Source organism: Oncorhynchus nerka, linkage group LG15, assembly GCF_034236695.1.
Source record: "Oncorhynchus nerka isolate Pitt River linkage group LG15, Oner_Uvic_2.0, whole genome shotgun sequence".
NCBI classification, from domain to species: Eukaryota; Metazoa; Chordata; class Actinopteri; order Salmoniformes; family Salmonidae; genus Oncorhynchus; species Oncorhynchus nerka.
This window is the reverse complement of record NC_088410.1, coordinates 50418888-50540783: the sequence shown is the minus strand read 5'-3', so window position 1 is coordinate 50540783 and position 121896 is coordinate 50418888. Positions and strand designations below refer to the sequence as shown.

At 41.5% G+C, this 121896-nt stretch overlaps 2 protein-coding genes across 3 annotated transcripts; one reads left to right on the top strand and one right to left on the bottom strand.

The window, feature by feature from the left end:
• Window positions 1–293: 293 nt before the first annotated feature.
• LOC115142857 (vesicle-associated membrane protein-associated protein B/C-like) lies at window positions 294–39914 on the top strand. Of its 2 annotated transcripts, none has more exons than XM_029682660.2 (6): window positions 294–573; window positions 7322–7474; window positions 34022–34125; window positions 35101–35181; window positions 36022–36204; window positions 36746–39914. In XM_029682660.2, exons 1-6 carry the CDS (start codon window positions 516–518, stop codon window positions 36899–36901), a joined length of 735 nt encoding a protein of 244 aa, XP_029538520.1. In that variant the 5' UTR covers window positions 294–515; the 3' UTR covers window positions 36902–39914. The 2 variants fall into 2 exon arrangements, with proteins under 2 accessions (XP_029538520.1, XP_064857737.1); XM_065001665.1 differs by lacking the exon at window positions 294–573 and adding an exon at window positions 3644–3763.
• An 8241-nt stretch (window positions 39915–48155) lies between these two features.
• LOC115143637 (protein APCDD1-like) lies at window positions 48156–68600 on the bottom strand. Its single transcript, XM_029684121.2, has 4 exons — window positions 68220–68600; window positions 57235–57412; window positions 56409–56928; window positions 48156–56136 (listed from the first exon to the last, which is right to left on the bottom strand). Exons 1-4 carry the CDS (start codon window positions 68278–68280, stop codon window positions 55369–55371), a joined length of 1527 nt encoding a protein of 508 aa, XP_029539981.1. The 5' UTR covers window positions 68281–68600; the 3' UTR covers window positions 48156–55368.
• Between the last annotated feature and the right edge of the window lie 53296 nt (window positions 68601–121896).

Sequence of the window (121896 nt, the reverse complement as noted above, 5' to 3'; positions counted from 1 at the left end):
CGTTTTTAGGACTACAAGCTTGCGAGCTATATAGAATTTTGATTACACAAATGCTTCAAAATTCACAAAAAGTGACATTAGTTGATGAAGTTTATCTCATAGGACAAAACGTATTAGATCTCTTAAGCTTGTGTTTACCACAGACCATACTTTTTGGCGTTTATCCCAAAACCCCTCCAAATAACCCATTCATTTTCCCATAGGCTTTGACAAACGTACCATGAAGGAGTTAGTGCCTACAAAAAGACGCCATTACAATTGAGTGGCTATGCAGGGTCAGTGACGTCGCACGAAGCCTCTCTCACTCTCACTCCCTTCCTGCTGCATCATCATCATCATCATCATCACAACAGCCGCTAGTAGCACCCTGTCTAATTGCGGTGACCGGGGGACTGGATAGTCATAACTAATTAGCATAATACTAACTCTAAACATAAACACTAGTTAACATCACCATAACAGAGTAATCTACGGAAACCATTTACATTGAGCTACCCCCTTGGAACCGCTGGGACATGGCCAGGCAAGATCAGGTCCTGCTCTTGGAGCCACAGCACGAACTGAAATTCCGAGGTAAGAGACTGAGGGGAGGGCCCAACTCTGAAGGGAGGGGGGAGGTAGTAACAGGCCCAGCGTAATGACGGGGGGCACATCATTCCCTTCATTTGTAAAATCTTAATAGTGAATTAAGGAGGATAATCATTTCGAATTAACATTGACTTGCGTTCCCTAGCTAGCCAACGTTTTAGCCAGTTTACGTTACCTTGACCAGGCAGGCCTGCTGGAAAAAAAGCTAACTAACGTTCTAACTGCAGCGCCCTGACAGGTCTTTGGCGCTATTAATAATGTCTAGTTGACCTAGTATTTTAACTACTTAGCTAACGTTGGTACATTATGTTTCACGTGCATTGTGCAATAGCGTTCCAGTCGGCCAGTCAGTCGTTTTATTATCGTGCTTGACTGACAACATTATGTCAGTGTAGGTAGCCCTTTGAGCTAGCAAGCTAGCAATGAATGCCAGCTGACTGCCCCTACTTTCAAGCATAATGATAGCATGCTAACAGTAGTTTGTGTCCTAGCTAGCGAGTAGCTAACTTGTTAATTCGCTAGCTGTCATTCTAATGGCTTGCCAGCTTTCAGGTGGAACTAGGCATGAAATACCATTTATATCTGGAGGTTTTTCTCATCGGTGACCAGGTGTGGTAAGGAGCACAATATGGCTCAGGGTGCCATATGGACAGTTTGTACTGAGCATCCTAAGAATTACAATGTGTTCAGGTACATATGAATTTATTGACCCACTGAGTAAGAGCTTCTGTATGTTTCCTGAAGCATTATCACAAATTAATTTTAGGTCATTTTTGAGATCCAAAATAATAAATAGCCTTTCATCTGTACCTGTTGTATTAGTGTCTTTCTACAGACATTTTGAGATGCCCCACGGCCTTGGTAGACATGTCAAGCCAAAATAATCCATTGTTATAACTGCCCTGCTTGTTGTGAGGGTAGGCTCTTTATTTGTCTTGGCTCATTGCAAGCTGAGCCAACTAAGATAATTGCTAATGACAAGAAGTAGGCTGGCCTAACCTCAAGGAAATACAAAGCCACACAGGCCAGTTCAGGAGTATTCCAAACTTGGGTCCAGGTGCCCCTGGAGGTATGTAAGGGTGTTTCAGGGTCTTCGGCAAAGTGACAATTTTTGTTTTACTCATACCAGTATTTAATTCACAAGAAAGTCAAGACTTCTGTCAGGCAATTCACAATCATAGGCCTCTCCTATAAGCCTGATGTTCTTTTTGTTATTTATGGGTCCTCTACATGAAGATGTTTGGGAACCCAGGGCCTAAGAAATGATTTTCAATATATTTCCTTTAAATTATGGCCATATTTCGAGAACATTACAACACACCTGAACTAAGCTTTTCATTTATGCATTTTTGATTAGGCCTACTAGTAGTGATTTTCTATGTCTAGCCTAGTGGGGTGAGTAGTCTGAGATGGAGGTTGACATGGGAGTGAAAATCCATTCCCGTCTTGTCAAATTTTCCCGTATTATCCTGATCCCGCAACAGTTCTATAATCCAGGAACTTTCCTGTCCCATCCTGATAAAAATCACCCTTGCTCATTTTTACATGCAGAAATCAGAAATAACTTCCTCCATTAGCTGCTCGTCTGTCCCCTGCTCTGCATGTGAGTAATGTTACCCATAGAAACTGCTCTGTTTGGCTGCTGCTCAGCACTCACGAGACAGTTTCCTGCCCTGCACACCCAGCTGATAACAACCACATTACAAGATTTTGGCAGTGAAGGCAGCCGTTCTACTTACCCAGAGTCGGAGGAGCTCAATTCCAGTCTTGAAGACTTCATAATTCACTGACATACAGTACATTGCTAAAGTAGTGACAGCGCAGTGGCCATGGCTGTAACTGGAGCGGGACATTAGAGTGAGCAGATGGAAGGGGGGAATTTACAATATATTTGTGATAGATCTGTATTAAGGTAAACTATATTAGGCCTACACACAGTTTATTTTTATGAAATGCTCCACACATGGCATATTTATAAGCATGTCAGTTTCCATTGCGCTGTAACACTTAATTGATTGTGATTCATTAAAGTCTGACTGGACAGAGAATCAAATCACCTAGCATCTTAGGCTAAAATTGCCCATTGAAAGGTAGGCCTTTGGTGACAACAAATTCTGCTGTGGTCCTTTTGGGCTCAAGTGTTCACCAATGAGCTAGAGTATCTTTAAACACTACCGGTCAAAAGTTTTAGAACACCTACTCATTCAAGGGTTTTTCTTTATTTTTACTATTTTCTACATTGTAGAATAATAGTGAAGACATCAAAACTATGAAATAACACATATGGAATCATGTAGTAACCAAACAAGTGTTAAGCAATCAAAATATATTTTATATTTGAGATTCTTCAAATAGCCACTCTTTGCCTTGATGATAGCTTTGCACACTCTTGGCATTCTCTCAACCAGCTTCACGAGATAGTCACCTGGAATGCATTTCAATTAACAGGTGTGCCTTAAGTTTATTTGTGGAATTTCTTTCCTTCTTAATGTGTTTGAGCCAATCAGTTGTGTTGTGACAAGGTAGGAGTGGTATACAGACAATATCCCTGTTGGGTAAAATACCAAGTCCATATTATTTCAAGAACATCTCAAATAAGCAAAGATAAACAACAGTCCATCATTACTTTAAGACATGAAGGTCAGTCAATACGGAAAATGTCAAGAACTTTGAAAGTTTCTTCAAGTGCAGTCGCAAAAACCATGAAGCGCTATGATGAAACTGGCTCTCATGAGGACTGCCACAGGAATGGAAGACCCAGAGTTACCTCTGCTGCAGAGGGAGTTCATTAGAGTTACCAGCCTCAGAAATTGCAGCTCAAATTAATGCTCCACGAAGTTCAAGTTACAGACACATCTCAACATCAACTGTTCAGAGGAGACTGTGAATCAGGCTTTCATGGTCGAATTGCTGCAAAGAAACTACTAAAGGACACCAATAATAAGAAGAGACTTGCTTGGGCCAAGAATCACGAGCGATGGACATTAGACCAGTGGAAATGTGTCCTTTGGTCTGGAGTCCAAATTTGAGATTTTTGGTTCTGGCCAAAAATACCCAGACCTCAACCAAATTGAGATGGTTTGGGATGAGTCAGACCGCAGAGTGAAGGAAAAGCAGCCAACAAGTGCTCAGCATATGTGGGAACACCTTCAAGACTGTTGGAAAAGCATTCCAGGTGAAGTTGGTTGAGAGAATACCAAGAGTGTTGCAAAGCTGCCATCAACGCAAAGGGTGGCTATTTGAAAAATGTCAAATATAAAATATATTTTGATTTCACACTGTTTTGGTTACTACATGATTCCATATGTGTTATTTCATAGTTTTTATGTCTTCACTATTATTCTACAATGTAGAAAATAGTAAAAAAAATAAAGAAAAACCCTTGAATGAGTAGGTGTTCTAAATTATTTGCCCGGTAGTGTAAATCAACTTAATCTGTAAAAATGTAAATTTGGAACTGCACATTCAAGGTACCAAACAGTCTTGCTCTCCCTTAAAACACACCATTCAGACAACATAGCAGCATCAAATATATGTCCTTCAGAACTCTATTTTTGTCGCTGCCAGTTTTTTGCCAGTTGGAAAGTATCCCAAGGCACTTTCGGGAAGTTGTAGATCAACTACACAGGAGTTAGCTGAGTGAGTTGTTTAATTGAAACCAATGTTTCACCAATTGTGAGGTTCTGAATTTCACCTCTGTCTTGACTCGGTGTGCAAAGGGAAGTGTCAGTTGCTGTGGACATTTGTGGTGTGAAACTTTATCTAGAATCTTAGTGTATGTGCTAATTCTGACTGAGGCAGCTCACTTCCACATTTCCATGCACAATGCATCCATCTTTCCCTCAAATGCAAGGTCTTCCTCCTCTATACCAGCTAGAAGGCAGGTGTGTTTTATTTTGGTAGCCTGAAATGGAGTCTTTCAGACTCAGATAATTTATCATTCCTCAAATCTTTCATGTTCTTCCTTTTAGTGCAAAGTGTACTCCGAGGTCCTGTGGAATGTTTTAAGGCTAGTTTGTAAATCCAGTTGAGGAGTTAAATCCTGTACAGCTGTATGTTGCTCAATGTCATATGGCCAAGTGCTTTCCGAAGGCTTTTGCTTCCTATCAAACTGGTTTCACAGAAACAAAAGTGTAGCTGACCTGAGTCATTCTGTTGAGGATATCATTTTGTGGTCTGGCTTGTGAGTTCACCCACTTAATGCAACCATCATGATTCAGAGTTGTAAAACAAAAGTGGTTTGATATTGAACAATTCCACAACAGGCACGTGGAATTACAATGGAAGGTCACTCTTCAGTGAAACAACTCGTGTGGTGCAATATCATTTTGAAATCAGATTTGACTTAGTGTTGGCATTCCTGTAGGCTAGCGTTCTCTGTGAGGTACTTGATCAAGCTGGGTGTGAACTTGAAGTCTGTCTGTGCAGAGGGATTTGACAGAGATGGCTAAGTAAAGAAAGGATCTGTTTGGATGTAGTGGCTTGAGGCTAGTAGTGTTCCTTCCTACGCCCCTGGTGCCTCAACTATCCTCTTGTTCTTCAAGGACAGCCATTAGCCTACCTTGTCCAGGCTATTTGTAGACTATTAGAGATTATTAGAAACAAATTGAAGGTAGTTGGATTCCTCAGCGACTCAAAGTATTCCACATAGTTTTGACCAAATGAAATAAAGCTGTTACAATATACCAAATTAATTTGATCTATTTTCACTGCATCCGGTTGGGTTACCGTTACAACCAGCTACGTCCTTCCTAATTCTCCTCCGTAGCTGACTTTTCTTAAAATAGGGGCCCAGGCTACATGTTTTAGACTATACGGTTTAAGCAACTTTTATTTTTGATGGGCCTAATAAATTAAAACGGCCACATTTCTGTCGCCTTGGCACCAGTGCCTTCTTTCAAGATGCCACTGATGTTATTTCTCTACAAGATCCTAGGCATTCTCTTAGATGCCACTGTTTTTGTGAGGTGAACCTAGTATGCCTAGGTCCATGTTTTATTGTTCTGTAGCACGAGAGCTATTAGTCATGATACCACTGATAGCTAATCCTTTCTTGAAGTTAAAAAGCTGCTCTTGTATTACTCTTGTTGATTTTTTTTAAGAGGACTTGGATATTGATTGTTCATTGTTCGCTACCGCCGAGGAATTAATGGAACTCTAGACGAAGGACCCAAGGATGTGGTTGGCATGAAAACTGCTTTCTAATTAGGCTAGTCATGGCCTTAATAGCATCAGCTGCTCTACTTATTAAAATTGAGGGGAGATGTCTTTGACGTGACACAGTCTGTGCTTTCTCTTTGAACGTTTTTGACAGTAGCAAGAATGGTTGTTATTGACTGATATTAGTGAGGTTAGTAGAGTGAGGTTACTGTATTATTATTCAGGCAATGACAAAAGGCTGGGGTTGCAATTTGGTGTGCGCTTCTGGCCTAATGTGTCAAGATCCATACACCTCAAACGTGTGAATCAATCAAATCTATTTATAAAGCCCTTACATCAGCTGATGTCACAAATTGCTGTACAGAAACCCAGCCTAAACCCCCAAACAGCAAGCAATGCAGGTGTCGAAGCACGGTGGCTAGGAAAACCCACCTAGAAAGGCCAGACCTTAGGAAGAAACCTAGAGAAGAACCAGGCTATGAGGGGTGGCCAGTCCTCTTCTGGCTGTGCCGGGTGGAGATTATAACAGAACATGGCCAAGATGTCCAAATGTTCATAAATGACGAGCATTGTCAAATAATAATAATCACAGTGGTTGTCAAGGGTGCAACAGGCCAGCACCTCAGGAGAAAATGTCAGTTGGCTTTTCATAGCCGATCATTCAGAGTATCTCTACCGCTCCTACTGTCTCTAGAGAGTTGAAAACAGCAGGTCTGGGACAGGTAACATGTCTGGTGAACAGGTCAGGGTTCCATAGCCGCAGGCAGAACAGTTGAAACTGGAGTAGCAGCACGGCCAGGTAGTCCTGAGGCATGGTCCTAGGGCTCAGGTCCTCCAAGAGAGTGATAATTAGAAGAAGCCTAGCCCCAGATAATAATTTGATGATGATTAGGACTACTGCCATTTCAGTGAAGCCGTCATTGTCGGGATGTGGGTCATTAACACAGTTCATTGATGTCCCCAGTGAAAAGCATAGGCCATTATAGCTCAAAAGTAGGCCTGATATTCTTTTGTTTTGAAAGACTAGTATTCAGACTTGTTGTCCTTAAGATGTGTTCCTCTACCATTGCGTAATGTGAATCGCTTTAATCATGATTTTTGTATTGTTACTTCCCTTTCTCTCTTCAAACTCCCCCCTTCCTCAATGGCGATCCAGCACATTTTTATGCCTTTGATGTGCTGATTCAGTAACCCTATTAATTTCATTAGCCCATCATGTATTCTCTACAGTTTGCATCTTTCACATGCAGTAGTCTGTCTGCTTGTGGCAATTTTATACTCTTCTTTTTCTGTCATCGTTACCACCCATGAATCCAGATGTTATAGAATGCGATAGCCTTGTGCCCTCATTGCCCCTCAGTGTCTCAAAGCAAAGAATTGAGGCATGCCCATATTGGTAAAATCCGCTAGTGGCAGTCTTGTCAGATTTCTATTGTGTTGTTTTAAAATGGTAAAATACTATTACTGAATCTACCTTTTAAGATAGTCTCCAATATTTTCTCTGTCAGTGTATAAGCCTACCTCTGTAAAGTTTTTATTTATATTTTGATAAAACCTTCTTCTCCCACCACAGGTCCCTTCTCGGATGTGGTCAACACAACCTTAAAGCTCTCCAACCCCACAGACAGGAATGTGTGCTTCAAAGTCAAGACGACAGCCCCGCGCCGGTACTGCGTCCGGCCAAATAGCGGTGTCATCGACGCCGGCACCTCAATCAACGTCTCAGGTACGCAAAATTACGTACCCTTAACCAAAGTTCTCAGGTTTTTCATAAATCCTGGTTGAAGGAATTGTGCAACCCTACCAAGCCAGGGAGTTTGTAGGCCTGAATGAGTGCTATGGTTTACAACCATTGTCCATGTATTCCCTATTTAGATGTTACTAGCAGGTACTGTATGTCAGGTCCTTCCTAACCTACCTTGTGTTTGTTTGAGTGAGGCGTCTAACACTAGAATTACTTTTTTTAATTACTCTGCCATTTTTAAAGTCATGTCCCCCCTGTCCTTGACTTATCCTAAATAAGTCTATACAACACACTATCGTTGTTAGAATCTTTTAGGAGGACATTACATTTTTTTTCTCCCTGCCCTCCTTTCACCCGACAGTTGGCTGCCATCTGACAATGGCCCATTAAAACTACACCTAAACGATATAAAAAATAATTTCACACATAGGCCTATAATAAAAGATGAAGGCTGAAGAGAAGATTAAATTGACAGTAGTGTGTGTGACAATATTATCAATTGTCTTGTGAATGAAGAGACAGTGCAGGGTGTGTATTTGACAAAGAAGGGAACAGCGCTTACCAAAACTTTTTCAAATCATCCTACAGAGGTTCATGCAGATCGAACGTTTTGATTTAGGAAAGAGCAGATTCTAATGTTTCTAAAACACCTACATTTGCCAAACAACTCTCAAAATTGAGCGGATTAATTCTATTTAAAAAATAAATAAGTTGTAGAATGACGCAATTCCACACGTGAGCACACACGGCAGCATATAACCTAGGCTACTATGCACAGACTAGTAACCAGTGATTGGAGTAAGGGGTTACAAAGAAACGTGTTAGAGTACTCAGTTAATTGTGTGTTAACGAGTAATTTAACGCTTTAGTTTTCAGGGAAACTAGTAATCTTTCTTTTAATCCAAAATAGGTGACCTACATGATTTGTGTAGACCCGATGAGAAGGTTTTTTTTGTGGGGGGGATTTGGATCACTAATGGCTGTATCCAAGGCTCAGCCAATTGTTTACATAACAGAATGCAGCACGGACTGAAGAGCGAACCAATTTTCTAGTTAGAGTATCAGTGTGTGCTCTGGAAAGACCGCAGAGAGTGGAAAGGCAGTTTCCAAGTTGCAGCAGCGCGTCCCCTGAACGATAATGAAGAGGTAGGTGAGAAGCCTGACCACGGAGACGGGGGTGAGAAGGTGATGAAGCGTACTTCATGAGCTGTAACCGAAAAACAACTGGCATTTGGAAAGTTTGATGTGAGGGAGAAAGTGTGGTGGAACAAGTATTGTTAGCATTAAGTATCTTGCGAGCTGGATCGAATTCTCCATTAGCTAGCCAGAGAAATGTTGAGCAATATTAGCCAACTTAACTGATAAAATTATTGAGTTTATGGTGTAAGCTGGCTAATAAAGGCAGACAGCTAACTTTAGCTACATACAACATCAATGAGTTAACGTTAGTAACTTTACCAATTCGCTATAGTATTAATTGGTATACGACTCCTTGCCGTTCCTCAAATTATAATGAATTAGTTGCTTACTGGACCCTGGCAATCTGAAATGTTAATTAGCTAACGAACTAACTACTATCTGTGAACTTATGGTTTCCCTCTACGGTATGTGGTTCATTTTCAGAATGAGAGAATTAGGGGAAAATTAGGTGTTGCTTATTAAACAAGTGGATTCAGGGATCAAGTGTAGCTGGAGCCGGGCCTGGCTTAAGCTGGATGCCACTATTGAGGTGAAAGGAACACCACCACTTTCCATCATTCTCACTTTTCAAAACAGTGGATAAAAAGGGGTATGCCAGGTGTACTCTCTGCCTGAAAGAGATCAATGCCAACAAAGGGTATCTGGCTCTGCTGGCACATTGTAGAACAGATGTCCACAGGCAGAAAGTGTTCAATGTAATAATGTGCAGTGTAGCCCAAAGATATTGCTTTTGTTGTGTTGAACTTGACAGTAACGTGTGTGTGAGAGAGTGAGGGGGGAATGTACTATTTTTTTACTCGGTGAACGTTATTTTCGCACACAGGTAGCCTTGTGCACTTGATCGACATTCTACTTTAATTAAGACAGCCTTTTATAATAGAACAAGTGTTCTATTATAAAGGCTGTCATGGCTAACTGCAATATGAGTGTATTGTTTTTTTCTCAATACTTACATTTTTAGTTAGGTTCACAGTAACCACTTTTTATTTTACACACAGACTGATCATGTAGATCATATTCTTTGTTGTTTAATTAGTTAACCTGCATTTCCCCCTAATAGGGATGTTTTTGCCTGTTTCAGTGCAAAAATAAAAGTGTCACCTTTTTGGGCCCTCACCAGTTTGCATCCCTGAGTTTTTCAATTTAAGTAATCCATTACTTTGACAATATTATTTCCCTTTTTCTTTGTTGGCACAAATAAAAATCTCCTTATGTTCGCTGCGGTTCTCAGTTATCTATCAGTCTTCTGCTGTTGATAAAAACAGTGCAATTTTTTTTGAGGAATTACTGAATTACAGTGGGGCAAAAAAGTATTTAGTCAGCCACCAATTGTGCAAGTTCTCCCACTTAAAAAGATGAGAGAGGCCTGTAATTGTCATCATAGGTACACTTCAACTATGACAGACAAAATTAGAAAAATGAATTTATTTGCAAATTATGGTGGAAAATAAGTATTTGGTCAATAACAAAAGTTTATCTCAATACTTTGTTATATACCCTTTGTTGGCAATGACAGAGGTCAAACGTTTTCTGTAAGTCTTCACAAGGTTTTCACACACTGTTGCTGGTATTTTGGCCCATTCCTCCATGCAGATCTCCTCTAGAGCAGTGATATAGTTTTGGGGCTATATTATTTATATATATATATATTAGTTTTCACTTAGCTAGCGAATGCAGCTAACTAGTTTAGCCTACTCAAACACCTGGCTCAAACGGAGAGTGATGCTATGTTGGCTATGGCTATCCAACACTGGAACTCTTCCAAGTCAATGTAAGCTTTTGGTAACTGCTAAACTTCTTCTTGCTAATTGTACACCTGTACTCCATGATTGTAGTGTGTTTACTAATGCGTTAGTTCTAGTAGCTATGTTGACTATGACGTTAGCCTACATTGTCATCACCATATTAGCTGTGTGTAGCGGTTATGATATGGTGTGGCTTGAAAAGGTTTTATCTCCCGGTCACAGACAGCGGATGTGTTGTGCACTGAAGTCCACAAGCGAAGGGAAAGGTGAGGGAGAGGAGGAGAGTGCATGGATGCGAGTTGGAATTATACAACGAACAAAAATTATCATGCTGTTTGTATGTGGCTGCTATGAAAGTGAACTGCATTTGCATGTGATCAGGGGTGTATTCATTCCACGGATTCTGTTAAATCGTTTCTTAAACGGAAGAAAACTGAACAAAATGGGGATAAACATACCTGAATTTGTCCAATAGAAACTCTCATTTGCAACTGTTGGACTAATTATTACACCCTAGATCAGCTAGATGCAGGCAAGAGTGCAAGGCGGTATTGGATGTGTCAATTGTTACCTTGATTTCTACATTTTCTCTCGACCTGTGCACCTACGTTGTAAATTTTCATTCATAAGCTAGGTTGTACCAACCTCATGATGAGTATAGGGACAATTAGAGTATCATGTAGTCGTAATCCGGAGCCTAAACTACGGTATAATGGTATTTTTATGTTTTTGAATAATAAAAGTTCTAAATGCTCTTTTATGAGTAGTGCGTGACCCTGGGGTGGCAACACATACATTCTAAGTGATATCAATGGTTCGTTCTCCATTCGGATTGTTTTATACTGTACAATTCAATTTAAAACTAAAATAAGCAAGTAAAAAGTTTTTTTAAAGTTTTTTTTTTTACATCCATCCAAAAATCTTTACAGCTCTTTTTTAGATAACCATTCAGTGTGAAAGGGGAAAAATGTCATGCTTTGATCTGGTGGAAACATTATAAAATGGGCCTATCCCTTGCGCAAATATCCTACAGCTTTGTCTGTCTGGAGCTCACTGGGGCGAGAATATTTTTGCATAATTGGCAATGTCAATAGAAGTTACTTTTAGAATTTTGATTAACCACATTTATTTTGAGATACGAATACTTTATTTTAAACTAGATGAAACTGTTCCACAAAAAGTTATGACAATCACAACTGGCACGCAGATCGGTAGATATGGTAAGATAAATTGACTCTCCAAATGGAAAAGGTTGCCGACCCCTGGTGTAGCCTATTATCGGCAACTTCAGGAGCTTAACGGCAGAATATTTGGAGCAACAGGTTTTTACCTTCTGGTTAGGCTATCTTGATCTCTGGCTCCCTCTTGAGTCATGTTTAATTATTTAATCACAGTGTGCTTAAAGCATCAGACAAGCTCATTAGCCTACATATGTCTATATAGGGAAAAATACATATTTAACATATGACTCTCGGTCTACAATGTTTTATTTATTTTTTCGGGGACAGCCCTAGTGGGTATGCTGACCATTGCCACTGTGGCCCCTCATGATGTGTTCAGATTTCTTGTGGCCCCCACCATCATAATTGCCCATCCCTCACCTAGGTGAAGACTGATTGTGGCCCCCACGGCTAAATTAGTTTGACATCCCTGCACTACTTGGAATCAAGATTTATTCAAATTTTAATACAAGTGATTCTCAGTAAAAAATAATAATATTGAAATCAGTTGAGAATCCAGGCAGTTCTGCAGAACATTTATGCAGACAGAACATCTCATTGCAGTGCTTTCTGTTGGCTAGCGGTATGGCCGTCTCTATTTCTCCCTGGGCCAACAGCTGTGTTCTCACCCCGGTGCCGTTCTTTGAGGGAGACAACTCTACCCAGAGCCTTCCTGGCTTCATTAACACGGCTATTTGCTGCCACAACATATTTTTTACCAGTCGGACTGCAAGTCAGCAAGGGGATCAGTAGTGGGCGACAAACAACCCCCGTTCAGTCACAGTACCCTGACAGAGGCTTTTCCCTATAATTGTAAACAGCGCAGCACAAAAGGCAATGTGGAAATCCACTTTGGCTAGACTGAAAGGAAACACTTTGCCACAGGATACCTAAAATCCCTAAAGTGTCATTTACAAGCTTAGTTGGTGATCCACATGGAGCTTTTGAAGTGTGACCCCCGCAAAACGTTTGTTAAAACGCACACCACAGAAGTGCTCAACTTGATTTGTATTGTGCTGCGTTGGATGGGAAACTATGTAGCATGGATGTCTCAATCAGAGAAAGGGGCCCTTGTGTCAACAAATGTATCTACTGTGTGTCAAAACCATAGGTCTTAATTGTCTCAAAGGCCTTTTAAACCCAGCATTCTACAGTAAGCTTACTTAAACATTCTTATATTGCAATTCCTGTCATTATGGCTGGCCATAAACAACTTTTTCCTTCATGTTATTGTTCCATATTATTGTTGTGTGATCCAATAATGACAGCAGGCTCTAAATAGTCTCCTCATCAAGGTGTATATCCGTATCAAGGGTGATAAAAGTTGCTTAATGAATCATCTTACTCCATTTGTATGATATTTCTTCTTTCAAGTCACAACTGATGTATCCACAACTCCCGAGCGTTTTTTTGAGATGCACAGTTTATTGAGACGCGTGTCTCAATAAACCTCTGGGAAGCATTAAAGAGTTGCTCATATTACTTATTTTTGTATTCGGGGCTCCAGACTGCGACCATTTAGTCACATTTTGCGACTCTCTAAAAACGTCCTTTTTTTTTAGGAGGCTAAAACCATGATTTGGGAAAGGGGGTTTACCTAGTCAGTTGTACAACTGAATGCATTTAACCCCTCTGAATCAGAGGTGCAGGGGGCTGCCATAATCGACATCCACGTCTTCGGCGCCCAGGGAACAGTGGGTTTAACTGCCTTGCTCAGGGGCAGAATGACAGATTTTTACCTTGTCAGCTCAGGGATTCGATCCAGCAACCTTTCGGTTACTGGCCCAACGCTCTAACCACTAGGATACCTGCCGATTTGGTCAAACAGTAAAGTACATTATCCTCATGATTCCTGTAATGAAAGTGTCTGCTAGCCCCAAAGTTCAGTAAAGTATACGTTGCCTGGTCTTTGGTCATCTGGTCCCAAAGCAAATAGCATAGCTAGCAATACACTCCTAAACCCCCGCAACCACCGACTACATAAAACATAATCCATTCAGGCTGCAAAGGCATCGGTTTCCTCCTAGCTTTAATGGCTTTCCTTAATAAAACACCATTTCCACCACCATGCCAGGGTGGCTACTGTGTTATGTACAGTGTTCAACCAATCACTTTCCACCAGTCTGTTTACCCCTGCTGTACACAACGTCCAGAAGTAGCTAACCCCATATCATGGTGGTGGAACATTGTTTTATTAAGAAGGTATGCATTTTTGTATTTTTTTTGTGGCCCTTCTTTAAATCTACTTGAGGAATACTTTGCAGCCTGATAGGATGTTTTGTGTACAATCCGGTCCCCAGGGGACACGAGTGTATTAACGGCTGGGCTGATTCCATTGATACCTAGAGGAAATACACAATGTCAAGAAGAACTACGCCCTCTAGAGGTCTCAGTTCTAAGTGTCTGCTTACCTGACACTGTACCCGTTTCACTGGGGCCTGCTACTTTGTCAAGCGAACCACTCTCTCTTCTTTACACCCCAAAAAAGTGCCTGGGTAGAAAAAAGTGTCCTGAGTTGTATAACATTTTTTAAATCCAGTTGGATAGAGGATTTTCTCAGCTTGTTGTAGGTGTACTTTAGTGATGGGGGATCAATAGTTACATATATGTGACCGACCGGCTCAAATCGGTGTTATTAAGCAAAAATTGCTACAATTTATTTTTTATTTTTTACATTGGATAAAAGTAGAGACTCGGAGCTGCAAAATGGTATAATCATACATTTTTGGGGAAGTCATTTTGCTTTGGAAGTTGAAAAACATGGCCTTTGAATGTTTTGGTACTACTACTGGAGAGCCCTTTGTCTACAACCATTCAGCATCGATCCCACCCTCTTAAGCTTCAGCCCCACCCATCTCTTTAAGCGTTGATCCGAGCATTCTGTACTAACAACACCAGTCAAGCACCCAACATATGCCTAGTTTACTGAAAAGGGTCACATATCAACATTATTTTTTTTCTAGGCAGCATTAGCTAGCTGTACCTGCGCTAAAACAATGGCATTTTTCATGCTATAGCATGTTCTGCATCTTTTTTTAAAATGGTGAGCCAACATGTTTTCCACACTCATGCGTGCATACATTTGATGTTTTGCGCCTCGCATACATTTTGTGCCACACATACATTTTGCGGCATGCATACATTTTACGCATGTTATTTGCATGACTGATCATGCGCTCTCTTGTCCTTCTGCAGCAGACAGTGAGCAATATGTTTGGAACATCAAATCGCAATACAAATAGAATCGTGAGAATCGCAATACATTGTATTGGCGGCTAAGTATCGTGACAATATCATGAAGTCCCTAGCAATTTCCAGCCCTTGTATACTTTTTCATTCTCAACTTGCCATTTTTTAGCTCAACAGCAACTATTTTACAAACAATTTATTTGATATGGTTTTGAGATACTGAGCCTGTGAAATGTGCATTGGCCATTGCCTCATTGGACGGTAGGTTACAACTGCTAAGTTTTTTTGGGACATTACATTTGCTGTTAGTGGTCTCGTCACAGCCCTGTATTAATCTCAATATTTATTCCATGGCGAAAATGAAAACAAAGCACACAAATATTGTCTGCTATAGCTATGAAAATAAATAAATGTGACTGAGCGTTCGTGACTAAGTAATTTTTTTCATCATTGTACGATGCAAGGAACCACTTTACAAAATATAGTGGTATTTTACCATAGAGAATACGACACAAATGTAGTCTACACCAAGCCTTCAATTGTGTGGCCGTAATGCCCCCTCCCCTCAAAAAATCCATACCTTGCGGCCAAAGTGACCATCGTGCCCTGCCCTTGGGTTGAATTTAATTATTATAATTCCCAGCTGCCAGTCGCCTTGCTCCGAATCACTTTTCACTCGCATGGCTCTCTCAGATATCTCAATTCTTATTAGCCAATACCAGTCACGTAATCAGGTCCTTATCACAGCGCCGAAGTACATATCGGGGATGCACCGGTGCGTATTCTTATCGAATTACAAGGCACACGTTGAAGATGTTAGAACAGGTACTTTTCCAAAATCTACTATCCCCCATAGTAAAAAAAGTTTACCATTCTGTGCAAGAAATACATATGCCAAACAACTGTGGATGTGGAACTGGAGACGAGTGGGAGTGGAGTTGCCGGGTGGGGGATAGAATGCCAGTCAAAGATAAAATACAAAGTCAATATACCCCCCCACCAATTATTATTTTAAATGAACATGTTTTGAATGACACTGATGGGAAACGCTGTTATATCCAATGCCTGTTAGCCTGAGGCTGATGCTGTGCAAGTGCTTGTATGTGCATACACACACTCGCTCTGAATGGGAGTGTCTGCTAAATGACTCAATGTAATGTAAATGTTGAGCGGCTTCACTGCAGGTAGATTGTACGTTTTAATATTCAATAAAACAAATATAATAATAAAATAAATCCAAAACAGAGTTTGGGACAGTTGTGGGACAATAGATCCCAAATTCATATAACCATTGTACATCAAAAAAAGTTTCAAAGCAATGAGGCTGATGCAACAGATCAGAACGTTTAGCTTAAAATGTTGATAAACTATTTCTTCATATTAAAAGTGCAGCAATGTGCACACGGCAGTAAGCTATACGTATGAGTATTCTAAAATGCAATTAGCGGGAAAACACCGTTCTCAAAAGCGCACCGCAAATGCAAGTGGTATCATATGACAGATGAAAATATCCTTTTGAAATTTTTAACGAGGGATGATGTAAAGATTCAAAAATTAGCATTAGTTGCTAATGTGTGACCCACCACGTGGATTCAGTCCTATGTAAAAAAAAATATAGAAAATTATTTTATATATAAAAATATATATATATAATTCACTTTAGATAAAAGTAGTCTCTAGAAAATTGTTTATCATGCACTGCATTTGAGGAACAATGGGAAAGTAATTCTGCTTTCAAAGTTGTTTAACTTGTAACTAGAGGTCAACCGATGATGATTTTTCAATGCTGATACCGATTTATTGGCGGACCAAAAATGCTGATACCAATATATATATATATTTGTAATAATGACAATTACAACAAAACTGAATGAGCACTTTTATTTTAACTTTAATATAATACATAAATAAAATTCAATTTAGTCTCAAATAATGAAACATGTTCAATTTGGTTTAAATAATGCAGAAACACAGTGTTGGAAGTAAAGGTACAATATGTGCCATGTAAAACAGCTAATGTTTAAGTTTCTTGGTCAGAACATGAGAACATATGAAAGCTGGTGGTTCCTTTTAACATGAGTCTTCAATATTCCCAGTTAAGAAGTTTTAGGTTGTAGTTATTATAGGACTATTTCTCTCTATACCATTTGTATTTCATATTCCTTTGACTATTGGATGTTCCTATAGGCACTATAGGCTGGCAATACTAATCTTGGGAGTTGATAGGCTTGAAGTCATAAACAGAGCTGTGCTTCAAGCATTGCGAAGAGCTGCTGGCAAACGCAGGAAAGTGCGGTTTGAATGAATGCTTACGAGCCTGCTGCTGCCTACCACCGCTGTCAGACTGCTATATCAAATCATAGACTTAATTATATATATTAAACACAGAAATATGAGCCTTAGTTTCTGGATTTGACCATATTAATGACCTATCATTTCGAAAACAAAACGTTTATTCTTTCAGTGAAATACGGAACCGTTCCATATTTTATTGAACGGGTGGCATCCATAAATCTAAATATTGCTGTTACATTGCACAACCTTCAATGTTATGTCATAATTATGTAAAATTCTGGCAAATTAATTACGGTCTTTGTTAGGAAGAAATGGTCTTCACACAGTTCGCAATGAGCCAGGCGGCCCAAACTGCTGCATATACCCTGACTCTACTTGCACAGAAAGCAAGAGAAGTGACACAATTTCCCTAGTTAATATTACCTGCTAACATGAATTTCTGTTAACTAAATATGCAGGTTTAAAAAAAATACACTTGTCTATTGATTTTAAGAAAGGCATTGATGTTTATGGTTAGGTACATTGGTGCAACGACAGTGCTTTTTTCTCGAATGTGCTTGTTAAATCATCACCTGTTTGGCGAAGAAGGCTGTGATTCGATGATAAATTAACAGGCACCGCATTGATTATTTGCAATTCAGGACAAGCTAGTTAAACTAGTAATATCCTCAACCATATGTCGTTAACTAGTGATTGTGTTAAGATTGATTGTTTTTATAAGATAAGTTTAATGCTAGCTAGCAACTTACCTTGGCTCCTTGCTGCGCTCGCATAACAGGTGGTTAGCCTGCCACGCAGTCTCCTCGTGGAGTGCAATGTAATTGGTCATAATCGGCATCCAAAAATGCCGATTTAATCGGTCAACCTCTACTTGTAACCTCACTTTGAGGAAATGGCCCTTGAATGTTTTGATACACCTACTGGAGAACTCTTCTTTGTCTACACCCATTCAGCATCATTCACACTCTTTTAAGCCTTAGCCCAACCCATCTCTTTAGCTAAAGCTAACCAACTAGGTTCAATGTTAGCTAGCTAATACTAGGCTATAACTAGCAAGGCAAATGTTTTTTGATTCTGATAATATTTCTACACAGATCATACACAACCATACAATCATACACAAGCGAGCAATCAACCTAACGTTCTTTAGCTAGCGAACAGTACTTGTAATTAAAATGACATTTTGACTAAATTAGAAACTTATATCTAAAAATGTACTTAGACTCTTACCCGTATATATGGATGAATGCTTCACGGCAGACTAGAAACATTTAGCTCCGTTTTGTTTGTAGCTACATCTTGTTCAACGAGCGTTGTGTCAAGTCACTCCGGTTCACACTGACCATGGTGTGTGCAGAAAGTAGCCCATCACAACTTTTTCCAACTGATCTGTCAATTGCGCCTGCTAAATTCAGGGCATCAATGTTGTTGAGAAAAATAGCAAAACATTTGAATTAATTAACTATTGATGAACTCACAAGTAATTCATTTCTTGATAAATAAATTCCGTTAAATATAAGAGTTACACAACGTATCAAACTTTTCAGAGGGGATGGATGTGATTATGTTCAAAGAGAGAGATGAAGGAATATAATTACTTTATATAATGTTAGTGAACAAAGCATGAGAATGATTAGGGTTAATTTATTGTGCTTCCAATAGCACAATAAATTATTTTATAAACTACTTAACATTAGTAAATTACTGTGTATAAAGCAACATATTAATATAAAAAAGAAATATAACAACTAACAGTAACTCCAACTCACCTCTGTCCTCTCACTCCATCATATACACTGAATGTACATGAACACACGTTATGTTGGATTACATGGAAAGTATATCCACATTTGTGATTTCCCTGGCACTATCGTAATAAATGATTTGCATGAACACCTGTGCACAATCAAGAGCAAAAATAGAGGCAGGAATGTCGCGTCTCAATTTGGGTTAGAGCATGTAATTTGCGAATTAGTTTTAATAGTTAACACACGTGAGAATTTAGGACATGTGTTATTGCACACATGAGATTTCACAATTATTGAACACACCGCTCTTGTGCATAGGTTGGCAAATGTATTTCAAAACATTAACACGGCAAATGTGAGAGCAAAAAAACGAAAGCGCTTTGTCAGCAGGTGATTGGTTTGCTTGTATAAATGCATATCAGAGGTTGGCGTAGTGGTATTCTTTTTAAGGTTCTGCACATCAGTCTTACGCAATTCATCATTGATTGATTCAGTGTTTGTGTTATTGATAACCACATTGCTATGAGCAACCTACTCATGAAAAATGTGTTGAATATTAGCCATAATAATATTAATGCTAATGCTCATTTAAACGAAAATCATGAATAATGAAGGTTTCTTACAAGTGTATATGGTTAAGCATGTTTTTAATCATAGTTGAAGTGTACCCATGGTGAAAATTACAGGCCTCATCTTTTTAAGTGGGAGAACTTGCACAATTGGTGGCTGACTAAATACATTTTTTTGCCCCACTAGCACAGGATTAAAAGGAGCTCTGTCAGGACCAGTTTAATTCTGTAGTTCAAAGAGTGAGTTTTTAAAATCTTATTTGACAGTTGGGACTTATTTTAGGTTATTCAATGCACCTCAAAGAATTTGCACGCTTTCTTTCCCTCCGTTCTCGAATATTGTCCCTTTGAACCCAAGTTGGATGGCGGCGCAAATTGGGGCTGACAGCAACAGGACGCTCTGTCTGTTTCTGGTTTGCGATATTGAACTCGCTTGAGGTTTTTCATACTTCGGGAAGAATTGCATGTGCCATATATATATCAGACCCGTCCTAATAGCCACATCTGAGAGCGCGAGCACTGACTTTGTAATTAAGAGGTAACTTGTTATTAATGAAAGTTATCCCCCCGAAATCACCAATATGTAACGTTACAAAGAAAAACAACTAAGCTGTTAGAAATATTGCTCCCAGGGGTGTGTTTGTAATTTTTATCATAGGTACACTTCAACTGTGAGAGATGGAATCTAAAACAAAAATCCAGAAAATCACATTGTATGATTTTAAAGTAATTAATTTGCTCTACATAATTTGTAAGTAGGAAAATCGGCAGTGTATCAAATACACTGCTCAAAAAAATAAAGGGAACACTAAAATAACACATCCTAGATCTGAATGAATGAAATATTTTTATTAAATACTTTTTTCTTTACATAGTTGAATGTGCTGACAACAAAATCACAAAAAAATTATCAATGGAAATCAAATGTATCAACCCATGGAGGTCTGTATTTGGAGTCACACTCAAAATTAAAGTGGAAAACCACACTACAGGCTGATCCAACTTTGATGTAATGTCCTTAAAACAAGTCAAAATGAGGCTCAGTAGTGTGTGTGGCCTCCACGTGCCTGTATGACCTCCCTACAACGCCTGGGCATGCTCCTGATGAGGTGGCGGATGGTCTCCTGAGGGATCTCCTCCCAGACCTGGACTAAAGCATCCGCCAAGTCCTGGACAGTCTGTGGTGCAACGTGGTGTTGGTGGATGGAGCGAGACATGATGTTCCAGATGTGCTCAATTTGATTCGGGTCGGGGGAAGGGTGGGCCAGTCCATAGCATCAATGCCTTCCTCTTGCAGGAACTGCTGACACACTCCAGCCACATGAGGTCTAGCATTGTCTTGCATTAGGAGGAACCCAGGGCCAACCGCACCAGCATATGGTCTCACAAGGGGTCTGAGGATCTCATCTCGGTACCTAATGGCAGTCAGGCTACCACATGGAGGGCTGTGCGCCCCCAAAGAAATGCCACCCCACACCATGACTGACCCACCACCAAACCGGTCATGCTGGAGGATGTTGCAGGCAGCAGAACGTTCTCCACGGCGTCTCCAGACTTTCACGTCTGTCACATGTGCTCAGTGTGAACCTGCTTTCATCTTTGAAGAGTACAGGGCGCCAGTGGCGAATTTGCCAATCTTGGTGTACTCTGGCAAATGCCAAACATCCTGCACGGTGTTGGGCTGTAAGCACAACCCCCACCTGTGGACGTTGGGCCCTCATACCACCCTCATGGAGTCTGTTTCTGACCGTTTGAGCAGACACATGCACATTTGTGGCCTGCTGGAGGTCATTTTTGCAGGGCTCTGGCAGTGCTCCTCCTGCTCTTCCTTGCACAAAGGCGGAGGTAGCGGTCCTGCTGCTGGGTTGTTGCCCTCCTACGGCCTCCTCCACGTCTCCTGATGTACTGGCCTGTCTCCTGGTAGCGCCTCCATGCTCTGGACACTACGCTGACAGACACAGCAAACCTTCTTGCCACAGCTCGCATTGATGTACCATCCTGGATGAGCTGCACTACCTGAGCCACTTGTGTGGGTTGTAGACTCCGTCTCATGCTACCACTAGAGTGAAAGCACCGCCATCATTCAAAAGTGACCAAAACATCAGCCAGGAAGCATAGGAACTGAGAAGTGGTCTGTGGTCACCACCTGCAGAACCACTCCTTTATTGGGGGTGTCTTGCTAATTGCCTATAATTTCCACCTGTTGTCTATTCCATTTGCACAACAGCATGTGAAATGTATTGTCAATCAGTGTTGCTTCCTAAGTGGACAGTTTGATTTCACAGAAGTGTGATTGACTTGGAGTTACATTGTGTTGTTTAAGTGTTCCCTTTATTTTTTTTGAGCAGTGTACTTGTTCTTCCCACTGTACATTGACTTTGAACATGCACATTTTGAATGGTATTTGTTTTATTTTCCCCCACCAATCAAGTTGTGTACAGGCCTGCCCTGATTCAGAAAAATAATTTATTCACGAGTCAACAAAAAGTCAACCTGTTATCTTACAGGTTAACTACAGGTTAATGAAAGCCAGAGACAACAACGTTATAGACAACCTTGCTGTGGTCTGGAAAGGGATAAAGTAATATATTAATAATAATATGAAGTCCTACATGCATATTTCCGTGCCAACAGCATTTTTTTTAAATTCCATAATTTAGAATTTGTATTAGGGTATTGAATTTAAAAGCATTTCGCAACACTCGCATCTGCTAATCATGTGTATGTGACCAATAATTTTGATTTAAATTTGAATGTAATATTTTTGAATATGTAATGCACAAATTGAATCATTGAATAAAACATTTAACTTGTATTTCATGATTTGAAACTGAATTGAATGAATATTACATTTCAGTTTTAAAATTCAAATTCATTGATATATTCTGTTTCAACATTACATTTACATTTTACATTTAAGTCATTTAGCAGACGCTCTTATCCAGAGTGACTTACAAATTGGTGCATTCACCTTATGACATCCAGTGGAACAGCCACTTTACAATTGTGCATCTAAATCTTTTAAGGGGGGGGGAGAGAAGGATTACTTTATCCTATCCTAGGTATTCCTTAAAGAGGTGGGGTTTCAGGTGTCTCCGGAAGGTGGTGATTGACTCCGCTGTCCTGGCGTTGTGAGGGAGTTTGTTCCACCATTGGGGGGCCAGAGCAGCGAACAGTTTTGACTGGGCTGAGCGGGAACTGTACTTCCTCAGTGGTAGGGAGGCGAGCAGGCCAGAGGTGGATGAACGCAGTGCCCTTGTTTGGGTGTAGGGCCTGATCAGAGCCTGGAGGTACTGAGGTGCCGTTCCCCTCACAGCTCCGTAGGCAAGCACCATGGTCTTGTAGCGGATGCGAGCTTCAACTGGAAGCCAGTGGAGAGAGCGGAGAAGCGGGGTGACGTGAGAGAACTTGGGAAGGTTGAACACCAGACGGGCTGCGGCGTTCTGGATGAGTTGTAGGGGTTTAATGGCACAGGCAGGGAGCCCAGCCAACAGCGAGTTGCAGTAATCCAGACGGGAGATGACAAGTGCCTGGATTAGGACCTGCGCCGCTTCCTGTGTGAGGCAGGGTCGTACTCTGCGGATGTTGTAGAGCATGAACCTACAGGAACGGGCCACCGCCTTGATGTTATTTGAGAACGACAGGGTGTTGTCCAGGATCACGCCAAGGTTCTTAGCGCTCTGGGAGGAGGACACAATGGAGTTGTCAACCGTGATGGCGAGATCATGGAACGGGCAGTCCTTCCCGGGAGGAAGAGCAGCTCCGTCTTGCCGAGGTTCAGCTTGAGGTGGTGATCCGTCATCCACACTGATATGTCTGCCAGACATGCAGAGATGCGATTCGCCACCTGGTCATCAGAAGGGGGAAAGGAGAAGATTAATTGTGTGTCGTCTGCATAGCAATGATAGGAGAGACCATGTGAGGTTATGACAGAGCCAAGTGACTTGGTGTATAGCGAGAATAGGAGAGGGCCTAGAACAGAGCCCTGGGGGACACCAGTGGTGAGAGCACGTGGTGAGGAGACAGATTCTCGCCACGCCACCTGGTAGGAGCGACCTGTCAGGTAGGACGCAATCCAAGCGTGGGCCGCGCCGGAGATGCCCAACTCGGAGAGGGTGGAGAGGAGGATCTGATGGTTCACAGTATCGAAGGCAGCCGATAGGTCTAGAAGGATGAGAGCAGAGGAGAGAGAGTTAGCTTTAGCAGTGCGGAGCGCCTCCGTGATACAGAGAAGAGCAGTCTCAGTTGAATGACTAGTCTTGAAACCTGACTGATTTGGATCAAGAAGGTCATTCTGAGAGAGATAGCGGGAGAGCTGGCCAAGGACGGCACGTTCAAGAGTTTTGGAGAGAAAAGAAAGAAGGGATACTGGTCTGTAGTTGTTGACATCGGAGGGATCGAGTGTAGGTTTTTTCAGAAGGGGTGCAACTCTCGCTCTCTTGAAGACGGGAGGGACGTAGCCAGCGGTCAGGGATGAGTTGATGAGCGAGGTGAGGTAAGGGAGAAGGTCTCCGGAAATGGTCTGGAGAAGAGAGGAGGGGATAGGGTCAAGCGGGCAGGTTGTTGGGCGGCCGGCCGTCACAAGACGCGAGATTTCATCTGGAGAGAGAGGGGAGAAAGAGGTCAGAGCACAGGGTAGGGCAGTGTGAGCAGAACCAGCGGTGTCGTTTGACTTAGCAAACGAGGATCGGATGTCGTCGACCTTCTTTTCAAAATGGTTGACGAAGTCATCTGCAGAGAGGGAGGAGGGGGGAGGAGGATTCAGGAGGGAGGAGAAGGTGGCAAAGAGCTTCCTAGGGTTAGAGGCAGATGCTTGGAATTTAGAGTGGTAGAAAGTGGCTTTAGCAGCAGAGACAGAAGAGGAAAATGTAGAGAGGAGGGAGTGAAAGGATGCCAGGTCCGCAGGGAGGCGAGTTTTCCTCCATTTCCGCTCGGCTGCCCGGAGCCCTGTTCTGTGAGCTCGCAATGAGTCGTCGAGCCACGGAGCGGGAGGGAAGGACCGAGCCGGCCTGGAGGATAGGGGACATAGAGAGTCAAAGGATGCAGAAAGGGAGGAGAGGAGGGTTGAGGAGGCAGAATCAGGAGATAGGTTGGAGAAGGTTTGAGCAGAGGGAAGAGATGATAGGATGGAAGAGGAGAGAGTAGCGGGGGAGAGAGAGCGAAGGTTGGGACGGCGCGATACCATCCGAGTAGGGGCAGTGTGGGAAGTGTTGGATGAGAGCGAGAGGGAAAAGGATACAAGGTAGTGGTCGGAGACTTGGAGGGAGTTGCAATGAGGTTAGTGGAAGAACAGCATCTAGTAAAGATGAGGTCGAGCGTATTGCCTGCCTTGTGAGTAGGGGGAAGGTGAGAGGGTGAGGTCAAAAGAGGAGAGGAGTGGAAAGAAGGAGGCAGAGAGGAATGAGTCAAAGGTAGACGTGGGGAGGTTAAAGTCGCCCAGAACTGTGAGAGGTGAGCCATCCTCAGGAAAGGAGCTTATCAAGGCATCAAGCTCATTGATGAACTCTCCGAGGGAACCTGGAGGGCGATAAATGATAAGGATGTTAAGCTTGAAAGGGCTGGTAACTGTGACAGCATGGAATTCAAAGGAGGCGATAGACAGATGGGTAAGGGGAGAAAGAGAGAATGACCACTTGGGAGAGATGAGGATCCCGGTGCCACCACCCCCCGCTGACCAGAAGCTCTCGGGGTGTGCGAGAACACGTGGGCGGACGAAGAGAGAGCAGTAGGAGTAGCAGTGTTATCTGTGGTGATCCATGTTTCCGTCAGTGCCAAGAAGTCGAGGGACTGGAGGGAGGCATAGGCTGAGATGAACTCTGCCTTGTTGGCCGCAGATCGGCAGTTCCAGAGGCTACCGGAGACCTGGAACTCCACGTGGGTCGTGCGCGCTGGGACCACCAGATTAGGGTGGCCGCGGCCACGCGGTGTGGAGCGTTTGTATGGTCTGTGCAGAGAGGAGAGAACAGGGATAGACAGACACATAGTTGACAGGCTACAGAAGAGGCTACGCTAATGCAAAGGAGATTGGAATGACAAATGGACTACACGTCTCGAATGTTCAGAAAGTTAAGCTTACGTAGCAAGAATCTTATTGACTAAAATGATTAAAATGATACAGTACTGCTGAAGTAGGCTAGCTGGCAGTGGCTGCGTTGTTGACTTTGTAGGCTAGCTGGCAGTGGCTGCGTTGTTGACACTACACTAATCAAGTCGTTCCGTTGAGTGTAATAGTTTCTACAGTGCTGCTATTCGGGGGCTAGCTGGCTAGCTAGCAGTGTTGATTACGTTACGTTGCGTTAAAAGAACGACAATAGCTGGCTAGCTAACCTAGAAAATCGCTCTAGACTACACAATTATCTTTGATACAAAGACGGCTATGTTGCTAGCTACGATCGAACAAATCAAACCGTTGTACTGTAATGAAATGAAATGAAAATGTGATACTACCTGTGGAGCGAAGCGGAATGCTACCGGGTTGTTGAGTGCGGAAGTTCTATTCGGTAGACGTTGGCTAGCTGTTGGCTAGCTAGCAGTGTCTCCTACGTTAAGGACGACAAATAGCTGGCTAGCTAACCTCGGTAAATTAAGATAATCACTCTAAAACTACACACTCTAAACTACACAAATATCTTGGATACGAAGACAGCAAAGACAACTATGTAGCTAGCTAACACTACACTAATCAAGTCGTTCAGTTGAGTGTAATAGTTTCTACAGTGCTGCTATTCGGTAGACGGTGGACGTTTGCTAGCTGGCTAGCTGCTGGGCAGATAGCAGTGTAGACTACGTTAGGACGACGAAATACGATAATTACGCAATTATCTTTGATACAATGACGGCTATGTAGCTAGCTAAGAAGAAATTGCTAAGATTAGACAAATCAAACCGTTGTACTATAATGAAATGTAATGAAATGTAATGAAAAGTTATACTACCTGCGGACCGAAGTGCGGATGCGACCGCTCTCTCCAACCCGGAAGTTAGAAAGCAGTGGTTCGCGCTTTCAGTTTCTACATGATAGATATTGCATTCAATGTCTGTGTATCAAGTTTCCAAACTCCTATGAATTTAGCTCTAGCATTTAAACCGTTTTGCCTATAAGCTATTCCTAAAAGCTAAGACTCTGGAACATGTGCCTTCTGTTCCCCTCTATAATGATCACAGGCAGCGCAGGACACGTTAGAAGGGAGTGTCACAAAACACGCCATTTGCCCCCCTATAAGAATATTAGCTAAAGCTTATAGGGATATATTCAGGAAGTTCATGTAAAGGACAGAGAATATTTTTTGCTAATATACTTTCTTTTTATTGATCTGAAAATAAGTAATCTTTGTGACAACTGATGTGTCCCCTCCTTCAGTGTCGAACTAAGTATGTAACTGCGTTGACAGTCATTGATCTACAAGTCATTTTGCATGTCGAATAACCCTAGGCAATATCAGTAGCCTAGTCAAACTGTGCTCTATGCGCTGCTTTGCTTGCTGACCAAAGAGAGGTAGGTGTATTCCTGATCAGGAATATCTGCGTGTCACCTTAAGCATTCAAATGCGTGTAAAATGGCTTGTGCAATATTAGGCTTTATTAGTTGAGTGACACCAATTTTTCTGCTAGGTTGTTATCAAATGCGCTGTTGAAAATGTGTGTTTTACCGGAATAAAAGCTACCAGAGGCCCAACTCTTATATCGCTATAAACTACCTGATGATCATAGCTTAGCATAAATTAGATTTTTCTTTGTTCAGGTTCACAATCAGCAATTGTTTTGGTAGTTTTGCTTTAAACAATCAGTGTATATAGTATTTTTTTATATACAGGATGAAGTTAATCATTTCATAACGAGGACAGCAATCACTTTTGCGAGCCGCACTGCATGGCCATAGCCGGAGGAGAAGAGAAACTCACTCCGTAAAAATGTAGGGGGTGAAGTCCAAAGTTGTGCTATATATTCATTGGTTATGTCATAGCTGATATTTTTTAAGATAAATATTAATACATTACTATCTCAAATGCTTTTAATCTTCAAAAATGAAAAGTAATGCTTAAATTAATGTAGAAATAAATATATAACCCCAACATGTAACAATTTCAAATATTTTACTGAGTTACATACTGTACAGTTCATATAAGGAAATCAATCAATTGAAATAAATATATTAGGCCCAAATCTATGGATTTCACATGACTGGGCAGGGAAGCCTTGCCCAGCCAAATTCTCTAAAACGACGGCGGCGGCTTATGGTAGAGAAATTACCATTAAATTCTCTGGAAACAGCTTTGGTGGACATTCTTGCAGTCAGCATGCCAATTGCATGCTCCCTCAACTTGAGACATATTTGGCATTGGTGTTGTGTGACAAAATTGAACATTTTAGTGTGGCCTTTTATTGTTCCCAGCACATGGTGAACCTGTGTAATAATCAGCTTCTTGATTTGCCACATCTGTCAGGTGGATGGATTATCCTAGCAAATGAGAAATGCTCACTAACAGGGATGATAAAAAATCAAAACCTTTCATATAAATAAGCTTTTTGTGCGTATGGAACATTTTATTTTATTTAATCTTGAAAAATGGACCAACACTTTACTTGTTTATATTTTGCACAGTATAATTAGTGATTAATGGGAATTTCAGATCAAAAGTGGGGTGACAAAGGGCATACATTGCACCCCCTAATCTGATAGTGGGGTGGTAGATGTCCAGACTCCCTTGTGGTTCTGCTCAGGAACCGAAATACATAATTTACACACACACACATACACAGGGAGGTCCGCTCAGACAGATCCAGCTCATGAACTCAATCAGCAGCAGATTTGAATTTAGAATTGAAAATGAATGTGGAATGAGACAGGGCTATTCAACTATTCTTATGTGGGCCAAATTCAAACGCTAAAGCCAAATTCAATGGAAGACAATAAAAATCAGCATTCCACACACCTGAAGGTACCACGCTCATCTGTACAAACAATAGTACGCAAGTATAAACACCATGGGACCACGCAGCCGCATACCACTCAGGAAGCAGACGCGTTCTGTCTCCTAGAGATGAACGTACTTTGGTGCGAGAAGTGCAACTCAATCCCAGAACAACAGCAAAGGACCTTGTGAAGATGCTGGGGGAAACAGGTACAACTGCACATGGGGACAAAGATCGTACTTTTTGGAGAAATGTCCAGGAGGGACTGGTGCAATTCACAAAATAGATGGCATCATGAGGCAGGAAAATTATGTGGATATATTGAAGCAACATCTCAAGACATCAGTCAGGAAGTGAAAGCTTGGTCGCAAATGGGTCTTCCAAATAGACAATGACCCCAAGCATACTTCCAAAGTTGTGACAAAATGGCTTAAGGACAACAAAGTCAGGGTATTGGAGTGGCCATCACAAAGCCCTGACCTCAATCCTGTAGAAAATTTGTGGGCAAAACTGAAAATGTGTGTGAGCAAGGAGGCCTACAAACCTGACTCAGTTACACCAGCTCTGTCGGGACAAATGGGCCAAAATTCACCCAATTTATTGTGGGAAGCTTGTGGAAGGCTACCCAAAACGTTTGTCTCAAGTTAAACAATTTAAAGGCAATGCTACCAAATACTAATTGAGTGTATGTAAACTTCTGACCCACTGTGAAAACTGAAATAAATGACTCTACCATTATTCTGACATTCCACATTCTTAAAATAAAGTGGTGAACCTAACTGACCTAAGACAGGGAATTTTTACTTGGATAAAATGTCAGGATTTCTTATTTTACCTTTCATGTAGTTAATGCAGGTCGTTTAGTATTCAACAACCTGACTCAAACAGAGAAGAATGCTATTTATGTCAGCTAACGGGACACCTACGTCAATATCCAGTGAAATTGCAGAGCGCGAAATGAAAAATATTGACTTCTTGTTAATCCAACAGTGTTGTCAGTATTCAAAAAGGCTTTAAGGCGAAAGCGTACCATGCGATTATCTGAGGACTGCGCCCCACACCAAAATACTTATTCAACCAGCACAGGCGTCACAAATAGGGATTAAATAAATCACTTACCTTTGAAGATCTTCCTCTGTTTGCATTCCCAAGGGTCCCAGCTACACAATGAATAGTCGTTTTGTTCGATAAAGTCCTTTATATCAAAAAAAAGTCTGTTTCGTTGGTGCCAATGATCTCAGTAATCCACTCGTTCAACATGCATACAAACAAATCCAAAAAGTTACCAGTAAAGTTCGTCCAAACAAGTCAAACAATGTTTCTAATCAATCCACTGGTACTCTAATATCTAAATAAACAATAATATTTAAGACGGAGAATAGTATGTTCAATAGGGAAGATAAATAACGAGTGTGCACCTCATTCACGCGCCAACAAAACTACTTTTCTAATGAGACATGTTGGAGTTCTTCCAACTACTTGCTGCTCATTTTTCAAAAAACAAGCCTGAAACCCTTTCTAAAGACTATCTCGTGGAAGCCAAAGGAACTGCAGTCTTGGTCCTATCTATTTGTATTTCCCATAGGCTAGCACTGAAATGGCCTGTGACCTCAATAAAATAAAAAAATTCTGGATGAATTTTCCTTGGTTTTCGCCTGTCATATTAGTTATGTTATACTCAGACAATTTTTTTCAGTGTTTTCTATCCAATGCTACCAAGTATATGCATATCCTAGCTTCTGGGACTGAGTAACAGGCAGTTTACTTTGGGCATGTCAGTCATCCGAAATTCCGAACAAAAAACAGTCTCCAAAACAGGTTAAATGCATTTGGCAAAGGTGTATGTAAACTTCTGACTTCAACTGTATATTCATGTCACCAAATAACTGACTAAAATACACTGTTTTGCAATGGTCTATAGTAGCTCAACAGCACTCTCTCGGGTAGCACCATGGTATAGCCGTAGGACAGCTATTTTCTCTCCTCCTTTTTGGGTACATTGACTTCAATACAAAACCTAAGAAGCTCAGTTCTCACCCCCTTCCATAGACTTCCGTAGGACGTCATCCAACCTATCAGAGCTCTTGCAGTATGAACTGACATCTAGTCCTTCCAATCAAAGGATCAGAGAATGAATCTAGTACTGAAAACATAAGCTACAGCTAGCTAGCACTGCATAAAGTGTGGTGAGTAGTTGACTCGGAGAGAGAAAGACAACAGTTTAACTAATTAAAGAGAAGCAGCAGAGCGAGAGAGAGAGCTAATTGTTCGTTAGATTTTTTGTTCTTCATATTTTACCTATCACTTAGTTAATGCAGGTCATTTAGTATTCAACAACCTGACTCAAACAGAGAAGAATGCTATTTATGTTAGCTAACTGGCAAATGCTTTCAGTTTTATTTATTTATTGCCATCGAGACCCGCCGGTGTAACTGCTAAACTGCTTGCTGTACAGGGATTGGCTAGTGGGTGCACTAATGCGTTAGTTCTAGTTTGTTGACTATAATGTTAATATGGTGACAACCAGGGGTTGGAACTGGTTCAGGGAACAGAACCCAAAAAACGGAAGATAACAAACATTTTCAAGGAACAGATTCAGAACCATTATTATTTATTTATTTCAACTGTTTTTTCCAGTCCCACAAGAAAATGCAACAAAGTGCCTATGCAAAGGCCCTCTGTCACTCAGAAACGCATTCCGCTCCTCTGTAGGTATAATTATGTGGGCCTAATTCAGATGATGCTGTCATAACAACATCCCCTGCACTTCAAGCCAAGTGTCCTCCTCCACCCTCTCTCGCTCTTGCCCCAAAATTTCAGTCGCGCCCTACACTCGTCTGTCCAATGTACAGTGGGGTAAAAAAAAAGTAGTTAGTCAGCCACCAATTGTGCAAGTTCTCCCACTTAAAAAGATGAGAGGCCTGTAATTTTCATCATAGATACACTTCAACTAAATCCAGAAAATCAAATTGTAGGATTTTTAATGAATTTATTTGCAAATTATGGTGGAAAATAAGTATTTGATCACCTACAAACAAGCAAGATTTCTGGCTCTCACAGACCTGTAACTTCTTCTTTAAGAGGCTCCTCTGTCCTCCACTCGTTACCTGTATTAATAGCACCTGTTTGAACTTGTTATCAGTATAAAGGACACCTGTCCACAACCTCAAACAGTCACACTCCAAACTCCACTATGGCCAAGACCAAAGAGCTGTCAAAGGACACCAGAAACAAAATTGTAGACCTGCACCAGGCTGGGAAGACTGAATCTGCAATAGGTAAGCAGCTTGGTTTGAAGAAATCAACTGTGGGAGCAATTATTAGGAAATGGAAGACATACAAGACCACTGATAATCTCCCTCGATCTGGGGCCCCACGCAAGATCTCACCCCGCAGGGTCAAAATGATCACAAGAACGGTGAGCAAAAATCCCAGAACCACACGGGGGGACCTAGTGAATGACCTGCAGAGAGCTGGGACCAAAGTAACAAAGCCTACCATCAGTAACACACTACGCCGCCAGGGACTCAAATCCTGCAGTGCCAGACGTGTCCCCCTGCTTAAGCCAGTACATGTCCAGGCCCATCTGAAGTTTGCTAGAGAGCATTTGGATGATCCAGAAGAAGATTGGGTGAATGTCATATGGTCAGATGAAACCAAAATATAACTTTTTGGTAAAAACTCAACTCGTCGTGTTTGGAGGACAAAGAAGGCTGAGTTGCATCCAAATAACACCATATCTACTGTGAAGCATGGGGTGGAAACATCATGCTTTGGGGCTGTTGTTCTGCAAAGGGACCATGTATCGATTACACGGACAACTGATCCGTGTAAAGGAAAGAATGAATGGGGCCATGTATCATGAGATTTTGAGTGAAAACCTCCTTCCATCAGCAAGGGCATTGAAGATGAAACGTGGCTGGGTCTTTCAGCATGACAATGATCCCAAACACACCGCCCGGGCAACGAAGGAGTTGGCTTCGTAAGAAGCATTTCAAGGTCCTGGAGTTGCCTAGCCAGTCTCCAGATCTCAACCCCATAGAAAATCTTTGGAGGGAGTTGAAAGTCCGTGTTGCCCAGCAACAGCCCCAAAACATCACTGCTCTAGAGGAGATCTGCATGGAGGAATGGGCCAAAATACCAGCAACAGTGTGTGAAAACCTTGTGAAGACTTACAGAAAACGTTTGACCTCTGTCATTGCCAACAAATGGTATATAACAAAGTATTGAGAAACTGTTGTTATTGACCAAATACTTATTTTCCACCATCATTTGTAAATAAATTCATTAAAAATCCAAAAATGTGATTTTCTGTATTTGTTTCTCTCTCATTTTGTCTGTCATAGTTGAAGTGTACCTATGATGAAAATTACAGGCCTCATCTTTTTAAGTGGGAGAACAATTGGTGGCTGACTAAATCTTTTTTTTGCCCCACTGTATGTTAAAAGCTTGTCTGCTCCTTAGCAAGCTGCTAAGTAATTTAATGTCGAGCTAAATTAAAAATATATACGGTATATTTAAGAGTTTTAAAAAGGAACGCAAAGGAACGATATAAATCGTTATTTTTGGGGGTTTCAAACCGGTTCAGAACTTTATTTTGCTGGTCGGAACAGTGTAACGGAACAAAAATCCCTGGTCAAAATAATGTAGGCTGTGTAGCAGTTATGGAATGAAAGTTTGGCTTGGAGAGGTTTTTGTTCCTGGTCACAGACAGCTGTTGTGTCATGCACTGAAGTCCACAAGTGAAGGGAAAAAGTGAGAGGAGGAGATCGTGTAGATGCGGGAAGGAATTAAACAATGAGCAAAAGTGATGATGCTGTTGTATTGTGGCTCTTATGAAAGTGAACTGTGTGCGAGTGTATTCATTCCCCCGATTCTGTTGCAAAACGCTTCGTCAATGTAAGCAAACGGTGAGGAACCTATCTGAATTTGTTGAATAGAAACTTTAAAAAATTAAATAAAAACTTGTTTTAGTTTTTGCAACTGTTTGGACTAATGATTACACCCCAGATCAGCTAGATGCAGGCAATAGTGTGCAAGGCGGTATTGAATGTGTCATTGTCACCTAGATTACTCCAATTTTTGGCTCTCGAGCTGTTTGTTATGAACTTTCATTTGTAGGCTAGATTGTAGCAACCTAATGATGTGTATAGGGCAAATTAGAGTCAAGTATCATGTAACCTATCGACGTTACATTGAGCTGGGTGGATTGAATATGAATGATAGTCATCCAATTTGCTGTATTAGAAATAAGAAAAAAAATTGGCACCGACTGTCAGTGTTTTAAAATGATTGTTTGTAAACTTGATACACAGACAATAGAATATTGAAACTGAATATATAAATTCGGAATTTAAATATTAAATTGAATTTTAAAACTGAATGCAACATTTATGAATTCAATTTGTGCATTACAAATTCAATATCCTAATAAAGTGGCGTTCTGTTGCCCGAATTCTCATAGACCTACAGAAGGTTGTGTTCATTAGGGCACACCATAGGAAAAAGTTTTAAAATTCTACACAAAATATGTGTTTAATGGATAGGTCCAGGCAGTCCCTCCCTTTTTGTCTGTTTTCTTCCATTTGGTACCTAATGAACACAATTGTGTTAATGTATTTGTTTCTTTCTGCTGTGCCCTGTATTCCAGTGATGCTGCAGCCTTTCGACTACGATCCCAACGAGAAAAGCAAACACAAGTTCATGGTGCAGTCCATGTTGGCTCCCCCCGAAATGACGGACATGGAGGGAGTGGTGAGTGTGTCCCATCACCCGTCCTCACACACGCACACACACACATATTAGAGAAGAGATGCACTAATATGAAAATCTGGGCTGATAATAATAACAGATATTTACCTGACCACATATGCTCTTATGGCTGATATATCATCCATACCTGATCATTTTCTACCAATATGACTGATATATTGTGCATACCTGACACACACACACACACACACACACATCCCATAGGGCCTAGGCTGATATCTGGGTTCTAAGGTCACGCCCTGAGGAAGATAAGGACAAAGAATTGATAGCGGATCAGTGACCCTAGGCCCACAGCCTGGAAACATTCCTTTTAAGTGAGATTTTTTTTTTTTTACCATTCCTCTCCCTTACCGAACGATTTGTCCTGTCTGAACTAGTTTCATTTGGCCAGACCTAGCAACAAACCATACAAACAGTGCATGCAATATCCACTGTCACTGCTTTGTGTGTGGTCTTGTTCTCTCTCACACAATATCTGTCTGTCTTTCAGTCTTGTTTGCATGCAGTAGTAGGCCTAATCAATCTCTTGTGGGCTTTCTCTGCAGTGACAGGACTCTTGAGAATTTGGTTTCATATTGCGATTAAGAAACACACACAGGAATGGTGAGAAACTAGACACCGCCGAGCCTGAAATCAAGCCGACGCTTTTGTCAAGCCCTCTTGATTGTGACAGAACAGAAAGGTTAGATAAACACTTCACACAAGTGGAGGAGGACAATGGGAAACAAATCTCACTGCCGGTAAACCACTGTCCAGTGTGGTTTCCCTTGCCATTGCTGACAAGTCTTGGCTGTGGTCTCTCTCTCCCTCCATGTTTCTCTTCTTTGTGGCCTGTGGATATGGCAGTTGGTGCAGACGGGGAGATGCTTTTTCAGGCACTACCTCAGGCCCAGCTGTACCTCTCCCTACTCTAACCCCCATTTTCTCTCTGTCTCTCTTCACCATGTCTGTCTGCAGTGGAAGGAGGCAAAGCCAGATGAGCTGATGGACTCCAAGCTGAGGTGTGTCTTTGAGCTTCCAGCGGAGAACGAGAAAACGGTGGGTCCCATAGCCTCTCTCACCTCTCCCTCTCCGTCTTCTTCTCTCTTGCAGTGTTTCTATATGTACTTGTCTCTCTTTGTCTTCCGATCTCCCTCCCTCTGTCTTTCTCTTTATTGCTTTGCCCTCTTTTCTCCTTCCCTCTTTCAGTGCTCCTCTCTGTTCTCATCTCCTTCTGTCATCCTCTCTTTCCTCTTCCGCCTCTCACACACACTTATTTTTCTCTCCATCTCAGCCATTACACGCCTGTACAACTGGTGATTAGGTCGAGTGGAGAAAATCCCTGTCGGCCTGTCATCGGGACAATGTGCCGTGGAGAAGAGGCAGAGCTCCCCTTGCCAAGCCCCAGCCATAGCCATAGTTCCCTGGGCCACTCACTTGTCACACACAGTTTATTATTGTTCTGATTACTCTGCAAACCACACTCGGCTCTTAGGAGATCATTTCCTCCCAGGATGAGCAGAAAATATAATCCCCGTAAACAAAATGAAGGGGAAAATGTGCTTGGGCTGTTGTTGTTTTTTGTGAATTATGAACAGCGAGATACAAAAGCTGGTTACCATTTTCTCTCCAAACTATGTGGCACAACGTTGCTGCTCCCAGCCATGCATCTCTTTTTGGAAGCTCCCCGGGTGGATTTGGGGATTGTGGGTGTGGGTGCTCCCTCTATGTGCGCGTGTGTGTGTACGTCATGACTGCAATCACTACCAGCCGCGCCTGCAGCTGAAGAAGTTACCAAATGCAGTTTCCCAATTGTATGACATCACATTTTAAGTATGTTTCTGCATATGTACCGAGATGTTCAAATAAACCTAAACCCTCCTACCACTCCACCCACAGCATCATGACTTGGACGCCAACAAGATGATGTCGTCCAACCTGCTCAAGTCGGAGTCATCCACACTGTCCATGAAGTCCATGAGCTCCACCCTGGACGATGGCGAGGTGAAGAAGATCATGGAGGAGTGTAAGAGGTTGCAGATGGAGGCACAGCGGCTACGGGAAGAGAATAAACAGATCAGGGTAAGTTATTCTGTGTCCCAAATGCCCCCCTTTGTAGGGAAAAGGTTGCCATTTGGGATGTGGCTGGATAAGTAACCCCTATCAAATTCACTGACCGGGATATGGATGCAATGACTCAATCAATGGCTATGTATCAATAATTTAAGAGTAAAAAATGTATGAATCAATCCCAGATTGCCTCTTTAAAGAGGAAAGGCGACGAGTCTGACTCAGAAGCAGCCCACTTCCCGGCGCCCGCCACCTCCCCTTTTAAGTAGTGCCAGAGGCGGAATGGCTCTTGGCAGCTCCCGTCCCAGGGCCCAGATTAAACTAACAGAGACCCCCACCCGCTGTTGGGAAATGAAGTGTGTTAAAAGCTGGCGCTTGGTGGCGATTTAGGATGAGGATAATACTGATGGTCATTCCCCCCCTCTTTCTCTCTTTCTATATTTTTTTTTATCTTTCTCCATATCTACCTCTACCCCCACCTCCCCATATCTGTCCCCCTCTCCCCCTCTATCCCTCTCGCTCTTTTCCTCTCTCTCTGCCCCCACCTTTCCAGGAAGACGATGGCCTGCGGATGAGGAAGAGCAGCATGATGTCCTCCCAGCACTCCTCCCACTCCACGGTGAAAGAGGAGGGGCTGAGCCTGCGCACGGTGGCCCTCATCGTGCTCTTCTTCGTGGTCGGAGTCATCATCGGCAAGTTGGTCTTGTAAGAGCGAGTGGCAAGCGAGAGACGGCCAACCGCATGCTTTCAGGGGATTGAAACAAACGACGGATTTGGGATTTTTGGTATTCAGAAATGCCATATCAATGGGGAAGTTTTGAAATCGTTCATTTATGTACTAATAAAAAAAGGAGATACAAAAAAAAATTCCATCATGTTATGAACAAACCAACGAGAGAGTTAAAAAAGCATAATCATTCTGGCCTTCCTCCCAAATACTTGCACCACCGATACAAGATGACGAGTAGGAGGAAGAAAAATGCAAATCATTAACCAGGTTTCCATCCAACTTTTTTTATGCGAGTAAAGTACGTTGGATAAGTGTCACGACAAGCCGGATGGAAACAGCAAATTTGTCGGTAAACTTTCCAAATGTCGACAAACCAAAATACACTAGACAAGGTGGGATCTTTTTGTGTCAGTGAGAAGGTGGTGGAGATGCCTTTATGCACAAATATTGATATAATAACCATCATTTCGAAGTAAACATGGAGTCACTCGATGATCTAGTATGTGGTTCTCTGACTATGACTCGGGAAAGCATTCAGTTTATTAGGCTACAGATTAAATAAATTATGATGAACTTCACAGGGTGGTGAAAGTGCACGGTGATGAGCTTGATGCTCCTTTCCAATAAATAGAGGGGGTCTTATTCTGGTGACATGATCATCGATGCTTGGCTGCCGTATGACAAAAATAATCTTGCTCTTTTGTCCATAATAATCTCATCATGTAGTAAGCTTTACCCACACTGTATCTGCAAGATTTTGGCTAGACTGCACGTGCCAAGACCAGAGTGGGCACATTCGCTAGGCTATGTAACGCAACAGTTTTTGTGACAAAACCATCAGTAGATTTGAAAATGCGATGGAAACCTATTAAAAAATATATATATGTACAGTATATTCGGTACATGGGGAATTTAACTGCAAAAGTTATTTTTATGTGCCCTATGTCATCAGCACAGCCTTTTATCTGTCAATTTGATGGAAACATCTCTGGTGGGAAAATTTTAGAATATTCGCATGATTATCTGTCGCCAATTGGATGGAAACCTAGCTATTGATAGTAATTCAAAGCAAAGGATTTTCTAAACACCGGTGGGTGCAGTTGAGTCAGTTTGCGTTGTGTGTATGTCCTTTTCACATATTGTTTATTTTTCCAGAGGCCAGAGGCATACTCTGTGTAAAGAATCGATAGTAACCCTCTAGTAAAGTGATGCAAGGTGCACAGCACTCTTTTTGGCTTACCTCCTGTAGAAAATGTTTGACAGAGGTGCTTCAGAAAGTAGGTAACCCCACCTATTTCTGAAGCATCTCTGTCAATCATTTTTTACAGGAGGTGAGCCAAAAAGAGTGCTGCGCACCTTGCATCACTTTACTAGAGGGTTACTATTGATTCTTTACACTGAGTATGCCTTCGGCTTCTGGCAAAGAGGAATAGCTGCTGCTTTGGCAAAAGCTAATGGGGATCCTTGTAAACCAATACGCACAGGGCTATTGTCAACCAAACTGACTCCTCCAATCAGGCTTTGCATAGACCAGCGATTGTGGAATACCCTTAATCGATACAGCAACCCCCCGCCTCCCCCTTATGTTTGTCCAAGTGAGAACATTACCCCTCCCCTTTGATTGCAAATACACAAGTTGGCAGTAGATTCTTGATTGCATGCGTCTATAAAAGATTATTACTTTTTTGGGACATTTTTTATTTAATTGAATTGCTTTTATCATTGTGATGTTTCTTTTCAGCTGTAGGTTTGCACAACTCAATCTTCAGATTATTATTATTATTGTTGTTTTTTTTGTAGCGTTTTTATGATTTGAAAGTTGTTGTTTTTTGTAGGGATTGAGGCATTATTTAAAAAATAATGCAGCTAAATGAACTCCGGGTCGGTTGGGACTGGGTTACTGGATGTAAGCCTTTAGCCTTGTGACCACTATTGGTAAGTTATTCTATGGCAGGAAGGAAGTGACGAAATGGGAGAAAAGGTGCATGTAGAAGTGAATTAGTTTTGGTGAGGTCTAAACCAAAAGTAATGTGCAATACTGCTGTCAGATTTAGGCCTGTGAGTCGTATGTCAGGGATATTGGTGTGTTTTTATTGTTTTGTCAGGATTTTTCCTTCTCCAAGCCCATACATTTGTTGATCTTGTCAGGCAAATGTATGTGAGTCATCATTTGAATGGTTTATGCTGTCTGTTCACCGTGCTGTGACAGTCCACTTAACTCTTAAAGAACACTTCTCCAACTATATGGTCATTGTCTTCATCAGCCCCACTACAGTCATCATCAATAGGTTTTGATGCTTGTTTATTTGTTTCTCATTGAACTGTTATACCCATCACTGCACTGAAGTCATGTTAATTTGAATGCACTATTCTCAAGAATGCTTTTTCCCAGTATCTATCAATGTAACTGTTTTGTTAGTTAGCCAACTCACTGCATTTAACTCACACAAAAAATGAAAGCACACAAAAGCTATATCCTGAAGGGACCATTCTTTACTATTTAAACGTTTTGTCCTTAACAGGATTCATGTCATACACTCAATTTATTTCATCTCACTGTTGCCTATTATGGATTAAAGAATGGATAACTTGCAGATGGAGGTATGGAGTTGAGGAAAGCGAGAGAGTGTAACCTACTGTATCTATCTACGTGTGAGCGGAGTGAAGGATAACTTGCTGCTTAGGGAGAGGGCAGAACAGGCCTGAGCTAAGTCTTCCTGACCGTGAGTCACAGCTCGCCGTGTAGTCACGTGAGTCACGCGTTAGCCAGGCTACCATCCCAGGAGTTGTGGAAACACTACAATTGACCTGTCCTGGAGTATCTGACCATCACCGTGATTGATGTAAACAGTCAGGCAACTGTTTTGTATGTATATAAATATCTAAGAAAAATGCATATTCCTAGTCAAGTAGTCTATGGTGTATAAAAACCAACCTTGTTGGACTATGTAGCATCTTAATAAATTCAATGAATAAACCCTCTACCAAATTGTGTGAAGTTATTTCCACTTTGTTCAACGAGCCATCCGGCCCATACTCCATCTGACTGAGGAAGATGAGTACAATTACAGCCCTGTTGACAGGTTTCATCTAGCTAACACATTAGGTTGTCACAAGTCAGTTCAAATGTTTCTGGTGTTTGTTGTCAAGCTTATCACTGTGTCAGGAGGACAGTTGGAAGACACCACTTTCCCAGTCAAATAATTTCTTAAATATTTGAGAGGGGCAAATGTCAGCATCTGAAATTAGCATTCCCCTCGCAGCCAATACATCACCACTGATATCTATGGCTACTTTAGTGAGCTTGTTCATTTTTGCTTTATTTGGCTGCGGTTCATTTATTTTTTACTTTGAAAATAAGGTTTCCTTCTGGTAATTAATGACCACTTGGCCTTTAAAGTGTGGTATTGAATAAGAAGTTGTTTTATTCATATTGTATCTTTAACACCCTGCAAACTTTCTGTCAGCACTTGAGCTTTCGGTAGTTAAGCATGAGTTCAGTGAAGTGTGCTCTCAGGGCGACCTCTGAGGTGCACCTGGAGTCTGTAGCAACTGTGGAGTTTAAGTTGGTGGGGTTTAGGTACATATGGAGACACCGTTGTTGAAATTACCCCTTATTAATTTAAGTGTTTCTAGTCAGCTTGGGAATTGTGTAATTTCCAAGAAAAATCACAAAGGAATGTTCTCAACTGTGATAATGATAATCGACCGCATGCGATGTACCTGAAAGCGGGAATCAGAAATACCCCTTAGCATTGACATGGGGTTGATGTGACAATTTTCCATTGAAATGTTTATATACACTTAAAGGAGGAATTTACACCAGAATACTTGTCATAGAGATTTAGGAGGAAATGGATGGTTTCCAATAATTATCCTCACAGACACTGACCTTATGCTAGTCTGGTGGATGAAACACTACAGACGGTTTTTACCCACCGTGACCACAGATGTTCAGAGTTTTGGCCCTTGATTGGGTAAGTTGCAGTGTACAGCATGGCTATTTGAATGTTGGCAGACGGATGGAGTGGGTCCCAGAAAGTGCCCGTCTATGGCTAAATTGCCCTTTAGGCCTGAATTATCTCAATCCTAAAATAGGTTGTGCTAACGTCGAAACCCATAAGCAAAACTAGGTAGCTAGCTGACGCAATTTATATTTATTTATATTCAAACAAGAAAGATTAAGGTTATACAGATTTAACTGTCCTCCAAGAAAATGTATCCTCTGTAGGATGAGACAATGAGGTGTGTTGCAGATCAGGACTGTATCCACTTGTGCTCCAGTTTAATGGTTATCCTCCCCCTCGGGGGTTGTGACTTCAACAACACTGCGTAAGATTACATGGATAGTCAGATTTATGATAAGTTTCTTTAAAATGTTTACATGCTTTGCAAGAACAACCAATTCACTAATAATCCTGTTTATATGGATACATCTGAAATCCGGCTGATGAAATAATAGCTGAAAATCGGCAATTAAAATAAACATTCTACTTACGTTTTCTTTTTTTGGCGAAGCCTATATGATTCTGAGTTTGGACATATAAAGGTTGTATGCGAAAACTATTTCTAAGATGCTTACTTAAAATGTTTCAAAACTCACTTCGCTCGCACATAAGAAGGCTTACAACTACCGGTGCTGGCACATGCACAGATCAAATGCACCGCTGGAATTCCGATTAAGCCATTTACATGTCTTAATAATTCAAAAGATTGCTCAGAAAACCAGCTGTTATTCTTACTTTGATTTTGACCTCACCGATTAAGTAAATCAGAGTAGTGTTTGCAGGACTATTGTCATAATCGGTATAATATCGAATGATTAATGTGCATTTAAACTGACTCACTATCTCTCCCACCACTGTGTTTCAATTAATCTGGTACTCATTGAGGTGTGTGCTATAGAACGGATGTATGTATGGCTGTGTTTCTAAGTTGGAAAACATATAAAACATTACTGTCCAAGTACACTGCATTCAACTCTGCATCAAGCACACTTATTCCCCATCAAGTAAGTTTATTGGTGTTAACTGTATACCATAATTAGTGTTGGCAAAGAACGGACTATTGTTTAACTTTTGCTCAAATTCATGGGGAAAATAATCCTCCTTCCAACAGTTTGAGCAACAAATAAACTAGCATATGTTCAGCTTTTATTTGTTATTCCTTGCAGACCTGTAAGCTTAACCCTGAACATTTTGAATGGCCCTCAAGGCAGAAATATTTTGACAAAGAAACAGATTGCATACATACAACCCATTTCATCCTGTAAATATGGTCAAGTAAAGACCATGTTAAGTTCTTTGTGCTGAAGCTTTCTCCAGTAACATTAACAGTAACAGAGCCCTCACAATAGATTGCTATTTTGGGGGTCCTTCAATCCACAAAGGTTGATCTTGTTTCTCAATCAGAGACAACAGTACTGGCTGTTGACTAGTGGGACCTAATAGATTTGTTGAGAGTAACTTACTGAGGGTTTCTCTTCCATTTTTCCAGATGAACATTAGGTCATGATATACAAGACCCTGCTCCTGGCAACCAATGAGACGAGTAGAGTACGCCTAGTGCAGCAGCTCTGTGGTCGAACACTGCACTTTCTTCATTTGTTTCAACCAGGAGTTTACATTTTATAATAGCAATGCATTCACTGAGCCAGAGAAGCTAACATACATATTTTTATGGGAAGCTGTAGCTCATATACGCACAAAACAATTGGATTTTCTTTTTTAACTGAGCTTGAAAGTGTGAGAGAGGAAGCCTATGGAAGTCATTGATGCAAACAGTGACGTAAAGCTTTTCACTACTTTGGCTTTGTTGTAAAGGGTTAATGTATGGCCTCTGCTGCATATAGAGGATTAAAGGCTGCCAACCATAATGAATATGAAATCAGATGCTACAAAAACAATTTCAGTATGTTGGCCCTTGTTGCACATTTTTCTCAGTAGTCTACAATCAAAAGACAGGATGAAGTATTCTCTTAGAGGGCATTAGTAAGACAAACCCACTGAAATGGTTGAGGTTTGGAAACCCTGTTTTGCTGAAAGAAAACCTTCTCAGCATTGTTTTGCTTGTCTTTTTTCCACTTATTTTAAGGAGCATTCTTTTCCTGTAGTAATGCAGAAAGTATGAGACTTATCTGAGACCCCACTTCAGAATCCAAACTTTCCCACAGTTGGTGAACCTCTCCAGATAATTGAATGTCTGAACACATTTTTAGATGGCATTGCGCATCAGTTTGACAGTTACAATGGCATCACAATGGAGTTCTGGTTTTGCTAAGCTTTCATCCTAAATCAACCTCTCAACAAACTCTGCAGCCAACATTGGACACGACACATGTACCTGGAAGCATTCGGGGCGCCGCTGTTTCACCAAATGGGAATCTGTTAAAAAATGGTTGTTTTTTAAAAATAATTTCTGTTTAATTATGACTTTAACGAGCCACTGCCTTGATTGCAAACAGTTTGGCCCGTAATTTGCCCTTGCCCGCAGCTCCGTTTTTATGACGTGTAACAGAAACCGCAAACAGATTGATGAAAAAGCGTCCCCCCCCCCTCCTGCCCTTCCTCAAACATCACCACCCTCCACTCAGCCAGGGTGGATCCATTTGTTGTTATTGGCCCAGTGGTGGAACATGGATTTAGGAGCCTTTAGAGTCCATTTAATGACAGATCCTGCACATTCGTGTTCTGATAAATATCAGTCATCCTTTCTCTATCCCTCCCTCTCTCGGTTTTTCGTTAAATTCTCAATCCAAGACTGGAGTACACTTGCTCAAACCCGAAAGATTACCTCATGGGGCTAGCAGCCACCATCACTATTCTGACGGGAGTTAATCAGAACAGTATGTTGCCTTTGGAAGTATCTTATATGCCTCTTTTCTCCTCTTCGACTTTTTCTGCACCAGCGGAGCCAGCTATCATCTTTTGTCCGTTCTTTCACAGAACAGCTACAATCTTCCTATTTTATTACTCTAATGCTGACTTAACAATAATATAAATGGACAGGTCAACTACCAACCAAAATGATAATCGTCACAGTATCTATAAATTATATGGATAAGAGGCGAATAGTGAGAAGAATTGAAGACTTTCAACGTCAGGTCATTAAATTCGGGGAGAGGAACGTTTTGCAAACAATTATTTAGAGTTCGTCTAACAATTATTTGGAGTTCATAGTTAAATTAATAGGAACATAGTGCATTCTCTATAGTGCTTAGTCTTTCTCATTCAGACAGTCTAATAGGCGGTGGGCTGTAGCAAGCTATCTGCTTTAGTTTTCAAGATGATTGATCTCTGTTAAGGGAGGAGCTTTTTTTCATATTATGTATATGTATTTCTTCTGAACACATTTCCGTTTGTTTCAATTCTTGAAAGGTAAAAAATAATAAACATACTTTTATGTTCGCTAGCTGGAAATGCAAACATCGCAGAGTAGTAAGCTGTGAAGCAATCAAAACCTATGTACTATCCATCTCTGCTGATCACGTTCTCCGCAACTAAGGTAACTTAGTAGACAGCTGGAGAGAGATCTCTGTCCGACAAACTGCTGTCAAGTAAAGATGTTTTGTTGTTGTAATCTATCTAGTTATAGAAACATGATACCATCAATGAAAGCTGTACATTTACTCCTAATTTCGAACACAGAAACCTTAGTAATGTAGCTAGATAGCTAACTAGTTACAACAGGTAGATATGCTGCTAGCTAGCAGGTGCAGATACTAGCTAGCATGTCATCCCCAGACAATGAGTGCTTTAACTATCAGTTTATTCCAAATAATAATTTAAGACTATAGCTAATATATTCATCAAGGCAGGACCCACAAATGTTATCCATTCATTCATACTGACAAATAATAAATGCCACATTATCCCTGTCAATATAGTTGGAGTAGGATGATTGTAGAGCACCCGGCCTCTGACTGTCAATTTTCATTTTCAGAAAAGATGAGTGTCACAGGGTTGATGCCTAAGTGAGTACATTGCATTCAATGGGTGGAAGATGAGGATCACAGTGTTGTTGCTTATGTCAATAGGAAAAGATGTCAGGGTTGACGCGTATGTCAATACATTGCAGTCAATGGGAAAATGTTAAGTGTCACAGGGTTGATGCCTAAGTGAATACATTGCATTCAATGGGGGAAGATTAGCATCACAATATGGAAGCATTGTTTATTTGATATATTTAACCTTTTTAACTACTGTAGGCAAGTCAGTTAAGAACAAATTCTTATTTACAATGGCGATCTATATCAGCCAAACCCAGACAATGCTGGGCCAATTGTGTGCCGCGCCCTATGGCATTCCCAATCACGGCCTGTGTGATACAGTTTGGAATCAAACCAGGGAGTCTGTAGTGACTCCTCAAGCACTGAGTTGCAGTGCCTTAGACCGCTGTGCCGCTCGGGAGCCAATAGAGAAAGGAATCACAGACAGGACACCCTATTCTCCCTCCCTCCCTCTCTCTCTTCTGTCCTATCTCTCGACAGACAGACATATGAACTCAGACAGAAAGACAGGGTTAGGGTTATGGTTAGGGTTAAGCCAAGATGTTGAGATGAAGTGAGGGTAAGGGTTGAGCCAGGAGTTGATATGAAACTAGGGTTGGGGCTAGGTTTTGGGTTGAGCTGGGAGTGGACATGAAGCTAGAGGCTAGGTTTCGGGTTGTGCTGGGATGTGGACATGAAGCTAGAGTTAAGGTTAGGGTACGGTTAGGGTTGAGCTGGGAGTGGACATGAAGTTAGGGTTAGGGCCTCAACTAGAGGTCGACTGATTATGATTTTTCAACTTCCGATACGGATTTTTGGGGGACCAAAAAAAGCAGATACCGACTAATCGGACAATTTTTTAAAATGTATTTGTAATAATGACAATTACAACAATACTGAATGAACACTTATTTTAAAACTTAATATAATACATCAATAAAAATCCATTTAGCCTCAAATAAATAATGAAACATGTTCAATTTGGTTTAAATAATGCAAAAATAAAGTGTTGGATAAGTAAAAGTGCAATATATGCCATGTAAAAAAAGCTAACGTTTGAGTTCCTTGCTCAGAACATGAGAACATATGAAAGTTGGTGGTTCCTTTTAACACGAGACTTCAATATTCCAATGTAAGAGGTTTTAGGTTGTAGTTAATATAGTATTTATAGGACTATTTCTCTCTATACCATTTGTATTTCATATACCTTTGACTATTGGATGTTCTTATAGGCACTATAGTATTGCCAGTGTAACAGTATAGCTGTTAACAAACTGTTGCATATACCCTGACTCTGCTTGCAATGAAAGCAAGAGAAGTGACAGAATTTCACCTGGTTAATATTGCCTGCTAACCTGGATTTCTTTTAGCTAAATATGCAGGTTTAAAAATATATACTTCTGTGTATTGATTTTAAGAAAGGCATTGGTGTTTATGGTTAGGTACAGTCGTCCAACGATTGTGCTTCTTTCACAAATGCGCTTTTGTTAAATCATCCTCCAGCGTTGCATCGATTATATGCGACACACTAGATAAACTAGTAATATCATCAACCATGTGTAGTTATAACTAGTGATTATGATTGATTGATTGTTTTTTATAAGATAAGTTTAATGCTAGCTAGCAACTTACCTTGTCTTCTACTGCATTCGCGTAACAGGCAGGCTCCTCGTGGAGTGCAATGAGAGGCAGGTGGTTAGAGAGATGGACTAGTTAACTGAAAATCTGTCATTCTGCCCCTGAACAAGGCAGTTGACCCTCTGTTCCTAGGCCATCATTGAAAATAAGAATGTGTTCTTAACTGACTTGCCTAGTTAAATAAAGATTAAATAAAGGTAATAAAAAAATCTGCAAAATCGGCGCCCAAAAATACAGATTTCCGATTGTTATGAAAACTTGAAATCAGCATTAATTAAATCGGCCATTCCGATTAATCGGTCGACCTCTAGCCTCAACCCTAACCTTAATCCAATTAATAATTAATTAATGTACCCCTCCCCCCAATACATGGCAGAAAGGTAGGCCTAACTTGAAGCCTGACCTAGAGTTAATGTTATTTTGAGTGACATCGGCAGAAGGGTTGAACCAAGATATGGAGATGAAGCGAAGGTTAAGTTTAGGGTCATGGATAGAGTTAGGATTGAGCTTGGAGTTGATATGAAGCTAGGGTTAGGGTTAAGGCTAGGTTTAGTATTGAGCTGGAATATGGACATGAAGCTAGGATTAGGGCCTCAACCCTAGCCATAACTCTAACCTTGTCCAATTACAATTAATAAATGTACCCCTCCCCCAACTACATGGCTGAAAGGTAGACCTCACTTGAAGCCTGTTATGTGCTTTTGAGTGACAACTGCAGAAAGGTTGAGGCTAGAAACAAAATTCACCCATGGGATTGTTCAACAGACCCTCCCGATGAACGCAAGCCTATATCTGAACATGTGAATTTGACTCTTCACAGTGGAAACTTGGTCCCACAGAGAACAAGGCTTTTCTTTCATAGACAAGCATTACCAACAGCCCTCACATTACCTGTTGACTGCGATTGAGCTAGCTAACCGTCCTTGCAAACAACCAATCGTGACCTTATGGGGATGCCCTGTATTGAGGTTCAGCTTCGTGTGGAAACAGGAAGTGCCTTAATTCATCCTCAACATGGTCCTTCATTCTCTCTGCAGTTACACAATTTCCCACTTCTGCTGAGGAGGGTACATTGTGTTATAGGCTGGCTTAACTGTGAGCATTCTAATCAAATGCATCAAAATAGATATTGCTCTGTGTTTTACTCTGAGTTATGCTCCAAAAGTTGGAGATGCATAGCAATGCCTAATGTATGAGCCATATGACAGTTAGTTCTCAAATAGCAGCACTCCTCTCCAGTAACTGGGCAGTCAAACTTGGACCATTGTTTGGAAAGCTCCTTTAATGGAAGAATCCCACCTTTACTGTAGTACTGAGGTGACTATTTTATCTTAAGGATTAATAATTGAATATGATATGAAAATTAAACATGATTAATAATGATTATGATTAATTTCAAAATCATTATTTATGACTAATTATTAATTTCACAGCCAACTCTTTTTTTCTTTTGAAAGTTTGGCATTAATGTATCATGATATAAATGATTTCTCATGCAGTTCAATGGTTAATCAATATAACACATCTAGTGGAAATATTTAAAAAGAGAAAGAAGCTCCAAGGACAGACTGTACATAAAAGATAAAAACAGACACACGTATGCAATAATTACAGCAATATCTTCCTTTTTAATATCAAAATTAGTAAATCAATGACAATAAATATGGTTTGTATGTCTTCTCTCTACAATGAGTTCACCAATGTTATATTGGAGGATATTGGGCAGCAGTACGCTTGTGGGCACTCCAACATTGTGAGGAAAATGTATAAAAGCATTCTGAACTAGGGTCTAATTAGTGCACTGGTCATGTCTGGTTTTCCTCCTATCAAAAATGGACACAGATCATAGATCAGGACCAATGAGAATCAATTTGCTTCTTGTCAACACCTGTTGACAAGACGCAAGTTTGTGTTTCCTCCATGATATCCAGTTCCTGATTTGCACAACCTGAAGTCGATTGGAATGTCTGTTGCTTGTGCTTTAAAGGTATTGGTCAATATTGGTCTTGTTTTTTTGTGCTTTGTTTGTTAGAAAATATACTGCATTATTGGTGGAATTCCGACCCGAGTTAAGTGTGCGTTAATGGAACATACAGTACTTCCCTTTTTATGCACTTTTCTCTACCCGTATTCTGACCTTAAAGTTAAGCATGAGAATAGCCTGCTATTCACCAGCTATTCGTTTAGGGTGGAGATCAAATAAATGAAGGTGTTGCAGAGGTATCTACAGATACGCTGTATTCTGACCTTGACTTAACTAATAATTCAACCACATTTACCTGTGAGGAAACCATGAATAAGGTCTAGCGAACCTACTGGTTCCAAGTGGAAAAAGCCTCTACTAGATTTTTTCTGATTGAGATAAAAACATTCTCCATGCACTGTAATTTATAACTTAATTAGAGCTTGATAAATGAGTAATCAGTTGAATAAGGTACATTTAAATGTCACTTTTATATCTATTTAACCTTAAAATCGCTGGAGAGAAATGTGAAACCAGTCATATGCCAGAAAACTGAAGCATATAAACTTTCCAACATTAAAGTTTATGAAATGTCGTGCCTTTTTTCAGAATTTAAATTGTATGGCCTTTTAACTTGCAAGGATGGCATCCTGGTCTCATAGACTAGACGTAACATAGTAAACGTAAGTCCTGGACACTCAAATTAGAATGATGTATTACGTTTGGTAGGTTACACAAGACAAAAGGTTTACTTAAGGCAAGCATTTTAGTGAGGTGGGTATATAATGCAAACTTCTAGCAACCCAAAGGTTGCATGTTCAAATCTCATCATGGACAATTTTAGCTAATTAGCAACTTTACACCTACTTAGCATGTTAGCTAACCCTAACCTTAACCCCTAGCTTAGCTAACGTTAGCCATTTAACTTTACTTTAGAGTTAACTTTATCATTAGCCACCTAGCCATCAAGCTACATTTAGCCACAACTAATTTAATTGGTATCATATCATATATATTCCAAATTCGTAACAGATCATACGAAATGGATGATGGGCATCCACCAATTAATACAGTGCCTTCAGAAAGTATTCACACCCCTTGACTTTTTCCACATTTTGTTGAGTTACAGCCTGAATTTTTGTTTTATGTATTAAATTGAGATCTTTTGTCACTGGCATAGACACAATACCCCATAATGTCAAAGTGGAATTATGTTTTTCAAAATGTCTACAAATTAATAAAAAATGAAAAGCTGAAATGTCAATAAGTCTTCAACTGAGTTTAACCTCTTGAAGCTAGGGGGCACTATTTTTATGTTTGGAAAAATAACGTTCCCAAAGTAAACGGCCTATTTCTCATGACCAGATGCTAGAATATGCATATAATTGACAGATTAGGATAGAAAATACTCTAAAGTTTCCAAAACTGTAAAAATATTGTCTGTGAGTATAACAGAACTGATATTGCAGGCGAAAGCCTGAGGAAAGCCCAATCAGGAAGTGTCTCTTATTTTGAATCCTCTGTGTTCCTATGCATGCCTATCCTCCATTTAAAGGGATATAAACCAGAGTCCTTTTTCTGTGGCTTCCCTAAGGTGTCAACAGTCTTTAGACATAGTTTCAGGCTTTTATTTTGAAAAATGAGCGTGAAGGATCACATTGCGTAAGTGGAGAGGTGGGGGCTCTCAGAGTGAGTTTGTGCGCAATTGAGTAAAGCGGCCATTGTTCCTCCCGCTGTTATGGAAAAAGCTACACACTCGGTTGATATATTATCGAATATATATATTACAAACTACCTGAGGAATGATTATAAAAAATGTTTGACATGTTTCTGTGGACATTATGAAGAATATTTCGAATTTCCGTCTGCGTTGTCGTGACCGCTCTTTCCTGTGGATTTCTGAACATAACGCGACAAACAAACGTCGGTATTTTGGGTATAAAAATCATCTTTATGGAACAAAAGGAACATTTGCTGTGTAACTGGGAGTCTCGTGAGCATCCGAAGATCATCAAAGGTAAACGATTAATTTGATTGCTTTTCTGATTTTCGTGACCAAGCTTCCTGATGCTAAGTGTACATAATGCTATGCTAGGCTATCGATAAACTTACACAAATGCTTGGATTGCTTTCGCTGTAAAGCATAATTTCAAAATCTGAGACGACAGGGTGATTAACAAAATTGCACTTGTGATTTCATGAATATGAATATTTTTAGTAATATTATTTGACTGTTGCGCTTTGCTATTCAGCGGTTGCTGACGAAAATGATCCCGCTACAGGGATGTGTGCGTCAGGAAGTTAATGGCTGTGATAGGAGAAAACTGAGGATGGATCAACAACATTGTAGTTACTCCACAATGCTAACCTAATTGAGTGAAAAGAAGGAAGCCTGTACAGAATAAAAATATTCAAAAAAATGCATCCTGTTTATTTACTAGGCAAGTCAGTTAAGAACAAATTCTTATTTACAATGACAGCCGACTGAGGAACAGTGGGTTAACTGCCTTGTTCAGGCACAGAACAACAGATTTTTACCTCATCAGCTCAGGGATTCTATCCAGCAATCTTTTGGTTATTGGCCGAACGCTCTAACCCTTAGGCTACCTGCCACCCCTGTTTGCAAACAAGGCACCAAGGTAATATTGCAAAAAAATGAGGCAAAGCAATTCACTTTTTTGTCCTGAATATAAAGTGTTATGTTTGGGGAAAATCCAATACAACACATTACAGAGTACCACTCCCCATATTTTCAAGCATAATGGTGGCTGCATCATGTTATGGATACAGTATGCTTGGGGAGTTTTTCAGGATAAAAAAAGAAACGGAATGGAGCTTTTTGGACCAGAATCTCTCTTGGCAGAATCTGTTTTGAAGCTGAATTGGACTATTATCGAACTTTGCATCTATGTCCACATGGTTAAAAGTGATTTAGCTCCATCATGTCTAACTAGCATCCACTTTTCATATTTTGTAAACCTATTTTTTCCTACCATGTTTTTGTGTTAGGATTTGTATTTAGTAATGGACACTTTTTTTTACATAGAGGAAAACCTGTCTCAGTATCCTTTCCACCAGACACTGGGAGATTAATTCCCCTTTCAGCAGGACAATAACCTAAATCACAAGGCCAAATCTACTTGAGTTGCTTCCTAAAGAAGGCCGTGAATGTTCCTGAGTGGCCGAGTTACAGTTTTTACTTAAGTCTGCTTGAAAATCTATGGCAACCATTTTAAAAATGGTTGTCTAGCAATGATCAACAACCAATTTTTACAGAACTTGAAGAATCTTGAATAGAATAATGGGCAAACATTGTACAATCCAGGTGTGCAAAGCTCTTAGTGACTTACCCAGAAAGACTCACAGCTGTAATCACTACCAAAGTGGATTCTAACATGTATCGTCTCAGGGCTGTGAATACTTATTTAAATGAGATATTCTCTATATTTGCTAACATTTCTAAAAACATGTTTTCAGTTTGTCATTATGGGGTATTGTGTTTAGATGGGTGAGAAATCAAATCTATTTAATCAATTTTGAATTCAGGCTGTAACACAACAAAATGTGGAATAAGTCGAGGGGTATGAATACTTTCTGAAATGTATCATACTAATTAGTGTTCCGGATTTACATTTACTATGTTATGTCTAACCATCCAGGTTGGGGATAAACACTCTCAAATGTCTTTATTTTAGGCTATCCCGACTTTCTCAGTTTCCTATTTTCCTCATGTTAAATATTAGCCACTATCAGTATCGACTGTCAGTAAGCCTAATAACCACACATTCAACTGCCAATTTACTGTTAGTATCAGTATCAACCGTCAGTAAGCCTAATAACAACACAAATTCAACTGCCAATTTACTGTTCGTTCCCTTCAGTTGGTATATCCTACATTATCATTCCAATTAATTACATTGTTTTGTTTACCTTCATTTGCTTCCTCTGTAAACTCTGTCACGGATCATTAGTAACAGTTAAGAATATTGAAAAGGTAGGCTAATTAAATCGTTATGGGACTGAGCACAGACCAAGCTGTAACAGTTTGAACCCGATGCATGGCTTGTAATCACACAATTCCATGGTTAATACAGGCAATATACGAGGGTATAGCCTACTATTGTACAGTATTCTCCCTAATATAATTATATGTACACTAATCTTCCAACATTAACATGGGTTGAAGATATGAATGTGGCAACTTTCAGGATGAACCAAACCATTCTACATTTTACCAATCAATATACAGTTCCAGTCAAAAGTTTGGACACACCTACTCAAGGGTTTTTCTTTATTTTGACTATTTTCTACATTGTAAAATAATAGTGAAGACATCAAACTAGGAAATAACACATATGGAAGGAGTCATGTAGTAATGAAAAAAGTGTTAAACAAATCAAAATATATTTTATATTCTTCAAAGTAACTTTTGACTGGTACTGTATTTTGTGCATAAAGGCTCTCCAAACCTGTTTTTTTAAATTATTCATAGATGATTTCCTAAACCTAAATAATCTACAAAATCAGAATATTTTCAATCTACCAATTGGTGCTGAAACGGATATGAATATGCATGTATTTAGATGGCTTTCTCATTGATCACTAATATTCAGAGCACCTTCTCGCAATATGTTCTGTTGACAAAATTCTAACTAAAAGGTACACCCTATTTAAAGGAATGGCCAGGTTTGGGTAGGTTACTTTCTAATTGTAATCCATTACTGTTACTAGTTATCTATCCAAATTTGTAATCAGTAACATAACTTTTGGATTACCCAAACTCAAACAGTGTTACTTTTAGATCACTTTCCCCTTAAGAGGCATTTGAAGAAGACAAAAATGTATGATACCAATTGAACGACATCTTTTGCAGGATAAATCAATGTTAAAGTTTACATAGCTGGCCATATATGAATGTTACATTTTACTTTATGGGTTGGTTATGTAGGTTTCTTATAACCCATCACTTTCTACTTACATATAATAATACTATTAAATCTTTACATTAAAAAGTTATTCCAATAAGTGTTATACTTAATTAATCTTCAAGAATAGGACTTGGAAATATGGAAATCTAGATTAGCCAAATTGTTTTACCTGAGCATGACCCCAAAACTAAGGATTTATTAGCTAGCTCAACTCTGTTGTTTATGATTTTGTTTTCATGGAGGACTGATTGGGCTCATTGATTCGAGTTGAAAAATAAATGCAGCGCTCATGGAATGGCACTACTGAAGAAAAACAGCCCCACTTGTATTACATAGGCTTGGATCCGCACTGTGCAGCTGCTGCTCAAGCGCATTTTTTACTGGCTGTCCACTGGTTTCAAAAACAATGATTGATAGGCAGCTTAAACTTCTAGAATTCAACCATTATTGGGTTCAAATACACATTTAGATTTGTGAACAGCCATCCACAACAACCACAATCCGTACGGCGCCAATAGCTAAATGAGAGAGCAGCAGTGTGATTCACATCAATGCATTATGTAGATATCAATAATAAGTTATATTCGTATCGCCGTAGACTAAACCACTGCTGTCATCCTTACCTCCAAGCATTTTTTCAAGTTGGATAATCTTTAGATGCCGACAGCAGTCAAACCATTGTAAGACATAGCTTGGACTGTAACCTACAAAAGCCTATTCCTTCTCTTTTCCCGCCATCCATCAAATACGTTTGGTGTGTCATCATAGTGGTCTCTGACTTGTGGTCAGACTCGCTCAGGTGGAACAAATCTAAACTAGTGCCTTTTTTCAATGCTGATTTGAATGTCATTGAGCGAACAGATGAGTGTCAAAGATTTTTCCGCAAACATCCTTTCTGAATTTAAAAGTAATCCTCGAAGTAATCATCTAGTTTTTCAAAAGTATCTGTAATCTGATTACAATATTTTATGATGGTAACGTAATGGATTACAGTTATCGTTTTTAGTAATCCCCATGTAATCCATTACTCTCCAACCCTGGGAATGGCTTAACATAAATGTACTGAAAACCCATAGAGATAGATAGACAACTCATCTTTTTATCTGTGCCATCATAGTGTCTGTGATAGCATGTTTTACAAGCATTTCGCTACACTCGCATTAACATCTGCTAACCATGTGTATGTGACAAATCAAATTTGATTTGATTTGAGCATGGGCGGCTCCATTGAGGTTATCTCCGTTTTGAAGTAGTCTATTTTCTTCTTTATGATTGGCTGATCCCTCCTGATGACCTGGTTGGACATAACTCTAACAGGGTCACCAGGAGGGATCAGCCAATGAAGTTGGAAGTCCCACCAAGTTGACTACATTAAAATGGTGGAAGCCCTCAATGGTGCTGCCCATGCTTATATGGCCTTTTGGCAGCTAGAAGCTTCTATCATTCTCTATGTGAAAACCCTATTGAATGAAAATTCCATGAGAAAATCTGTTGGCCAGGAAGTGGGGAGGGTTTTCATTGGATTATTTACATTTATTGGGAGCGCGGAAGGTAGCCACACCTGCAGAGAGCGTTACGTGACGGAATAAGGTAAGTCTGAATACCAAATACTGAGAAGTACATAGGAAACGCACGCCTTTCCTAAGTCTGAATCTGCCACTCTCAAGAAAAGGAACGCTTATGTGACTTAAACATTTGCCAAAAGGCATCTCCGGTTTAAAAGAAAACAAAATGAGACACATATAATATGATAGATATGCAACATGGATAGACTGACAGTCTATGTACAGTTTTCTTGAAGATGGCTTTAGCCATCTATTATGTGGTCTGGCATTATCTTGATATTGAGGAGGAGCACATGGAGTTTCCTTATAGACCACGAGCAGCTCCACCATCATTTGTGTGTTCTTCTCCAATGTTCAGTTTGTCTCTAGAACACACAGTACCAACCCCACAGTAAAGAGACCAGTACTAGGGCAAAGAAAGGGAGCCGTGGTAGGTTATTGGTTCCACTAGCTGCTAGCTTGAGCTGGTTGGTGTGGCGTTGCGACGTGGGGGTGTCTTCCTCGCAACAATGCACCAGGGCGGCCTGGTAAGACGTTGGCCTCTTCTGGGGCCGGTCAGGGCTGGAGCCATCCGTCGGCCTCTCCCCGATGAACAGCAGAGTGCGCCGTCGATGGTCCAGCTCCGTCTTGAACAGCTCATACTCCTTGTGCGGCAGCTTGATCCCCAGGACGGTACACCCATCCGTGGGGGTCACGTCCTGCTCCACTCCCACCTCCCACCCCCCCGCCTTCCCGCAGCTGCCCCGCCTAGTCTCGTTGAGCACCCTGGCCGTGGCCCCTTCCAGAACGGTGACTCTGGCCCGGGTTACCTTGAAGACGAACTCAGTCCCTCCCGCCACTTTGGCTGAGGGGCCTCCCTGGGCATAGTGGCCTGAAGCCCGCAGGGTGAAGGTGGGCTGGCTGCAAGTGGGTTCCGAGTAGTGGCGGTAGAGGCCTTCCCAGGAATGCTCATCTGGGCGGAAGGTGAAGTCTCGGGTGAGGAAGAGGACGGCAGGCCGGGCTTCGCAACGTTGGCTCACCCATCGGCCGTCCAAGGACAGAGGCGTTGCTGCAGGGACATGGGGTAACACGGGGGGGCGCTGTTCTGAGGCCCGGAACAGCAAGGCGCACGCTGGGCAGGGGTGGATGTGGTGCTGGTGGAAATAGTTATAGAAAGGTTAGGGTTATACAGTAGAACTGTCATCCAAAATGCCAGGCTATTATGAAGCCTAGTATAATATGAAGCCTTGTATTGACCATAAAGAGTATGCTTGTTTGGAGATTGGGACACTGTTTTATGTTTCAGTTAGTTAGTTTATCACTGGAAGGTATTCAGCATCAGATGAAGAATGGATAGAGAGAGAATTACCAAATTCACTTACAATGATCTACATGTATCATATTAATGGGGAGTCCGTAATCTCACCATAGCATTCTGCAGTGGCTGTTGGTAGCCCATTGGTCGATAGTATGTCCTCTGGGTCCAGTCTGTGTGCACGTCCCCAAGGAAGAGCTCCTGAACCAGACCTCCATGGGGCTGATGCTGGGTCTCCACTCTCACCAAGCCCAACTCCATCATCGAGTACCCCGAGGCACCCAGACAGTCCCTCCCTGCCCGGGCATTGTACAGCTCGTACAGGCGCCCGGGCACCATGCCACCCAAGGTGAGGCCCACACACACGGAGGGTAGACGGGCTGCCAGCTGGTGCATTGCGCCTGGGCTGTGGATGACAATGCCCACTTTGTGGAGGTGGTGCTCTGTCTTGGTGGCACCACGAGTGATCCAGGAAGCCTGGCGCAGACGGAGCTTGCCCCGGACCACCAGAGAGTATGCGGGCTCCTCGCACCCACTGTCAGTGTAGTAGTGTTGCAGGGCTTTGAACAGGTGGCTTGGGTAGAAGGTGTAGGAACGGGTCAGGAACTCAGGGCCAGGCCGAACTTCGCATCTACTCGGGAGAAAGAGGTTGAAGGGTTGTCAGTTCCATTTTAGCAGCTAGCTGGATGGATGATTGTTTGATTTGAATGAAATGTGATGAAATAATTAATTATCTAGGTGTCTTATGCAAACAACAACCTTCTGAATCACCTTTAGGCTCATTGACCGAGCACACCTCCACAAAGACAAAAAAGGTGACAGTTGTGGAACAGTTTCCCATATTCATCATTATATTGCAATGGACGTGATAGACATAAATGGTACATATTCAGGAAATAGCCTGTACCGTTCTAAACTTTATTTGGACAACACTTGCCTTGTTGACACCCAGCTGCCCTCCAGTCTTGGGGGAATGTCGGCTGTGATTCTGATGCCGTCCTGCAGGTGGGGATACTGACACTGTGGCTCCCATTCCAGGCTAGTCGTGTGGTTGGAGAAAGATCCAAAGAGGGCTATGGGTACCTCCCAGAGCTTACTACCCGACACAAGATCAGCTAGAACCAAGAAAAATAAGAACACTCTGTCACAGTTTATTTTTACCTCATACTATTTTTACGAATCAGAAACACAAAATAATACGCTTAGAAGATGATTATCAACCTCGTCCATCATAAATCAGGGGTTACACACAGAACAACTAATAGCCAAAGGAAGATATTCACTCCCTGGGCTTTTCAGGTCCAAACAAGATTTGGTTGACTGGAAGCAGTTTGAGGGTTCACATTTCTGTAACTGTCCATGTAATGAGATGTGATGGGCTCCATTACAGGCCATATATAGATTTGAATCAGACCTTGGCCACATCCACCAAGAGGACCTTTTCTAGGTTTGACACATCTATCAGCCAGCAGCTGAGCTCCAACTCCAACTCACATTTTCCCGATATGTGTGTGTGTGTGATATCTACAGTGTGAAACTGAAGTTTTAGACATGATTTGACACTTTTTATGTACTTTCACTGTGTTGGAATTATCATAGCTCAATCAAGAGTAGCACACACTAACATGACAGCACGGTACATTTACTCCTATCAAAAGCAATATATTTGATTCAATTTTATCAACATAAGGTATCTGACGCATGTACATCTGCAATCTCTTTCTTTCTTTTGACTGCTATCGTTTATGTGCATCGATTGACCTGCCTTGGATGGAGCAAGGCCCACAATTTTAACAGAGACCAAGACAATCGTGTCCGAGTTGATTTCTTTGATTGAACCCAAATGATGCGAGTGTGAGGAGAGGGAATGATATCCAGCACGGAGATAACTCATTGGTAATAGGACGCTATGGCTCAGGTTTCAGTCTCCCCAGCCAAATGTCAAACAACAAGGGGATGAGTCCCCATTGACACCCACTAGTTTTCCCTCACCCACCCTGTTCTTTCTCTTTTTCTCTATCTGTTCCCCTCTTGTTCTGTCTTGTTTTCCTGTCCCTTAGTCCCTATTCGTCACTCTCTTTTTTTGTCGCTCTGCTGTCTCTCTCTCTCTGTGTCCTTATGTTGTCCCCCCTCTGTCTTTTGATCTCTCTCTTTCTTTGTCCCTCTCTCGCTCTCCCTTTCTTTGTCCCTATGTACATATTATATTCATCTCTTTACATTTGTGTGTATTTGTGTGTAAAAGGTAGTTGTGGATTTGTTAGATTACTGTTAGATATTACTGCATAGTCGGAACTAGGAGCACAAGCATTTCGCTACACTCCCATTAACATCTGCTAACCATGTGTATGTGACCAATCAAATTTGATTTGATTTGTCTGTCTGTTCTACCACCACCCCGGGGGTTGGTGGGCTTTGTCATGGCCCTGTGGACAGCTTTATGGATGTTCTCTGGTTCGGCTACCGGAGGTTCGTCTCTATGTCCCATGTTTGTCCCAGATAAAGCTCACTTCGCTGCCCGAGTCGCCACCAAGGCATCCTAATAGATGGCACTTTTCAGCTACTTCTTTGATTGGAGAGAAACCAATGTTTACTCAAAATCAGCCAATCTACTTCCTTTTAAATTTTTTGGAGAGTAATTGGACAGCTTTTATTTTCTGTGTCAATGTCAGCCAGGGGATGTTTGTTCCTTAGATGTTGGAATGGTTTCTGTGTGTCATTGAAGCTGCCTTATAGGCATTGTGCGAGACTCACTTAGATACTCTCTCTGCTCAGCATGATGTTTGGTTTGGGAGATTTTTGTCTTGCGGCACTTTTTTGGGAAATAGTGATCAAAGTACATTCGTTAATATACAAAATAATTGTCCAAAGCAGAATAAACATGGTGTCACAACTTCCGCCAAAGTCGGTGCCTCTCCTTGTTCGGGCAGCATTCGGTGGTCGTCGTCACCGGCTTTCCAGCTGCCACCGATCTACGTTCTTTTTCCATTTGTTTTGTCTTGATTGTACACACCTGGTTCCCATTATGTTATAATATATTCCCTATTTAACCCTCTAGTTCCCACATGGTTTTGTGCATGTTTGTTCTTTGTTTAGTGTTCAAGACTTCTGTGAGCTGGTGTGTTTTCCCTGCGTGGAAATTTTGTTGTTTCTTTTCGAGTAAAGTATATATTTTACGCAGTTCTGTGTCCAGTTCTGTGTCCTACGCCTGACTCCGTCTTAACCGCTGCACATTGACACATGACACATGGTTGCAATTTCCCCCCCCTGAAGATGTATTTGTTTATTCTCTGTCTCCATTATTGGCGAGCACCACCGTCAAATTGACTAATTTTGTTCCCTAGGGAGGTCTTTGCTGAAATACTAATCAGGATTAATTAATTTGTTCCTCTTTGGTCATCTGACAAATCTGTTTTAAGTTAGTGGAGAAAATGTGAATCACCACACTCTATTGAATGGACAGGACTTATGAGATATGGCTGAAGAATCTTTTAGGGTGTAATATTCAGGCCTCTGTTTTGCCAAATCTTTCTAGTGTTTTTCAGGTGAGCAGTCATTCTGTTTCTCTCCTTCCTTGGATCTCATTCCAATGGGACATAAGGTTGCATTTACCAAAATAATAGAAGTTTAAAAAAAGTGCTTTATAAAAACTAAATTGTACAACCTGGGGTTTAAATTATTGTACTTAGTCTAAAAGGGGTGTTATTGCATGACTTGTTACAAGGTAATGTAGTAGTTTTATTTTCCACAGGTTTACAACAATCTATTTTTCTTAATTTAGATTATTACGGTAGTTGTTTCTTAATTCAATGAATACCACTGATTCTTCACCTGTGGTCAGGGGCATATTCTAATTTGTTATTCAGCGACTCCTTGGTTTGCTATGAAGCTTAGGAATGGGGAGACATTTAAACCAACCACTTTAAATTTGGAGCTATGGATGCAAGGACTGACTGTCCATGAAATGAAACTTGTAGTATTGAACATGTTTTGAAGCTATGCATTGTTTGTTAACAAAGAAAATGGAGTAAAACAACCTTATACTTTAGGTTATGATCTGGTAAAACTATTGGAATTAGTAATCTCATTAGGTATTTATAACTTATTTTCTTCCAGAAGTGATGGCTATATACAGTATAATTCATTGTTATAGCCATCAAACACATATCCATAAATAATGCATGTATCAATCCCAAATTGCCTATTTAGTTGAAATGACCAACAGCTGCACAAATTGCAGATTGTACCTTAACTTAATGTAATTTCTGGCTGACTACCAGTCCTGGCTGTATCCTATGGAGGGTGCCAGTGCACTGCCACTGAGCCTCTGCTCATCAATGGCCTCACCTGTAGTATCTGACCAGCTTGTGGTCACAGTTAGAAACTCCAGGAGACAATGCAGTGAATCAAGTGTGGTCTAACCCATAGACTGCATTCCAAAGTTACCCTCCACAGCAAGGATCAGTGATATAATAGCAGCAACACTTTAATAGACGCTAAGAGACTGTGCACTACTTTTGACCAGGGCCCATAAGTAGTAAAGTAGTACATTATAAAGGGAATAGGGTGCCATTTGGGACATTACCCTCGTCTATCAGCCCTACCGCTGCCATCCGGAAAGACAGGCATGTCTGAACCCCAGCCTAAGTCATCTATCTACCTCCCTGGAAATTCCATCACAGGATCAATCCTACACACTGCAGACGTTGATTTATAAAAGGGATGCCATTTATGATGGACCTCTGGGCTCCTATTTGTTTGTTTGTGTTTGTGATTAGGGTTTGGCAACTCGGGCTTCTCCATCTCATGTCTCATCCGCCAACTACTGGAGGCGAAGCGCAAATACTTTTTATGTACCTCTCTATTTGGATCTGTCTAGGTGCAAACACACATGAGGTGGGATCCAGGCGGTTTTTAATCCGCCACCCACGTCTTGTGGGGGAGTTGAGTGCTCGACGCCAGCCAGCCAGCCAGTCTCTCAGCCAGCCTGCTGTCAGACTCGAGTGCCTGTGGCCACTGTTCTGTGTGTTTGCCTCTCTCTCTTTTTCTCTCACTGCTCGCCTTACTGCTCCAATGCTAGAGGAGAAAACCCACTTTAACTGTCCCTGAATAGCTCCTTCACACACTGCTACATGGCTTTGTGTGGAGCTAACACCTGTCTCTTGATTAGGGCAAACTTGATGAAAAAGCCATGTTTACGACTCATTTCTTTTGGATGGATTTCAGAATATTTTCTCTTTTTTACTTTCTCATCTGTCTTTGTTTCTTTTTTTTGAGTGTGTGTCCGGGGTCTGATGAGGTACAGTTGGTCGGAAGGAAAAGCGGAAGCTTCTTTGTCTGGTGTAATGAGTAAGGGGATACCTAGTCAGTTGCACAACTGAATGCTTTCAGCCAAAATGTGTCTTCCACATTAACCCAATCCCTCTGAATCAGAGAGGTGCGGGGGGCTGCCTTAATCGACATCCACGTCATCCACGTGTGTTTGTGTGTGTGCGTGCATGCATGCATGCGTCTGTAATGCATATGTGCATCTGCCTGTATTTGTGTGTATGTGTGCCTGCATGTATGCGTTAGTGTGTGTGGGCGTCCGTCAGTGTGTGAGAAGCTTAAGTTGAGTGGTACAGTGCAGATACACTCTGTCTCCCAGGTTGAGTTGGCCCCGGCCCCATCAAGCACAGCTGCTTTTTCAGACACTGCTGCGTTGGCCTCCACAGCAAGGATCAGTGATATAATAGCAGCAACACTTTAATAGAGGGAAGTATCTCACCGCCCATGTACAGATGGATAAAAAATATCCCCAGGTATCCTCATAGGGACAAGGCTTCTAACTCATTAACATTTCCACTATATTGATACTCGGCATACTGGGCACAGACATCAATTCTACATCTAATCCACATTGGTTCAACGTAATTTCATTGAAATGACATAGAAGCAACATTGATTCAACCAGTGTGTACTCAGTGGGAATGTTGTGCATTCAGCAGTACACAAAACTGATGGAAATATAACATGTAAAACAAACATGCATCTCTGACATGTAGAATCAGGAATCATGTCAGCTTTATTCATGACATTTCTATCTTCAATGTTCTGTATTGTTTGCCTGAAGCTTACTCAGCATTTCCCAGGTGCTCTTTTATCCATCAGTGGAGGCTCCTCAGATGAGGAAGGGGAGGACCATCCTCCTCAGTGTATTTCATAAAAATAAAAATGGTAAAACATAGAAAAAGTTATCCTTTTTAGATAAAACTATACCAAATATATTAAAGTCACCAAATAATTGATTAAAACACACTGTTTTGCAATGAAGGTCTACAGTAGCCTCAACAACACTCTGTAGGGTAGCACAATGGTGTAGCCAGAGGAAAGCTAGCTTCTGTCCTCCTCTTGGTACATTGACTTCAAAACAACACCTAGGAGGCTCATGGCTCTCATCCCCTTCCATAGACTTACACAGTATTTATGACAACTTCCGGAGGACGTCCTCCAACCTATCAGAGCTCTTGCAGCATGAACTGAAATGGTGTCAACCCAATCAAAGGACCAGAGAATGAAATTAGTACTGAACACATAAACTACAGCTAGTTAGCACTGCAGTGCATAACATGTGGTGAGTAGTTGCCTCAAAGAGAAAGACAATAGTAGAACAGTTTTCAACAAATTAATTTCTTAAATGCAGGAGAAGCAAGCGGGAGAGAGATTTCGTAAAATAAAATCAGTTTCAGTTTCACTTACTTAGCTAGCAAATGCAGCTGGCTAGTTTAGTTACTCAAACACCCGGCTCAAACAGAGGGATGCTATGTTATCTAGCTGGCTATGACTATCCAACACCGCACTGGAACTCTTTCAAGTCAAGGTAAGCTTTTGACTAGGACGTTACTTTAGCTAATATGGGAACAACGATGTAGGCCGTGTGTAGCGGTTATGACATGGTGTGGCTTGGAAAGTTTTTTTCGCCTGGTCACGTACAGCTGATGTGTTGTTCATTGAAGTCCACAAACGAAGGGAAAAGGTGAGAGGAGAAGAGTGCATAGAAACTAGAATGAATACAACTTGGCTGCTGTGATCAGTGATGTATTCATTCTGCCGATTCTGTTTGAAAACGTTTCTTAAACGGAAGCAAATGAAACGGGTATAAACATACCTGCATTTGTACAATAGGAACTCTTGTTTACAACAGTTGGAATAATGATTACATCCTATATACGCTACTGCAGGCAAGAGTGTGCAAGGCGGTATTGAATGGATAGGATAAAGTAATCCTTCTCCCCCCCCCTTAAAAGATTTAGATGCACTATTGTAAAGTGGCTGTTCCACTGGATGTCATAAGGTGAACGCACCAATTTGTAAGTCGCTCTGGATAAGAGCGTCTGCTAAATGACTTAAATGTAAATGTAAATGTAATGAATGTGTTACTGTCTGTCCACGTGTCATTGTCTGTCATCTCAAATGTTTCTCTCGACCTGTGTGCGCCTATGTTGTAAACGTTCATTCATAGGCTAGGTTGTAGCAACCTCATGATGGGCATAGGGAAAATGTATGTTTCGTGTAGTAGCCTCAACTACGATGTTACATTGAACTGCGTGAATGGAATATGAATGACAGTCATCCAACATGCTGTAATAGAAGCTTAGCAGCTTAAATCAAATGTGACTTTGGTCTAACATGTTTATCATATCAAATTATATATATTTTTTTACTTGCCTTTATTAAATCAGGTAAGTTATTGGAAATACACGATGACCTTACATACCTCTTATCATACCTCCTATCTATGGGATGGTCTGTGTGGTCAGTAAATACAACACCATGTCCCAAATAGAACCCTATATACTATATAGTGCACTACGTTTAACCTGAGCCCTAAGGGCCTTGGTCAAAAGTAGTGCACTATAAAGGAAATATGGTGCCATTTGGGACGCATAAAGTTTCAATGTACCAACAGCCATTCATCTCCTCAAGCTGTTACAGCCTCAGCCATTCACACTCTCTCCCTCTCAAAGACATCCTCACTGGAAACAACAAAGTCAGTCAAACTGAGATGTCTTTCTGCACGGGTTTAAGGGCGTTTCACAGGGGGCACCAGGTCGGTTTTGTTTTTTCCCCATCTCCAGTGTCCCCTCAAGTCGTATAGCCACCCATTGTTGTCTTTTCATCAAAGTTAAACCTGACTTAATCCGACGGCCCTGTTTATTTAGTCAAGGGATGAGGGGGGTTCTTCCAATAAGGCCTGCCAGTTCCCTTGTGGTTCACTCTGGCTCCTATTAACCCAACAGTACTCCGTACATTCCTTTCTCCAAACACTACCAATATTCACTCACAGACACTGTCGTGAAGGCAGGAGCTTACCATCAAAAATTCCAGTGACGTTATGGAACCAGACGGTGGCTACTGTTATATAAATATATACACAGGTGATATACATTTGAATGAATGAGGTCAGATGGGTTAGTGAGATGAGTAGGGTGATAGGAATTTTAGGGATGGAAGGGATGAAAGGCAGGGATGAAATCGGGATTCTGAGCTCTGAGAATTCAGTGGCTGTTATTGCAAGTCTACTCGAGCTCTGATTGGTGCTTTCACTCTGTCATTTGCATGTAAGTTCTACAGCAGGAGGGTCTTTAGGCCGTATAAACATAATTTATTTAATTTACAAAAAATGTATGTCCATTCTAGTAATTCTATTTCTATGGTTAATGCTACCTCCATCTTGCAAGACTTGTACTTTGCACCAGGAGGGTGGTTCTACTGAATATACTCTAATGGGATGTTTCACTCAGGGCCAGGGATATAAAACAGAGATCCAACTTTTCAAAGTTTGAAACAATCCCTAAGAGCAACAGTCAGCACCTGACATGCAATGCATGCTGGGCTACTTATACAGAGCACATTGGAGAAGATAACAGAGCGAGAGAGGGGGAAGTTGATTGTCTATTGATGTTATGGGGCTAGAGCTAATTGGTGGGTTGGTTTCATCTTAAATAGATAGTTCACTTGTCAAATAGGTGAACTATCTCTTTAATTCTTTCTGTTTGGGTTTGGTGAAATTCTAACAGTTGCTGGGTGTCAAGGATGTTCTCATATGATATGGTGATTATCACATGCAAGGTTCTATTTGATTCTATTTAAACCGCAGGGTTGCTCAGTCATATCTCGCCATTATGATTCAGGAGGAGGGGAGGGGGGTACAACTAAGAGAAAGGTGAGATCATTTGGAATGATGTAAATAAGCCAAGTATTGACATTGTTGGACATTGTTGCTGTGTTGTTGCAACGTTAAGGTAGAGTTGCCCAAAAGTCTGAATCAATATGGAAGATTCTTAGTCTAGTGCAGGCCCAGTGCAGTCAACATTCTGTTTTTCCTGTGTTTTATATCCTATTTAAGGTAGAGTTGCCCAAAAGTCTGAATCAATATGGAAGATTCTTAGTCTAGTGCAGGCCCAGTGCAGTCAACATTCTGTTTTTCCTGTTTTTATATCATATTGTACAAGAGCTGATAAAACAAACACTGAAAAAGGGTGAACAAATTTGATTAGTGTTATTTCCTGACATTTGCTGATTGAAAATACACTCTACAAAGGACCTTCTAATCAGCAGGTTGGCATGGGCGAAGTTTCGGCTTTCCATTAGACATCACCATGTGGTAATTGGTTAACAGACCAATAACAAAGAGAGTTACAAACATGTCTGCTAATAATAGCAAGTTTTCAGTTTCCCCCTCCCCACTAAGACCACTCCCAGCCAGTCCTAGCAAAAGTCTTGCTTGAGAAATATTTTTTTTGCTATAAAGCTATTCTTGTCCATTTAAAATGAAATCTTTTACGCTAAGGTACTTTATTGTTACCCAGAAATTATTTGGTATTTATATAAAAACAGTTGCATTGCTCCTTTAAGTTATTGCTTAAGTTATTGTCTTTTTGGAAACCCTTCGAATTAAGTAGTCTTGCATTGTTTGCGTGGCATTGTCATGAGACTAACATACCACCTGTCACAAGCTTGATGTAATCATTGCGTGCTATGAGTGTGGGACCAAATACAGTCTGCACTTTAACCTCATAGTCATTATATTATTTTTAAATCCAAAGTGCTGGAGTACAGAGCCAAAACAACAAAAAATGTGTCACTCTCCCAATACTTTTGGATCTCACTGTATATGGATCTAAATAACATAATTGCTTACTTAATTGTGTGCTGTGGATTATTATCCTATATTAATTGTGTGATTTTCACACCAATCATTTTTGTCTCACTTCATAAACCTTTTGGAATTATGGTCACTGTCCCAATACTTTTAGAGCTCACTGTATGTCCAACCATTAATGAAAGTGAATGGAAGTTCCTTGGATAACACCTTTGATCTACAAACAATGAGAAAAAGTCCCTTGGGTTGTGGTGTAAACTAGACTCATGGCATGTGTCTGGGCCCAGGGACTCAAAAGCTCCTGTCTACTACTTGACTGAGCAAAAGAAAAACAGCTTTTCAAATACCAATCTATTACGGTGATTATGAGTGGGCAGATGCCTCCCGCCGTCTCCTCGCGCATCACCTTAACGGGCCCTGACGGGCAAAATGCTTGTCTCCCCCAAGGCTGCTGAGAGGAAAATCAACTCTAAACGCTATCCTGAGGTAGGGTCAGTTAATGGTAGTGTCCTGTTATTCCATCTATTACTATAATGGCAATATTAGTTCCAGGACCACGCTCCCCTGCTCCTGGGGAAACATGCAAGGCTTTTCAAGAAGGCTTTTCAAGAAGGACTCCTGGGCTTACTATGCTGTTTGTCTCTCTGGAGAGAGAATGATAGCCTTTGATAACAGACTTATTCTTGACTAGTCTAATTTCAGTAAGCAGTTTTTTACAAGGTTATAATATAACTTTAAATATGGGACTTTTTGCAAGGATTTTAATCTTTCATCAACAAGTTGCATCATTGCTAAAGTCCTCAGCATATTTCTCTTAACTTAATGTCCACTCCATGCTCTTTCTGATAGACACACAGTTAGAGGCACAGTCAATTGTTCTCTGAATTTAACTTCATGTCAGACAAGTTTAATACAATTTTGAAAGCAGATCAGCTGGTGTGAACCATTGGATGCTTTTAACTACTGCCCCTTAAACGGTGGATACCTGCTCAAAGTTTCAACAACTTCTGATACAGTGATTTCAAAATTTCAGCAATTCAAAGGTTAGACGACAGCCCTAGAGGTAAAAAAATAAATAAACGAGCTATTTGCTAGTTCATTTGATCACTGATTATGTATGCAATCATTCAGTTGTATTGCTTTGTTCCAACTTTGGATGAGTCTACTAGCAACAAATTGTTAAAGACAGGTCAAACACACATGATGCATATTTTTGTAAGTGTTTAAGCTATCCTTTAACCCCTTGGTAAACAGCACAGAAAAAGCAGTTCACCTTAGATTGTTTTTGAGGAATCTGATTCTCAGCAATAGTTTCAAAGCAATGTGCTTTAGATATATGTGCTCATACATTTTTTAAATCCATGTTAAATATATGTTTTAAAGATCATGAAAACTGTATGGGAAAATATTGTATCAAATTCATGGTGCTGCATTGTAATCTGATTCCTCAAGTTAAATAAATAAACCATCAAAGTAGGCTTTCATCTGAAATCATGACCCAGTTCAGTGAATTAAATAACATATAAATGAATACATGTAGCCTTTAAAATCTACTTCTGAAAATATTACATTTTGGTGAAGATTCACCATAATTGACATAATATAAATCAGCTATCATCCTGGAATCATATGCACACGATCAGGCTTCAGTTTCATTTGAAGCTTGGCTGTTAAAGCTGTTACTGTCCAGATGCACAGTAAGTGGACAAAAACTGGGTCGAGGGCAACCAGAGGACACAGACAGACAGAGAGAGAGAGAGAGAGCGTAAGTGTGAACTTACCTTGCCACAGCCACAGTACCCAAAGTCCCCTCAACAGGCGAGTGAAATGTCCTTTTGACATGATCCCGCTCACACACACACACTCACTCACACTCAGAGAAAGACCCTCAAAGTCCACTGTGGTCCAGAACAAGCAGCCTCTTCAATACGTGCTGGTAATCTAGGACATCACCATGCCAAAGATTGAGAGAGGAAAGCCCAATAATCCAGTATGAAATGTGGTCCTTTACAGATAGTGTTTGTTGGTTTCTTCTTCTATTTCAGTTTGTCCTCCCATGGTATGAAATGCAGTCCACTCAGTCAGAATAAATTGCTTGAACCTCCTCACACTAAACTCAGTGGTAGAGAAGAGGATTTCTCTCTCTCTCTCTCGGTTGTCTATCTTGGTCCTGGGCTGCACTCTGTTTGCATCCTGTGCATGTGTGGCTGTGTGTGTGCTCCCGTCTGACTGTTGGTTTGAGCGGAGAGGAGTGAGTGTGCGAGAGAGAGAATAAAAGAGAGAGTAAAAGAGAGTTTAAAACTTCTCCAACTGAAGCCTCTGGGAGTTTTCAGAGTAAGTTGCAAAAGGGCAAAGAAAGAGCTGCAGGCTACAACACAAGTGAGAAACAATCAAATCACCAACATATCTATAAAGCGAAAAAGTCTTAATACTTGAGAGAATTACCATGTATGTTTTTTTTTTTGTACAATTTCCCTCCTTTTCCACTCGCCTCACTGTACGTTATAAATTATTATGCCTCTAATTTGTGGTAGCTTTGTGGTAGCTACATAGCAACACAGTACACAGCCCCCAGATCACACCTCCCTGCTGAGGCACACACACACACATTCAAAGGGCGGAGTTGACATTGCTGACCACTGCAGAGGTAAAGTGGGGGTTTGCTGGGATTTCGAAGGTGGCTGCCAGGGCAGTGTTGGCAGGGGTTCTGGGATCAGTGGGCAGACTGGGGCTCTGGCTAAGCCCCACAGATGGGTAATAGAGGTGGGTGGCTTTTTGGCTGATCCCAGGCCAGCCAATTGGTTCCCTGAGGAGGTTCTACCCTGGGTGTGAGGAGCTTTGATCCACTCCACGCAAATGGCTGGAATTTTCATACACTCGCACACACCAGTAGCATAGCCAGAAATTAATTGGTGGGTGGGCCTAAAAGAGATTGAGGTGGGACAGCTAACTTCCTGTGAAGAGAAAATTGTTGTTTAAAAGATAATCTCATGCTATTCTACACATTTTGCCATGAGGCTGAGAGAATCGTTTTTGCACCCTATTCAGAATAGGATTGTGCAAATAGGTCCAGACGCAGTTGGCGTGCCGAGACGACCACCTATCCTTGGATGCCCTCATCGCGATGGGCATCCATCTGGATAAACTTCTTTGGGAGCGCCGGTACCCCCATCGCCTCTCTCCCTCCTCCGTTGATCATTCAGAGACTGAACCCATGGAGGTCGGGGCCACATGTCTGTCCGCGGCAGAGCGATGCCGTCGTAGACAGCTGGGGCTCTGTCCTTAATGTGGACAGGAGGGGCACCAGCTTCAATGGTGTCCGGTACGTTCTAACCAGGGTTCCACAGGAGCAGAGAGACAGCCATTGGGGTCATGGTCAGCCTCACTTCTGGGTACCGGACTCAGTCTAACGGGCAGGTGGAGAGGATGAAACAGGAGCTGGCGAGGTTCCTGAGGTGCCATTGCCAGAACCGGCAGGGGGAATGGGCCCGATTCCTTCCTTGGGCTGAATACGCAGAGAATTCATTGTGACACTCTTCCACCAGGCTGACATCCTTCCAGTGTGTTCTGGGTTATCAGCCAGCTTTGGCTCCGTGGACTCCTCCAAGCCAGACCGAAGATCCTGCGGTGGACGAGTGGTTCAGGCGCACAGAAAAGGTTTTGAATGATGACAATGTGAGACTCCAGCATGCCGTCCGCTGTCAGAAAGAGCAGACGGATTGCCACCGCAGTGAGGCTCCCGTGTTCCATCCTGGTGATTGTGTCTGGCTCTCCACCAGGAACCTCCCATTTCACTTGCCCTGTGAGAAGCTGAGTCCCCGGTTTGTGGGGCCATTCTAGGTCCTCCGGAGGGTCAACGAGGTAATTTACAGATTACAACTCCACACTAACTTCCGGATCTTACCGTATTTTCATGTTTCCGTCCTCAGGCCAGTGGTTCCCAGTCCCCTGGCTGATGCCGTCCCCCACGACATCCCTCTGCCTCACCTTTGACATTGAGGGTAGCCCTGCCTATGCCGTCAGATCACTCCACTCTTATCATCAGACACACCTGAACTTCATTAATCCCTTGACTACTTACCCTTTATATAGCACTATTTTGTTATCATTCATTAGGTAGTATTGTTTATGTTTCTTTGTCAGATGCTTCTCTTGTTTTGTATCGCTCCCATGTTCGTTATTATTAAACTCACTAACTGCACCTAGTGAGCTTCCTGGCTCCCTGCATCAACGTTACACATGGCTTATTGGGAGTGTGGCTTTCAGTTAGTTATTTTTGAGCCACCCATCCCACGAGAGTGAATTTCATTCCAGTTCATCTGAATGTCATTCCAGTGCACTGCTTGCTATGAATTCTATCTGATGGTGTTAGCCATTAGGTAAAAAGACAATGTCCCGTTTGCAAAGGTGGGTAGATTACTGAAAATCTGTAAAAGTTGTGGCTTGGGGGTAGATTGTAATTTACTCAAGTAAAAGTAGCCCTCCTAAGAAACGTCTCAAGTAAGAGTACAAAAGTGTCAGAAAACTACTTAGGAACTGTACGTTATTTATAATGGAGATATGCTGATCCTCAACCCAGGGGCCCCTCAGGGGTGCGTGCTCAGTCCCCTCCTGTACTCCCTGTTCACTCATGACTGCACGGCTAGGCACGACTCTAACACCATCATTAAGTTTGCCGATGACACAACAGTGGCCTGATCACCGACAATGACGAGACAGCCTATAGGGAGGTCAGAGACCTGGCCATGTGGTGCCAGGACCACAACCTCTCCCTCAACGTGATCAAGACAAAAGTGATAATTGTGGACTATAGGAAAAAGAGGACCGAGCACACCCCCATTCAGACCCTTTGCTATGAGACTTGAAATTGAGCTCAAGTCCATCTTGTTTCCATTGATCATCCTTGAGATGTTTCTACAACTTGATTGGAGTCCACCTGCGGTGAATTCAATTGATTGGACATTATTTGGAAAGGCAAACACCTGTCTATATAAGGTCCTGCAGTTGGCAGTGCATGTCAGAGCAAAAAGCAAGCCATGAGGTCGAAGGAATTGTCTGTAGAGCTCCGAGACAGGATAGTGTCTTTCTTCAGCATTGAAGGTCCTGAAGAACACAGTGGCCTCCATCCGTCTTAAATGGAAGAAGTTTGGAACCACCAAGTCTATTCCTAGAGCTGGCCGTCCGGCCAAACTGAGCAATCGTGGGAGAAGGGCCTTGGTCTAGGGAGGGGACCAAGAACCCAATGGTCACTCTGACAGAGCTCTTGAGTTCCTCTGTGGAGATGAGAGAATCTTCCGGAAGGACAACCATCTCTGCAGCACTCCACTAATCAGGCCTTTATGGTAGAGTGGCCAGACAGAAGCCACTCCTCAGTAAAAGCCACATGATAGCCCGCTTTCTCAATCCATGAGAAACAAGATTCCCTGGTCTTATGAACCCAAGATTGAATACTGGCCAGAATGCCAAGTGTCACATCTGGAGGAAACCTGGCACCATCCCTGCGGTGAAGAATGGTGGTGACAGCATCATGCTATTAGGATGTTTTTTAGTGGCAGGGACTGAGACTAGTCAGGATCGAGGGAAGATGAACGAAGCAAAGTACAGAAAGATCTTTGATGAAAACCTGCTCCAGAGTGCTCAGGACCTCAGCCTGGGGCAAAGGTTCACCTTCGAAAAGTGTCTGAGTGCCTTGAGTGGCCCAGCCAGAGCCTGGACTTGAGCCCGATCAAACATTTCTGGAGACCTGAAAATAGCTGTGCGGCAACACTCCCCATCCAATCTGACAGAGCTTGAGAGGATCTGCAGAGAAGAATGGGAAAAACTCCCAAAATACAGGTGTGCCAAGCTTGTAGCGTCCATCATACCTAAGAAAACTCAATGCTGTAAATCCCTACCAAAGGTGCTTCAATGAAGTACTGAGTTAACGGTCTGAATAGTTATGAAATCACATTTTCATATTTAAAAAAAATTATTTGCCAAAAATTCTACAAAACAGTTTTTGCTTTGCCATTATGAGGTATTGTGTGTAGATTGATGAGGGGGGGGGGGGGAAGAATTTAATCAATTTTAGAATAAGGCTGTAACGTAACAAAATGTGGAAAATGTCAAGGGTTCTGAATACTTTACGAAGGCACTGTATGCTTCGCCACTTTAACCCTACCTACATGTACATATTACCTTGACTAACCTGTATCCCCGCACAATGACTTGGTACCGGTACCCCCTGTATATAGCCTCGTTATTGTTATTTTATTGTTGCTCTTTAATTTTTTACTTTAGTTTATTTTTCTTAACTCGTTTTTCTTAAAACTGCATGGTTGGTTAAGGGCTTAAGGGCTTGTAAGTAAGAATTTCACGGTAAGGTCTACTTGTTGTATTCGGTGCATGTGACAAATAACATTTGATTTGAAATGCTGAGCACTCCTGCCAGCCTATAGCTTGTCACAAATTCTTCATTATATATTTCTTAAATGGCAGGTTATAGCCTTGAAATATAATAACAATTCATTTTTTCTCCCTTCTTAGGCTACCTGGTTTGCTCCTGACTGATTTAAAGTTAGTATGTTGTGTATTAATAGCACGTTGAAATGTCGAACGTCAATTGATAATGACAGAATCATTACTTCCCAAGCAAAGTACATTTTTGGTCTCCTCGTCCTCGGCTATAGAAGGTTGTAGTGCAGCCTCTGAATGTCATAGAGACAAACCGAATATATCCCAGAATGTGAGCAGTTTATTTTTGGATGCAATGTTCAGACATTCACAGAAGTAGCTACAGCATAACACAATCATCCAAACCTGAAAAAATGTAGGCTACAGTTGTCCTAGCGCTAACTGAGGCAAGATTGACAACACAAGCGGTCATATTATTATAACTCTCAGCTGAAAAACTGAAACCACAATATGAATGAGCTAATAGCAATGACTATTTATAATTAAATTCAATTGATTAATTCACATCATGGGGGAGCTCACCATTGATCGAAATAATTTAGTAAAACACTTAATCGAAATCGAAAGTAATCCGACAATGGGTAGTTTGGTGCGGGCCGCCATGTTTGTTTTTAGTCCTCATCAACCAAAGATGATAAAAGGAGACAAGATGAGTATTGTTTGGTTATAGTATGCATGTTGAAGGGGGTGTGTCGTCTACGATCATTTCGGTTAGTTTACCCAAAATCTTTTGTTTGGTAGATTACGTGCCACCCAGAATGCATTGTATAGTGTCAACAAACATAGCGCCACACATAGCTGGCAAACAGCTTAGCTCATTATATTCAGTACAACCTTTAAAAAAGTATTTTGCACACATTGTAGGTGTCCATTGCAATATATGCAATCATCGGAATGCATTATTTGTCACCAGTAATTGAAAACCTGAATAAAACTGTAAATACATTATGCTCCATACATTCATACAGTTGAAGTCAGAAGTTTACATACACCTTAGCCAAATACACTTAAACTCAGTTTTTCACAATTCCTGATATTTAAAAATTCCCTGTCTTAGGTCAGTTAGGATCACCACTTTAGTTTAAGAATGTGAAATGTCAGAATAATAGTAGAGAGAATGATTTCAGCATTTATTACTTTCATCACATTCCTAGTGGGTCAGAAGTTTACATACACTCCGTTAGTATTTGGTAGCATTGCCTTTAAATTGTTTAACTTGGGTCAAACGTTTTGGGTAGCCTTCCACAAGCAATACGTTGGGTGAATTTTGGCACATTCCTCCTGACAGAGCAGGTGTAACTGAGTCAGGTTTGTAGGCCTCCTTGCTCGCACACGCTTTTTCAGTTCTGCCCACAAATGTTCTATAGGATTGTGGTTAGGTCTTTGTGATGGCCACTCCAATACCTTGACTTTGTTGTCCTTATGCCATTTTGCCACAACTTTGGAAGTATGATTGGTGTCATTGTCCATTTGGAAGACCCATTTGTGACCAAGCTTTAACTTCCTGGCTGATGTCTTGAGATGTTGCTTCACTATATCTACATAATTTCCCTACCTCATGATGCCATCTAGTTTGTGAAGTGCACAAGTCCCTCCTGCAGCAAAGCACCACCACGACATGATGCTGCCACCCCTGTGCTTCATGGTTGGGATGGTGTTCTTTGGCTAGCCCCCCCCTTTTTCCTCCAAACATAATCATTATGGCCAAACAGTTCTATTTGTTTCATCAGACCAGAGGACATTTCTCCAAAAAGTAAGATTTTTGTCCACATGTGCAGTTGCAAACCGTAGTCTGGCTTTTTTTATGGTGGTTTTGGAGCAGTGGCTTCTTCCTTGCTGAGTGGCCTTTCAGGTTATAGGACATAGGACTCCTTTTACTGTGGATATAGATAATTTTGTACCAGTGTCCTCTAGCGTCTTCACATGGTCCTTTGCTGTTGTTCTGGGATTGATTTGCGCTTTTTGCAACAAAGTACATTCATCTATAGGAGACAGAACACGCATTCCGCTCCTTCCTGAGAGGTATGACGGCTGCATTGTCCCATGGTGTTTATACTTGTGTACTATTGTTTGTACAGATGAACGTGGTACCTTCAGGTGTTTGGTAATTGCTCCCAAGGATGAACCAGACTTGGAGGGCTACAATTTATTTTGTCTTGGCTGATTTCTTTAGATTTTCCCATGATGTCAAGCAAAGAGGCACTGAGTCTGAAGGTAGGCCTTGACATGCATACACAGGTACACCTCCAATTGACTCAAATTATGTCAATTAGCCTATCAGAAGCTTCTAAAGCCATGACATAATTTTCTGGAATTTTCCAAGCTTTTTAAAGGCACAGTCAACCTAGTGTATGTAAAAAAAACTTCTGACCCACTGGAATTGTGATGCAGTGAATTATAAGAGAAATAATCTTGTCTGTAAACAATTGTTGGAAAAATGACTTGTGTCATGTACAAAGTAGATGTCCTAACCGACTTGCTAAAAGTGTAGTTTGTGAACAAAGAAATTTGTGAAGTGGTTGAAAAATAAGTTTTAATGTTTCCCACCTAAGTGTATGTAAACTTCCGACTTCAACTGTATATACTGTATACACCTACAGTAGAAGCGAGAACAGATATATGGAACTTACTTTGATAGGAATGCACACGTCCGAAGTTATTATATGTAAGAAAAACAACAAGGAAAGCGCCAGTAAGAAAATGTTCCAATTCTTGCAAGACTGCGCAAATATATGCATTCTTGATCTGCGCAAACATGAGTGAAGTGCGGTGGATTCTCCTGGAAGAGAGAAGTTTATCTGGCTCAGTAAAGCCTCAAACATAAATCGTCCGCAACACTGAAATGGGCTACTTCTATGTGAATTAATGAGGAGGCGGAACACACCTGAATTCAAACTGTTGTTAGAAAATACAACTTGTTAGAAAATAATTTGAAATTGACAAATTGAAACATAGTCTATAGATAATTACAGATTCTACCCCCAAGCCATAAGACTCCTGAACATCTAGTCAAATGGCTACCCAGACTATTTGCATTGCCCCTCCCTCTCCACACCACTGCCACTCTCTGTTGTCATCTATGCAGTCACTTTAATAACTCTACCTACATGTACATACTACCACTGTACCAGCATCCCCCTGTATATATTGTTATTTTTACTGCTACTTTTGAATTACTTGTTACTTTTATCTCTTATTCTTATCTGTATTTGTTTTCAAACTGCGCTGTTGGTTAGTGGCTCGTAAGTAAGCATTTCACTGTAAGGTCTACCTACACCTGTTGTATTCGGCACATGTGACTAATACAATTTGATTTGATTAGCAGGCAGCGCGTGTTAACTGTCCTGTTAACTGTCCCATTTTGGAACAGTGAGTGCATCCTGACATCATGTGTATAAAACAACTCACGCTGGGGGTGACTGTTTGAGATATTTAGAACTCACGTGAAAAGGATCAAATAAATAAATTAGGTCTTCTCGAATTGGCATACTTTCAGCACCCATGTGCTGTCCACCTCCGCTGCTGCCGCTTCATAGTAATGTATGTAAATGACTAGAATATGGCTTATTGTGAGGTAAAAACTCTGATAAATAGCTCCATTATGGGCAACAAAACATGTTATTTTTATTAAAATTAATTATAGCAATACCAAGCTTACCTTCCGGTCTTCCTTCTCATCTTCAAGCTCTCCCTCTCAAGCTGAACAGGACATCAGCAGGCCGGGGCTTATGATTGGGAGTGCCTATCCATTGCATTGTGTAATTACTCAATAACACCTGGGGGGGTGTGGTATTTGGCCAATATACCCTGGCTAAGGGGTGTTCTTAGGAACAACGCAATGTGGAGTGGCTGGATACAGCCCTTAGATGTGGCATATTGGCCATATACCACAAACTCCTGTGGTACCTTATTGCTATTATAAACTGGTTACCATCGTAATTAGAAGAGTAAAAATACATGTTTTGTCATACCCGTGGTATACGGTCTGATATACCACAGCTTTCAGTGCTATCAGCATTCAGGGCTCGAACTACCCAGTTTATAATGCACAGCCTGGTCTCAAGGGCGGCAGGTAGCCTAGTGTTTAGAGTGTTGGGCCAGTAACCACAAGGTTGCTGGGTCAAATCCCCAAGCTGAGAAGGTAAAAATCTGTTGTTCTGCCTCTGAACAAGGCAGTTAACCCTCTGTTCCTAGGCTGTCATTGTAAATAAGAATTTGTTCTTAACTGGCTTGCCTAGTTAAATAAATAAAATAGACTGTTTCACCTGTCTTTGTGCTTGTCGCCCATTATCCCCTGTCCATTTATACCTGTGTTCTCTGTTTGTCTGTTGCCAGTTTGTCTTGTCAGGTCTACCAGTGTGTTTTTATCTCTTATTCTTGAGTCTGTTTTCTTGAGCCCCTGTTTTCTAGTTATCCCGATTTTGATCATTCTGCCTGCCTTGACCCTGAGCCTGCCTGCTGTTCTGTACCTTTTGACACTGCCTTGGATTACTGACCTCTGCCTGCCCGGACTCTGAGCCTGCCTGCCGCTCTGTACTTTATGGAGCCTGAGCCTGCCCTTCTTGACCTGTCGTTTTCCTGCCCCCTGTTTTATAAATAAACGCCTGTTATTCAAACTGTCAGCATCTGGGTCTGATCCTGAGTTGTGATATAGACTAGACATAACATAGTAAAGGTAAATCCGGGACACTCAAATTAGAATGAAATGTTACGTTTGGTATGGTTACATAAGACAGATGATTACTTTTGACAAAAACAAAAGTAGGGTGGTTGGTCAGGTTGAATGGATGGGTGTATAACACATCTAGCAATCCAAAGGTTGTGAGTTCAAAGCTCATCATGGACAATTTTAGCTAATTAGCAACTTTTCAACTAGTTCATAATATGTAGCTGCTACTTAGCATTTTACCTAACCCTTCTCCTAACCCTAACCTTATCCCTTTAACTTCCCAACTCTAACCCAAGCTCTGGCCTAGCTAACATTAGCCAACTAGCTAACGTTAGCCACCTAGCTAGAATACATAACATATCATACATTTCGTAAATTCGTAAAATATAAGAATTGTAAATCCTAACATATCATACTAAATGGTTGATGGACATCCACAAATTAATACATACCATACGAAATGTAACATATACATACATGGAGTGTCTCGGATTTATGTACAGAATAATACGAAATGCTGTGAGATCAGGTTGTAATGCAGTGTAGCCTAGTTTTATATATACCATCCCAGCAGAGCAAAAAACTCGGTACATTTTCATAACTTTTGAGCATGCTCTACTTCTAGCCTAGGCCTATAGTATACTGAACTAAAATATAAATGCAACATGCAACAATTTGAACAATTTTACTGAGTTACTTTTCATATTAGGAAATCAGTCAGTTGAAATAAATAAATTAGCCCCCTAATCTGTAGATTTCACATGGCTAGGCAGGGGCGCAGTCATGTGTGGGTGAGGGAGGGCATAGGCCCACCCACTGGGGAGCCAGGCCCAGCCAATCAGAATGAGTTTTTATTACAGACAGAAATGCTCCTCAGTTTCATCAGCTGTCCGGGTAACGGGTCTCAGATAATCCCGCATGTGGAGGTGGAGGTCCTGGGCTGGTGTGGTTACACATGGTCTGCGGTTGTGAGGCAAGTTGGACGTACTACCAAATTCTCTAAAACATCGTTTTAGGCGGCTTGTGGTAGAAAAATGAACATTCAATTCTCCGACAACAGCTCTAGTGGACATTCCTGCAGTCAGCATGCCAATTGCACAATCCCTCAAATCTCTTGAGACATCTGTGGCATTGTGTGTTGACCACAACTGCACACTTTTGAGTGGCCTTTTATTGCCCCCAGCACAAGGAGCACCTGTGTAATGATCATGCTGTTTAATCAGCTTCTTGATATGCCACACCTGTCAGGTGAATGGATTATCTTGACAAAAGAGAAATGCTCACTAACAGGGATGTAAACAAATTTGTGTACAAATTTGAGAGAAATAAGCTTTTTGTGCATATGTAACATTTCTGAGATCTCATTAAAACGAGCGTGCAGGCCTTGGTCACAGGACAGTTCCAATAGTTTATCATCAAGAACCGGTGACAAACTGTGATCATGATGGTGAACAGATTAAGTATCCTCTGCTTTTCGGGGCATGGATCAGATTGTGAGGGGAATTAATCCTCTAATTTCAGTTTTTCTCAGATGTGACCCCATCAATTTGCCTATGTGATCCATGTCTACATAACCCATGTCCAGTGGCAATTTTAGCATGTAAATCTGGGTGGGGGAAAAATACAAAAACAAGTGGGATGCATGCCAGCAAAGCCACTATACAACACAACACTAAACAATACATTAAGTGCACTATAATGATGACAAACAGTGCCCACAAACTGTTAGGGCCTACATAAAGCTGTCCCAACAGCAGTCCCAACATCTTACCACTGCTACACCTGGCTAACAGTGGAGCCTTGTCTGGCAGCAAAACAGTTCATTCAGCCTCATTTACTGCCTTTAAAAAAACATAGCTGATATGTCTGACTTGCTTTAAAAAATGTTGTTTCTAATGACAATTGAGATGTACATACTATGGCATAAGCGAATTAGATGCTATCCGTAATTTCGATTAAGACATTAATGAGCGAGCTAGGACAGACGTAGTCAATATAACTATTTGTTTAGCACTTTTGAAATGTACAGCGAAATAATTCAGAACATGGGCTGTTCTTACTGTACATCAAGTCAGAACCGTAGGATAAATAAAGGGGGCATATAAGCAGACAATGAAAGCTCTTACAACATTCGATGATGACATTTCTCTAAAACAGGTTATAGGCTACATGTGTACCACCAAATCAGAAGATTAGGTGAAATTAAGAGGGGTACATAGACCAAATTACTAGGGTGAGGCACATGGGCTACTAACAGCTTACTACATAACATACACTTTGCATTACTTTCGTAGCTACAGTATACATATCTCCCTGTCATATTACATAATTTATGCAGCCGCATACAAGACATTTTTGGACTCACCTTGTCGTGCTCACTTGAACAGGAAGGTGGCGCGGCGGTCCTTCGTGGGCAAATTTTGTCATCAAATCTAGCATTCTCTGGATTTATGGAGCTTTCAAGACAACTGGGAACTCTGAAAAAAACAAGGTTGAATCATGATGACGTTGATCTTCAGGTTGTAGCTCAAGAAAGAGGCAAAATGTACAATTCCGAGTTGGATGACCGTACAAAGTGTATTTCCCAGTTGGAGCTCAATTTTTCCGGAATTCCCAGTTGTCTTGAACACAAATTTTCGCAGTTCCGAGTTAACAGTTGTTTTGAGTGCGGCACAAATCATGCTTCATTGACAGCATGGCCAATGCTGAATGTTTATCATTTTAAACTTGGAAAAGAGACCGCTAATCCCAGATTTGGAACCACACAGCCACTGTCACTGATTCCTTCCAAACCACTCATTGTTGAATTTGCGATTTGTTGTATAATGTTTATATCCAAAGGTCGATGAGAACCGATACGTTATATCTATAATTCCTCTTCATTATCTATTTTCATATGACAAGGATTAAAAAGGATTTGCCAGTAGATTGTCGACTTGATACATGATGATGACTGCTAGCTAAGATTTTGAAAGTATGATGTTGACATGATCAGTCCAATCATAGCTATTGTACATATAACGTGATTTGACGCCATTTTATCTGTGGCCAATGACCTTGAGCCTTCTTGGATGGACACTTCTAATGTAACTCAATGGCAGCACCCAAGGGGCTAGAATTTTTTTTTTTAGGACTTGGCGGTGAGGTAGTGTCCCCATGAGTGACAGAACACTGAGCCAATCATGGCGCAACACTCCGTATTTTCTGCTGGCTTGCCCCACCACTACAGAAAGCACTGAGCTAGGCTGAAACACCTGCATTTTGGCTGCCTTACACCATGCCCAAACCGGACACGTGCACCATTGTGCGCGAATTGATTTTGTCCCCCCACACCAAACGCGATCATGACACGCAGGTTGAAATATCAAAAGAAACTCTGTAGCAATTATATTCATTTGGGGACAGGTCGAAAAGCATGAAACATTTATGGCAATTTAGCTCGCTCGCTTGCTGTTGCTCTCTAATTTGTCCTGGGATATAAACATTGAGTTGTATGAGCTTTCATTGTCTGCTTGTCAACTTATATTTTAGTGCCTGACAACGCAGACGCTCGTTGGCGCACGCGAACAGTTTCTGTGCAATGATTGTGTACATTTATGTGTATGTGTACATTTATTTTGCAATGCTCGCACATGCGACGCATCCGGATTGTGCATGGGATATCTGATATGGGACATGTATTAATGCTAAAATAACATGCAAAACAGACAAGCCCCCCAAAAATATTGTTGCTCTGCCCCACCTGCCCTGAGTGAGGGGTCGCCACTACCCATGTCAGACAAAATTGATAATATGTGTACCATATCGAAAATGCATCTATTCACACGGTCTCTCCAGATTTTTCTTGAAATCTGCAATTGTATTTGCTTGGAAAATGTCACTTGCTAGTCCCTGCATGGATAGGTTGAGCAGCAGTCCTAGCTAGCAAATCGCGGCCCTATTCCGGTGCGCTGCAACTGATTTAATCGGCTGAGTCAGCTGCCGAGCTCAGCCAGATGTGGTATTGAATGACTGCCTAGAATCGGCCCGATGATTCCGTCTGCCATAACTAAGCTGACACTTCCGATGCCTTGCCAGAATCTCCAGAAGTGCCCCGATGCAAATCCACCACCATGATAGTTTTCAATTCAGTTGCATTGTACTATATCAAAATAAAAACAGCTGTAACAACCTTCAACAATGAACAAGTAGACATTTACTCATTGCTCTGAATTGTATTTTCTAATTGTTTTATTTTAACAGGAAAGATATTACAATTCATTTGAAAAATCACATAGGGAGTAGGGAGCAAAAAAATGGTTTGACGTTATAAGACCCCAACTAGCAATGAGGAATTGTCTCAGAAGCTTCCGGGGACCGGAACTGATTGAATCGGCCCGGAATCAGGTGTCGGACTCGGCCCGGAATCAAAATGAATGATTGCCCAGAATCGGCCCAAGTACATCGAGCCATTTCCGTTTACCGGAATTCAGACGACTTTTCCGGCATCTTACCAGAATCCCCCCAGAAGCAGCCCGATGCAAATGTAAATAAATGTATACAAAATTACCTAATTTAGTCATTTTAAATATTACTATTATACCCATTCACAAATTGTTGCAACCCCTATTACAAGCATGTTCAACCTATCTTTCGTATCGTCCGAGATCCCTAAAGATTGGAAAGCTGCCGCGGTCATCCCCCTCTTCAAAGAGGGTGACACCCTAGACCCAAACTGTTACAGACCTATATCCATCCTGCCCTGCCTATCTAAAGTATTCGAAAGCCAAGTTAATAAACAGATCACTGACCATTTCGAATCCCACCGAACCTTCTCCGCTGTGCAATCCGGCTTCCGAGCCGGTCACGGGTGCACCTCAGCCACGCTCAAGGTACTAAACGATATCATAACTGCAATCGATAAAATAAAAGACAGTACTGTGCAGCCGTCTTCATCGACCTGGCCAAGGCTTTCAACTCTCTCAATCACCGTATTCTTATCGGCAGACTCAATAGCCTTGGTTTTTCTAATGACTGCCTCGCCTGGTTCACCAACTACTTTGCAGACAGAGTTCAGTGTGTCAAATCGGAGGGCATGTTATATCCGGACCTCTGGCAGTCTCTATGGGGGTGCCACAGGGTTCAATTCTCGGGCCGACTCTTTTCTCTGTATTAATCAATGATGTCGCTCTTGCTGCGGGTGATTCCCTGATCCACCTCTACGCAGACGACACCATTCTGTATACTTCTGGCCCTTCCTTGGACACTGTGCTAACTAACCTCCAAATGAGCTTCAATGCCATACAACACCCCTTTCCGTGGCCTCCAACTGCTCTTAAACGCTAGTAAAACAAAATGCATGCTTTTCAACCGTTCGGTACCCACACCCGCCCGCCCGACTAGCATCACCACCCCGGACGGTTCCGACCTAGAATATGTGGACAACTATAAATACCTAGGTGTCTGGCTAGACTGTAAACTCTCCTTCCAGACTCATTTAAACATCTCCAATCAAAAATCTAATCTAGAATCGGCTTCCTATTTCGCAACAAAGCCTCCTTCACTCACGCCGCCAAACTTACCCTAGTAAAACTGACTATCCTGCCGATCCTCGACTTCGGCGATGTCATCTACAAAATAGCTTCCAACACTCTACTCAGCAAACTGGATGCAGTCTATCACAGTGCCATCCGTTTTGTTACCAAATCACCTTATACCACCCACCACTGCGACTTGTATGCTCTAGTTGTCTGACCCTCGCTACATATTCGTTGCCAGACCCACTGGCTCCAGGTCATCTATAAGTCTATGCTAGGTAAAGCTCCGCCTTATCTCAGTTCACTGGTCACGATAACAACACCCACCCGTAGCACACGATCCAGCAGGTATATCTCACTGATCATCCCCAAAGCCAACACCTCATTTGGCCGCCTTTCCTTCCAGTTCTCTGCTGCCAGTGACTGGAACGAATTGCAAAAATCGCTGAAGTTGGAGTCTTTCATTTCCCTCACCAATTTTAAACATCAACTATCTGAGCAGCTAAATGATCGCTGCAGCTGAAGTAGTCCATCTGTAAATAGCCCACCCAATCTACCTACCTCATCCCCATACTGTTTTTATTTGATTTACTTTTCTGCTCTTTTGCACATTAGTATCTCTACTTGCACATCATCATCTGCTCATTTATCACTCCAGTGTTAATCTGCTAAACTATTCGCTCCTATGGACTATTTATTGTCTACCTCCTCATGCCTTTTGCACACACTGTATATAGACTTTCTTTTTTCTACTGTGTCATTGATTTGTTTATTGTGTTATTGGCTTGTTTATTGTTTACTCCATGTGTAACTGTGTTGTTGTCTGTGTGCTAACCTGGTGGCCAACTATAAGAAACATCTGACCTCTGTGATTGCCAACAAGGGTTTTGCCACCAAGTACTAAGTCATGTTTTGCAGAGGGGTCAAATACTTATTTTCCTCATTAAAATGCGAATCAATTTATAACATTTTTGACATGCGTTTTTCTGGATTTAGTTTTTGTTATTCTGTCTCTCACTGTTCAAATAAACCTACCATTAAAAATATAAACTGATCATTCCTTTGTCAGTGGGCAAACGTACAAAATCAGCAGAGAATCAAATACTTTTTTCCCTCACTGTATATTCATAGTCACTTTAACCATACCTACATGTACATACTACCTCATTAAGCCTGACGAACCGGTGTCTGTATATAGCCTTGCTACTTTTATTTTCAAATGTCTTTTTACTGTTGTTTTATTTCTTTACTTACCTACACACACTATTGGTTAGAGCCTGTAACTAAGTATTTCACTGTAAGGTCTACACCTGTTGTATTCGGTGCACGTGACAAATAAACTTTGATTTGATCACTGCTTGTATTTGTGAGAGGTATTGACATGTTGAAAGCATCGAGCTGTCTGTTTAAACGACTAGCACACAGCTCAGACACCCATGCATAACCCACAAGACATGCCACCAGAGGTCTCTTCACAGTTCCCAAGTCCAGTACAGACTATGGGAGGCGCACAGTACTACATAGAGCCATGACAACATGGAACTCTATTCCACATCAGGTTGTAGTGGACATTCTAACCAAAAGGAGAGAGAGAGAGAGAGACTCTCGATTCTAACTACTTTCTTATAAGATTTGCAAAAATGGAGCAATCAACAACACTAAAATAGTGTAGAGTTAAATGCCCAATTTTTTAAATTGTTTAATTTGACCTTTATTTAACTCAGCTAAGAACATATTCTTATTTTCAATGACAGCCTAGGAACAGTGGGTTCAGGGGTAGAACGACAGATTTGTACCTTGTCAACTCGGGGGTTTGAACTTACAACTTTCCGGTTACTAGTCCAACGCTCTAACCACTAGGCTACCCTGCCGCCCCAGGGTAGCCAATGAACATAGTTGGGTCTCGGCTTTTACAGAAAAAGTACAAGCTCTTTTATTTCTACGTGGCAGTTTAGCAGATGTATGGAATCAGGGGCGGAACATAGTGTAAAAGGCAATTGGTTTATCTGTGCAGATTAAGATAGCCCGAGGTTGATAGCACGAGGGCTCAACCGTATAACTGCGTTTTGTCACAGTTCACACTATAATGTGCTTCTTACTGCATGTTTCCATACAGCTGACTTCCTGCAGAGAGTAAAACCACGGGATGTCTCACATGCTGCGGTCGCACCCAAATGGATCTTAGCTGTACGCCCAGTCTTATGACTAAGTCACACAAAGATAAGTTTGCATCAGGTATGAAAAAAACACTAGCATATTACAAGAGACAATTCTTTAAGCAGTGAAACGTGATAGCATGATTAATTTTGTAATTTTCCACGACAAGGTAAGTGATGCAAGCAGTAGAATCAGATTTTAAAAAACAGATACAAATACAGCTTATGGAACAGAGGGGACTGAGGAGCAACACAAACATAGGCACAGACACATGCATATACACACACGCACTATACACACACGTACACATGGAGGGCACACACTTAGTTGTAATTGTATAAAACTGCCTGAATTTTGAAGAAGAATCATATAAGTAATAAATAATCAAACAGTGCAGATATCAATTGCCATAGTCAACTTAAAACCTTGTACTGCAGTGGGCTAAATCAGGGTCACACAGAGTAATTATTGGTAGTCTTAAACAAATCTACATTAAAGCAAAAGTATACACTTCACTCACATGGTTATGGGCTTTAAAAATAAGAAGACACCTGTACCATGTCAGATATAGAGTTGAAATGTATTACATTTTGAATTTGCATCCCAACATATTACACTTTATATATGTCACAGGAGACTGAAATATAACAAAACCTCAGATTTGTATATACAGTTGAAGTCGGAAGATTACATACACTTAGGTTGGAGTCATTAAAACTCGTTTTTCAACCACTCTACAAAATTCTTGTGAACAAAATATAGTTTTGGCAAGTCGGTTAGGACATCTACTTTGTGCATGACACAAGTAATTTTCCCAACAATTCCAACGATTATTTCACTTATAATTCACTGCATCACAATTCCAGTGGGTCACATGTTTTTTTTACATACACAAAGTTGACTGCCTTTAAACAGCTCGGAAAATTCCAGAAAATTATGTAATGGCTTTAGAAGCTTCTGATAGGCTAATTGACATCATTTGAGTCAATTGGAGGTATACCTGGGGATGCATTTCAAGGCCTACCTTCAAACTCAGTGCCTCTTTGCTTGACATCATGAGAAACTGAAACTAAATCAGCCAAGACCTCAGAAAAGGAATTGTAGACCTCCACAACTCTGGTTCATCCTTGGAAGCAATTTCCAAATGCCTGAAGGTACCATGTTCATCTGTACAAACAAATGGTCTCCTAGAAATGAATGTACTTTGGTGCGAAAAGTGCAAATCATCCCAGAACAACAGCAAAGGACCTTGTGAAGATGCTGGAGGAAACAGGCACAAAAGTTGCTATATCCACAGTAAAACGAGTCCTATGTCAACATAACCTGAAAAGCCGCTCATTAAGGAAGATGCCACTGCTCCAAAACTACAGTTTGCAACTGCACATGGGACGAAGATCGTACTTTTTGGAGAAATGTCCTCTGGTTTGATGAAACAAAACATTGAACAGTTTGGCCATAATGACTATTGTTGTGTTTGGTGGAAAAAGGGGGAGGCTTGCAAGCTGAAGAACACCATCCCAACCATGAAGCACGGGGGTGGCAGCATCATGTTGTGGGGGTGCTTTGCAGCAGGAGGGACTGGTGCACTTCACAAAATAGATGGCATTATGAGAGAGTAAAATTATCTGGATATATTGAAGCAAAATCTCAAGACATCATTCAGGAAGTTAAAGCTTGGTCGCAAATGGTTCTTCCAAATGGACAATGACCCCAAGAATACTTCCAAAGTTGTGGATGAAATGGCTTAAGGACAACAACATCAAGGTATTTTAGTGGCCATCACAAACCCTGACCACAATCCTATAGAACATTTGTGGGCAGAACTGAAAAAGCGTGTACAAGCAAGGATGCCTCAGTTACACCAGCTCTGTCAGGAGGAATGGGCCAAAATTCACAAAACGTATTGTGGGAAGCTTGTGGAAGGCTACTCAAAACGTTTGACCCAAGTTAAACAATTGAAAGGCAATGCTACCAAATACTAATTGAGTGTATGTCAACTTCTGACCCACTGAGAATGTGATGAAAGAAATTAAATCTGAAGTAAATCATTCTCTCTACTATTATTTTGACATTTCACATTCTTAAACTAAAGTGGCCCGACCTAAAGACAGGGTATTTCTACTAGAATTCAATGTCAGGAATGGAGAAAAACTGAGTTTAAATGTATTTGGCTAAGGTGTATGTAAACTTCAGACTTCAACTGTATTTATTATGAAATTATGAAAAAAGTTAATAAAATTCCACCAATGAGGACAAAGAGGGCACTTTTGGTCATTGACTGCAGGAAATGGCTAAATTTCCTGCCAAGTAGGATTTACCCTTCATCCTCCTCTCCCAAACCTTTCCTTTCCACTTTGAAGGGTCTTTTCTTGGCTGGCTCCTGAGTGGTGCAGCGGTCTAAGGCACTGCTTCTCAGTGCTAGAGGCATCTTGGGCTGTATTACAACCGGCCGTGATCGGGACTCCCATAGGGCGGCGCACAATTGACCCAGCGTCGTCCGGGTTAGGGGAGGGTTTGGCTGTGGTAGGCCGTCATTGTAAAATAAGAATTTGTTCTTAACCGATTTGCCTAGTTGAATAAAGATTAAATAAAAAATCTTCCCCCTAGGTTGTGCTGCTACAAGCCAAAATGTATTTAAGTACATGTAACGCATTACTACCCACCTCTGCCCATTTGGAACACTGACAAGTAGAGAGCATAATTTATTTTATTTTTTAAGTTGTTGTTGTTGTTCAAACTGATTGGGTGGGCCTGGCTCCCCAGTGAACACACACTCATGCAAGCACACATGTGCGCATGTGCACACACCCACACACTAATGAAAACACATGCATATACAGGCATGTACACAGTAGTGGAAAAAGTACCCAATTGTCATACTTGAGTAAAAGTAAAGGTACCTTAATAAAAAAAATACTTGAGTAAAAGTATTTGGTTTTAAATATACTTATCTATCCAAAGTTAATGTAATTGTTCAAGTATACTTAAGTATCAAAAGTATAAGTGCAATCATTCAAAATGTAACGAGTACTTTTGGGTGTCAGGGAAAATGTATGGAGTAAAAAGTACATGATTTTCTTGTGGAATGTAGTGAAGTAAAAGTAAAAGTAGTCAAAAATATGATTAGTAAAGTACAGATACCCCAAAAAACGACTTAAGTAGTGCTTTCAAGTATTTTTACTTGAGTGCTTTACACCACTGCATGCACACAAAAACTGTACATGCTATATCTTTCACACACAGGTTTCATTTTTCTATTCTCGTGGGTTTCTAAATTGGACTTTAGGTCCCCACAAGGCTAGAAGAAGAACCAACCCACACACTCCGCCCATTCATGCACCCACTGTGTCCACTATATTAAAATATCAAATCAGATCCTTCAAAAAGCCTGGAGATGTCTCCAAGCACCAACTTGTGGTTACAGCGCCCCCATAGGGCTCAGTCTGTCTCTCCACCCATCAGCACATTAGGAGGGTCCTCTTCTTCCCCTCTCCCACCTCTCCTCCTGGTTGCCTCACTTAGCCCACTCTGCTTCCATTCCGATTGCTCCAAGCCTCATGGCCCGCACTCAAATCACACACACTCACACACTAAAGTCAGTTATACAAACCTTAAATACTGCAACTCATCCCCTTGAACCACCCAAACACCCACTCCATTCCATGCCAGCCCTGGCAACCTCCATTCCCCTATTTGCCTAAACACCCCTTCTTCCCCACACGCACGCACACCAAACTGAACTGACTGCCTTGAGGTGTTAAAGAGATACTGCGAGATTCGGGCAATTTAGCCATTTTTCTACTTTACCCAGAGTCAGATGAACTAGTGGATACCATTTTTATGTTAGAGGAAGTTAGAAGTAGTTTGTCGACTAGCGTTAGCGTAATGACTAGAAGTCCACAAGTTCGCTAGTGTATGCTACTGTACCTGTAGACTTCCAGTCATTACTCTAACGCTAGTTAGCATTGACTTGTGAAACTACCTCTAACTTCATACTGCACACAGAGACAAAAAATGGTATCCACGAGATCATCTGACTCTGGGTAAGTACAAAAACATTGACAGAATCTCGCAGGTTATTCCTAAACAGGGCAGGATTAATGCAGGGGTTTACTGGGGCTGAAGCCCCCCCTGAAAAATAAAAAGTATACATTTAAATGTACAGTATTAAGGAAATATATACTGTATCTATTGTATAGATAAATTAAATAAATATGCAGTATCTATACAGTATGTGGTATATCTTTGATATATTTTTACTGCAACAGCCAACCACAGGAAGAATCAGGAGCCCGCTCTCTGCTGCCTGCTGCAGCTCTGCTAATCATCAGATGGGGGGAAAATAATACAAATAAAAACACATAATAAATAAATGTGACTGGTCAGTTGTGTGGCTGGGCCCGAGCCCATAGGAGACCCAAGAGGCAAAAAGAAGAAGAAAAAAAAAAGAAACATACCGTAATTTCCGGACTATAAGCCGCTACTTTATTCCCACGCTTTGAACCTCGCGGTTCATACAATGACGCGGCTAATTTATGGATTTTTCCCGCTTTCACAAGATTCATGTCGCCAAAAAACTGAGCACCGTCACATAATGTGACGTAAATCGAGCGCGCTCAAACTTCCCATCATTCTGATTACGGTAGTAATTTTGTCACCCTCATCATGGCAAAGACACGGAGAAATGCATATGATGCAGCTTTCAAGTTGAAGGCGATCGATCTGGCTGTTGGAAAAGGAAATAGAGCTGCTGCACGGGAGCTTGGCCTTAATGAGTCGATGATAAGACGTTGGAAACAGCAGCGTGAGGAACTGAATCAGTCCAAAAAGACAACAAAAGCTTTCAGAGGGAAGAAAAGCAGATGGCCCAAAGTATTTGCAGCCACTCGACATCAGTGTAAATCGTGCATTTAAGGTGGCGCTCCGTGTTCAGTGGGAGGCTTGGATGACAAGTGGGGAGAAATCCTTCACTAAAACGGGCCGCATGCGAAGAGCAACTTATGGTCAAGTCTGCCAGTGGGTCCTGACAGTGTGGAGCATTGTCAAAAAATCCACTATCATCAACGGATTTTGAAAGGCTGGACTGCTGCATGTTGAAGGGGCAGCATGAGCTCAGCGGGGAATTTGCCTCAGGATGAAAGTGACGAGAGCGACAATGAAAACGATCCAACATCGGATGACGCAATTCTGAGGCTATTCAACTCCGACACCGAAGGAGATGACTTCAGTGGTTTCAGTGCACAGGAGGAGGAAGATAGTGACCAATGTCTTTCTTGGTAGGCTACTGTTTAAATTTGGTTACAAGCCGTGTTTCGTTAAAGCCTATTTACTTTTGTTACAAGCCGTGTTTCGTTTAAAGGCTGTGTAAAGTTCATTTGTTTCAATGTACCGTTAGGCACCTGTGGCTTATAGACATGTGAGGCTTATTTATGTACAAAATACATATTTTTTTTATAATTCAGTGGGTGCGGTTTATATTCAGGTGCGCTTAATAGTCCAGAAATTATGGTACTTTTTTTTCATTATACATTTCTTGGGTCCAACCACAGGAGCTCGCTACCCCTGAAAAATCAGAATTAAAAATAGGTCAAAAATCATGCCCTGAGCCTTTACTAGTACTGTATTAGCGGACTGATATAGCAATATGTAGTGCTGGGATTTCTTTTTTTTCCTGTGCCCCCACCAAACATCTTGACACTGTTATGGTTGCGCCTCCATGAGCTGACAGAACAGCTTCAATGTGCCTTTGCATAGATTCTACAAGTGGACCAAAACCATGCCAGGGAAATGCACCCCACACAATAACATTTTCTTTGTATCCCTTGTTTACTCAAGTATTTCCTTTATTTTGGTAGTTACCGGTATGCCTACAGTTGAGAAGACAGCAGTTTGGGCAGCATGAGTGCCAAATATAGGCTACTGCATGTTGCATTATGGCCATAGACATATAATCCATAAAAGGATTTTGTAACCTCTTACCTTGGTAATTTGACTCTTAAACTCATTGGTTACACTAGCAATGGATGGCAGTCCTGACTTGAATGGGAACTGCCATCTATGGATAATATTTCTATGATTGATTGCACCTGTCGGTTTAAATTTTGCATATTTCAAAAAACAATTGCAGGAAAAACGTAGTTTGGAAAGCAAATGCCAACTGCTGAAAAGACTAATCTGTCTGTAGAACAAATATACATTTTTTTGTCAACAACTCCCAATTTGTAGCTAACAGCAGCACTGCTTTTCCAAGTAGCTCATCTTGAGATAGATGAGCTCATCAGCCATCACCGTGAGTAGCCTATGGCTTCATCTTCATCATTAGGTGAGTCAGTGTGCTACTGGAAATTTTTATTTAGTAGCCTACTTTAGCCCATGCTATACAGTATATACTGTATGTATATACACTGCTCAAAAGAATAAAGGGAACACTTAAATAACACAATGTAACTCCAAGTCAATCACACTTCTGTGAAATCAAACTGTCCACTTAGGAAGCAACACTGATTGACAATACATTTCACATGCTGTTGTGCAAATGGAATAGACAACAGGTGGAAATTATAGGCAATTAGCAAGACATCCCCAATAAAGGAGTGGTTCTGCAGGTGGTGAACACAGACCACTTCTCAGTTCCTATGCTTCCTGGCGGACGTTTTGGTCACTTTTGAATGCTGGCATTTCTTTGGGGGGCCGCACAGCCCTCCATGTGCTCTCCAGAGGTAGCCTGACTGACATTAGGTACCGAGATGAGATCCTCAGACCCCTTGTGAGACCATATGCTGGTGCGGTTGGCCCTGGGTTCCTCCAAATGCAAGACAATGCTAGACCTCATGTGGCTGGAGTGTGTCAGCAGTTCCTGCAAGAGGAATGCATTGATGCTATGGACTGGCCCATCCGTTCCCCAGACCTGAATCCAATTGAGCACATCTGGGACATCATGTCTCGCTCCACCACAGACTGTCCAGGAGTTGGCGGATGCTTTAGTCCAGGTCTGGGAGGAGATCCCTCAGGAGACCATCCTCCACCTCATCAGGAGCATGCCCAGGCGTTGTAGGGAGGTCATACAGGCACGTGGAGGCCACACACACTGCTGAGCCTCATTTTGACTTGTTTTAAGGACATTACATCAAAGTTGGATCAGCCTGTAGTGTGGTTTTCCACTTTAATTTTGAGTGTGACTCCAAATCCAGACCTCCATGGGTTGATCAATTTGATTTCCATTGATCATTTTTGTGTGATTTTGTTGTCAGCACATTCAACTATGTAAAGTATTGAATTTCATTCATTCAGATCTAGGATGTGTTCTTTTTAGTGTTCCCTTTATTTTTTTGAGCAGTGTATATATATATTGTACCTCGTAATATTGTATGTGTCCCTTCAATGGCCTAGGCTGTATTTGTTTGAATTCAAGACCAGATTGATCTCAGTTTGTCAGAATAGCCACTCATTTTGGTCATTTGCGTGGTATAAAAAAAGTATTCTGTCAAGTAAATGACATAGAAATGGATGAAAGGCTGATTTCTTTTAGACCTCGGGGCCTATGATTTCTTAATCCGGCCCTGTCCCCAAGACTTCAAGACTTCTCATAACATTAGCACCCACTTTGCCTCCATTTAAACGTAATCAATAACTAATACCACTTGAATAAACTGACCAATAATAGCTCATTACAGTGGTTAAGCATTATCACATGGCTCAAACTATGGATATCAACAATTGACAATCTTTTGAGGTGAGTGCTGCTGCACATTGGTGGTGGGTGAGGTGGGTCCCCCTTTACAATGCACTTGGGAAACATAAATCCAGTCCATTATTCAATATATTTGTAGTAATTTGTAGGTGAAATACAAATTCCTATACAAATCAGTCAACAAAGTGTCTAAATCGTCATAGAATAACGTAAAACATTTTCACAAAGTTTCTTGTTGTCTTCTCATACAAACTAGTACTTGTGAGTACAGAGAGTTATCGGTCACAGGTTGTCTCTTTTGCCTTTTCAATCCAACAATGCTGGACTTTTTTTTGGAAAGTTGGCTGCAGTGGTTCAAAGTCAGTGGAGGTTGAAGCATGGCAGCCTTCCAAGCTCCGGGAGATCGAGCCTCAGCCAGTCTTCTGTAGGGCGAGGGGCAGGGGGGGGCAGTCCCAGAACAAAGGGAACATGTGCCACCCTTACTCACACACACACACACACCCACACACACACACACACGAATGCACACATATGCACGCACACACACACACAGGCACTGATAAGGGCAGGCCTCTAATCATCATCTAATCATCAGCAGATGTGTAACCCCTAACACAGAGACGTAGACAAACGCAGGGCAAACGTTCCCAGAACATTTCCTGCTTTTGTGTCGTTAGCTCATTTTCCTCCCCATGTTGCTGAATGTCATATCAATGAAACAGAGTTTTAAAAAATGTTCCGCTGTTCAAATCACCCTCCTCTTTGATGAGAATATAAGTTTATTGACTATTTGGGTTTGTGTGATGTGATGAGATTATACCTGGCTGTCTGATGTAGTTTTTTGCAGCTTCTCAATGTACCGATGAGTAGATAAGCAGTATTTTGGTCGGCTTGAGTCCGTTAAACCTCATTCTCATTCCAGTATTAATATTGACGCCAAGCTATTGATTTGGACATGTTAGTGTTCAGCTGTCTTTTTTCTTGTGCCCTTTCCATCTGAACTGTCGGTGTGTCTGTCTCTATACAGTAGATATCTGAATCACTGGAAACTGGTGCATGGAGGACAGCTTATAGTAATGGCTGGAATGGAAAGCCATTACAATGAGCTTTCCTTCTCTCACCAACTTCCAGTGATCTCAAACTATTACTATCACCCACTTTTATTATTCAAATCAAGCAATAAGGATAAAAGCCACACCCTTGACCCACAGTGGGGGAATTTCCACCCACAGGTGCATGGCCTTCTGATTTTGTACTCTACCTATATGATGTCTGTATGTGCAAATATGCATAATTGTTCTGGTACTGTGTATAAGCGTGGAAATACAGTCACATGAAGCAGTATGGGACAAAAAACTAACTTGAATCATAGCCACCATACGACATCTGTGTGTCGAATGCAGTGGAGGCTGCTGAGGGAAGGATGGCTCATAGTAATGGCTGGAATGGAGTCAATGAAATGGTATCAACCACATGGTGTTAGCTAACATGAGCCATTTTCTATCGTAACATTACAAAAGAGGGCATACTGTATGCAGACAGGAGGAGGGCGTATGCAGCTGGGAGAGTCAAGGATGTTGACGCGAGAGTTCACAGAGCTACCTGTTGATTACAAACAAAACAGCGAAAGCAACTTTGTTGCATTTTGTAACTCAGGGTTACATCTTCGGTCATCGTGGAAAAGAGGCATCATTAAAAACATTTGTAAACAACTGGTTGCAGTTCAGAGCCAACCTGGAAACTAATGATCCTGAGGGAAATCGACGAGAAATCAACAGCTTTATACTATGGAGGAACAACATACTCCATTGTGGAAAGATCCGGCTACCTCACAAAAGAACTCTTAACCCGACAAAAAAAGAAAGACAGACTCATCTACAGACACGGACAATTTACTTACCATTGAAGTAGAGGCTAGTACTCTTGCTGGAATCCATGCAACACTTGAAAAGTTGTGTGAGATGGTAGCAGGGCTGAGGGGGAGTTTGGAGTTTAGCCAGAGTGAAATTATCTCGCCCCATGGAGAGAACAAGGCACTCACAACCAAGGTAAAAACCCTCAATTCCAACATGGATTGTCTACTCAGGGAAAACAGGGTGATAAAGGAGTCTACTAGATATACAAAGCTGTAGCAAACGTGAAAATCTAATATTTTCTGGGATTCCTGAGGACGCATCCAATAATCCAGAGGGGGCGATCAGAGAATTCATGCATTCCGCCTTGAAACCTCCTCTAGAGACTGTAAACAAGGTGACTTTCCACCGAGTACACAGACCTGGAGCTCGCAGCAAAAAGACCAAGGGTCCCAGACCTATCATCGCAAAATTTGAACACTACCATAAAAGGAGCTGATCAAAAGCAGAGAAAGGGAGCTAAAAGGGACCAAATTCTGTCTCAATGACCAATTTCCACGAGAGACAAACAAACTTCGCAAGAGGCTGTATCCTGTACAGAGGCAACAGAGGGAGAGTGGTAAGCATACCTTTCTCATTGTGGACAAACTATTTATTGACTCATGCACCTGTGGAACGGTCGTTAAGACACTAACAGCGTACAGACGGTAGGCAATTAAGGTCACAGTTATGAAAACTTAGGACACTAAAGAGGCCTTTGTACTGATTCTGAAAAACACCAAAAGAAAGATGCCCAGGATCCCTGATCATGTGCGTAAACGTGCCTTAGGCATGCTGCAAGGAGGCATGAGGACTGCACATGTGGCCAGGGCAATAAATTGCAATGTCCGTACTGTGAGACGCCCAAGACAGTGCTACAGGGAGACAGGGTGGAAAGCTGATCGTCCTCGCAATGGCAGCCCAGTGTAACAACATCTGCACAGGATCGGTACATCCAAACATCACACCTGCGGGACAGGTACAGAATGGCAACAACAACTGCCCAACTTACACCAGGAAGGTGACTAAGGTCAGAACGTGACATGGCTGAACTAAATTCTACGGGAATGTCAGTTAACGGGGGAAAAAGTATGGGAACTGTAAAAATATCAGAAACACTATGATGTTGATTTGAACACACACACACACACACTCAATTACATGCTCGCTTACACATACAGACTTACACATACACAATTGATCTTTCTCTCTTCTCTTCTCTCCCTCTTTCCCCTCTCTATTGTCGAGAACCATTCTATAATTTAGTGTTTTTTTTTGTCTAACTTTTCTATGTCTTTGTCTACATGTTTATCTATGTTTACAATAAGCAAGGGGAAGATATAAGAACAGGGACCTTGTGGAATAGTAACATATTGTATGAGATACATTTGTACTGTAGTGAAGCAGTCTCTATAGTAATGCAAGGTCTCTTTCATAATCATGTAAAACGTCAATTGCTATGGAAATGCTGGGATGTGTTTTTCTATGAAAATGATGTGAAAGGTAATTATGATTAAACTATGATGGTGATATAATATGGATTACAATTATCATCCTGAATACTTAGGCTATCCTCCATGTTTCACACATAGACACTCAACCATGCAAATTGGGTGGGTTATTATTTATTTGGACATCACACATTAGTCTTTTTTTCACAAAGTCTGCTGCCTCAGTTTGTAGGATGGCAATTTGCATATACTCCAGAATGTTATGAAGACTGATCAGATGATTTGCAATTAATTGCAAAGTCCCTCTTTTGCGTGCAAATGAGCTGAATCCCCCCAAAAACATTTCCACTGCATTTCCGCCCTGCCACAAAAGGACCAGCTGACATCATGTCAGTGATTCTCTCGTTAACACAGGTGTGAGTGTTGACGAGGACAAGGCTGGAGATCACTCTGTCATGCTGATTGAGTTCGAATAACAGAGACTGGAAGCTTCAAAATGAGGGTGGTGCTTGGAATCATTGTTCTTCCTCTGTCAACCATGGTTACCTGCAAGGAAACACGTGCCGTCATCATTGCTTTGCACAAAAAGGGCTTCACAGGCAAGTATATTGCTGCCAGTAAGATTGCACCTAAATCAACCATTTATCGGATCATCAAGAACTTCAAGGAGAGTGGTTCAATTGTTATGAAGAAGGCTTCAGGGCACCCAAGAAAGTCCAGCAAGCCCCAGGACCGTCTTCTAAAGTTTATTCGGCTGCGGGATCGGGGCACCACCAGTACCAGATTGCTCAGAAATGGCAGCAGGCAGGTGTGAGTGCATCTGCACGCACAGTGAGGTGAAGACTTTTGGAGGATGGCCTGGTGTCAAGAAGGGCAGTCTTTACGTGGCTAAAAGAAAAGGAATATAACATATACCGTTTACAGGAAACCCACTCTACATCCTTAGATGAAGCTGTGTGGAAAAGGGAATGGAGTGGTGAAATAATTTTCTGTCATGGACAAAGGAATTCAAAAGGTGTGATGATATTGATTAACATTTCGATCTGAATATGCAAATAGTCAAGAATGATTCGCAAGTAAGGTGGATCTTTTTGAATATGATAGTGGACGAAAAAGAGATCTATATGGTCTAAATCAGAACTTATTCAAGAACGATCTAATGTAATCTATTACAAAAATAAAGCATACTGGATGGAATATGGAGGAAAATGCACCAAATTCTTCCGGAATCTCCAACACAGGAACGCTAACAAAAATAATTTGCAGAAACTCGTTACTGAAAATGCAGTAATCTATGGTTCTCCGAATTATATTTTAAAAGAGGAAGCTAAATATTTTAAGCAGATGTTCTCTTTTTCTTCTCATCCTCACCCACTGAATGACGATTATTGTAAGGAATTATTTCCAAATAATAATAAAAAATAGAAAAGTAACAACTGTACAGAAAGACCCGTGCGAAGGCCAAATTACCGAAGAATAACTTTTTAAGGCTATTAAATCCTTTTTCAGTGTGGAAAAACCCCAGGGCTTGATGCCATACTGGTAGAGATATATCAAGCCTTTTTTGATATTCTCAAAGCTCCATTGCTAGCTTGTTTGAACTACTCCTATAGTACTCAGCAGGATTCAGTCTGATTTCACTATTATTAAAACAAGACCCAGATGGCAAATATAAAGACCCAGTCTATCTAAAAAAATGGAGGACTCTTACACTTCAATGTTGTATTACAAAAATGCTAGCGAAATGCATAGCACTCAGAGTTAAAAAGGTTTTTTACCAGGTATTGTTCATCAGACAGGTTTTTTACATGGACTATACATTGGAGATAATATACAACAACTACTAGAAATAATAGAACATCATCATTTATAGCAGATTTTGAAAAGGCCTTTGATAAAGTAAGACTGGATTTAAATTACAAATGCCTGCATTCTTTCAATTTTGGTGATTTGCTTATAAAATGGGTCAAATGAATGTATAACAACCCCAGGTGTAAAATAGTAAATAATGGCTACTTCTCAGAGTTTTGAATTATCAAGAGCAGTTAATAAACAAGGGTGTCTGCTGTCACCATATCTATTTGTTATTGCCATCGAAAAAAGTATATCTATTAAAATCAGACCAAATAACAACATTAGAGGATTAGAAATCCAAGGCTTAAAAACAAAATATATGCCGATGACTCAAGTTTTATATTAAGTCCGCAAGCTAGATCCCTGCAACGAAGATCTAGATAGGTTTTAGTCTAGAGAGTCCAGGAAAGTTAATTATGATAAGTGTACAATATTAAGTATTGCAGTATTTTACATTACCCTGCAGTTTACCTATAAAATGGTCTAGAGGTGAAGTAGACAAACTTGGTATTCAAAAATTGACAAGATCCTGCAACCGTGGAGAGGTAAATACCTGTCTATTTATAGAAAAATTGCCCCGATTAACTCCTTAATCATATCTCAGTTTCCTCACTTACTTATGATGCTGCCTACTCCTCATGATTAATATCTAAAATCATATGAGCAAAAAATATTTTGCCTTATCTGGGGTGCTAAACAAGGCAAATAAAGCATACCTACAGTTGAAGTCGGAAGTTAACATACATTTAGGTTGGAGTCATTGAAACTCATTTTTCAACCACTCCACAAATTTCTTGTTAACAAACTATAGTTTTGGCAAGTCGGTTAGGAAGTATCTATTTCCACAGTAAAATGCGTCCTATATTGACATAACCTGAAAGACCGCTCAGCAAGGAAGGAGCCACTGCTCCAAAACCGCCATACAAAAGCCAGACTACGGTTTGCATCTGCACATGGGGACAAAGATCGTACTTTTTGGAGAAATGTCCTCTGGTCTGATGAACCAAAAATAGAACTGTTTGGCCATAATGATCATCGTAATGTTTGGAGGAAAAAGGGGGAGGCTTGCAACCCGTGAAGCACGGGGGTGGCAGAATCATGTTGTGGGGGTGCTTTGCTGCAGGAGGGACTGGTGCACTTCACAAAATAGATGGCGTCATAAGGAAGGAAAATCATGTGGATATATTGAAGCAACATTCAAGACATCAGCCAGGAAGTTAAAGCTTGATCACAAATGGGTCTTCAAAATGGACAATGACCCCAAGCATACTTCCAAAGTTGTGGCAAAATGGCTTAAGGACAACAAAGTCAAGGTATTGGAGTGGCCATCACAAAGCCCTGACCACAATCCCATAGAACATTTGTGGGCAGAACTGAAAAAGCGTGTGCGAGCAAGGAGGCCTACAAACCTGACTCAGTTACACCAGCTTTGTCAGGAGGAATGGGCCAAAATTCACCCAAATGATTGTGGGAAGCTTGTGGAAGGCTACCTGAAACATTTGACTCAATTTAAAGGCAATGCTACCAAATAGTAATTGAGCGTATGTAAACTTCTGACCCACTGGTAATGTGATGAAAGAAATAAAAGCTGAAATAAATCATTCTCTCTACTATTATTCTGACATTTCACATTCTTAAAATAAAGTGGTGATCCTAACTGACCTAAAACAGGGAATTTTTACATGGATTAAATGTCAGGAATTGTGAAAAACTAAGTTTAAATGTATTTGGTTAAGGTGTGTTTTAAACTTCCGACTTCAACTGTATCTAATTAAGATATTAGTATTTTATTTTTCATATTTCTTATTTTATTTTACAAATGTTAGAATTGTATTTACACTGACGTTACAGAGTATTTTGTTTAGATAGTTGACACATTTTTTTTTACAATTTGCAAACTATATAGTAGGACAGGTTAGATTTTTTCTATTTGTTCGGATTGGTGGCCATTTTTTCCTCTCTTTTGTGTTTTTCCAGCGATTGTATTTGGAAATATTCCGATAGGCCTAGGGCCTATTTTAGATGCTTTTCACTGATGGCTGCAAATCAGCTTTTTCTGAAATGCTGCGCGCTGCCCAAATTGGGGGCTTCCCGACTGTAGGTTATGCCCTGGCCTTGTGATTTAACCTCTTAAGTCGACCCTCTACTTTTTTGAACATTCTGTTAAAAATCGCGCAACATTTCAGCGCCCTGCTACTCATGCCAGGAATATAGTATATGCATTTGCTTAGTCTGTGTGGATAGAAAACACTCAGACGTTTATAAAACTGGTTAAATCACTGCTGTGGCTTTACCAGAACGGCATTTACATCGAAAAGCACAGAAAAAACTGATCACTGAAAATGGGAAAATATATCCATGCGCTACTTGAACCCATTGATAAAGGTGAACCACAATTAATTGACTGAGGTTGCAGTACCTACAGCTTCCACACGGTGTCTAGAGTCTTGTCATTTCCCTTCGAGTTTTTTCTTGGTCAAACACATGCAGGGCACCGTATTTCCTTAGGTCTAGGACCGGATATTTTCGTTGAGTTTCTAGCCGGACATTTTTCCAGACGGACAGCTAATGATCTTTACATCGCCTCCTGATGAATTTTATCGCTTATTAACGTTTACTAATACCTAAAGTTGCATTACAAACGTATTTCGAAGTGTTTTGTGAAAGTTTATCGTCGACTTTTTGAATTTAAAAAAATGACGTTACGTTTTGAAACAATGTTTTTTTCGTTTATCACACAGTCTCCATATATATCGATATCTAGGCTTTATATGGACCGATTTAATCGAAATAAAGACCCAAATAGTGTTTATGGGACATCTAGGAGTGCCAACAAAGAAGATGGTGAAAGGTAATGAATGTTTTCTATTTTATTGTGCGGTTTGTGTAACGCCGAAATGCTAATTATTTTGTTTACGTCCCCTGTGGGTCTTTTGGGGTGTTGCATGCTATCAGATAATAGCTTCTCATGCTTTCGCCGAAAAGCATTTTAAAAATCTGACTTGTTGCCTGGATTCACAACGAGTGTAGCTTTAATTCGATACCCTGCATGTGTATTTTAATGAACTTTTGAGTTTTAACTAATACTATTAGCATTTAGCGTAGCGCATTTGCATTTCCAGAGCTCTAGTTGGGACGCAAGCGTCCCGAGTAGAAGCAACAGGTTAATAGTAGAAAGTTTGCAGCCATCCACTTCCTTATCTGTCTGAAACACATGCTTCTAGCGAGGGCAATTTTGGGGCTTCACCATGTTTCATTGAAATGTACAGCTGTGTGTCATCCGCATAGCAGTGAAAGTTAACATTATGTTTTCGAATAACATCCCCAAGAGGTAAAATATATAGTGAAAACAATAGTGGTCCTAAAACGGAACCTTAAGGAACACCGAAATTTCACAGAGACAAACTGATATCTTTCCGACAGATAAGATCTAAACCAGGCCAGAACATGTCAGTGTAGACCAATTTGGGTTTCCAATCTCTCCAAAAGAATGTGGTGATCGATGGTATCAAAAGCAGCACTAAGGTCTAGGAGCACGAGGACAGATGCAGAGCCTCGGTCCGATGCCATTAAAATGTCATTTACCACCTTCACAAGTGCCGTCTCAGTGCTATGATGGGGTCTAAAACCAGACTGAAGCATTTCGTATACATTGTTTGTCTTCAGGAAGGCAGTGAGTTGCTGCGCAACAGCCTTCTCAATTTTTTTTGAGAGGAATGGAAGATTCGATATAGGCCGATAGTTTTTTATATTTTCTGGGTCAAGGTTTGGCTTTTTCAAGAGAGGCTTTATTACTGCCACTTTTAGTGAGTTTGGTACACATCCAGTGGATAGAGAGCCGTTTATTATGTTCAACATAGGAGGGCCAAGCACAGGAAGCAGCTCTTTCAGTAGTTTAGTTGGAATAGGGTCCAGTATGCAGCTTGAAGGTTTAGAGGCCATGATTATTTTCATCATTGTGTCAAGAGATATAGTACTAAAACACTTGAGCGTCTCTCTTGATCCTAGGTCCTGGCAGAGTTGTGCAGACTCAAGACAACTGAGGTTTGGAGGAATACGCAGGTTTAAAGAGGAGTCCGTAATTTTCTTTCTAATAATCATAATCTTTTCCTCAAAGAAGTTCATGAATTTATCACTGCTAAAGTGAAAGTCATCCTCTCTTGGGGAATGCTGCTTTTTAGTTAGCTTTGCGACAGTATCAAAAAGGAATTTCGGATTGTTCTTATTTTCCTCAATTAAGTTAGAAAAATAGGATGATCGAGCAGCAGTAAGGGCTCTTCGGTACTGCACGGTACCGTCCTTCCAAGCTAGTCGGAAGACTTCCAGTTTGGTGTGGCGCCATTTCCGTTCCAATTTTCTGGAAGCTTGCTTCAGAGCTCGGGTATTTTCTGTGTACCAGGGAACTAGTTTCTTATGAGAATTTTTTTTAGTTTTTAGGGGTGCAACTGCATCTAGGGTATTGCGCAAGGTTAAATTGAGATCCTCAGTTAGGTGGTTAACTGATTTTTGTCCTCTGGCGTCCTTGGGTAGGCAGAGGGAGTCTGGAAGGGCATCAAGGAATCTTTGTGTCACGCCCTGGTCTAAGTATTTTGTGTTTATCTTTATGTATTGGGTCAGGCCAGGGTGTGGCATGGAGTTTTTGTATTGTGGTGTGTTTTGTCTGGGGGTTTTGGTGTGTATGTTAGTGGGATTGTAGCTTAGTAGGGTTTTCTAGGAAAGTCTATGGCTGTCTGGAGTGGTTCTCAATCAGAGGCAGGTGGTTATCGTTGTCTCTGATTGGGAACCATATTTAGGCAGCCATATTCTTTGGTTGTATTGTGGGTGATTGTCCTTAGTGTCTTGATGTCCTTATTCTGTGTTAGTTTGCACCAGTTTAGGCTGTTTCGGTTTTCATTACATTTATTGTTTTGTTGAGTATTGTATTCAGATTCGTGTTACGTTTGTTTATTAAAACATGGATCGTAATATACACGCTGCATTTTGGTCCGACTCTCCTTCACCATTAGAAAACTGTTACAGAATCACCCACCACAGGACCAAGCAGCGTGTCAACAGGCAGGAGCCACAGGAGAAGCAGCAAAGGCAGCAACAGCGGTGCAATGAGGATTGGACATGGGACGAGATATTGGATGGCAAGGGTTGCTACACATGGGAGGAGATCCTGGCGGGAAGGGATCGCCTTCCATGGGAACAGGTGGAGGCAGCGAGGAGAGAGGAGCCGGCGATATGAGGGAACACAGTTGGCAAGGAAGCCTGAGAATCAGCCCCAAAAATTTCTTGGGGGGGAGGCTCACAGGGAGTATGGCTACGCTAGGTAGGAGACCTACGCTAACTTCCTGTGGTTACCGGGGGGCTAGAGAGACCGGGCAGGCACCTTGTTATGCAGTGGTGCGCACGGTGTCCCCAGTGCGGGTGCATAGCCCGGTGCGGTATATTCCAGCTCCTCGTATCGGCCGGGCTAGAGTGGGCATCGAGCCAGGTAAGGTTGGGCAGGCTCGGTGCTCAAGAGCTCCAGTGCGCCTGCACGGTCCGGTCTATCCAGTACCACCTCCACACCCCAGCCCTCCGGTAGCAGCTCCCCGCACCAGGCTTCCTGTGCGTGTCCTCGGTTCATTACCACCAGTGCCAGCACCACGCATCAGGCCTACAGTGTGTCCCACCTGTCCAGCGCTGCCGGAGCCTCCCGCCTGTCCGGCGCCGCTGCCGGAGCCTCCCGCCTGTCCGGCGCCGCTGCCGGAGCCTCCCGCCTGTCCGGCGCCGCTGCCGGAGCCCCTCAGCCCAGAGGCGCCAGAGCCCCTCAGCCCACCGCGGACAGACGCCCACCCAGACCCTCCCCTATAGGTCAAGGTTTTGCGGCCGGAGTCCGCACCTTTGGGGGGGGGGGGTACTGTCACATTCTGACCTTAATTTCCTTTGTTTTGTATTTATTTTGTATGGTCAGGGCGAGAGTTGGGTGGGTTGTCTATGTTTGTTTTTCTTGGTTTTGGGAATTTCTATGTTTCGGCCTAGTATGGTTCTCAATCAGAGGCAGGTGTCATTAGTTGTCTCTGATTGAGAATCATACTTAGGTAGCCTGGGTTTCACTGTGTGTTTGTGGGTGATTGTTTCCGTGTCTGTGTTTGTTCGCCACACGGTACTGTTTCGGTTTTGTTCACGTTTATTGTTTTGTATTCATTGAGTGTTCAGTTCATGTTTTCCATGTGAATATTAAAGTCACCAAAGATTAGAATATTATCTGCTATGACTACAAGGTCCGATAGGAATTCAGGGAACTCAGTGAGAAACGCTGTATATGGCCCAGGAGGCCTGTAAACAGTAGCTATAAAAAGTGATTGAGTAGGCTGCATAGATTTCAGGACTAGAAGCTCAAAAGATGAAAACGTCTTTTTTTTTTGTAAATTGAAATTTGCTATCGTAAATGTTAGCAACACCTCCGCCTTTGCGGGATGCACGGGGGATATAGTCACTAGTGTAGCCAGGAGGTGAGGCCTCATTTAAAACAGTAAATTCATCAGGCTTAAGCCATGTTTCAGTCAGGCCAATCACATCAAGATTATGATCAGTGATTAGTTAATTGACTATAATTGCCTTTGAAGTAAGGGATCTAACATTAAGTAGCCCTATTTTGAGATGTGAGGTATCATGATCTCTTTCAGTAATGACAGGAATGGAGGTGGTCTTTATCCTAGTGAGATTGCTAAGGCGAACACCGCCATGTTTAGTTTTGCCCAACCTAGGTCGAGGCACAGACACGGTCTCAATGGTGATAGCTGAGCTGACTACATTGACTGTGCTAGTGGCAGACTCCACTATGCTGGCAGGCTGGCTAACAGCCTGCTGCCTGGCCTGCACCCTATTTCATTGTGGAGCTAGAGGAGTTAGAGCCCTGTCTATGTTGGTAGATAAGATGAGAGCACCCCTCCAGCTAGGATGGAGTCCGTCACTCCTCAGCAGGTCAGGCTTGGTCCTGTTTGTGGGTGAGTCCCAGAAAGAGGGCCAATTATCTACAAATTCTATCTTTTGGGAGGGGCAGAAAACAGTTTTCAACCAGTGATTGAGTTGTGAGACTCTGCTGTAGAGCTCATCACTCCCCCTAACTGGGAGGGGGCCAGAGACAATTACTCGATGCCGACACATCTTTCTAGCTGATATGCACGCAGAAGCTATGTTGCGCTTGGTGATCTCTGACTGTTTCATCCTAACATCGTTGGTGCCGACGTGGATAACAATATCTCTATACTCTCTACACTCGCCAGTTTTAGCTTTAGGCAGCACCATCTTCAGATTAGCCTTAACGTCGGTAGCCCTGCCCCCGGGTAAACAGTGTCTGATCGCTGGATGATTCGCTTTAAGTCTAATACTGCGGGTAATGGAGTCGGCAATGACTAGAGTTTTCAATTTGTCAGAGCTAATGGTGGGAAGCTTCGGCGTCTCAGACCCCGTAACGGGAGGAGTAGAGACCAGAGAAGACTCGGCCTCTGACACCTACCCGCTGCTTAATGGGGAAAACCGGTTGAAAGTTTCTGTCGGCTGAATGAGCGACACCGGTTGAGCGTTCCTACAGCATTTCCTTCCAGAAACCGTGAGAAAGTTGTCCGGCTGCGGGGACTGTGCCAGGGGATTTATACTACATTTACTTACTGGTGGCACAGACGCTGTTTCATCCTTTCCTACACTGAAATTACCCTTGCCTAACGATTGCGTCTGAAGCTGGGCTTGCAGCACAGCTATCCTCGCCGTAAGGCGAGTACAGCGGCTGCAATTAGAAGGCATCATGTTAATGTTACTACTTAGCTTCGGCTGTTGGAGGTCCTGACGAATCGTGTCCAGATAAAGCGTCCGGAGTGTATATGGCCGGTGTCAGTAAACATCTGCAAAGAAGTGTAATGAAATTGTTGCCAGCAGGGCTGGTTCGGCTGTTTTCATGTTATCCATACAGTGGGTAAACAAATCATCGGCCAGAGCATCAAGTGTGGACTCTGACCGCTCCGAGGGCGAAACAAGATGGGTGGGGCTGAAGATTAAGAGGGTGTGAACGATGCTGAATAGGTGTAGACAAAGAGGAGCTCTTCAATAGATACCAAAACATTCAAGGCCATTTTCTCAAAAGTGAGTACAAGTTTATCAACTTTCAAAGCAGAATTACTTTCCCATGGTTCCTCAGTACGAGGAACCAGTATGATATACAATTTTGTAGCTCTGAGTCTCTACTTTTATCCAATGGAAAAAAAACACAATTTCAAATAAATACATTTGATTGTTTGTTATATTTGACATATGATAAGGCCACACAGAGGGCCAGCGATAAGACACTGTGATAATCTGAAGTACCCAATTGTATAAAATGTAATCTTATAAAATTCCCCCCCAAACTTGAAAGTTACTAAACTCTGGTAGTTTCCAAAAATATTCCCTTCCTTTGCAACACTAGGTATGAGGAACTGATAGGAAAGATTGGTCTCTGACCTGACAGATGTCAGGTGCAATAAAAGCTCCAGGAGCAACATAAGCCCAAGAACTAGAGAACCCAAGGAACTAGAGAAGCCCAAGGAGCTAAAGAGGATAATAGAGTGGCTACCCAACACCAACTTGGGCTGGCCGGTATTTGGACCAGTCAGGAGGAAAATCACCGCCTTGAAGAAAATGGAGCTGTTCGGCGACACATGGTGTTTCTCAGCGGGAAAGAACAACCTCATAGCTCTACATGATAACATGGTTAGATAAATTGTCAGCTTCATGAATAATGATGTAGAAGCCTATCAGAGGTGCGGGTCTTATGGTTGTTACTCAAACTTTTGGATGACATAGAGAGGCGGATCAGTTTTGTGAAAGAAGTTACCGAAGAGATCAGATGGGAGGCTTTGTGACCTCCAGACTTGCAGCCAGAGGACTACGTTAGGAGCTTCAGTCCATCTGATGAGCTCAAGACAAGGCTGCAGATGCCCCTGGACCATGAAGGTTCAATTAGCAGATCATCAGATGAAGGTTGTCAAAAAGCCCAGGCCAAAGAGGTGGGTGATACATATCTTCTCGACAGCAGTGGCAAGACCAATGGCTAATTCATGTCTGATCAATTGCCATCAATTCTTATTTGGCCTACTTCCATAGCCATTTCTGCTCCCTCTTCTCTCCATTTCCTCTCCATTTTCTACCTCTTCTCCATTTACTGTCCCTTTTCTCCCTCTTCTCTCCATTTCTTCTCTCTCCTTTTCTCAAATAAATGACCTTTCTTTTACCCTGTCCATCTGTCATACTTTGTCAAAACATACATTTTATTCTGCTTTACTCTGCACTTTACTCTGCACTTTACTCTGCACTTTAGGTGCTTTATTTTGCACTTTAGGTGTAGCCTAAATGAAACATCACACTGGTCCTCGAGGGTTGTAATTAGGCATATCTGATTCAATATAAGCCTACCTTCGTACTCAAAACAGGACAGTGTTTGGTAGGGGGTTGTGGCCCCTAAGCACTGGTCTGAGGCCAGTTTGATGTTTTCATAAACAGCAACCAAGCAGACAATTTAGGGTTTAATCAGTCTTTGATTCCTGGTTTGGCATAACTGTTCTCAGTCCCTGAGCTTAATAGACAACTCACTTTTAAGTGTATTCATGCTAATTACATAGTGGTTAATAGACACAGGCACACGCACACACCCATGAATACATGCATGCACACACGCGCATACACACACACCCCACTTTAAGGTTTCGAGGTCATCTCTTCTACCTCTCTCTGAAATGCATAGTTTCTAATCAAAATATTGGACAAAAGGGTGCAGAGTAGGTCAGTGGTGGTATATGTCAGTGGAGGGCATGTCGGTTATTGACATAGCTGCCATCTTGCCTCTCCTGAGCCGGAATCGACTGTGGATTCCTACTTTGCTCAGAAACATGAGCCCTAAAGAATCTGCCACTAGAGACAAAGAGTGAGAGAGAGAGAAAATGCAGGGGGTATTTTCCCTACATTGCTGTCATTTGGATACATATCCATATCAAGTGACTTTACATATCTGCTCACATGTTATTTTACTTGACCTCTGCGAACAGGAGGGGATGCTTCCCAGAGCTGTAAATGGGATCCTGACATGTGAAAGTCAGAGCGGATCACCACCGGGTGTTGTTTTTGTGTGTGTTTAGGGCTGTATCTGGGGAGCTATGCTTGTAACTCAAATCTTAGCTCAAATCTCCCTTTGACATCGTTGGAGTATTTATGTGAAAGTGTGACTTCACATTCCTCGTCAGGGTCCCTGTGCCGCCTCCTGGTGTTAATGGCAGAGATTAAAGAGGCGGGCGAAGGAGAAGTGAGAGCTGATCCCAGAGCAGACTAGAACTGCTGGCTGGGAGCAACAGCGGCAACAACATGGCCGCTGGGCAGCCCTTTGGTAGGAGACCATAGAGTTAGATAGAGGGCCCACTGGCAAAGACATAGGAGCCCACTGACCATCTCACTGACCATCTACATCTGACATCTAAGCTACATCTGACCTACAATTTAATCAACTTTATTAACACCCAAGGGTGAATATTGGGTTTGTCACACACAGGGTTGTGGCTAGAAGGGATGCAATTTATGTCAAAAGTGATATCAAACTCCTGCAAGTGTTTCAAACATGTCGGCCTAAGTTTGGGCTTGCGAAAGTGTTTGGATTTTGATTGCAGTAATTGTAATATTTTTCACAAAATGTAAACAAAATATTGTAATATTTTTCTGTGATGTTTATTTATTTTATTTTGCAACTGCAACCTGGCCAAGATAAAGTAAAGCAGTGTGACACAGACAACAACACAGAGTTACACATGGAGTAAACGATAAACAAGCCAATAACACAATAAACAAATCAATGACACAGTAGAAAAAAGAAAGTCCATATACAGTGTGTGCAAAAGGCATGAGGAGGTAGGCAATAAATAGGCCATAGGAATAGTTACAATTTAGCAGATTAACACTGGAGTGATAAATGAGCAGATGATGATGTGCAAGTAGAGATACTGGCATGCAAAAGAGCAGAAAAGTAAATCAAATAAAAACAGTATGGGGATGAGGTAGGTAGATTGGGTGGGCTATTTACAGATGGACTATGTACAGCTGCAGCGATCGGTTAGCTGCTCAGCTAGTTGATGTTTAAAGTTGGTGAGGGAAATAAAAGTCTCCAACTTCAGCGATTTTTGCAGAGAACTGGAAGGAAAGGCGGCCAAATGAGGTGTTGGGTTTGGGGATGATCAGTGAGATATACCTGCTGGAACGTGTGCTATGGGTGGGTGTTGTGAACTGAGATAAGGTGGAGCTTTACCTAGCATAGACTTATAGATGACCTGGAGCCAGTGGGTCTGGCGACGAATATGTAGCGAGGGCCAGCCGACTAGAGCATACAGGTCGCAGTGGTGGGTGGTGTAAGGTGATTTGGTAACAAAACGGATGGCACTGTGATAGACTGCATCCAGTTTGCTGAGTAGAGTGTTGGAAGCTATTTTGTAGATGACATCGCCGAAGTCGAGGATCGGTAGGATAGTCAGTTTTACGAGGGTATGTTTGGCGGCGTGACTGAAGGAGGCTTTGTTGCGAAATAGGAATCCGATTCTAGATTTAATTTTGGATTGGAGATGTTTAATATGAGTCTGGAAGGAGAGTTTACAGTCTAGCCAGACACCTAGTTATTTGTAGTTGTCCACATATTCTAAGTCAGAACCGTCCAGAGTAGTGATGCTAGTCGGGCGGGCGGGTGCGGGCAGCGAACGGTTGAAAAGCATGCATTTAGTTTGACTGGTGTTTAAGAGCAGTTGGAGGCCACGGAAGGAGCGTTGTATGGCACTGAAGCTCGTTTGGAGGTTACTGGAATTGTGCAATCCCCCGAGCAATCCCCTGATTGCTCAGTTTGGCCGGGCGGCCAGCTCTAGGAAGTGTCTTGGTGGTACCAAACTTCTTCCATTTTAGAATGATGGAGGCCACTGTGTTCATGGGGACCGTCAATCCAGCAGACATTTTTTGGTACCCTTCCCTAGATCTGTGCCTCGACACAATCCTGCCTCAGAGCTCTACGGACAATTCCTTCCACCTCATGGCCTGGTTTTTGCCCTGACATGCACTGTCAACTGTGGCACCTTATATAGACAGGTGTGTGCCTTTCCAAATAATGTCCATTCAATTGAATTTACCACCGGTGGGCCACAATCAAGTTGTAGAAACATCTACTGGATGATCAATGGGAAACAGAATGCACCTGAGCTCAATTTCGAGTCTTATAGCAAGGGGTCTGAAAACTTACTGTATCTAAATAATGTATTTCTGTTTTTAATATTTAATACATTTGCAAACATTAAAGCCTATTTTTGCTTTGTCATTATGGAGTATTGTGTGTAGATTCATGAGGATTTTTTTTTATTTAATCCATTTTAGAATAAGGTTGTAATGTAACAAAATGTGGAAAAAGGGAAGGCTGAATACTTTCCAAATACACTGTATAGCATTTGCGAAGTCATCAACAGCTGTTGTTTTGTCCTCTCTTTTCCTCTCTCACACCTCCTTGCTTCTCTCTCCTCCATACTCCTCTTCTTTTCTCCCTATTCCTCCTGTCTCCTCCACTCTCACCTTCCTTCCCTTCACTACTCCTCTTTCTTCCTCTCTTCTCCTTTCTCTCCTCAATCATACTTCCATACTCCTCCTCTCTCTTACAACTAACATTAAAAACTGATGGTAATTGATATTCTTACCTCGCAACAAGTTGACAGATATCAATATGAAAGGAAAAGTTGGTGGCAGACTTTGCTTCTTTCTTCAATAAGTGTGACGTTGCGTGCGTCAATGATGTCAGACAATGGTATGCAAGTGCTTTGAAACCTTAGAAAGTTAAGATCACATGACTATTTTGTTTTTTTGTACAATACATTTTTATACAATGTAACATTTCTGTTATGTCTAAATGTTACCCACCCATATAAGTCAGATATTATGCTACTATATGTATTGTTTAGAAGTTCCAGGTAAAACATACAGTTGAAGTCTGAAGTTTACATAAACTTAGGTTGGAGTCATTAAAACTCGTTTTTCAACCACTCCACAAACTATAGTTTTGGCAAGTCAGTTAAGACATTTACTTTGTGCAAGACACAAGTAATTGTCACACCCTGACCATAGTTTGCTTTGTATGTTCTATGTTTTGTTTGGTCAGGGTGTGATCTGAGTGGGCATTCTATGTTGGATGTCTTGTTTGTCTGTTTCTGTGTTTGGGCTTGATATGGTTCTCAATCAGAGGCAGGTGTTAGTCATTGTCTCTGATTGGGAACCATATTTAGGTAGCCTGTTTTGTGTTGGGTTTTCTGGGTGATTTTCCTGTCTTTGTGTTTGTTACACCAGATAGGGCTGTTTTCGGTTTTTCACGGTTCTTGTTTTTGTATATTGTTCTAGTTCCATCTTTATTAAAGATGTATCTAAATAACCACGCTGCGTTTTGGTCCACCTCTCCTTCAACAGAAGAATCCCGTGGCAGTCATTTTTCCAACAATTGTTCACAGACAGATTATTTCACTTATAATTCACTGTATCACAATCCCAGTGGGTCAGAAGTTAACATACCCAAAGTTGACTTTCCCTTTAAACAGCTTGGCAAATTCCCGAAAATTATGTCATGGCTTTAGAAGCTTCTAATAGGCTAACTGACATCATTTGAGTCAATTGGAGGTGTACCCGTGGATGTATTTCAAGGTCTACCTTCAAACTCAGTGCCTCTTTGCTTGACATCATCAGAAAATCCAAAGAAATCAGCCAAGACCTCAGAAAATAAATTGTAGACCTCCACAAGTCTGGTTCATCTTTGGGAGCAATTTCCAAATGCCTGAAGGTACCACGGTCATCTGTATAAACAATAGTACATTTGTATAAACACCATGGGACCATGCAGCCGTCATACCGCTCAGGAAGGAGACGCGTTCTGTCTCCTAGAGATGAATGTACTTTGGTGCGAAAAGTGCAAATCAATCCCAGAACAACAGTAAAGGACCTTGTGCAGATGTTGAAGCAAACAGGTACAAAAGTATCTATATCCACAGCAAAACGAGTCCTATATCGACCTAACCTGAAAGGCCGCTCAGCAAGGAGGAAGCCACAGCTCCAAAACCCCCATAAAAAGCCAGACTACGGTTTGCAACTGCACATGGGGACAAAGATCGTACTTTTTGGAGAAATGTCCTCTGGTCTGATGAAACAAAAGTATAACTGTTTGGCCATAATGACCATCATTATGTTTGGAGGAAAAAGGGGGAGGCTTGCAAGCCGGAAAACACCATCCCAACCGTGAAGCACAGGGGTGGCAGTATCATGTTGTGGGGGTGCTTTACTGCAGGAGGGACTGGTGCACTTCACAAAATAGATTGCATCATGAGAAAGGAAAATTATGTGGATATATTGAAGCAACATCTCAAGACATCAGTCAAAAGTTAAGTTAAAGCTTGGTCGCAAATGGGTCTTCCAAATGGACAATGATCCCAGGCATACTTCCAAAGTTGTGGCAAAATGGCTTAATTGAGGACAGCGAAGTCAAGGTATTGGAGTGGCCATCACAAAGCCCTGACCTCAATCCTAGAGAACATTTGTGGGCAGAACTGAAAAAGCATGTGCGAGCAACGAGGCATACAAACCTTACTAAGTTACACCAGCTCTGTCAGGAGGAATGGGCCAAAATTCACCCATCTTTTTGTGGGAAGCTTGTGGAAGGCTACACGAAACGTTTGACCCAAGTTAAACAATTTAATGGCAATGCTACCAAATACTAATTGAGTGTATGTAAACTTCTGACCCACTGGGAAAGATATTAAAGCTGAAAGAAATCGTTCTCTCTACTATTATTCTGACATGTCACATTCTTATGATCCTAACTGACCTAAGACAGGGAATTTTTACTAGGATTAAATGTCATGGATTGTGAAAAACTGAGTTTAAATGTATTTGGCTAAGGTGTATGTAAACTTCCGACTTCAACTGTATAAGAATCTTGTAAAATCCTTCTGCATCTTTCCCATATGGGCAGCTACATCTCTTCTAACCATAACCACACACACCAATTTTCAGTATTGTTTTTTTGTCTTCAAATGGGTATCTCTTGAGCATCTCAGTATTCTCGAGTGGTGTCTTCTCCTAGTCTCTTTTCCTTTATCTGGGATGTAAAAACTGGGCAGGTGATAGCAGTTTCCAGTAGGCATCAGCCAAATTGCTTTGACTTTCTTTTGTTTTCAGGTCATTGTAGGATAAAGAGAGATGAATAGGGGACGAATAAAACATTTTGGATTATGGATATGCCGTGTTTTACAAAGCAACACAAAGGTACCAGGATTCAAAGCAAGAGCAAGTTTCACAGAGAGAGATAAAAAAAACACCGCTATGCCAAGTTTGTCTGCAAGTCCCAGACCCTTGCTTACCCAGCATTCTTATGACCACCGAAGCAAACCACCTCAGGGCCAATACTAGAGAGTGTGTTTTGTGTCTATTCAAAGCGCTTCCAATATTGCAGACACCCATGTAAAATTCTAATCATCATTGCCATCATTTTGCTCCGCTTGCAGCCCGTAATTTGGATTGAGATATTGCTGATGAAAGAAAAGGAGAAAACGGGAGTACAGAGTGCGGGCGGGAAAGATAAGTACGGATGGAGAGATAAGAGACAGAAGGATGAGGCAGGGGCAGGTGAGGCTGAAAGGCTTTGTGTTCAGGTAGGGCACAGCGGCAGTTGAAAGGGTACAATCTCTCTAATTTCATACCTGCGGACAGGTGCTTGGCAAGACATAGCGTGTGTGTGTGTGTGTGTGTGTGGAAGAGAGGGAGGGATGGGTGGAGGAAGGGGAAGGACCTTCCGAGAGGATTTAGAGAAGGTCACAATATACCTCCTCTTTCCCTCGCTCTTTTCCCCCTCCACTGATCTGGAAACGATAGATTTTCATTCTTTCTGCTTTCACCCCTAAAGGGGGGAAGTGGTGTTAGATTACCAGGGCTAGGTATGTGGGTAGTCTGTTGTAAAATGAGGATACAGAATGTTTTTGTGATTTGAATTAAACAAAACCTCTTGTTGTTGCCAAGCCACCTGGATTATATGCTTAAATGTGTTTGTTTTACTCATGAGTTGTGGTTTGCTCTTTCGTTTTACGACATTCACATTGTGTTTTCTTTTTATCAAGATCTGAAAGTCACGCCAATGTGATGAATGTCTGTAGCACTTTGATGTGGACAAATACACTATTGGGGCTTAGGCAGTATCTGAACTGTTTGAAACATCTACCAATCATTTAAAAATGTTCTTCCACATCCAAGATGCAGATAAATTAATGGTGGTTGTTTTTAACATCCTCCCTAAGTTGATGATTATCTCCAAATGATCTATGCTCTTGTCTGCTGTGATTGTGTTTTTGTTTAACAGGCCTCATCCCAAGACTCTTAACTCACCCTCTGGTCTACTCAGCTCTAATCATTGCTCTAGTCACTGCATCCGTTATATATCTTCACCCTGTTCATGAAAACAATAGGCATCCTATTTCATGGCTTTATCACACTACAGTTAGGTAACCATCGCCATACTTTTGACTTTTTTATCGCGTTCGACACTGTATATTTACGACCCGAGTCCCTTCATGATTTATCTCCTGTACAGGAATAACAGCCGAGCTCTGTGAGGTGGAGACCCCAGACGTTATTTACTACAACGTTTTAGCTCAGAGTCACCAAGCCATGATATGGGGCAGAAAGCATGCAGGAATGAAATTACATATAACATTTTGTGATCCTTCAATAGAATGGACTCCCCTTTTGGATAGGTTTACCACTTTCTCCATGGAGTTTCTCTCTTTGGAAACGACTCGAGGAATAATTGTAAAAACAGCACCGGACGAGGAACAAGTGAAAAGAGGAGATGGCATGTTGGCTCCTGTGTTCATCTTGAAGTTGGGTTGCGAAAAAATAAGCTTTAATTACCTACTGTGATGCAGTTTGTGGAAGAATTTGGTTCTTCTAGGTATTATATATATATTTTTTTACGAGGAAATGATCGACTGTATTCTATTTGCATAAAGAACCTGTTAATTTTCAGATGGTGTAAAAAAAAAAATCCCCTCATGAGGATAGGGGTTGATTACATGTTAACCATGGATATTCACACAAAGTGAGGAAAGTTGAAGAAATGCCAGAAGTTATTAATTTTCAATGGTAGGAGAGCGACTTGAGGTGAAGTGATCAATGTGACCATAGGTTATACCATTCTGGCTGGCGGACCACGGCAAAAAAGTTTAGGAAAGTTATGTTATTGAATTTCAGATCCTGAACAGGAAATTCACACAATCGTCAATTAATAACTTCTTAGATGTAAGGTTCCCTTTTTAGGGGACCTGCGTGGTCCTGGTACCGGTTCCGACCGACAGCTTCACTTATAAATTGATCTGTGGATACCGTAGATCGAAATGGCTTGCATTGAGTGACAGCCCTGGTTCCTCCCATCTATCCCTGAACACCATCCAGTTTTGATATTTATTTGCCATATATTTTTCAACTGTGCTCTGATGTTTCACAAAAGTTCTGAACCTTTCCATTCTCATAGATTCTACATATTGTAAATTAAAGAAACATTTTTGTTTATGCACCTTTTATTTTTTGTTATTTTGAGTGTTTAGCTTTTGACCAAAAAATGCATTGAAAATATAGGGAGCGTTACTTTATTCATCTGAACGGCGATCAGCGTTTACCCATATTGTTGTTTTACCACTACATCCCTGGATCCAGCTATATGCCACAATACATAATGAATGGAAAAGGTAAGCACCATGTAATGTCCAGATTTCATTTGGTGCTTATCCTTTCTATTCATTTTTGGCAAGGAACCTTGATCTTAACATTAGACGACTTTTGAGATCTGTATACATCTGTCCAACTTTGGTGTTGGAGTGAAGTGCCCTTTAATCCCCTGTGAAAAAGTGAATAACACACATGCATCTCAAGTTAGGATTTCACCCTGTACATCCATATGAGCTCACTATCCAAACAGCCTGTCTTCTCAGCTGACCATGGCTGCGTATGGTGGTGGTGTGTAATAGCCTATGTAGGAGTGGCTTCACTGTGAGAAAACCCCCAGCTGAACCAGTCAAGCGAGATCAAACGGAAGAACAGCGGGCCCGGCTGGGGATAGACTGGGGGGAGAGGGGGATGGGGGTATTAATTGTCTGCCTTGTATAACACACAGGTGGTTGATCCCGGGCTTAAGGACCTTCGTTTCCAGGGAGATATAGGACAGTTGGGTTCAGGTTAAGGGCAGGGCAGGTAGATAACAATATCAAAACAAAACAATGAAATACAACAAGATTAATAAAAACGAACACAACTCTCACATATCACCTCCCTTAAACTTGATCGAAATTGTCAATGGAGACCAGCGAGTCTAACTTCAAGGTGGCTTGAAGGCTAGTCCATGAGCTGTGGGCATACAAACTAAAAGCATTTTCCCCAGCTCAGTGGAGAACCGCAGGTCTGAAAATTGTTGGATCTCAAATGAATACATGAGGTGAGGTAGCGGGGAAGTCTCTGAAGAACCGCTTTACAGTATATACAAAAAGTAGCCAATGCTGGGCCTTTCTGGTAGTCAGAGACTCCCAGCCAAACAGAGCTATACAACATGCAGTGATGTGTATGAACATTTTCCCCAGTGATAAAACGCAGTGCTGAGTGACAGACTGAATCTAACGGTTTTAAAACAAGTACTGGGAGAAACGTCGCTTGAACAATCTTCCTCTTACTTTCAAAAGTGAGGCAGGATTTCTATAAATATAGTCAAAATGTTCTTAATTCTTGTCTTTGTCAGCTTTTCAATGTGTATTTTAAAATATTAAAATGGGTATTGGTGTATTAGTGTTGCCTCGTGGATTTAAAATTGATATTTCCGACAACATAACTATACTGAACAAAAATATATACGGAACATGCAACAATTTCAACATTTTTACTGAGTTACAGTTCATATGAGGAAATCAGTGAATTAAAATAAATGTATTAGGCCTTAATTTATGGATTTCATATTAACTGGGAATACAGAAATACATCTTTGGGTCACAGATACCTTAAAAAAATGGACTCACAATTGGCCTCAGGTTCTCATCACGGTTTTCTGTGCATTCAAATTGCCATTGATAAAATGCAAATGTGTTCGTTGTCCGTAGCGTATGCCTGTCCATATAATAACCCCCCCACCACGGGGCACTCTGTTCACAACGTTTACATCGGTAAACCCTGACCCAAATAACGCCATACATGTGGTCTGCGGTTGTGAGGTCGGTTGGACGTACTGACAAATTCTCTAAAATGACTTTGGAGGCGGCTTATGGTAGAGAAACTGCCAATCAATTGTCTGGCAACAGCTATGGTGGACTTTCCTGCAGTCAGCATGCCAATTGAACACTCCCTTAAAAAGTTAAGGCATCTGTGGCATTGTGTTTTATGACAAAATTTAACATTTTAGCGTGGCCTTTTATTGTCCCTAGCTCAAGGTACACCGGTGTAATAATTAAGCTGTTTAATCAGCTTCTTGATATGCCACACCTGTCAGGTGGATGGATTAACTTGGTAATGGAGAAATGCTCACTAACGGAGATGTAAACACATTTGTGCGCAAATTGTTTTTTTCAATGTACAGTACCAGTTACTATTTTCTACATTGTAGATTAATAGTGAATACATCAAACTAACCCAAAAAAGTGTTAAACAAATCAAAATGCATTTTATATTTGAGATTCTTCAAAGTAGTTACTTTTTGCCTTGATAACAGCTTTGCACACTCTTGGCATTCGCTCAACCAGCTTCACCTGGAATGCTTTTCCGACAGTTTTGAAGGAGTTCCCACTTACAGTTGAAGTCGGAAATTTACATACACTTAGGTTGGAATCATTAAAACTCATTTTTCATCCACTCCACAAATGTCTTCTTAACAAACTATGGTTTTGGCAAGTTGGTTAGGACATCTACTTTGTGCATGGCACAAGTAATTTGTCCAACAATTGTTTACAGAGAGGTTATTTCAATTGTAATTCACTGTATCACAATTCCAGTGGGTCAGAAGTTTACATACACTAAGTTGACTGTGCCTTTAAACAGCTTGGAAAATTCCCCAAAATTATGTCATGCTTTAGAAGCTTCTGTTAGGCTAATTGACATCCTTTGAGTCAACTGGAAGTGTAGCTGGGGATGTATTTCACACTCAGTGCCTTTTTGCTTGACATCATGGGAAAATCCAAAGCAGTCAGCTAAGAATTGTAGACCTCCACAAGTCTGGTTCATCCTTGGGAGCAATTTCCAAACGCCTGAAGGTACCATGTTCATCTGTACAAACAATAGTACGCACGAATAAACACCGTGGGACCACGCAGCCGTCATACCGCTCAGGAAGGAGGCGCGTTTTGTCTCCTAGAGATGAAGGTACTTTGGTGCAAAAGTGCAAATCAATCCCAGAACAGCAGCAAAGGACCTTGTGAAGATGCTGGAGGAAACAGGTACAAAAGTATCTATATCCACAGTAAAACAAGTCCTATATCGTCATAACCTGAAAGGCCGCTCAGCAAGGAAGAAGCTACTGCTCCAAAACTGCCATAAAAAAGCCAGACTACGGTTTGCAACTGCACATGGGGACGAAGATCATACTTTTTGGAGAAATGTCCTTTGGTCTGATGAAACAAAAATAGGCCATAATGACCATCGTTATGTTTGGAGGAAAAAGGGGGAGGCTTGCAAGCCGAAGAACACCATCCCAACCGTGAAGCACAGGGGTGGCAGCATCATGTTGTGGGGGTGCTTTGCTGCAGGAGAGACTGGTGCACTTCACAAAAGAGATGTCATCTCTTTGGAGGAAGATTATGTGGATATATTGAAGCAACATCTCAAGACATCAGTCAGGATGTTAAAGCTTGGTCACAAATGGGTCTTCCAAATAGACAATGACCCCAAGCAAACTTCCAAAATTGTGGCAAATTGGCTTAAGAACAACAAAGTCAAGGTATTAGAGTGGCCATCACAAAGCCCTGACGTCAATCCTATAGAACATTTGAACTGAAAAAGCGTGTGTGAGCAAGGAGACCTACAAACCCGACTCAGTTGTGCCAGCTCTGTAAGGAGGAATGGACCAAAATTCACCAATCTTATTGTGGGAAGCTTGTGGAAGGCTACCTGAAACGTTTGACACAAGTTAAACAATTTCAAGGCAATGCTACCAAATATTAATTGAGTGTATGTAAACTTCTGACCCACTGGGAATGTGATGAAAGAAATTTGAGCTGAAATATGTCACGCCTTGATCATTGTATTTTGTGTTTTTGTTATATGTTGGTCAGGCCAGGGTGTGACATGGGTTTATGTTGTTGTATTTCGTATTGGGGTTTTGTATTATTGGGATTGCGGTTGAGTAGGGTGTTGTTAGGCTTGGCTGCCTGAGGCGGTCCCTCAATTAGAGTCAGGTGCTTCTTGTTGTCTCGGATTGGGAACCGTATTTAGGCAGCCTTAGTTTCGCTTTGTAGTTCGTGGGTGATTGTTCCTGTCTCTGTGTAGTGTTCACCAGATAGGCTGTAATAGTTTCACGTTCCGTTTTGTTGTTTTTGTATTTTGTATCAGTTATTTCATGTACCGCGATTACTTCATTAAAGTCATGAGTAACCAACACGCTGCATTTCGGTCCGACTCTCTTCCTTCAACAAACAAACGTCGTTACAAAATAAATAATTCTCTCTACTATTATTCTGACATTTCACATTCTTAAAATAAAGTGGTGATCCTAACTGACCTAAGACAGAGATTTTTATACTAGGATTAATTAAATGTCAGGAATTGTGACAAATTGAGTTCAAATGAATTTGGCTAAGGTGTATGTAAACTTCCTACTTCAACTGTATGTGTTATTTCATAGTTTTTATATCTTCACTCTTATTATACAATGTAGAAAATAGTAAAACAAAGAAAAACTCTTGAATGAGTAGGTGTGTCCAAACTTTTGATTGGCACTGTATATGAATTGAAAAAAATGTAAATGTCACTATCAAATCAAATTGTATTCATTATATACTTCATAAACTGCAGGTGTACCCAACAATGCAGAGAGAAATAAATAGAGAAATAATAGAAAAACAAAACAAGTAATAATAAATACATAATGAGTAATGACAACTTGGCTATATACACCAGTACCAGTACCTAGTCGATGTGCAGAGGTACCAGGCAATTGATGTGGTCATGTGCCTTTCACTGAGGAGTGGCTTCCATCTTACCACTCTACCATAAAGGCCTTATTGGTGGAGTGCTGCAGAGATGATTGTTCTTCTGGAAGGTTCTCCCATCTCCACATAGGAACTCAAGAGCTCTGTCAGATTCACCATAGGGTTCTTGGTCAACTCCCTAACCAAGGCCTATCTCTCCCAATTACTCAATTTGGCAAGGCGGTGGTTCCAGACACTGTGTCTCCGGTGCATTTTCACAGCCCAGTGCGTCCTCTGCAAACGCCCCGCAGTTGCCGGGCTAGGGTAAGCATCCAGCCAGGACGGGTTGTGCCATCTCACCTCCAGACCTCCAGTGCGTCTCCACGGCCCAGTATATCCTGTGCCAGCTCCACGAACAAAGCCTCCAGAGTGATGATCCATGGCACGAAGCCTCCAGTGATGATCCATTGCGCGAAGCCTCCAGTGATGATCCATGGCACGTAGCCTCCAGTGATGAACCATGGCTCAGAGCCTGCAGTGAGGATCCATGGCACTAAGCCTCCAGCAACAGTCCCCAGTCCGGAGACTCCAGCGACGGTCCCTAGTCTGGAGCCTCCAGCGACGGTCCCCGGTCCGGGGCCTGCGACGAGGGTCCCCAGTCCAGGGCCTGCGGAGAGGGTCCCCAGTCCGGGGTCGGCGATGAGGGTCCCGCACCAGAGGCACCACCAAAGTGGGGTGAGCCAGAGGTGGAGCGGGGTCTGCATCCCGCATCGGAGCCGCCACCGAGGATAGATGCCCACCCGGACCCTCCCATATAGGTTCAGGTTTTACGGCCGGAGTCTGCACCTTTGGGGGATCATACTTAGGTAGCCTTTTTTCCCACCTATGTTGTGGGATCTTGTTCTTGTATTGTTGCTGTTGAGCCCTACAAGGCTGTATGTTTCATTGGTTGTCTCTTTCTTGTTTTTCTTGGTTATCACTAAAGAATATGAGTAACCTACCTCACGTTGCATCTTGGTCGCATTCGAATGACGGACATTACAGGCCCAGAAGCTAGGATATGCAATTGGGAGATTTGGATAGAAAATACTCTAAAGTTTCTAAAACTGTTAAAATAATGTCTATGAGTATAACAGAACTGATTTGGCAGGCGAAACTCAGAGGACAAACCAACCCCCCCCAAAATAATTCAGCCTACCACTGTTTACAATGGCTGTCATTTTAATTATGAGGGGAAATCCTCACAGATTGCAGTTCCTAGAGCTTCCACTAGATATCAACAGTCTTTAGAAAGAGTTTCAGGCTTGTTTTTGGAAAAATTAGCTAGAATTTGTATTTTTTCTAGGTGGCTCCCATTTTGGCTGTAGTGTTTTTATGCATGTGGATGAGGGCGCGTTCTTTGTTGTTTTTCTCCGGTAAAGACAATAACGATTCTCCGTCTGAAATTTTATTGTTTATTTACGTATTAGGGTACCTAAGGTTTGATTATAAACGTTGTTTGACTTGTTTGGAGAAGTTTATTAGTACCGTTTGGGATTCTAGCCATAACAGAATTAATCAATTTTCAGAATAAGGCTGTAACG

Coding starts and splice junctions, on each gene's coding strand:
- LOC115142857 (XM_065001665.1), top strand. CDS start 3,664: ATGGTTTGGGATGAGTCAGACCGCAGAGTGAAGGAAAAGCAGCCAACA. Junction 34,126..35,100: donor TGACGGACATGGAGGGAGTG/GTGAGTGTGTCC, acceptor GTCTGTCTGCAG/TGGAAGGAGGCAAAGCCAGA. Junction 35,182..36,021: donor CAGCGGAGAACGAGAAAACG/GTGGGTCCCATA, acceptor CTCCACCCACAG/CATCATGACTTGGACGCCAA.
- LOC115143637 (XM_029684121.2), bottom strand. CDS start 68,280: ATGTCAAAAGGACATTTCACTCGCCTGTTGAGGGGACTTTGGGTACTG. Junction 57,413..68,219: donor GGTACTGTGGCTGTGGCAAG/GTAAGTTCACAC, acceptor TCTTGGTTCTAG/CTGATCTTGTGTCGGGTAGT. Junction 56,929..57,234: donor GGCAGCTGGGTGTCAACAAG/GCAAGTGTTGTC, acceptor TCTCCCGAGTAG/ATGCGAAGTTCGGCCTGGCC.